Source organism: Tachypleus tridentatus, unplaced genomic scaffold (genome assembly GCF_004210375.1).
Source record: "Tachypleus tridentatus isolate NWPU-2018 unplaced genomic scaffold, ASM421037v1 Hic_cluster_2, whole genome shotgun sequence".
In the NCBI taxonomy this organism is placed as follows: Eukaryota; Metazoa; Arthropoda; class Merostomata; order Xiphosura; family Limulidae; genus Tachypleus; species Tachypleus tridentatus.
The window spans coordinates 55,643,816-55,761,981 of record NW_027467782.1 but is presented as its reverse complement, the minus strand read 5'-3'; the positions used below and the strand labels follow the sequence as shown (position 1 = coordinate 55,761,981).

General features: G+C 32.6%; 1 protein-coding gene across 1 annotated transcript; it reads right to left on the bottom strand.

The window, feature by feature from the left end:
* Positions 1–37,798: 37,798 nt before the first annotated feature.
* On the bottom strand, positions 37,799–114,686 carry LOC143242333 (lachesin-like). The gene is made up of 12 exons (XM_076485693.1): positions 114,635–114,686; positions 108,783–108,889; positions 103,087–103,300; positions 85,494–85,622; positions 84,030–84,121; positions 70,441–70,648; positions 69,935–70,093; positions 63,925–64,053; positions 62,014–62,301; positions 58,712–58,834; positions 46,699–46,797; positions 37,799–41,554 (listed from the first exon to the last, which is right to left on the bottom strand). Exons 1-12 carry the CDS (start codon positions 114,684–114,686, stop codon positions 41,460–41,462), a joined length of 1,695 nt encoding a protein of 564 aa, XP_076341808.1. The 3' UTR covers positions 37,799–41,459.
* Between the last annotated feature and the right edge of the window lie 3,480 nt (positions 114,687–118,166).

Here is a 118,166-nt window from a genome sequence, read left to right as displayed (position 1 = left end):
GGCCCTGAAACGTTATTACTGTTCAGACAGTTGCGTATATTCTCTTGTTTTTCAGTCAGAGAACAATCTTTGTTTCAGATACTGAGTGATGGATGAGTAACTTTAAACTAGGATATCTTAAAACAATTCGTGTCATTCTTACACTTAAAACACTTGACAAGGTCCTCACTAGACCACGTGTTCATCATTCACACTTCATGCGTCTAGCGGAAGACATTTAACACGAACTCATAAAGTAAGTGCTCGAGAACATTTCTTGTTTCATGTGAGTTGTAGCTTAATGAAAGACTGAATTAGTCAAATCAATGTCTAGTTAACGCTTCGTGATCTGCGAAGAAAACTTCCACAGGCGAGATATGTTTTATACGAAGTTTTAATGCACTGTATTATGTCCCACCGACTCACCGAAATGCACGACTTAACTTCGCGTGCAGCAAAGTGTCTAACAGTTGGTTATAAACTCAAGATGATCAATCCGTGGCTCCATCCCCACTCCACTGTAAGTGCTCAGAGTATACGTTTCTGTTAACCCTGAATCTCATATATGTCTTATTTATATACTCAAATAAAATGTCTTTTTTTTAAATTCGACAGAAACTTTAAACAAGTATTTTTTAATATCTATAATTTCAAGTTGCATTAAATAAATTAACCATTTGGTTTGTTTTGAATTTCGCGCAAAGCTACTCTATGGCTATCTACTCTTCACGATAACGAACTTATATATAGAACATTACACTATGTAACACAAGTTTTGTTCCTGATAGTATGTGTTATTTCTTAATTGCTTATGTTGTAAAAATGACCATTATTCCCTTCAAACTTTGCTTTTGTGACCTGGACAATGAAATTTAGAAATTAACCTATTTTCTATGTAAAAACGGACAAATTTGTACATTTTCATTTGCATGAGGTTTGAATAAAACAACATATGAAGCAAAATTTACATGTATTTATACTAAAGTTATACAAAAAATGTTTAGAAGTGAGTAGTTTTTCGATTTTGCGACTATAATGTAAATCACTTTCACGTATCAGCCACCAAATATAGTCTCCATCATGTGTTTGTTATACGCCCTAGATCACAAAAGCAAAGTTTTAAGAGAGATATAGGTCTTTCCATTTACTTTAGGCATAAGCAATTGGGAAATAACACTTTCTGCCCAGGAACAAGAAGTAGTAAACATTGTGTTACATGTGTTATAATAAACATTGTGTTGCATAGTGTTATAAATATTGGCTGCTTGTTGTTTGGTTAAATTTCTTATTTTGCCTCCTTGCACTTACAATGCGAATGCGTATTATCTATTTTTTTGGATATGTTTGTTTTGAATTTCGCGGAAACCTATTCGAGGGCGATCTGCTCTATCCGTCCCTAATTTAGTAGTGTAAGACCAGAGGGAAGGCAGCTAGTCATCACCACCCACCGCCAACTCTTGGCTACTCTTTTACCAACGAATAGTGGGACTGAACGTCACATTATAACGCTCCCACGGCTGAAAGAGCGAGCATGTTTTGGTGACGGGGATTTGAATCCGCGACCCTCAAATTACGAGTAGCACGTTTTAACACGCTTGGCCATGCCGGCCCCGTTAGAAAAATAAATTTATTTTAAGCTCGATTAAAATTTTTTAAATTTATTTTCGTACAGAGATAATAATAACTTCTTATTTAAGAAAATGCTGGAACCACATACAACAAAATTAAAAATCATTTCAAATATTAAACAGGTGATTGTAAGACACCCTATCGAACCTTGAAACAAATTCAATAAAATATTTAATGCTGTAAACCATTAAACAAAGAAAGAGATAGAGATATACGCACAAAGACGGATAATTTATGGATATCTGTTATGCTTTCTACAACTATTTATTTTGTGTTCTATATAATCTAATCCTCAATGTTAAGTCCTTGTGATTGAAAAACGTATCTAATGTAGGGTTTTCACGTTTGTTTTGTTATTTTTCTTTCGTTATTTTCAAAGAAAATATTTCAAAGATTGCCAAAACGTTCAGCTCTAAAATTTAGAGATTGTTTTTGTTTGTTCTATTACTTGTTCTATTATTAGGAATTTATAATAAAAAGTTTCGCCATTTGCGCAAACGAGTTTCCGCTGTATTAAGTTAAAGACCATAGTAATGGAAGCGTAGCTTGTCCCTAGAACATTTTTTTTCCCTCTGTATTTATATTATAGTAATTTTCATTGTTTTCTTTACTATAAAACTTGAAATTAAACGTTTGTGCTTAATTCCAAACAAATAAACAATTTTTGTTTTATATTATAAGAATTATTAAACCCTAATTTTCTGCATTTTAGGCGTATATTTCTGAGCCTCTGAAGTAAATTTGCAGTGATTAATAACAGAATTAATACTCAATCGTCATTAAATTACGAGTACATTTAAGAAATACAAGCACCAAGTAAAATGAGTATAACAAATGAAAAATTAATATTTATTTATTTATTTTGTTATCACTAAATTCTGGCGTAATCAATACATGGAGTTTGATGTGGGTAAGTATTATATTTATCATTAAAACCTGAAGTTCGTATTTCGGTTTTAGGTTTTAGACTTGTTATTGCAGACAGAACCAAACCTAAATTGTAACGTTAGGTTTAGCAATATTTCAACATTGTACACGACTAAGCCTAAATTGTAATGTTAGGCTTAGCAATACTTATTATTATTGATAGGACTAAGCCTAAATTATAACGTTAGGCTTAGTTATACAAGTTACAAAGCTCAATATTTTATATTAAATTTGCATGCAGACGTGATCTGAACGTTACGTTCTTGTGTTGGTGTGTTCTGGACGTTTACATCTAGGAGTGTATGATTAACGTCTAGTGTTTTCCTTCTCTGTGTCTATATTAATCATTTTTTATTTCATGCAGATGTGTTCACAACTTTTCGTGCTGTTTATTTCTCCCAGTCATTTTTCAGAAGGCAGCTAGTCATTCATTGAATTTGATTCGTTCTGAGCTGTTAAGTTTACGAAGACGAGACTCTTGGTGTGGTGGTGAGAGTTCCTCAGTCTATAATATAAATAAGAGATCTTTAAGAATCGTGACAAACAACATTACAGTAATTAAATGATAAATTAAAATTTTAAAGTTAAAACTAGGTAAATTAGTTCTTTGTTTTACACATCTTTTTAAATGATGCAAATGAGTCTAGAGCTAAGGACAGCCGGTTAATAGTTTGTAAATTATTTAGCCTTATAATAAGATTTTTCTTAAATTGTTTTTGTTTTTGGAATTTCGCACAAAGCTACTCGAGGGCTATTTGTGCTAGCCGTCCCTAATTTAGCAATGTAAGACTAGAGGGAAGGCAGCTAATCATCACCACCCACCGCCAACTCTTGGGCTACTCTTGTACGAACGAATAGTGGAGTTGACCATCACATTATAACGCTTACACGGCTGGGAGAGCGAGCATGTTTAGCGCGACGCGGGCTCGAACCCGTGACCCTCGAATTACGAGTCGCACGCCTTACGCGCTTGGCCATGCCAGGCCAACATTTTTTTTTTTTCTTAAAACCAAATAGCGAGACTCAAGAGAGCTGCATCATCACACTATTTACTAACCTTGCTCTTGAAAGAACTGGAGAAGAATGAAAAAAATATTCTAGTGTAATTGAATATATATTTGTAGTTATTATCTGACTAGCTAGGCCCTTAATATAACGTTACCAATTGTGTTTCACATGACTGATTGTATATACTTTACATATAGGTTTTGCACCAAAAGATTTAAATGTAGTTTCAAAGAAAATGACTTGTTTTAATTCATCGTTCTATCGTTGAGAGAAAATGAAACGTCTGATAGGTGGAAAGGTTAACTAAATAGACGAACCGAAGAACTCTATTGTCTAATTCTTCCGCCTAAGATATGTCACTGATTGTCTTTGTTATCTGATGTCACATAACACCACGGCTCTCGATGCAGCGGGTGGTAATAACGTCTACGGACGTCAGTGAAGGATTTCATTTCCATAGGCTCTACACACTTCAAAAGAGTTGGTATTTGACACCAACATTGACGAGGCTTCATTAAGATAAAAAAGAAAACCTTTACACTGACTCGAGTGACCTCTAGTGTTACTAATTCAGAGCTCAGTTTAAATGCGTCTACAAATGAAATGAATTTAACTCTTTGCTTTTCTATGAACATCGTCTTCTTCAGGATATCTAATTCGTTGACTTATTTAACGTCTATCTCTTATCTAACTAATAATAAGTATAACAATGGACGGTAGCTAATCTCTTATCTAACTAATAATAAGTATAACAATGGACGGTAGCTAATCTCTTATCTAACTAATAATAAGTATAACAATGGACGGTAGCTAATCTCTTATCTAACTAATAATAAATAATGGACGGTAGCTAATCTCTTATCTAACTAATAATAAGTATAACAATGGACGGTAGCTAATCTCTTATCTAACTAATAATAAGTATAACAATGGACGGTAGCTAATCTCTTATCTAACTAATAATAAGTATAACAATGGACGGTAGCTAATCTCTTATCTAACTAATAATAAGTATAACAATGGACGGTAGCTAATCTCTTATCTAACTAATAATAAGTATAACAATGGACGGTAGCTAATCTCTTATCTAACTAATAATAAGTATAACAATGGACGGTAGCTAATCTCTTATCTAACTAATAATAAGTATAACAATGGACGGTAGCTAATCTCTTATCTAACTAATAATAAGTATAACAATGGACGGTAGCTAATCTCTTATCTAACTAATAATAAGTATAACAATGGACGGTAGCTAATCTCTTATCTAACTAATAATAAGTATAACAATGGACGGTAGCTAATCTCTTATCTAACTAATAATAAGTATAACAATGGACGGTAGCTAATCTCTTATCTAACTAATAATAAGTATAACAATGGACGGTAGCTAATCTCTTATCTAACTAATAATAAGTATAACAATGGACGGTAGCTAATCTCTTATCTAACTAATAATAAGTATAACAATGGACGGTAGCTAATCTCTTATCTAACTAATAATAAGTATAACAATGGACGGTAGCTAATCTCTTATCTAACTAATAATAAGTATAACAATGGACGGTAGCTAATCTCTTATCTAACTAATAATAAGTATAACAATGGACGGTAGCTAATCTCTTATCTAACTAATAATAAGTATAACAATGGACGGTAGCTAATCTCTTATCTAACTAATAATAAGTATAACAATGGACGGTAGCTAATCTCTTATCTAACTAATAATAAGTATAACAATGGACGGTAGCTAATCTCTTATCTAACTAATAATAAGTATAACAATGGACGGTAGCTAATCTCTTATCTAACTAATAATAAGTATAACAATGGACGGTAGCTAATCTCTTATCTAACTAATAATAAGTATAACAATGGACGGTAGCTAATCTCTTATCTAACTAATAATAAGTATAACAATGGACGGTAGCTAATCTCTTATCTAACTAATAATAAGTATAACAATGGACGGTAGCTAATCTCTTATCTAACTAATAATAAGTATAACAATGGACGGTAGCTAATCTCTTATCTAACTAATAATAAGTATAACAATGGACGGTAGCTAATCTCTTATCTAACTAATAATAAGTATAACAATGGACGGTAGCTAATCTCTTATCTAACTAATAATAAGTATAACAATGGACGGTAGCTAATCTCTTATCTAACTAATAATAAGTATAACAATGGACGGTAGCTAATCTCTTATCTAACTAATAATAAGTATAACAATGGACGGTAGCTAATCTCTTATCTAACTAATAATAAGTATAACAATGGACGGTAGCTAATCTCTTATCTAACTAATAATAAGTATAACAATGGATCTAACTAATAATAAGTATAACAATGGACGGTAGCTAATCTCTTATCTAACTAATAATAAGTATAACAATGGACGGTAGCTAATCTCTTATCTAACTAATAATAAGTATAACAATGGACGGTAGCTAATCTCTTATCTAACTAATAATAAGTATAACAATGGACGGTAGCTAATCTCTTATCTAACTAATAATAAGTATAACAATGGACGGTAGCTAATCTCTTATCTAACTAATAATAAGTATAACAATGGACGGTAGCTAATCTCTTATCTAACTAATAATAAGTATAACAATGGACGGTAGCTAATCTCTTATCTAACTAATAATAAGTATAACAATGGACGGTAGCTAATCTCTTATCTAACTAATAATAAGTATAACAATGGACGGTAGCTAATCTCTTATCTAACTAATAATAAGTATAACAATGGACGGTAGCTAATCTCTTATCTAACTAATAATAAGTATAACAATGGACGGTAGCTAATCTCTTATCTAACTAATAATAAGTATAACAATGGACGGTAGCTAATCTCTATCTAACTAATAATAAGTATAACAATGGACGGTAGCTAATCTCTTATCTAACTAATAATAAGTATAACAATGGACGGTAGCTAATCTCTTATCTAACTAATAATAAGTATAACAATGGACGGTAGCTAATCTCTTATCTAACTAATAATAAGTATAACAATGGACGGTAGCTAATCTCTTATCTAACTAATAATAAGTATAACAATGGACGGTAGCTAATCTCTTATCTAACTAATAATAAGTATAACAATGGACGGTAGCTAATCTCTTATCTAACTAATAATAAGTATAACAATGGACGGTAGCTAATCTCTTATCTAACTAATAATAAGTATAACAATGGACGGTAGCTAATCTCTTATCTAACTAATAATAAGTATAACAATGGACGGTAGCTAATCTCTTATCTAACTAATAATAAGTATAACAATGGACGGTAGCTAATCTCTTATCTAACTAATAATAAGTATAACAATGGATGGTAGCTAATCTCTTATCTAACTAATAATAAGTATAACAATGGACGGTAGCTAATCTCTTATCTAACTAATAATAAGTATAACAATGGACGGTAGCTAATCTCTTATCTAACTAATAATAAGTATAACAATGGACGGTAGCTAATCTCTTATCTAACTAATAATAAGTATAACAATGGACGGTAGCTAATCTCTTATCTAACTAATAATAAGTATAACAATGGACGGTAGCTAATCTCTTATCTAACTAATAATAAGTATAACAATGGACGGTAGCTAATCTCTTATCTAACTAATAATAAGTATAACAATGGACGGTAGCTAATCTCTTATCTAACTAATAATAAGTATAACAATGGACGGTAGCTAATCTCTTATCTAACTAATAATAAGTATAACAATGGACGGTAGCTAATCTCTTATCTAACTAATAATAAGTATAACAATGGACGGTAGCTAATCTCTTATCTAACTAATAATAAGTATAACAATGGACGGTAGCTAATCTCTTATCTAACTAATAATAAGTATAACAATGGACGGTAGCTAATCTCTTATCTAACTAATAATAAGTATAACAATGGACGGTAGCTAATCTCTTATCTAACTAATAATAAGTATAACAATGGACGGTAGCTAATCTCTTATCTAACTAATAATAAGTATAACAATGGACGGTAGCTAATCTCTTATCTAACTAATAATAAGTATAACAATGGACGGTAGCTAATCTCTTATCTAACTAATAATAAGTATAACAATGGACGGTAGCTAATCTCTTATCTAACTAATAATAAGTATAACAATGGACGGTAGCTAATCTCTTATCTAACTAATAATAAGTATAACAATGGACGGTAGCTAATCTCTTATCTAACTAATAATAAGTATAACAATGGACGGTAGCTAATCTCTTATCTAACTAATAATAAGTATAACAATGGACGGTAGCTAATCTCTTATCTAACTAATAATAAGTATAACAATGGACGGTAGCTAATCTCTTATCTAACTAATAATAAGTATAACAATGGACGGTAGCTAATCTTTTATTAACTAACCAATAAGTATAACAATGGACTAACTAAACTAATAAGTATAACAATGGACGGTAGCTAATCTCTTATCTAACTAATAATAAGTATAACAATGGACGGTAGCTAATCTCTTATCTAACTAATAATAAGTATAACAATGGACGGTAGCTAATCTCTTATCTAACTAATAATAAGTATAACAATGGACGGTAGCTAATCTCTTATCTAACTAATAATAAGTATAACAATGGACGGTAGCTAATCTCTTATCTAACTAATAATAAGTATAACAATGGACGGTAGCTAATCTCTTATCTAACTAATAATAAGTATAACAATGGACGGTAGCTAATCTCTTATCTAACTAATAATAAGTATAACAATGGACGGTAGCTAATCTCTTATCTAACTAATAATAAGTATAACAATGGACGGTAGCTAATCTCTTATCTAACTAATAATAAGTATAACAATGGACGGTAGCTAATCTCTTATCTAACTAATAATAAGTATAACAATGGACGGTAGCTAATCTCTTATCTAACTAATAATAAGTATAACAATGGACGGTAGCTAATCTCTTATCTAACTAATAATAAGTATAACAATGGACGGTAGCTAATCTCTTATCTAACTAATAATAAGTATAACAATGGACGGTAGCTAATCTCTTATCTAACTAATAATAAGTATAACAATGGACGGTAGCTAATCTCTTATCTAACTAATAATAAGTATAACAATGGACGGTAGCTAATCTCTTATCTAACTAATAATAAGTATAACAATGGACGGTAGCTAATCTCTTATCTAACTAATAATAAGTATAACAATGGACGGTAGCTAATCTCTTATCTAACTAATAATAAGTATAACAATGGACGGTAGCTAATCTCTTATCTAACTAATAATAAGTATAACAATGGACGGTAGCTAATCTCTTATCTAACTAATAATAAGTATAACAATGGACGGTAGCTAATCTCTTATCTAACTAATAATAAGTATAACAATGGACGGTAGCTAATCTCTTATCTAACTAATAATAAGTATAACAATGGACGGTAGCTAATCTCTTATCTAACTAATAATAAACAATAACAATGGACGGTAGCTAATCTCTTATCTAACTAATAATAAGTATAACAATGGACGGTAGCTAATCTCTTATCTAACTAATAATAAGTATAACAATGGACGGTAGCTAATCTCTTATCTAACTAATAATAAGTATAACAATGGACGGTAGCTAATCTCTTATCTAACTAATAATAAGTATAACAATGGACGGTAGCTAATCTCTTATCTAACTAATAATAAGTATAACAATGGACGGTAGCTAATCTCTTATCTAACTAATAATAAGTATAACAATGGACGGTAGCTAATCTCTTATCTAACTAATAATAAGTATAACAATGGACGGTAGCTAATCTCTTATCTAACTAATAATAAGTATAACAATGGACGGTAGCTAATCTCTTATCTAACTAATAATAAGTATAACAATGGACGGTAGCTAATCTCTTATCTAACTAATAATAAGTATAACAATGGACGGTAGCTAATCTCTTATCTAACTAATAATAAGTATAACAATGGACGGTAGCTAATCTCTTATCTAACTAATAATAAGTATAACAATGGACGGTAGCTAATCTCTTATCTAACTAATAATAAGTATAACAATGGACGGTAGCTAATCTCTTATCTAACTAATAATAAGTATAACAATGGACGGTAGCTAATCTCTTATCTAACTAATAATAAGTATAACAATGGACGGTAGCTAATCTCTTATCTAACTAATAATAAGTATAACAATGGACGGTAGCTAATCTCTTATCTAACTAATAATAAGTATAACAATGGACGGTAGCTAATCTCTTATCTAACTAATAATAAGTATAACAATGGACGGTAGCTAATCTCTTATCTAACTAATAATAAGTATAACAATGGACGGTAGCTAATCTCTTATCTAACTAATAATAAGTATAACAATGGACGGTAGCTAATCTCTTATCTAACTAATAATAAGTATAACAATGGACGGTAGCTAATCTCTTATCTAACTAATAATAAGTATAACAATGGACGGTAGCTAATCTCTTATCTAACTAATAATAAGTATAACAATGGACGGTAGCTAATCTCTTATCTAACTAATAATAAGTATAACAATGGACGGTAGCTAATCTCTTATCTAACTAATAATAAGTATAACAATGGACGGTAGCTAATCTCTTATCTAACTAATAATAAGTATAACAATGGACGGTAGCTAATCTCTTATCTAACTAATAATAAGTATAACAATGGACGGTAGCTAATCTCTTATCTAACTAATAATAAGTATAACAATGGACGGTAGCTAATCTCTTATCTAACTAATAATAAGTATAACAATGGACGGTAGCTAATCTCTTATCTAACTAATAATAAGTATAACAATGGACGGTAGCTAATCTCTTATCTAACTAATAATAAGTATAACAATGGACGGTAGCTAATCTCTTATCTAACTAATAATAAGTATAACAATGGACGGTAGCTAATCTCTTATCTAACTAATAATAAGTATAACAATGGACGGTAGCTAATCTCTTATCTAACTAATAATAAGTATAACAATGGACGGTAGCTAATCTCTTATCTAACTAATAATAAGTATAACAATGGACGGTAGCTAATCTCTTATCTAACTAATAATAAGTATAACAATGGACGGTAGCTAATCTCTTATCTAACTAATAATAAGTATAACAATGGACGGTAGCTAATCTCTTATCTAACTAATAATAAGTATAACAATGGACGGTAGCTAATCTCTTATCTAACTAATAATAAGTATAACAATGGACGGTAGCTAATCTCTTATCTAACTAATAATAAGTATAACAATGGACGGTAGCTAATCTCTTATCTAACTAATAATAAGTATAACAATGGACGGTAGCTAATCTCTTATCTAACTAATAATAAGTATAACAATGGACGGTAGCTAATCTCTTATCTAACTAATAATAAGTATAACAATGGACGGTAGCTAATCTCTTATCTAACTAATAATAAGTATAACAATGGACGGTAGCTAATCTCTTATCTAACTAATAATAAGTATAACAATGGACGGTAGCTAATCTCTTATCTAACTAATAATAAGTATAACAATGGACGGTAGCTAATCTCTTATCTAACTAATAATAAGTATAACAATGGACGGTAGCTAATCTCTTATCTAACTAATAATAAGTATAACAATGGACGGTAGCTAATCTCTTATCTAACTAATAATAAGTATAACAATGGACGGTAGCTAATCTCTTATCTAACTAATAATAAGTATAACAATGGACGGTAGCTAATCTCTTATCTAACTAATAATAAGTATAACAATGGACGGTAGCTAATCTCTTATCTAACTAATAATAAGTATAACAATGGACGGTAGCTAATCTCTTATCTAACTAATAATAAGTATAACAATGGACGGTAGCTAATCTCTTATCTAACTAATAATAAGTATAACAATGGACGGTAGCTAATCTCTTATCTAACTAATAATAAGTATAACAATGGACGGTAGCTAATCTCTTATCTAACTAATAATAAGTATAACAATGGACGGTAGCTAATCTCTTATCTAACTAATAATAAGTATAACAATGGACGGTAGCTAATCTCTTATCTAACTAATAATAAGTATAACAATGGACGGTAGCTAATCTCTTATCTAACTAATAATAAGTATAACAATGGACGGTAGCTAATCTCTTATCTAACTAATAATAAGTATAACAATGGACGGTAGCTAATCTCTTATCTAACTAATAATAAGTATAACAATGGACGGTAGCTAATCTCTTATCTAACTAATAATAAGTATAACAATGGACGGTAGCTAATCTCTTATCTAACTAATAATAAGTATAACAATGGACGGTAGCTAATCTCTTATCTAACTAATAATAAGTATAACAATGGACGGTAGCTAATCTCTTATCTAACTAATAATAAGTATAACAATGGACGGTAGCTAATCTCTTATCTAACTAATAATAAGTATAACAATGGATGGTAGCTAATCTCTTATCTAACTAATAATAAGTATAACAATGGACGGTAGCTAATCTCTTATCTAACTAATAATAAGTATAACAATGGACGGTAGCTAATCTCTTATCTAACTAATAATAAGTATAACAATGGACGGTAGCTAATCTCTTATCTAACTAATAATAAGTATAACAATGGACGGTAGCTAATCTCTTATCTAACTAATAATAAGTATAACAATGGACGGTAGCTAATCTCTTATCTAACTAATAATAAGTATAACAATGGACGGTAGCTAATCTCTTATCTAACTAATAATAAGTATAACAATGGACGGTAGCTAATCTCTTATCTAACTAATAATAAGTATAACAATGGACGGTAGCTAATCTCTTATCTAACTAATAATAAGTATAACAATGGACGGTAGCTAATCTCTTATCTAACTAATAATAAGTATAACAATGGACGGTAGCTAATCTCTTATCTAACTAATAATAAGTATAACAATGGACGGTAGCTAATCTCTTATCTAACTAATAATAAGTATAACAATGGACGGTAGCTAATCTCTTATCTAACTAATAATAAGTATAACAATGGACGGTAGCTAATCTCTTATCTAACTAATAATAAGTATAACAATGGACGGTAGCTAATCTCTTATCTAACTAATAATAAGTATAACAATGGACGGTAGCTAATCTCTTATCTAACTAATAATAAGTATAACAATGGACGGTAGCTAATCTCTTATCTAACTAATAATAAGTATAACAATGGACGGTAGCTAATCTCTTATCTAACTAATAATAAGTATAACAATGGACGGTAGCTAATCTCTTATCTAACTAATAATAAGTATAACAATGGACGGTAGCTAATCTCTTATCTAACTAATAATAAGTATAACAATGGACGGTAGCTAATCTCTTATCTAACTAATAATAAGTATAACAATGGACGGTAGCTAATCTCTTATCTAACTAATAATAAGTATAACAATGGACGGTAGCTAATCTCTTATCTAACTAATAATAAGTATAACAATGGACGGTAGCTAATCTCTTATCTAACTAATAATAAGTATAACAATGGACGGTAGCTAATCTCTTATCTAACTAATAATAAGTATAACAATGGACGGTAGCTAATCTCTTATCTAACTAATAATAAGTATAACAATGGACGGTAGCTAATCTCTTATCTAACTAATAATAAGTATAACAATGGACGGTAGCTAATCTCTTATCTAACTAATAATAAGTATAACAATGGACGGTAGCTAATCTCTTATCTAACTAATAATAAGTATAACAATGGACGGTAGCTAATCTCTTATCTAACTAATAATAAGTATAACAATGGACGGTAGCTAATCTCTTATCTAACTAATAATAAGTATAACAATGGACGGTAGCTAATCTCTTATCTAACTAATAATAAGTATAACAATGGACGGTAGCTAATCTCTTATCTAACTAATAATAAGTATAACAATGGACGGTAGCTAATCTCTTATCTAACTAATAATAAGTATAACAATGGACGGTAGCTAATCTCTTATCTAACTAATAATAAGTATAACAATGGACGGTAGCTAATCTCTTATCTAACTAATAATAAGTATAACAATGGACGGTAGCTAATCTCTTATCTAACTAATAATAAGTATAACAATGGACGGTAGCTAATCTCTTATCTAACTAATAATAAGTATAACAATGGACGGTAGCTAATCTCTTATCTAACTAATAATAAGTATAACAATGGACGGTAGCTAATCTCTTATCTAACTAATAATAAGTATAACAATGGACGGTAGCTAATCTCTTATCTAACTAATAATAAGTATAACAATGGACGGTAGCTAATCTCTTATCTAACTAATAATAAGTATAACAATGGACGGTAGCTAATCTCTTATCTAACTAATAATAAGTATAACAATGGACGGTAGCTAATCTCTTATCTAACTAATAATAAGTATAACAATGGACGGTAGCTAATCTCTTATCTAACTAATAATAAGTATAACAATGGACGGTAGCTAATCTCTTATCTAACTAATAATAAGTATAACAATGGACGGTAGCTAATCTCTTATCTAACTAATAATAAGTATAACAATGGACGGTAGCTAATCTCTTATCTAACTAATAATAAGTATAACAATGGACGGTAGCTAATCTCTTATCTAACTAATAATAAGTATAACAATGGACGGTAGCTAATCTCTTATCTAACTAATAATAAGTATAACAATGGACGGTAGCTAATCTCTTATCTAACTAATAATAAGTATAACAATGGACGGTAGCTAATCTCTTATCTAACTAATAATAAGTATAACAATGGACGGTAGCTAATCTCTTATCTAACTAATAATAAGTATAACAATGGACGGTAGCTAATCTCTTATCTAACTAATAATAAGTATAACAATGGACGGTAGCTAATCTCTTATCTAACTAATAATAAGTATAACAATGGACGGTAGCTAATCTCTTATCTAACTAATAATAAGTATAACAATGGACGGTAGCTAATCTCTTATCTAACTAATAATAAGTATAACAATGGACGGTAGCTAATCTCTTATCTAACTAATAATAAGTATAACAATGGACGGTAGCTAATCTCTTATCTAACTAATAATAAGTATAACAATGGACGGTAGCTAATCTCTTATCTAACTAATAATAAGTATAACAATGGACGGTAGCTAATCTCTTATCTAACTAATAATAAGTATAACAATGGACGGTAGCTAATCTCTTATCTAACTAATAATAAGTATAACAATGGACGGTAGCTAATCTCTTATCTAACTAATAATAAGTATAACAATGGACGGTAGCTAATCTCTTATCTAACTAATAATAAGTATAACAATGGACGGTAGCTAATCTCTTATCTAACTAATAATAAGTATAACAATGGAACGGTAGCTAATCTCTTATCTAACTAATAATAAGTATAACAATGGACGGTAGCTAATCTCTTATCTAACTAATAATAAGTATAACAATGGACGGTAGCTAATCTCTTATCTAACTAATAATAAGTATAACAATGGACGGTAGCTAATCTCTTATCTAACTAATAATAAGTATAACAATGGACGGTAGCTAATCTCTTATCTAACTAATAATAAGTATAACAATGGACGGTAGCTAATCTCTTATCTAACTAATAATAAGTATAACAATGGACGGTAGCTAATCTCTTATCTAACTAATAATAAGTATAACAATGGACGGTAGCTAATCTCTTATCTAACTAATAATAAGTATAACAATGGACGGTAGCTAATCTCTTATCTAACTAATAATAAGTATAACAATGGACGGTAGCTAATCTCTTATCTAACTAATAATAAGTATAACAATGGACGGTAGCTAATCTCTTATCTAACTAATAATAAGTATAACAATGGACGGTAGCTAATCTCTTATCTAACTAATAATAAGTATAACAATGGACGGTAGCTAATCTCTTATCTAACTAATAATAAGTATAACAATGGACGGTAGCTAATCTCTTATCTAACTAATAATAAGTATAACAATGGACGGTAGCTAATCTCTTATCTAACTAATAATAAGTATAACAATGGACGGTAGCTAATCTCTTATCTAACTAATAATAAGTATAACAATGGACGGTAGCTAATCTCTTATCTAACTAATAATAAGTATAACAATGGACGGTAGCTAATCTCTTATCTAACTAATAATAAGTATAACAATGGACGGTAGCTAATCTCTTATCTAACTAATAATAAGTATAACAATGGACGGTAGCTAATCTCTTATCTAACTAATAATAAGTATAACAATGGACGGTAGCTAATCTCTTATCTAACTAATAATAAGTATAACAATGGACGGTAGCTAATCTCTTATCTAACTAATAATAAGTATAACAATGGACGGTAGCTAATCTCTTATCTAACTAATAATAAGTATAACAATGGATGGTAGCTAATCTCTTATCTAACTAATAATAAGTATAACAATGGACGGTAGCTAATCTCTTATCTAACTAATAATAAGTATAACAATGGACGGTAGCTAATCTCTTATCTAACTAATAATAAGTATAACAATGGACGGTAGCTAATCTCTTATCTAACTAATAATAAGTATAACAATGGACGGTAGCTAATCTCTTATCTAACTAATAATAAGTATAACAATGGACGGTAGCTAATCTCTTATCTAACTAATAATAAGTATAACAATGGACGGTAGCTAATCTCTTATCTAACTAATAATAAGTATAACAATGGACGGTAGCTAATCTCTTATCTAACTAATAATAAGTATAACAATGGACGGTAGCTAATCTCTTATCTAACTAATAATAAGTATAACAATGGACGGTAGCTAATCTCTTATCTAACTAATAATAAGTATAACAATGGACGGTAGCTAATCTCTTATCTAACTAATAATAAGTATAACAATGGACGGTAGCTAATCTCTTATCTAACTAATAATAAGTATAACAATGGACGGTAGCTAATCTCTTATCTAACTAATAATAAGTATAACAATGGACGGTAGCTAATCTCTTATCTAACTAATAATAAGTATAACAATGGACGGTAGCTAATCTCTTATCTAACTAATAATAAGTATAACAATGGACGGTAGCTAATCTCTTATCTAACTAATAATAAGTATAACAATGGACGGTAGCTAATCTCTTATCTAACTAATAATAAGTATAACAATGGACGGTAGCTAATCTCTTATCTAACTAATAATAAGTATAACAATGGACGGTAGCTAATCTCTTATCTAACTAATAATAAGTATAACAATGGACGGTAGCTAATCTCTTATCTAACTAATAATAAGTATAACAATGGACGGTAGCTAATCTCTTATCTAACTAATAATAAGTATAACAATGGACGGTAGCTAATCTCTTATCTAACTAATAATAAGTATAACAATGGACGGTAGCTAATCTCTTATCTAACTAATAATAAGTATAACAATGGACGGTAGCTAATCTCTTATCTAACTAATAATAAGTATAACAATGGACGGTAGCTAATCTCTTATCTAACTAATAATAAGTATAACAATGGACGGTAGCTAATCTCTTATCTAACTAATAATAAGTATAACAATGGACGGTAGCTAATCTCTTATCTAACTAATAATAAGTATAACAATGGACGGTAGCTAATCTCTTATCTAACTAATAATAAGTATAACAATGGACGGTAGCTAATCTCTTATCTAACTAATAATAAGTATAACAATGGACGGTAGCTAATCTCTTATCTAACTAATAATAAGTATAACAATGGACGGTAGCTAATCTCTTATCTAATAAATCTCTTATCTATAATAAATATAACAATGGACGGTAGCTAATAATCTCTTATCTAACTAATAATAAGTATAACAATGCTTTCTGTCTTATAGCGAGATTAGGTTAATTTTCTATTCCATAATGTTACAGAAGAATCAGTTTAAAATGAATAAATAGGCAACATGTTAAGCCTTTTATATTATACTCATAAACTAGCTTTAAAATATAGATTACTACCACTAATAAACACTGTCCTGTAGTAAAGTCATTCTTTGTGTTCAACGAATTAAGAAAGATACAAAAAACCGTAATATGATCACAATTATAGAGTTGTTACGATATAACAATCACACTGTGACCATCCGTAATTAATATTCTGTGACTCGAAGTACAAAATGATCAAAATATCATTATTTGTTTAGTTGTTAAGCACATATCTGCACAGTGCGGCATCTGTGCTGTGTGCAGCTCGGGAATCGAAACCCGACTTTTAGCGTTATCACGCTTTTTGACTTACCGTTGAACCACCAGGGGCGATTGTTATTATTTACAGTAATAAATCACGTTGGAATTTTCTTAATTTCACTCTTGTGGTTTTACTTAAGTTTAGATTTATTCAGATACGTTTGGTTAGAGACATTTTTTTTGAGGAAATCCTCACACACTCCATGGAACTGACGTTAATTCTCGTTGTGCGGGTTGGTAGCACAAACCAATCGATAGATACGAATGTGCAACTTCAGACAATGGACGATAATACCTCGAAATCCTTTGTTTGTGGCCAACAGTCCATGACAGACTATGTGACTTGGATTGTAGATTCTGCATCGTAGAATTCCTGATTGACGCTTTCTTAGCCCGGACTGTAAGCCACTAATTTCAAGCATTTTCGAATACCTATTGTGAATCGCTTAGCTTAGGTAAATAATTCTGTTCAACCACTAACGAAACAAAGACGGCTTACAAGCTCGTACGAATCAGCTGAAAATGTTTAATTTACTTACTAACACAATAAAGGAAGAATTGTTAGACGTTCAATTTCCTCCAACTTCTTTGTGTTTTTTGTAAACGCTTAACTATAATAACAAAATAAAGACAAAGCTGGAAACATTTAAAGCGAAAATAAAAAAAAAAACACTTTTCGATACTGCAGTCAATCATTTTGTTTATGTATAAAAACATTGGTTATTATTGACCTGTTTTGTATTGATAAAACTTTGGTAAAAATATGTACATCTTGTGTGTTTAGTTAATACGTTACTGCACTGGAACATTAGTAAATTATATACATCTTATGTGTTCAGTTAATATGTTACTACACTGATACTTTAGTAAATTATATACATCTTATGTGTTTAGTTAATATGTTACTACACTGATACTTTAGTAAATTATATACATCTTATGTGTTTAGTTAATATGTTACTACACTGATACTTTAGTAAATTATATACATCTTATGTGTTTAGTTAATATGTTACTACACTGATACTTTAGTAAATTATATACATCTTATGTGTTTAGTTAATATGTTACTACACTGATACTTTAGTAAATTATATACATCTTATGTGTTTAGTTAATATGTTACTACACTGAAACATTAGTAAATTATATACATCTTATGTGTTTAGTTAATATATTACTACACTGGAACATTAGTAAATTATATACATCTTATGTGTTTAGTTAATATGTTACTATACTGATACTTTAGTAAATTATATACATCTTATGTGTTTAGTTAATATATTACTACACTGATATTTTAGTAAATTATATACATCTTATGTGTTTAGTTAATATGTTACTACACTGATACTTTAGTAAATTATATACATCTTATGTGTTTAGTTAATATGTTACTACACTGATACTTTAGTAAATTATATACATCTTATGTGTTTAGTTAATATGTTACTACACTGATATTTTAGTAAATTATATACATCTTATGTGTTTAGTTAATATGTTACTACACTGATACTTTAGTAAATTATATACATCTTATGTGTTTAGTTAATATATTACTACACTGATATTTTAGTAAATTATATACATCTTATGTGTTCAATTAATATGTTACTACACTGATACTTTAGTAAATTATATACATCTTATGTGTTCAGTTAATATGTTACTACACTGATACTTTAGTAAATTATATACATCTTATGTGTTTAGTTAATATGTTACTACACTGATACTTTAGTAAATTATATACATCTTATGTGTTTAGTTAATATGTTACTACACTGAAACATTAGTAAATTATATACATCTTATGTGTTTAGTTAATATGTTACTATACTGATACTTTAGTAAATTATATACATCTTATGTGTTTAGTTAATATATTACTACACTGATATTTTAGTAAATTATATACATCTTATGTGTTTAGTTAATATGTTACTACACTGATACTTTAGTAAATTATATACATCTTATGTGTTTAGTTAATATGTTACTACACTGATACTTTAGTAAATTATATACATCTTATGTGTTTAGTTAATATGTTACTACACTGATATTTTAGTAAATTATATACATCTTATGTGTTTAGTTAATATGTTACTACACTGATACTTTAGTAAATTATATACATCTTATGTGTTTAGTTAATATATTACTACACTGATATTTTAGTAAATTATATACATCTTATGTGTTCAATTAATATGTTACTACACTGATACTTTAGTAAATTATATACATCTTATGTGTTCAGTTAATATGTTACTACACTGATACTTTAGTAAATTATATACATCTTATGTGTTTAGTTAATATGTTACTACACTGATACTTTAGTAAATTATATACATCTTATGTGTTTAGTTAATATGTTACTACACTGAAACATTAGTAAATTATATACATCTTATGTGTTTAGTTAATATATTACTACAGTGATACTTTAGTAAATTATATACATCTTATGTATTTAGTTAATATATTACTACACTGGAACTTTAGTAAATTATATACATCTTATGTGTTTAGTTAATATGTTACTACAGTGATACTTTAGTAAATTATATACATCTTATGTGTTTAGTTAATATATTACTACACTGGAACTTTAGTAAATTACAAACATCTTATGTGTTAAATTGACGTGGTATTACAATGGTACTACATGTTATGTATTAAGTTGATATGGTGTTACACTGGTACTACATGTTATGTATTAAGTTGATATGGTGTTACACTGGTACTACATGTTATGTATTAAGTTGATATGGTGTTACACTGGTACTACATGTTATGTATTAAGTTGATATGGTGTTACGCTGGTGTGGAACTCATGAAGGAGAAATACATATCATCAACTGTTGTAGTACGAACCTTTAGTGTAACACTTATTAAAGTTGGATGTATCCTATCTCTTATGTGGTACTATCGTTGTGTTCGTGTTCTTACCAAACTCAGTATATTAGTTTTATTGTTGTTGTTGTTTTCTAGTATTTTATGAATTGTAGAAAATAGAACTCACTCAGTTTCCCGGTAAATCTTCGGATAAATCCTTGCAGCCAATCACACTTTGAGATGTATTAAGTAAATATTTCAGTTTCCTAATCAGCCAATCACACTTTGAGATGTATTAAGTAAATATCTCAGTTTCCCAAGCAGCCAATCACACTTTGAGATGTATTAAGTAAATATTTCTTAAGTTACGACTGTTAAGATGACGTCATCATCATGTTTCCTAACGTAAAGTTAGGATGTTACAAACACTTCGTTTGTCTGCTTCGTAAAACTCGTGTAATTCAAAAGATGTTGGCTTTAATAAAAGACCCAACAAGTAACAGAAAATGTCTATGAAATTTGATTTGGGATTTCGATATGTGAAGACCTGTTTTTATTTTGTCAAATTCTTTTTTGGCTCAAAGTTTCTGATTGGATCTAATAATCTTCAATGACGTCTATTTTTTGTTTATTAAATATATTGATATATTTTTATTTTACTGTTGTATTCACATTCTCATAAACAGTCGTTGATCTTCAAGCAAAAAAATAAAAAATAAAATGGCCACATTCTTAGATAAAGAAACTCCTCGTGCCGTTTTTCTGAATATCTCTTAGCGACCGGACTGGCTATTGAACTCATGTCACTTGCATGGCTTCACATGTTGACCTATGAAGTCTATAGAGACTCGCGACGTCTATTTCCGGTTTCCTGCGGTCCTTTCACTCGAGGAGAACCGAAACACTTATACGGTTTTCTCAAGCCGTGCTTTGAATAATATTTGTCGTTGTTACCATCGAAGACTTATTGCCTCATTCCTGGAGCTGTTTTCTCGCCTCTCCAACGTACTTGAAGAACTTCCATTTTTCTCTCGGCTTTAAGAGAAAGTGTTGTTGTTTGTTTTATGAACTCTCATGTTTTGTATATTTTTCTTATTGTTGTTGTCGCTGCTGGGACTAAAGATCTGAGGTTTGATCTTCGATTTTTCTTAAGCTTTTAGGTTTGCTTCACAACTTCACATTTAAAATACTGTCTTTACGATGTGTGAAGTTTCCCATCTGTCTCATTACTGAGTGAATTGTCTTCCTTCTGTCCACCTCAGGAATCTAACCCTAAATTGTAGTGTTATAAACTCTTGTTCCTACAGTTGGGCTGCCTATTTATTACGGATGAAAATTTAACACATATCGATTGTTCTCAGTACCTATTGCTTGTTTTTGTTAGTTTCTCACAAAGCTTCACCTGGGCTACCTGAACTGTTCCTCTCTAATTTAGCAATGATACACTAGATACACAGCTAGTCGCCAACACCCACCACCAACTCTTGGGCTATTCTTTTACCAATGAACAGTGAGACTGACTCTGGTTTTCTAACGCCCTCTTGTTTCGTGGGACTGGTTACCCTCAGCTCACGAATCGAGAACCCTAATCACTAGGTCATACTAGGTGTAGTGCATATGCCTTTAATTTGTGTTTAACCTTTTATGTTAACGGAAAGTCCAGAGGATAAAAAACAAATGTCGCAAATAACAGCTAATAACAAAATCATCTAATGAACAATAGAAATTATCACTGGACCACTGATGTTTCTGGACTCAGTATAAAACATTCAAACTGTTGTAACATTACACCTGGTTATGGACTCAGTATAAAACATTCAAACTGTAGTAAGATTACACCTGGTTATGGACTCATTATAAAACTTTCAAACTGTTGTAAGATTACACCTGGTTATGGACTCAGTATAAAACCTTCAAACTGTAGTAAGATTACACCTGGTTATGGACTCATTATAAAACTTTCAAACTGTTGTAAGATTACACCTGGTTATGGACTCAGTATAAAACCTTCAAACTGTTGTAAGATTACACCTGGTTATGGACTCATTATAAAACTTTCAAACTGTTGTAAGATTACATCTGGTTATGGACTCATTATAAAACTTTCAAACTGTTGTAAGATTACACCTGGTTATGGACTCAGTATAAAACCTTCAAACTGTAATAAGATTACACCTGGTTATGGACTCATTATAAAACTTTCAAACTGTTGTAAGATTACACCTGGTTATGGACTCAGTATAAAACATTCAAACTGTAGTAAGATTACACCTGGTTATGGACTCAGTATAAAACCTTCAAACTGTTGTAAGATTACACCTGGTTATGGACCCAGTATAAAACATTCAAACTGTTGTAAGATTACACCTGGTTATGGACTCAGTATAAAACATTCAAACTGTTGTAAGATTACACCTGGTTATGGACCCAGTATAAAACATTCAAACTGTTGTAACATTACACCTGGTTATGGACTCAGTATAAAACATTCAAACTGTTGTAAGATTACACCAATTTATGGACTCAGTATAAAACATTCAAACTGTTGTAAGATTACACCAGTTTATGGACTCAGTATAAAACATTCAAACTGTTGTAAGATTACACCAGTTTATGGACTCAGTATAAAACAGTCAAACTGTTGTAAGATTACACCTGGTTATGGACTCATTATAAAACTTTCAAACTGTTGTAAGATTACACCTGGTAATGGACTCAGTATAAAACCTTCAAACTGTTGTAAGATTACACCTGGTTATGGACTCAGTATAAAACCTTCAAACTGTTGTAAGATTACACCAGTGTATGGACTCACTATAAAACATTCAAACTGTTGTAACATTACACCTGGTTATGGACTCAGTATAAAACATTCAAACTGTTGTAACATTACACCTGGTTATGGACTCAGTATAAAACATTCAAACTGTTGTAACATTACACCTGGTTATGGACTCACTATAAAACCTTCAAACTGTTGTAACATTACACCTGGTTATGGACTCAGTATAAAACATTCAAACTGTAGTAACATTACACCTGGTTATGGACTCAGTATAAAACAGTCAAACTGTTGTAAGATTACACCTGGTTATGGACTCAGTATAAAACATTCAAACTGTAGTAACATTACACCTGGTTATGGACTCAGTATAAAACATTCAAACTGTTGTAAGATTACACCTGGTTATGGACTCAGTATAAAACATTCAAACTGTTGTAAGATTACACCTGGTTATGAACTCAGTATAAAACATTCAAACTGTAGTAACATTACACCTGGTTATGGACTCAGTATAAAACAGTCAAACTGTTGTAAGATTACACCTGGTTATGGACTCAGTATAAAACATTCAAACTGTAGTAACATTACACCTGGTTATGGACTCAGTATAAAACATTCAAACTGTTGTAAGATTACACCTGGTTATGGACTCAGTATAAAACATTCAAACTGTTGTAAGATTACACCTGGTTATGAACTCACTATAAAACATTCAAACTGTTGTAAGATTACACCAGTTTATGGACTGAGTATAAAACCTTCAAATTTTTGTACGATTACACCTGTTTATGGACTCAATGTAAATGATAAAGGCCCGGCATGGCCAGGTGGTTAAGGCTTTCGACTGGTAATCTAAGGGTCGCAGTTTCGAATCCCCGTCACACCAAACATGTTTGTTCTTACAGCCGTGGGAGCGTTATAATGTGACAGTCAATCCCACTATTCGTTGGTAAAAGATTAGCCCAAAAGTTGGCGGTGGGTGGTGATGACTAGCTTCCTTCTCTCTTGTCTTACACTGCTAAATTAGGGACGGCTAGCACAGGTAACCATCGTGTAGCTTTGCGCGAAATTCAAAAAACAAACAAACAAATTATGAAACTTCCAGTAGCCATCGAGACACGCTTATAAAGGTTTGTGTTCTATGTACGAGAAGACCTGGTTTGTAACGTGTAGTCAAGAAACATATACGATTTCGGTAACAAGTTGATACTGATTGGTTTAAAACGTGAAACCTATCACACGTTTGAGTTTATGTTCTCAAATCAACAATACGGTGTTATTCATGTGCTACTATAAAGAAATAATTTTTATTTATTTGACACTACAATCTATAGACAGTTAAAAAATTCATGAAAGAAATAACCTCTTTTAATATTTTATTTTTCTTAGCTATGTGCACACGAGATGATAAAATTCAAGATATGAGATAATCTGTTCTGGTTTATGCCTTGCAGATAATAAAAACAATAAATTGTTTCATGTACGCCTTTTCAGCTTCGGTATTAAAGTCCATCTATGAAGTTTCTATATCCTAGATAGATAAATGTACAGAATATTCACAGCAACGAATTCCTTGATATCAATCATTCTAACTTAATTTGTGTAATTCAATTTACTAACAGGGCCGCGTGCGTACACCTATTAGAAATGGCTTTCCAAACAAAAAAGAAAGAAAAACCTATCTGTACACAAACGTCTACAGATCTCGCAAGCACTTCTATCTTCCATTTAGATAAAAATGACTTAAAGATATTCTATTGGAATTATCTTAAGCCTGGCTGTTACAACTCTTATCGACGGGATTTTGACTATAACACTGATGAGTCTTCCACCAGGATAGATCGTTATGGGGTTAATTACGTTAATGGACAGAGGCAGCCAGAGTAAAGGAAAATTAAGCCTAATCACTAAAACCCGACAGACTCCTTCTTTTCAACCACCGAATCTTCTAAACAATCCAAATTGACAGTAAAAATAGTCATTGTTTCGCGATTTTTTTTTTCCATTATAGGTGTCTCTCGTAAACCGTCAGAGATATCACTCACTCATGAGATATAAAATTCGTTATTTTCTTTCTCATTTAAGATATTTCCTGGCTCTAAAGCAGATGATATTAGCTTGTTTACATGCGAATGGAAGCGGTTTGTGATATGTGTATCTGTGTACAACTTGAATAAAATGCGTATATGTATATTAAAAAAATAAAAATACCCTTCAGGGAAAATATTCACTGTCGATTAGTTGTTTGTTTTTTAATTTCGCGCAAAGTGGCACGCGAGCTCTCTGTCCCTAACTTAGTAGTGTAAGTTTAGAAGGAAGGCAGCTAATCATCACCACCTGCTGCCAACTCTTGGGCTACTCTTTTACCAAAGAATAGTGGGGTTGACAGTCACATTATCCCTCTCCTAGAAGCCAGTGTCCATTCTTAATAATAAAGCACAGAAGTATCCCACTCCTAGAAGCCAGTGTCCATTCTTAATACTCAAGTACCGAAGTATCGGTGTTCCAGAAGCCAGTGTCCCTTCTTAATACTCAAGCACCGAAGTATCGGTGTCCCAGAAGCCACTGTTCCTTCTCAATACTCAAGCATCGTAGTATCGGTGTCCCAGAAGCCAGTTTCTTTTGTTAATACTCGAGTATCGATGTATCGGTCTTCCAGAAGCCAGTGTCCCTTCTTAATACTCAAGTGCCGAAGTATTGGTGTCCCAGAAGCCAGTGTCAGTTTTTAATATTCAAGTACCGAAGTATCCCACTCCTAGAAGCCAGTGTCCATTCTTAATAATAAAGCACAGAAGTATCCCTCACCTACTAGCCAGAGTGTATTGTAAAACACTGAAGTATCGAAGTATCGGTGTCTCAGAAGCCAGTGTCCCTTCTTAATACTCAAGTGCCGAAGTATTAGTGTCCAAGAAGCCAGTGTCCCTTCTAAATATTCAACTACCTAAGAATCGGTGTCTCAGAAGCCAGTGTCCCTTCTTGATACTAAAGTACCGAAGTATCGGTGTCCCAGCATCCAGTGTCCCTTCTTAATACTCAAGTACCGAATTATCGGTGTCCCAGAAGCCAGTTTTCCTTCGTAATACTTAAGTACCGAAGTATCGGTGTCCCAGAAGCCAATGTCCCTTCTTAATACTCAAGTACCGAAGTATCGGTGTCCGAGAAACTAGTGTTACTTCTTAATACTCAAGTACCTAGGAATCGGTGTCCCAGAAGCCAGTGTCCCTTCTTGATACTAAAGTACTAAAGTATCGGTGTCCCAGAAGTCAGTGTCTCTTCTTGATACTAAAGTACCGAAGTATCGGTGTCCCAGAAGTCAGTATCCCTTCTTAATACTCAAGTACCGAAGTATCAGTGTCCCAGAAGTCAGTGTCCCTTCTTAATACTCAAGTACCGAAGTACCGGTGTCCCAGAAGCCAGTGTTTTTTCTTAATACTCAAGTACCGAAGTATCGGTGTCCCAGAAGCCAGTGTCCCTTCTTAATACTCAAGTACCGAAGTATCAGTGTCCCAGAAGCCAGTGTTTCTTCTTAATACTCAAGTACCGAAGTACCGGTGTCCCAGAAGCCAGTGTTTCTTCTTAATACTCAAGTACCGAAGTATCGGTGTCCCAGAAGTCAGTGTTCCTTCTTAATACTCAAGTACCGAAGTATCGGTGTCCCAGAAGTCAGTGTCCCTTCTTAATACTCAAGTACCGAAGTATCGGTGTCCCAGAAGCCAGTGTCCCTTCGTAATACTCAAACATAGAAGTATCGGTGTCCGAGAAGCCAGTGTCCCTTCTTAATACTCAAACATAGAAGTATCGGTGTCCCAGAAGCCAGTGTCCCTTCTTAATATTCAAACATAGAAGTATCGGTGTCCCAGAAGCCATTGTCCTTTCTCAAACTTTATACATCCTTTATAGTTGTCACAAATATTGGTAGACTTTATGTTTTATAACACAGGCCTAGGGATTTATTCTTCTCAAAAGTCGTTTTGGTTTTGACAACAGATTTACCATAAATCAGCTACACATTTCGAAAATAATTTTTTTCTTTCATCGCTGGCATGGCCAGTAGTTAAGGCACTCGACTCTTAATCCGAGGGTCAAGGGTTCGAATCTTCGTCAAAACAAATATGCTCACCTTTTCAGCCGTGGGGTCGTTATAATGTAACGGTCAATCCCAGTATTAGTTGGTAAAAGATTAGCTCAACAATTGGCGATGGGTGGTGATGAAGGCTCCCTCTTGTCTTACACTGCTAAATTAGGGACGGCTATCATAGATAGCCCTCGAGTAGCTTTGCGCGAAATTCAAAAACAAAAATGAAGAAAACAAAACGAAACCTGCGTATTGATTGGTTTAGAGAAATCGGTAGTCAGTGGCTGTCAACATTTTAAGCATAATAAAATGTGACCCGATTTCAATAAAAACTGTTCTCTTATGTATAAATAGACATAACGTTTTGTGATGGAGAAAAAAAGACGTCATTTTCCGATTCAGTGTAAGGAGAAGAACGTGTAAACATTTTAAGACAATACCCCAGGCGTCGACAATCATTGGTTAATTTTTATAAAATAACATGTAGCTGTAGTCACGTGACTCTTCTTTTGCATTTTATTGGATGTTTTCGTCTCGTGTTGCATTGACAGTGTGGTGATTAATTTATCTAATATTATAAATCGATTTCTAAAAACCTGTAACAAAATTTAACCACGCACTTCGTGTCAAGATTCTTTACGTTAATCGATCTCTTGAACGAGTTAAATTTTTTTTTGTCAAGTTATACAAAAATTCTAAGATAGCAGTGGTTTGCTTTGAGTTACAATACTGTTTGCTTCTTTCTACTTTTTGTAGAATTTCTTGCCGTTATAATTAGAAACGGTTAAGCACAGTTAGCCCTTGAGTAGCTCGGAGAGTACTCTTTACCATGGGATTGACCGCAACGTTACAACGTTCCCACGGGTAAAAGAGTGAGTATGTTAATTTAGGTTTGTAAATAATGTATTGGTGTCGTACCTAATGTAAAAGTTTAATATATTTCACCACTGGGTGAGGCCTAGTGTCCCGGCATGGCCGTGTGGGTTAAGACGTTCGACTCGTAATCTGAGGGTCGCGGGTTCGAATCCCGTCGCGCCAAACATGCTCGCCCTTTCAGCCGTGGGGCGTTGTAATGTGACGATCAATCACATTATTCGTTGGTAAAAGAGTAGCCCAAGAGTTGGCGGTGGGTGGTGATGACTAGCTGCCTTCGTTCTAGTCTAACACTGCTCAATTAGGGACGGCTCGTGCAGATAGCTCTCGTGTAACTTTGCGCGAAATTCAAAAACAAATTAGGCCTAGTGGTGTTTCTTTGTTTTGCTGACCTAAGCTGTGGTTATGATCCTTGAATAGGCGGGACTGCAGTCCACAGCAGAAAACAGGCTAATTAAAGTGTGTATTGTGCCTCCACGTCACCCATTATATTTTTAATTTCGCCTTTGATGTTTGTTTGTTTTTTAGTTTTGCGCAAACCTACAAAAAAATCTTGTCTCGCACAGAAACTCCCTTAATATCTCTCTGCCATCAGCGGTTAATTCGTGACGAACAAATTATAATTTCGTAAATAGTGTTTATTGAGAGCTCACCACATATATTTATTTCTACGATGTAATTGTTTAACTTACAAAGCAGCAAAAGCTCTCCAAATAGTAGTTAAAGTGCATGTATCTCGTCACCGAACGTGCTTCGCGGGTTCGAATCTCCGTCACACCAAACATTATCGCCCTTTCAGCCGTTGGAGCGTTATAATGTGACGGTCAATCCCATTATTCGTTGATAAAAAGTAACTCGATAGTTGATGGTGGGTGGTGATGACTAGCTTCCTTCCCTCTAGTCTTACACTGCTAAATTAGGGACGGCTAGCGCAGATAGCCCTCGTGTAGCTTTGCGCGAAATTCAAAAATAAACCAAACCGAACATTCTTCCTTTTCAGCCACAGAAGTGCTATAACATGACAGTCAATCCCAAGAGGCGCTGCTAGGTGGCGTTGGCTAAGAACCCTCCATCTTGACTATCACTTCTAAGTTAGGGACAGTTATCATAGGTTGTCAACGCATATCTTTGGTGAAATTTGACAAATAAAAGTTTTTAAGCTTTAATTTAGGGATTTAGGAAACGTCAAAGTAAGCACCTTTTTTTTCTGCTGAGAAATTTCTTTCATTTCAAAGCAAGAATAATGAAAATACCTAAATTCTTGAATGAATCAAAATCATCGATATGAAATCAATCAATCGAATTTCAGCATTCAAATCATTCTTGTTGATATTGTAAACTCTATTGCTGTAAACAGGAGTTATTTGCATCCTTGAAGGTACGGGCCGAGCGTGTACCAGTAATTAGTGTGCTCAGATTGTGTATCCGAGAGTTCCCGGTTCGCATCACGTTGCCAAAAAAATGAGTTCCTCATTTTGTAGCTCAGGTTTCACTATCTGATTGACAGTGAAATCCAACTATTCTGTCAGATAGGAACATTGCAAAAGTTTGTGATGGGTACAAGTGATTAATTGTCAGTTTGAAACCACATAAAGCTAGCTCAGATATTTATTGTGTGGTCTAGCGTAAAAATTCTTAAACTTTTGCTGTAATTAGGGCAAATATTTTTCAAAGGCACAGCGGATTAAGGAAAGGAAAATAGAGGGGTATTAAAGGTTTTGTTTTATTTAAATAATACTACATAAGGCTAACTGCTGTGTCCACACTACAAGGAATCGAACGCCGAATTTTAGTGTTGTAAGTCTGTAGACTTACCGCTGTTCCACTGGGCTTGTTATATTTGTTTTTGTAGTTTCACACAAAGCTACACGAGGGCCATCTGCGCTGGCCGTCCCTAATTTAACAGCGTAAAACTAGAGAAAAAGGCAGCTAGTCATTACCACCCATCGCCAAATCTTGGGCTACTCTTTTACCAACGAATAGTGAAACTGGCCATCACGTATAGCAACCTCACGACTGTAAAGGTGAACATTTCTGATGAGACAGGGATTTGAACCTGCGACCATCAAGATCCACTAGGATATCATATTATAGGAATTTCTATTTTTCTACCAGAACCTATTATGCTGTTTTGTTGTTACCTTCCCTAGAATCGATCAAGTGCTCTATTCAAGTGTTCCATGTGATAAAGTATTTTACTGATTTAAAAAAAAAAAAAATTTCCAAAAAATCAAACGTATAAAATTCCAACTGTCAGATTTGCTTACGTTCATTCTTCTGTTGATTTATCTTTTAAAAGTTGAAGCATATCCCAAAGATTAGCTGATCAATCTATAGAAATGAAACTTGAGTAAACACTCTCAATGTGTTTTAGTTGTCTAAAACTTCTTTGCGGTATAATTTCTCAGAGATACAGAATAGATAATGATCGATTTCAAATAGCCGAGAAAGTAAAAGTCTTTTGATTGTTCCTAATGGCTGTTATAGATGGTATTTTAATGACTCAACCACTTCCACATAAAATAATTTTACTTCTGTAAATCCTCACATCTAAAGAGGAAGTTTGGAAGAGAAAAACAAACAGAGTTTATGCAATTAGTCGACGTGATTAATTTAGCACCCCCTCACCTTGGTCTCTTATCTTATTTCCTCATGTGACTCTATTATTATTCTTGTACTAATGAAGGTCGAGAATGATAGACAGTGTATCCCCATCGCTGTGTGGTTCCTACTTCTTCATTCACTTTCAAAGCTTAGGATACATTTTGTATTTACAACAGCATAATCTGTTTCCTAGTGACATCATTCATTTTGGTTATGTAACAATATATTTTTATTAAGAGCTAAATGTTTTCTGTTTTATCACAGGTTTCGTCTTGCTGTTTTAATACATATTTCGCCTTTATCATACAAATATTAACTTGCTGTTTAAATAACGCTTATGTTTAAGCTACACATTTAATACACATGTATGTACCCCCAACCATCTCACGCTCGTCTATTCTCGGACATTCTATTTATTACGTCTTCCCATTTCGTGCTAAAAATCTCTCTCAGTCGATTTTACGTCACGGCTTTTCGAGCGTATAGGCGTAGATGAAACGAATACTTCGAGTTTTCAGGTAGCACAGTTAAATCTTCTAACTTGTTTTTATTTGATACGAAATAGACTGTAACAACATTTTTTTTTAAATTCGCATCCTTAACGAGGTCGTCGACATGACTTCCACCATTGTACAATAGCATATCGACGAATTTTACCTTCAACCAACTACATTTAGCAAACCGCTCATTCGCTTCTGATTTCGCTAATTTAATATTTGTTCAGTCTTTAGATCATATATCATTAATGAAGGCGTGCGTGATGTTTGAACGTTATTCAAAACAATAAAACTGTAATGTTTGCATGCGAATAAAAACGTGTCGAAACTTGTTTTAACGTCAACATGTTAACAACACGAGGGTTTTAAATTGCGCTTTGTAGGATAGTATTAGAGTCCCTCCCTCCACTAAGTCTAGGAGCTTACAACACTAACATTCAAGGTTTGCATTCCCCTTGCTGGTTTGTTTGTCTGTTTTGAATTTCGCGCAAAGCTACACGAGGGCTATCTCCGCTAGCCGTCCCTAATTTAGCAGTGTAAGACTAGAAGGAAGGCAGCTAGTCATCACCACCCACCGCCAACTCATGGGCTACTCTTTTACCAACGAATAATGGGATTGACAGTCACATTATAACGCTCTTACGGCGAACATGTTTTCTGTGACTGGAATTCGAATCTGCGATCCTCCCCTTGGTGGACTCAGCAAGTAGCCCAGTCTGGCTTTGATCTGAAACAAACTTAGGACGAAAAGAAAATCTCGTGATAACGAGAAACCCACTTGAAGTAAAAATGTTTCTGAAGGGTGTGGGTAATAAAACTTATGTTAGAATAAAGTAGAGAATACATTGTGTTTGAAAACAAAACAGTTGCATACTTTTTTTGTTAACCCGAAAAAAGTCGAAACGTTGTTTTGTACTTTATTTTTAATTAAGGTTTCAGAAACGAACTCTCAGTTATCGACGTTTCTGTTTCGTTCATAAAGACAGTGAAATACTAACCTGAAGTCGAACATAAATAAGGTTGTTGTGTTTCAAGTTTTTACACTCAAATCACGCACTTTTCAATCCGTTTCGCTTTCTGTTTATTTAGCGACACTGGAAGAGTTTCTGCATCACATTCTACAAAGAAATGTATTCTCACAGTTGCGCTAGAAACGTTGTGACAGAGAGGATAAGAAAAGATATTGTAACATATATAAAAATAGAGTCGTATAGAGAATTTTCCCAACGCTGGACGTGTTCCAGGTTTTTTTCCGCCTCAGGGAAGCTTTAACCATTCTTCTCCAGGGACTTAAGCCAGATGGCCGCAGGAATCCCTGACCTGGGTGACTATTGATTAGTTATTGACTTAGACATGCGTCGTTTCGGGTGGCGTATAGCAATCCGGCTGCAAATCGCTTCTGTTTGACTTACTCGATTCTCTCTAAGGACTTCTCATACATACGTATATGTATACAGTACATCAGCAGTAACTACAACCTGTATGGGCGAGAGCATCATATGCTTAATACTGATGACCCCTTTTGACCGCTCACTATAGTATAAAGTTCACCTCTTGACCACTTATTGGTATACGGATGACTTCTCGACTACCTATTGTGATACAACGACTTTTTTGGCCAAGTGCTGTGACATGGATGACTATTGATGTCACAATATCACAATATCGTGTCTTCACCCGACACGAAGACTTATCTTCTTGACCACTTATTGGTATACGGATGACTTCTCGACCACCTATTGTGATACAACGACTTTTTTGGCCAAGTGCTGTGACATAGTTCACCTCTTAACCACTTATTGGTGTACGGATGACTTCATGACCACCTACTATGATACAACGACTTTTTAGCCAAGTGCTGTGACATGGTTCACCTCTTGACCACTTATTGGTATACGGATGACTTCTCGACCACCTATTGTGATACAACGACTTTTTTGGCCAAGTGCTGTGGCATAGTTCACCTCTCAACCACTTATTGGTGTACGGATGACTTCATGACCACCTACTATGATACAACGACTTTTTAGCCAAGTGCTGTGACATGGTTCACCTCTTGACCACTTATTGGTATACGGATGACTTCTCGACCACCTATTGTGATACAACGACTTTTTGGCCAAGTGCTGTGGCATAGTTCACCTCTCAACCACTTATTGGTGTACGGATGACTTCATGACCGCCTACTATGATACAACGACTTTTTAGCCAAGTGCTGTGACATGGTTCACCTCTTGACCACTTATTGGTATACGGATGACTTCTCGACCATCTGTTGTGATACAACGACTTTTTTGGCCAAGTGCTGTAACATAGTTCACTTCTTGACCACTTATTACGAGTCGAACACTTTGACACACTTGGCCATGACGATACGTTTCAACCTTCATACGTTCTGATAAACACTTGTACCTGATTTAACCCTAGTCTAAAGTTACCACACTTCCCACGTCAATATGATTTTTTATTGAAAACATTTATAACAAGCGTAACTTATTCTCACAAGCACAGTATGGTAATGACTTATTCATGTGGTCGACTGAAAGGAAAACCAACAATCTTCTGACCTGTCTTCGTCTTTCCTTTTATTTGTTTCTTCTATCACAACTGTATTGCATGCACGTTAATACACGACGACTCGCGCATCACGTTCACCCGAGCATCATCAGTAAGAATATATTTTTGTTATCTGTAATAAAAAAAAAATTCCCGCCTTTTCTGGAGCTCCAGCGTATTTCGTTATTTTAAGTGTTTATCTTTCTCCAGCGGTCGATAACTTGTGACGTAAAATGTTAATCAACATAACCTCTACGACAGAATATAACAAGGTGTAAATTGGCTTCAAAGCTTAGTTACAATAGCAATGCCATAACTAATTTTCCTTTATACTAGTCAAAGTTCATTATCTTTAGCCAAACTCTCAAAGTTTTCCAACAATACGTGGCTTAGAAGTTAATATTAGAAACAAGAGTGTGTGTCGCCTCCTTCCACCATTTTGAGCCATAACATCCAACCGTTGTTCGTCCGACGCTAAAGTAGCCAAGCAGCTTCGTTGTAACTCGTTCTTGTCGCCACGTGCCTGCTACTGACCTCATCGCTCAGGTGAACACTTAATAGGAGCTTTAAAGCAGTAAATTTGAAATACTTGTTGCATTCGAACCGTCCATCTGATCGCTTATCCATTTATCCTTGAATTTTAAGAAGTCCGTGATGACAAGAAACCCACTTGAAGTAAAAATGTGTCTCAACACGGCTGTTATGGGTATTAAACTAAAACATAGAACAACGTTTCGACCCTCCCAGGTCATCTTCAGGTTAAGAAAGAGAGAGTTTCTAAACTCTTGTCAAGGTGACATACGTAAGTCAGCTTAGAAGCAGACCTCATACTATGGTCATATAAAATACGTCGAGACTTAAATATAAAAATCGCATAAATAAACGAAAGCCTAGATTAGTATCAAATGTTACCTTAGTGAGGTTTAATGTCAAGGCCACATAGGTAAGCCATAATCGAGATCAAAATCTAATGTCACCCAGTATATATTTATATGATTCAGTGTCAGGGTAACAAAATTGGATTGAAATGTAACTTTTCAATTAAACATTTGTAGCTCATCACGTGAGGTGTTCTTTTTTTGTACTTAGATCTTGATACGTTATCATGTTTTTTACCTCAGACCATTAGTATTAGACTGAAACATTTGTAATAAATAAAGCACATAATCTACAAATACTACTGGTGCTGCTATTAAAAGCTGCGAGGGCTCTTAGAAACAGGTTTTTTCCTTCAAAGTTACAGGTATACCACATAAACTAAAAGCGTCACAGATTGCAACAGAACCCAGCAAGTATCGTCTGATTTCAAAGAACCAGGTTATGTTAATAAAGCCACATATATGACAGATATCATCCAATCTCGGAAGAAAGGGGGTTTATCTGCGAAGTCACGAGAGTAACCATGGAAATGAGAGGCCAAATCTAACAGACTCTGTTAGCTCAGAATGATAATTTTTACACAGTCACAAAAGCCCAGGTGTTACCATAGGAACATCACGCCAGACTGGCTAGATACTGTAGGCTAAGGAAAATGAAACGTTGAACTAATAGCAACAGAAAGCGAAGGCTGGAGAGAGACAAAGTTTTTCGAACAAAGCCCCGGATGGCACAATAGAAACTGTTAACACTCTGGCTCGTCCATTAAAAATTAATTGCTAAGAGCAAATACAAAGTTTGGAATAAATTTGGTCGTCTTTCTAATACTTTGTTCGTGAAAGAAATCGACACTGTAACGCGATGTTATTTTTATTAAACCATTTAAGCATAAGTTAGATTTCTTCACGAGGGACAATAATAGACGCTGAGAAGCTAGTATAGACGACGTATTAAAGTTAAGCCGAAGCCTCTTGTTTATACGACCAAAATAAATGAGTTCTGGTTTAAAAAAACCAAAAATTAATTTTAAAAGTCACTTCATCACTTGAACGTAATTATAGACTGTTTTACTCAGAACTGGACTTGTGAGATGTGTGGTGTTTGAACTTAAAAAAAAAACACATTTTAATTGAAATATAGCACGTGCACTATCAGAGCTAAGATGTTATTAATAACTGCGTCTTGTGTGTGTGTGTGTATTGTTTTCTTTTTCGTTGGTAGAACATTTCAGCCAATCAAAGCGTTCTCCATCTGGTCGTTCCAAAGTTCCAGGCTCCATTCTATCTCCTACAAAGTATTTGCAGTTTAAAACATCTTTTAAAAATCTTAGATTCTTACATTAAAAATCTTCACTTCGTTTGAACACACCTAAAGTGTATTAATAACAGTTTCATTATGTAAACAAAATACACCTAAAGCGTATTGATAACAGTTTCATTATGTAAACAAAATACACCTAAAGCGTATTGATAACAGTTTCATTATGTAAACAAAATACACCTAAAGTATATTGATAACAGTTTCATTATGTAAACAAAATACACCTAAAGCGTATTGATAACAGTTTCATTATGTAAACAAAATACACCTAAAGCGTATTGATAACAGCTTCATTATGTAAACAAAATTAAAAATTAATTTGGAAAAACAGAATTCTCTAGTAAGTTACGTTAGTGGTTTAGTGGCTACATATAAACTGAAGAGCAGATTACAAGTAATTGAAGACAGCAGGTTAATAGTTACATATAAATGAAGACAGCAGGTTAGTAGCTACACATAACAGAAGACAGCAGGCTAGTAGCTACATGTAACTGAAGACATCATGTTAATAGTTATGTGTAACTGAAGGTAGGAGACTAGTAGGTACATATAACTTAATGCAGAAGGCTAGTAGTTACACATAACTGAAGATAGGAGGCTACTAGGTACATATAACTGAAGATAGGAGGCTAGTAGGTAATGTAACTGAATGCAAGAGACTAGTGATTAATGTAACTCAATACAGGAGGCTTGTAGTTACATAAAACTGAATACAGAAGGCTAGTAGGTACAAGTAACTTAATAGATCGTCTTACTAATGTTCAAATAATAACACTACCAGTTTGTAAGAATATATTTTTATAAGATAAAGAATGTGCCTGATTGGAAAAGTTTTTTTGGTGATCTTAAAGCATCGAGTAGCTCGAGATAAGTAGAAATGTAATGTAACTTTAACTAAAATAAATTTATTGTTGTTTATAACCACGTGCTTGTTTTGCATCATATAAAACTTAAAACGAACTTATTGTTCGATAACTACGTGCCTGTTTTACATCAGTTAACTTTGTGTTTCTAAACTATGATAAGAAACCAAAAACTGGAAGCATATCGTTCACAGTAAGACAAATCTAATTAAAATAAGAAGAAATAAATATCAAGTGATGAAGGTGTAAATATGATAGTTTTTAAAATAACTGTTGTTAGGATATATATATATATTGTAGAATGACTTATAGCAAAATGAAACTGTTTCAACAGTTTACGGTTTTGTTTTGACAACCGTCTTTAAAATATCCTAAAATTATCTGTGTAGTCTTTTATTTTTTCTCTGTTATTTCATAATGTAGGTTGTTTTCACTTCATTAACTGACCTAAGATATCATATTATTCCTATTTCTACATCAAGATTACGTCCTCTTCCTTTATTCGGTCAGTCAGGATAAATTACTTGTTTTCCTTTCTCTCTGTAGCCTTTGTTTGCCTTCAACAATTCGCTGCTTTGTTGATTTCATTACGATTCTGTTGTCGTAAGGTTCCAAGATGGCGTTTCATTGAACTCACACAGTTAAGATGTAACAAAAAACTGGGTTTTGTTACATTACCTTTATTCCATGACACATATACCAAAGGTCTATGCACTAAATACCATCAGTTGATAAAGATTAAAGGAAAAACCGAATGAAGACCTTCGAATTGTTACCATGTTATCATTATAGTAAGCCTTAAGAGAAATGGCAAAGAGACACAGCTGACCAGTCTCTTAGAAAGCCCAAACTCACACGTATGTGATGAAGGCTATTAGAAGTAATCTGTGAAATATTTACATTTATATGTTTTCAAAAATATATAAGCAAACAAATATTTCCAACATTACATAGAAATAACATATATATATATACATATATAAGTACGAACTGTGCTTTCTCCTAACATACACTTAAACAGACCTTCATTTAAACTCACCATCTCTGAAACACTAGATGTAAAATATGACACAAACGTTAAACTACACTTCAGTTAACTAAACAACTCTTCCTCGTAATATAATAAATCAACTTTAAATAAAACAACTTGATTTAAAAATTCCAATAAACTCTATTTAATCATAAACGAAATTCCTGCGTGAAAACTTTTATTGAATAATCCATTTCGAAATTTTATAATCACCCCTTATTTCGTTTTAAATATGTCGTTATCATTGCATGGTTAAACAGCACGAGGTCACGTAGCCTAAACTTCTGATCAATTTCACAGTTTATCTGTAACATGCGATGGAATCATTTGTGGTCGTTTGGAAGCGATGCTAAACACCACTAAAACTGCTTTTATTAGCACAACAAGGTGAAGATAAAATAAGTTTTATGAATGTTAATGTGCATGTTCACGTCTTGAACTGGAATTTACACGTAAAAATGTCGCGGGTAAATATTTCATTGGATTTTACGAAACACATACAAGCACGACTATTTGTTAAGTGTAGAATTCTACAATTTTATTAGTTGTCTGTAGATTTAGGGTTAACAGTGAATACGTTCCAACAGAGATTTCATAAATCACCACAATAATTGGTTTATCATGGCAACAACTTGAAGTTTGAATTAAAAATAATTTCCTATCACGTAATAGTGACCTGCAGTAGGTTTCAATGTAACTTAAATCACGCAACACAACAAAAGTGTATGCCAACAAATACACCTAGTGTTGTATAATATACCACGCAAACAATCTGATACAATCTAACTCTTTGTTACTACATTGTCTGATAGGTATCTTCTATCGTCTGACACCTCAAGTTTTCATGCCTACGATGGATCAAAATAAACCACTGATATACCACACAAGTACCACGATACTTAGGTATCACAGCTCTTGGTCTGCATATTACATTAGAGCCCTGAAAAATCACTTATTATAATTAAATATTGCTTTAAAAGCATTATAGATCACCTGTTATATAAGAACATCATTTTATAAGACTTGTAGGTCAACTGTTACACTATGTAACACAAACTTTGTTCCTGGATAGTATGTGTTATTTCTTAATTGCTTATGTTGTAAAAGTACAGAAAATGACCATTATTCCCTTCAAACTTTGCTTTTGTGACCTGGATAATGAAATTTAGAAATTAACCTATTTTCTATGTAAAAACGGACAAACTTGCATATTTTAATTTACATAAGGTCTGAATAAAACAACATATGAATCAAGATTTACATGTATTTATACTAAAGTTAAACAAAAATGTTTAGAAGTGAGTAGTTTTTCGAGATTTGTGACTGTAATGTAAATCACTTTCACGTATCAGCCACCAAATATAGTCTCCCATCATGTTTTTGTTATACGCTCCCAGGTCACAAAAGGAAAGTTTGAAGAGAAAAATAGGTCTTTTCCGTTTACTTTAGACATGAATAGTTGGGAAATAACACTTTCTGTCCAGGAACAAGAAGTGGTAAACATTGTGTTACATAGTGTTATAATTAGTATGTCACTAAGGCTTATAGATTAAGTGTTATGATTATTATGTCACTTTATAAGTCTTAGACCAGTATGTCACTTAAGTACTCTGAAATATTGTACCTGTTGTTCAATATGTCATTTAATATTTTAAAACCCACTCTTCAGTGTGTTTTATTACTATCTAGTCTGATAGATATGGTTCTTCAGTGTGTTATATTACTATCTAGTCAGATAGATATGGTTCTTCAGTGTGTTTTATTACGATCTAGTCTGATAGAAATGGTTCTTCAGTGTGTTATATTACTATCTAGTCAAATAGATATGGTTCTTCAGTGTGTTATATTACTATCTAGTCTGATAGATATGGTTCTTCAGTGTGTTATATTACTATCTATTCTGATAGATATGGTTCTTCAGTGTATTATATTACTATCTAGTCAGATATATATGGTTCTTCAGTGTGTTATATTACTATCTAGTCTGATAGATATGGTTCTTCAGTGTGTTATATTACTATCTAGTCAGATAGATATGGTTCTTCAGTGTGTTATATTACTATCTAGTCAGATATATATGGTTCTTCAGTGTGTTATATTACTATCTATTCTGATAGATATGGTTCTTCAGTGTGTTATATTACTATCTAGTCTGATAGATATGGTTCTTCAGTGTGTTATATTACTATCTAGTCTGATAGATATGGTTCTTCAGTGTGTTATATTACTATCTAGTCTGATAGATACGGTAAGTCTTTTCACTGGTAGTGTATCATTTAACACTCTGAAAGATCACTTTTCGTTTTCAATATGTCACTTGAGCAACCTAACACTACAAAACATCAACTAAACATATCATATAAAGAAAGACCTTAACAGGTAATTCTAAAGAATCATACCACAAATTAACTCTGTTATCAAACAAATGAAACTTGAACTAGTTGTGTAGCAACAATAATTTAAGAACACAATAAAAATGTAAAAAGTAAGAGACAACAATACCTTAAGAACAGTAGAAATGCGAAACGTAATTCACAATAGAACTCCTTTGTTTTAGGTCATTTAGCATCATTACGTAATATTGCAACAACATGAAAACGAATATTATGCATAAATGTTGTCTTTTAAAAGCAATCAGTTGAATCATTTCACTACCAGCTTATAAAATTAGTAAACATTCTTTTATCTTAAGTTGTAAAACATATCGCACTGTGCTAATAAACAACAAATTGCAGAACATGACTTGCCAATAGGTAACGATAACGTAGGTACACTAATTCTCAAAACTTTAGACTGCAATACTGTACTTTAATAATGTTCCAACATGTATTAAGTTTTTGATACATAAAAGCTACTCTCATTTAAATATATGAATCAGTTTTACATATATATATATATATAGTGTTAAACTAGCAAACTTAAAGTCAAGAGTGAAAGAATTTTTAAATACAAAGATATACGAGGTGACCACACAGAAATTTTAGGAACCAGATATACTGCTAATATTATTATCAACATTAATTCTCAAGTTAAATAACACTGCCATCAGAGCTTGTGCGACTGACTCTGCGATAGAGGTCGCTGAATACCATCATTTTGAAATCACATTTGCAATCCAACCAATCAACCACGAGTTCTATCTTTGGCACACTTTAGTTATCCAAGCCCTTAATAAAGGAAAGGTATAACGGTTAGGTTAATGAAAATCTGGACAAACAGCTACCACTCAGGAAATCGGGTTCCGTGGTGACAGATCCAGAACGAGTGGAACAGTTGTGGAGTTCTTGTGAGGAAGAGATTCCTCCAGTCAGCTCACTCAATGGAACAAGACGATCTTTAAATTCCATTACCAGAGGGAGGCTTGACAACTGTAGATGATGGAAAATAATGAGACTGCAAGAAGAAGATGGATAGCTTTCCTATCCGGGTTTATTCTATGACCTGGAAAGGAGTCAAGACAAAACAGAAATCAAAGATTAACTGTGAATTAGAATAAAAAATTACCTGCTTATTTATTATACGAACGCCATTTTCCTCGGTGTTTCCCAGTCTGGAATTCAAGGGGCGAACAGAGACGTATTGAAAGGTTCAAAGTTATGTTTGTTAAAATTAAACCAATAAGAATTGGTTGTTTTATTGTCTTATAATTTTCATTTTAGTGAAATATCTTAATTACAAGGGTCATGAGAGCTCATTGTTTGTTCAAGGTGACGTTACAACAACAACAGTTAGGAAACACTGATTTACAAGGTCCACCACTAGCATGACCGTTTAGTTATATGGTCTACAAGGTCCACCAGTAGCATGACCGTTTAGTTATATGGTCTACAAGGTCCACCAGTAGCATGACCGTTTAGTTATATGGTTTACAAGGTCCACCAGTAGCATGACCGTTTATTTATATGGTCTACAAGGTCCACCACTAGCATGACCGTTTAGTTATATAGTCTGCAAGGTCCACCAGTAGCATGACCGTTTAGTTATATAGTCTACAAGGTCCACCAGTACCATGACCATTTAGTTATATAGTCTGCAAGGTCCACCAGTCCCATGACCGTTTAGTTATATAGTCTGCAAGGTCCACCAGTACCATGACCATTTAGTTATATAGTCTACAAGGTCCACCAGTAGCCATGACCGTTTAGTTATATATGGTCCACCAGGTCCACCAGTTATATGGTCATGACCGTTTAGTTATATAGTCTACAAGGTCCACCAGTACCATGACCATTTAGTTATATAGTCTACAAGGTCCACCAGTAGCATGACCGTTTAGTTATATGGTCTACAAGGTCCACCAGTAGCATGACCGTTTAGTTATATAGTCTACAAGGCCCACCAGTAATCCAAGGGTTGCGAGTTCGAATCCCCGTCGTACCAAACGTGCTCGCTTTTTCAGCCGTGGGGGCGTTATAATATGACGGTCAATCCCACTATTCGTTGGTAAAAGAGTAGCTAAAGAGTTGGCGGTGGGTGGTGATGACTAGCTGCCTTCCCTCTTGTCTTACGCTGCTAAATTAGGGACGGTTAGCGCAGATAGCCCTCGTGTAGCTTTGCACGAAATTCAAACGAAACGAAACTCCTGGATGATAAATCCTTTGGCACTTTTGCTAACGTGTGTTGTCCAAATCCTGAAAACAAATACTTTTAACTGCATTAGAGGAAGTTAGGGTTAATCATTATGATTAAATAACAAAAATCGATCAAACATATGGAGGCGCCACGTTATGTGCTACCACAAAAGTTGAAAAACACTTATGACAAATAGTAACGTTAACATAGACTGGGAATTGCTAATAAATTTTAAGATAACAAGATATGGGACATCAATACTTTTATTTTCACATCGGAAGATTGGATCTCACATAAAAGATGGTTCTTCTATAATTTTCTTTACAGGTATTTTTCAAAGGGATAATTCACTTAACTAAAGTAAATCTTCTGTAATGTAGCTGCAATCTTACATATTGATCCAGTGATGTTAGAGAAAATATCCTCGCATAGTTAACTTCAATCTACATTTATAACAATGTTACTAAGACATCGTGTCTAGGATAACCGTTCGCATGGCTGTAGAATATTATCAAGGCACTAATATGGTAATTAAATAACCATAAACTTTTCTTATCATTTTATTTATTAGATATTAAATTAATATTTGTCTTCCGAAATCGTAAGTCAATTAATAAAAGTTCACGAGCTGTGTGAATTTCGTACTATGTAAAGCTACTTTCCTTTTGTTCTCGGAGCTTGTTTGGTTCATTCACAATTACATTATTGCAAGATAACAGTGTGTTGTACGGTGACGTTGACTTCCTTCTATCGTAATGACATATTTCTTTAACAAATGTTAAACAGATAAACTCCATACAATTTCCTTCTAATGATTAATGTCGTTGTCTGAAAAAGATATTTGCTCAGACGTCACGTTACATCTCGTTTAGGTTGACCAATTAAGGCCCAACGTCTCCTCTTTCCCAGAATCTTTAAATAAATCCCTTGAAGATTGATAGTCGTACTTGTAAATACTACTAAATAAACACAAAGACAAAACAATCACTTTGTTTCACTACTTCCAGTAGTCGTTGGATAATCGAGTTTCGTGTGTGAATGTTAAACATTGTGTTGGAGAAGACGTCACTTAATATGTGTTCTGCAAAGAAATCTCAATAGTGGTTGGTTGGTTGGTTGATTCAGTGTTTCATGGCACAAAGCAGCTAGGCTATCTACGCCAAATAGTGAGAAGTAAGGAACTGAAGATATTTTGAGAGAAAGAAGGTGAGCAAACAACTGGAAAACACGCATAAAAATGTTTTGTTTAGTACGGTTCTGCTGAAGTAACATTACAATCTGTTTTAACGAACAAATCTGTGACCTTTTTCCTGTAAATAAAACAATGAAATGATATGATTATTATGAGAAATGTTAAGAATACGTTTGTTTGTTTGTTTTTATTTCGCGCAAAACTACACGAGGGCTACCTGCGCTAGCCGTCCCTAATTTGGCAGTGTAAGTCTAGAGCGAAGGCAGCTGGTCATCACCACTCCCAGCCAAGTCTTGGGCTAGTATTTTACCAACGAATAGTTGGAATGACTGTGACATTAAAATGTCCCCACGGCTGAAAGAGTGACCACGTTTGTTTGTTTGTTTTTTGGAATTTCGCACAAAGCTACTCGAGGGCTATCTGTGCTAGCCATCCCTAATTTAGCAGTGTAGGACTAGAGGAAAGGCAGCTAGTCATCACCACCCACCGCCAATTCTTGATATTCTCTTTTACCAACGAATAGTGGGATTGACTGTCACATTATAACGCCCCCACGGCTGAAAGGGCGAGCATGTTTGGCGCGACCGGGATGCGAATCCGCGACCCTCAGATTACGAGTCGCACGCCTTAACACGCTTGGACTAATGAAACGGAAGCTGGTAAGTTGTTGTATTGGTAAACTACATTGCAGCGCAGATAGCTCTCGAGTAGCTCTGCGCGAAATTCAAACCAAACTCCTTAAGGAAAGTCTGTAAAAAAGGATTTTATGCTTTAAATAAGACAATCTTACAAGGAGGCCTTTTGCAACGAAAATTATGACGCATGGCTGGACGTGGCGACATGGACTGTAAAGACGTGGTGAGGCTCCAAAATCGTTTTAAGGTGATTTACAGGAAAGATGGAGTAAGATGGTCGACTTAACTTTAAATGCAGTTTTTGCCAGTTACAACGAATGTTGTGAACAGACAGAAATGATTTAAATTATTCAAGTTTTATTATGAACGTCACTTCCAGTTAGAAAAAGTATTTGGTGTACACCTTTTTTATAACATTAAAAATATTCACTTCTTGTTGCTGGGACAGTTTTATCTATCACATTGGATGAAACAGATCCTCAAAGTTCAGTAAAATAACACATATCTAACTCGTAACAACAACGAACTTTAAAATTACATTTAAATCACTTGAATGTTTAGAGAAAGTAAAATGATTTTTGTGATTTAAATTCTTCAGACAGAGATGGTTATGTAGTGACCATGCACAATTGGTTATTACCGAGAACAATGGTGTGAAAGCACGTGAGGACTAACCAGTACAAGACAACAACGTACATTGAGCCCAGAATAAATGGCAGAAATATACGACAACTTTTAGCCACTCATCTTAAACTAATCGCATGTTTAGAAAAAAACAACGATGATTCGAACTGGGTTTCTGTTGCGGTATATTCAACAGGCTACAACTCCAACTTTTAAAGTGACAAAAAAAAAGAGACAAGGAGAGAAATTTCCTGAAATATAAAGCTAAAAAAATACAAAATACCCTAGATCAAAGTAACTCAGCAATAAAACGCTGAGGTTGCTTATTAATCATTCATTTTGAAGTCTGTCCGCCGATATAACTTAAACAACTGTTACGTAAATATAGCATACGTACTCTGGATAGGGTGCCGTCTTACCCACGTATAGATTAAAATAACATAAAAACATCGAACAAATATAATATTTATGATATGAGTCTTGTGTTATGTTTTCTTAGTGTTTATTTTTATGTCTTCATCACATCAGTTACGTAAATTAACTTTTAAGACACTTTGTCGGCCATTAAACTTTGTCCTAAACTACCTAGAGGAACACGGTCGATTTCATAACTGAAAAAAAATGAAATAGAATCTGATAGTTTTGATTATTAGATTAAATGTGCAGACTCTAACAGGGGAGAATAGTAGAGTATGGTGTGTTGTGGTTCGTAGGGTGTGTTATCGTTTGTTTAGTACAATCTTAAATTATGGTGTGTATGGTTTGCATGGAAGATTTGTAAAAAAATGGTGTGTTATGGTTTGTTTGATAGAATCTTAAAGATATGCTAATTTCTAAAGAAAAATCCTAAAATTATAGATACCGAAACTTGTTTTGTTTTTTTGTTTTGAATTTCGCGCAAAGCTACTCGAGGGCTATCTGCGCCAGCCGTCCATAATTTAGCAGTGTAAGACTAGAGGGAAGGCAGCTATTCATCACCACCCACCGCCAACTCTTGGGCTACTCTTTTACCAACGAATAGTGGGGTTGACCGTCACGTTATAACACCCCCACGGCTGAAAGGGCGAGCATGTTTGGTGCGACCACGATTCGAACCCGCGACCTTCGGATTACGAGTTGAATACTTTAACCCACCTGGCCGTGTCGGGCCGGTACCGAAGTTAAACTCACTCTCTTCATTACTATTTCACTCTGAACTTTATCACCACTTCACTCTCAACTTGTTCTTTTTTAGTTTTGATTCTACTTTTTCGTAAAGACAAAATTTACACTCATTCTGATTCTAGCATTTCTAGTAAACCTGTTAAATATTCTTACCCTACTTAAACAGTTTATACCCCTTTCAGCCCCTTCCCAAATGATACTCAATGACGTTTAAATTATTAAGTTCCAAAATTTAACACCTAACCCCACACCGCCCTATCTCGGAACCCTTGTTTCTAAGAATTAAGCAATGTTTGTTAGGTTCCTTCCCATCTGAACAGTTTGCGCCCCCTAGTGGCACAGTAACAATAAACAACAACAACTGAACAATTCTTCGTTTGTTAGATGAGGAAGGTTACCTTTATTCTTGACAGAGTGTTCCTGGGGACCCGGGAGATGATTCGCTTGGTGGACTCCTGGTGGACGTCTGTTTTCTGAGACTAGGACCTCGTTCGTCTCTGCACATAAAAAAATGTAATATTGTCAAATAGTATTGTAATTAGAATAACAGTGAACTTAAAAAGGGTCTTTTTGTATGGATATAATGAAATTCTGTTCTATTGGAGTGGTAGTTGTCTATTTGTAATTTTATAACACTGTTTCAAACAGCAAATAAAACGAATAAGAAAATTGAGCTTAACAAAATCACTTTCAGAAGGGGTTCGACTATTCTATTCTCACATGGAATATCTACACTGGCCCTCCATAATTTTCAACTAATAAGTTAACTTGAAGGTAGTAAGTCAGCAATTACCCATAGACTACGTAAAAACTAACAAAATAAAAGTAATTCTACTGAATTGAAGGTAACTAGTCACCAGTTACACCTGGACTAAATTGAAGGTAGCTAGTCACCAGTTACCCCTGGACTAAATTGAAGGCAGCTAGTCAACAGTTAACCCTAGACTAAGTTGAAGGTAGCTAGTCAACAGTTACCCCTGGACTAAATTGAAGGCAGCTAGTCAACAGTTAACCCTAGACTAAATTGAAGGTAGCTAGTCAACAGTTACCCGTGGACTAAATTGAAGGTAGCTAGTCAACAGTTACCCCTGGACTAAATGGAAGGTAGCTTGCCAACAGTTACCTCTTCCTTTCAACACAATTTACGCTAAACAAATAGTAGGATTTAATCGTCACTGAAGAAATTCAGTGCACGATATTACAACAAATGGATTCGAACCATGGATTCTTGGTTTTATGTTCACACCAAGCTTGTTGAGAACGAAGTTTTTGAGATCATTTTCAGCGCTCGCTTGACTAGCATAAAGTTCCTGCATTCAGGTGGGGAGAACGTAGGTCTCTTCTAATGCCTCAAGGGCATAATGTAACGATCATGTTATTGATAGCTACCCCAAGGGGACTCCTTGCCCGAAAACCAACTTCACTAGGATACTCGCCCGTGATTCTTGATAGTTTTATACGTGGCGCCTTGGGGATACAGATTGGGGCAAAAATCCAGTTTTCCACGCCTGGAAACCTATACCTTCATAATACCTGAATAACACTCCGGGAAGATCCTATCTGCTCACTTAGTATGGGGATGCGCCATGGGGCTCCCCATCACCCGAGCCACCCGAAATCCGCCTGCTGTTTGTATAACTTCATGAAGAGTTCGATGAACTGAAGCTAAACACACAACACGAACTCAACATCTGCTGAACTGAAGCTAAACACACAACACGAACTCAACATCTGCTGAACTGAAGCTAAACACACAACACGAACTCAACATCTGCTGAACTGAAGCTAAACACACAACACGAACTCAACATCTGCTGAACTGAAGCTAAACACACAACACGAACTCAACACCTGAACTGAAGCTAAACACACAACACGAACTCAACATCTGCTGAACTGAAGCTAAACACACAACACGAACTCAACATCTAACTGAACTGAAGCTAAACACACAACACGAACTCAACATCTGAACTGAAGCTAAACACACAACACGAACTCAACATCTGCTGAACTGAAGCTAAACACACAACACGAACTCAACATCTGAACTGAAGCTAAACACACAACACAGAAACATCAACATCTGCTGAACTGACTGAGCTAAACACACAACACAGACTCAACATCTAACTGAAGCTAAACACACAACACAAACTCAACATCTGAACTGAAGCTAAACACACAACACAGACTCAACATCTGCTGAACTGAAGCTAAACACACAACACGAACTCAACATCTGCTGAACTGAAGCTAAACACACACACGAACTCAACATCTGCTGAACTGAAGAAAAACAACATCACAGACTCAACATCTGAAGAAGCTAAACACACAACACAGAACTCAACATCTTGACTGACAAACACACAACACAGACTCAACATCTGCTGAACTGAAGCTAAACACACAACACACTCACATCTGAACTGACTCAACATCTGCATCTGAACTGAAGCTAAACACACAACACAGACTCAAACACTGACAAACACACAACACAGACTCAACATCTAACTGAAGCTAAACACACAACACGAACTCAACATCTGCTGAACTGAAGCTAAACACACAACACAGACTCAACATCTGCTGAACTGAAGCTAAACACACAACACAGACTCAACATCCGATGAACTGAAGCTAAACACACAACACAGACTCAACATCTGAACTGAAGCTAAACACACAACACGAACTCAACATCTGCTGAACTGAAGCTAAACACACAACACAGACTCAACATCTGCTGAACTGAAGCTAAACACACAACACAGACTCAACATCTGCTGAACTGAAGCTAAACACACAACACGAACTCAACATCTGAACTGAAGCTAAACACACAACACGAACTCAACATCTGAACTGAAGCTAAACACACAACACGAACTCAACATCTGAACTGAAGCTAAACACACAACACGAACTCAACATCTGAACTGAAGCTAAACACACAACACGAACTCAACATCTGAACTGAAGCTAAACACACAACACAGAACTCAACATCTGCTGAACTGAAGCTAAACACACAACACGAACTCAACATCTGCTGAACTGAAGCTAAACACACAACACAGACTCAACATCTGCTGAACTGAACACACAACACAGCTAAACACACAACACATCTGACTCAACACACTGAACTCAACATCTGCTGAACTGAAGCTAAACACACAACACAGACTCAACATCTGAACTGAAGCTAAACACACAACACAGACTCAACATCTGAACTGAAGCTAAACACACAACACAGACTCAACATCTGCTGAACTGAAGCTAAACACACAACACAGACTCAACATCTGTGAACTGAAGCTAAACACACAACACAGACTCAACATCTACTCAACATCTGACTGAAGCTAAACACACAACACAGACTCAACATCTGCTGAACTGAAGCTAAACACACAACACAGACTCAACATCTGAACTGAAGCTAAACACACAACACAGACTCAACATCTGCTGAACTGAAGCTAAACACACAACACAGAACTCAACATCTGCTGAACTGAAGCTAAACACACAACACGAACTCAACATCTGCTGAACTGAACACTAAACACACAACACAGACTCAACATCTGCTGAACTGAAGCTAAACACACAACACGAACTCAACATCTGCTGAACTGAAGCTAAACACACAACACTGAACTCAACATCTGAACTGAAGCTAAACACACAACACGAACTCAACATCTGAACTGAAGCAAACACACAACACGACTCAACATCTGCTGAACTGAAGCTAAACACACAACACAGACTCAACATCTGAACTGAAGCTAAACACACAACACAGACTCAACATCTGAACTGAAGCTAAACACACAACACGACTCAACATCTGAACTGAAGCTAAACACACAACACTCAACATCTGCTGAAACTCAACATCTGCTGAACTGAAGCTAAACACACAACACGAACTCAACATCTGAACTGAAGCTAAACACACAACACAGACTCAACATCTGAACTGAAGCTAAACACACAACACAGACTCAACATCTGAACTGAAGCTAAACACACAACACGAACTCAACATCTGCTGAACTGAAGCTAAACACACAACACAGACTCAACATCTGCTGACTGACTGAAGCTAAACACACAACACAGACTCAACATCTGCTGAACTGAAGCTAAACACACAACACAGAACTCAACATCTGAACTGAAGCTAAACACACAACACAGACTCAACATCTGACAAACACACAACACGAACTCAACATCTGAACTGAAGCTAAACACACACACACAGACTCAACATATGAACTGAAGCTAAACACACAACACAGACTCAACATCTGAACTGAAGCTAAACACACAACACAGACTCAACATCTGATGAGAAACACTGACAACACAGAACTCAAACACACAACACAGGCTAAACACACAACTCAACATCAACATGACTGACTGAAGCTAAACACACACACACACGAACTCAACATCTGAACTGAAGCTAAACACACAACACAGAACTCAACATCTGAACTGAAGCTAAACACACAACACAGACTCAACATCTGAACTGAAGCTAAACACACAACACAGACTCAACATCTGAACTGAAGCTAAACACACAACACAGCTCAACATCTGACTGAAGCTAAACACACAACACGAACTCAACATCTGAACTGAAGCTAAACACACAACACGAACTCAACATCTGAACTGAAGCTAAACACACAACACGAACTCAACATCTGCTGAACTGAAGCTAAACACACAACACGAACTCAACATCTGAACTGAAGCTAAACACACAACACGAACTCAACATCTGAACTGAAGCTAAACACACAACACGAACTCAACATCTGCTGAACTGAAGCTAAACACACAACACAAACTCAACATCTGCAACACATTTTGTACTTCGCACTTTCCCATGTTCCAGGTCATAATGATGAATACATTACTGGTCGTGGCCTGTATCGAGCGTATTATGCTGGAAATATTATTAATATCCACATGGAACTCTGTACGTGACTAGTGAAACACAGTCGAGTTTTAACGATAGTAGTCCATTCCAACTTACACTGGTTAGTCCTAAAATTACATATCTCTTTTTACACCGTCCTCCACCGATTGGGGAGTCCTCCAGCTGACCTGTTTTATAGTGTTCACTAACATTAGCGGATGTCCTCCTATATACATATAAATATATGTTCTAAATAATTACTTCTCCCTAAGTAACGTCATGTCTTACATGACATCCGGTATCCCAGCAGTGTGGTATTATATGTATACAATACATCTGGTACCCCAGCAGTGTGGTATTGTTTGTGTACAATACATCTGGTACCCCAGCAGTGTGGTATTATTTCTGTACAATACATCTGGTACCCCAGCAGTGTGGTATTGTTTGTGTACAATACATCTGGTACCCCAGCAGTGTGGTATTATTTCTGTACAATACATCTGGTACCCCAGCAGTTTGGTATTATTTCTGTACAATACATCTGGTACCCCAGCAGTGTGGTATTGTTTGTGTACAATACATCCAGTAGCCCAGCAGTGTGGTATTATTTGTGTACAATACATCCAGTACACTAGCAGTGTGGTATTGTTTGTGTACAATACATCCCGTAGCCGAGCAGTGTGGTATTATTTGTGTACAATACATCTGGTAGCCCAGCAGTGTGGTATTGTTTGTGTACAATACATCCAGTACACTAGCAGTGTGGTATTGTTTGTGTACAATACATCCAGTAGCCCAGCAGTGTGGTATTATTTGTGTACAATACATCCAGTACACTAGCAGTGTGGTATTGTTTGTGTACAATACATCTGGTGTGGTAGCCATCTGGTAGTGTGTGGTATTGTTTGTGTACAATACATCCAGTACACTAGCAGTGTGGTATTGTTTGTGTACAATACATCCCGTACCCCAGCAGTGTGGTATTGTTTGTGTACAATACATCCCGTACCCCAGCAGTGCCCAGCAGTGTGGTATTGTTTGTGTACAATACATCTCGTACCCCAGCAGTGTGGTATTGTTTGTGTACAATACATCCCGTAGCCCAGCAGTGTGGTATTATTTGTGTACAATACATCTGGTACCCCAGCAGTGTGGTATTGTTTGTGTAAAATACATCCAATACCCCAGCAGTGTGGTATTGTTTGTGAACAATACATCCGGTACCCCAGCAGTGTGGCATTGTTTGTGTACAATACATCCGGTACCCCAGCAGTGTGGTATTATTTGTGTACAATACATTTGGTACCCCAGCAGTATGGTATTGTTTGTGTATAATACATCCAGTACCCCAGCAGTGTGGTATTGTTTGTGTACAATACATCCGGTACCCCAGCAGTGTGGTATTATTTGTGTACAATACATTTGGTACCCCAGCAGTGTGGTATTATTTGTGTACAATACATTTGGTACCCCAGCAGTATGGTATTGTTTGTGTATAATACATCCGGTACCCCAGCAGTGTGGTATTATTTGTGTACAATACATTTGGTACCCCAGCAGTATGGTATTGTTTGTCTGACACATAATTTGTTTTAAACTTTTTGTTCACAATATTAACGGAATGACCACATCGATTACAGAATATGAAACACAACCTTTCTTTAAGGTGTCTCCTCAACTCACACACGAAACACCCAACCTTCTTTAAGGTGTCTCCTCAACTCACACACGAAACACCCAACCCTTCTTTAATGTGTCTCCTCAAACCCCACATGAAACACCCAACACTTTTTAAGGTGTCTCCTAAACCCCCACATGAAACACCCAACACTTCTTTAATGTGTCTCCTCAACCCCCACATGAAACATATCCTTATAGTGTCTCCTCAAACCCCACATGAAACACCAACCCTTCTTTAATGTGTCTCCTCAACCCCCACATGAAACACCCAACCCTTCTTTAATGTGTCTCCTCAACCCCCACATGAAACATATCCTTATAGTGTCTCCTCAAACCCCACATGAAACATGAAACACTTTTTAAGGTGTCTCCTCAACCCCCACATGAAACACCCAACACTTCTTTGATGTGTCTCCTCAACCCCCATGTGAAACATATCCTTATAGTGTCTCCTCAAATCCCACATGAACACCAGCCAGCTTCTTTAATGTGTCTCCTCAGCCCCACATGAAACACCCAACACTTTTGGGTGCTCCTCAGCCCCACATGAAACACCCAACACTTCTTTGGTGTCTCCTCAACCCCCACATGAAACACCCAACACTTCTTTAAGGTCTCTCCTCAACCCCCACATGAAACACCCAACACTTCTTTAAGGTGTCTCCTCGACCCAAACATGAAACACCCAACACTTCTTTAAGGTGCCTCCTCAACCCCCCCATGAAACACCCAACACTTCTTTAAGGTGTCTCCTCGACCCAAACATGAAACACCCAACACTTCTTTAAGGTGCCTCCTCAACCCCCACATGAAACACCCAACACTTTTTAAGGTGTCTCCTCAACCCCCACATGAAACACCCAACACTTCTTTAAGGTGTCTCCTCGACCCAAACATGAAACACCCAACACTTCTTTAAGGTGCCTCCTCAACCCCCACATGAAACACCCAACACTTCTTTAAGGTGTCTCCTCAACCCCCACATGAAACACCCAACACTTTCTCCTCAACCCTCACATGAAACACCCAAATTTCTTTAAGGTGCCTCCTCAACCCCCACATGAAACACCCAACACTTCTTTAAGGTGTCTCCTCAACCCCCACATGAAACACCCAAATCTTCTTTAAGGTGTCTCCTCAATCCCTGACACTGGTAGAGGCACCTGAATAAGAGTTGTGGGTTTCAGTTTCAGTTACTCATCAGGTCACCACATTACCTTTATAAACAAACACATTGAAAATGTTCTAGTCCCATGTTGATCCACCCGCACTGGCTAGTCTGAACAGATAAAAAGCAAAATCTTAGAGGCAATCCAGGTTATTTCTTAATTAAAAGTATAATTTTAAACACTACTATCAGTTCTATCGTTATATTTAGCCTACTTCCTACTGTGAAAAGATCCGTGACAACTTTTATTGTTACATTTAATAATACTTCCTACTGTGAAGAAGATTCGTGATAGTTTTATTGTTATATTTAATAATACTTCCTATTGTGAAAAGAATCCGTGACAACTTTTATTGTTACATTTAATAATACTTCCTACTGTGAAGAAGATTCGTGATAGTTTTATTATTATATTTAATAATACGTGATAGAATCCGTGACAACTTTTATTGTTACATTTAATAATACTTCCTACTGTGAAGAAGATTCGTGGTAGTTTTATTGTTATATTTAATAATACTTCCTATTGTGAGGAGTATCCGTGGTAGATTTATTGTTATATTTAATAATACTTCCTATTGTGAGGAGTATCCGTTTAGTTTTATTGTTATATTTAATAATACTTCCTATTGTGAGGAGTATCCGTGGTAGTTTTATTGTTATATTTAATAATACTTCCTACTGTGAGGAGTATCCGTGATAGTTTTATTGTTATATTTAATAATATTTTGTACTGTGATAGTTTTATTGTTATATTTAATAATACTTTCTACTGTGATTGTTTTATTGTTATATTTAATAATACTTCCTACTGTGATAGTTTTATTGTTATATTTAATAATAGTTCCTATTGTGAGGAGTATCCGTGGTAGTTTTATTGTTATATTTAATAATACTGCCTATTGTGAGGTGTATCCATGATAGTTTTATTTTTATATTTAATAATACTTCCTATTGTGAGGAGTATCCGTGGTAGTTTTATTGTTATATTTAATAATACTTCCTATTGTGAGGAGTATCCGTGGTAGTTTTATTGTTATATTTAATAATACTTTCTATTGTGAGGATTATCCGTGATAGTTTTATTGTTATATTTAATAATACTTCCTATTGTGAGGAGCATCCGTGATGGTTTTATTGTTATATTTAATAATACTTCCTGTTGTGAGGTTTATCCGTGATAGTTTTATTGTTATATTTAATAATACTTCCTATTGTGAGGAGTATCCGTGATAGTTTTATTGTTATATTTAATAATACTTCCTATTGTGAGGAGTATCCGTGGTAGTTTTATTGTTATATTTAATAATACTTCCTACTGTGAGGAGCATCCGTGATAGTTTTATTGTTATATTTAATAATACTTCCTATTGTGAGGAGTATCCGTGGTAGTTTTATTGTTATATTTAATAATACTTCCTACTGTGAGGAGCATCCGTGATAGTTTTATTGTTATATTTAATAATACTTCCTATTGTGAGGAGTATCCGTGACAGTTTTATTGTTATATTTAATAATACTTCCTATTGTGAGGAGCATCCGTGATGGTTTTATTGTTATATTTAATAATACTTCCTATGGTGAGGAGCATCCGTGATGGTTTTATTGTTATATTTAATAATACTTCCTGTTGTGAGGTTTATCCGTGATAGTTTTATTGTTCTATTTAATAATACTTCCTTTTGTGAAAAGAATCCGTGACAACTTTTATTGTTACATTTAATAATACTTCCTACTGTGAAGAGGATCCGTGATAGTTTTATTGTTATATTTAATAATACTTCCTATTGTGAGGAGCATCCGTGATGGTTTTATTGTTATATTTAATAATACTTCCTGTTGTGAGGTTTATCCGTGGTAGTTTTATTGTTATATTTAATAATACTTCCTGTTGTGAGGTTTATCCGTGATAGTGTTATTGTTATATTTAATAATACTTTATATTGTTAGGAGTATCCGTGGTAGTTTTATTGTTATATTTAATAATACTTCCTATTGTGAGGAGTATCCGTGGTAGTTTTATTGTTATATTTAATAATACTTCCTGTTGTGAGGTTTATCCGTGATAGTTTTATTGTTATATTTAATAATACTGCCTATTGTGAGGTGTATCCGTGATAGTTTTTTTGTTATAATTAATAATACTTCATACTCTGTAAAAGTTCTATGTTTAGCAAGCTTTAGTGTTTTACAATAAAGTCAGATAAAAAAATTATAAAGTGAAAATCAATTATGTCCAAGGTGAACCAGAATTTATGTTCCAGTAAATGATATGCAAGGGTTTAATGACTGCATGTCGCTGAAAGAAATTAGGTTTTGTTCTTTTTAATATGTCAGTTCTCCAAAGCCTTATTATTATATATACGTATATGTTTTCAGAATCAACACGATCAGAACGAATAATGTAAATTATAAACACTTGAAGACAAACTTTATTCTGGGAAGCGAGCGCCACTAATTAGTGTTCTATAGGACCGACGTCGCTTCCCGTTAAATTTAATAAGTGCCTACTGAACCCTCCACTTCCCCCAAGTCCTTCCTTTCCTGATAAAAAAACAATTTTCTAAGGAAAGTTAATAATCGACCAGACTTGGAATGTTCCCCTGGCGGCTCCTTCTTTTGGAATGAGCTGGCTCACTGTATCACCAGCAGAAAAACAAAAAGGTAATCCTAAGTGGACTTATTTTACAATTCTAACAGCTACGGAGCTCCAGCTTCATATGATATGTATTATTTTGATACAAAGGAAAGGCGATATCCCTCTGAAGAGAAACAGCCGATATTTTGATTTAGTTTAGTTCATAAAAACAAAAATTGTAGTGGTTGAAATAATGAAAGACATGTTAAACGGTCTGTGAGACAAAATGTAACATTTCTAAAATTCAATGATATTATCTTTACAGAAAATATTAAAACAGAATGATACTCGCGAATATTATAACACAATGATGCTGTGCCACTCGCGAATATTAGAACACAATGATACCGTGCCACTCGCGAATATTAGAACACAATGATACTGTGCCACTCGCGAATATTAGAACACAATGATACCGTGCCACTCGCGAATATTAGAACACAATGATATAATGCTACTCGCAAATATTAGAACACAATAATATCGTGTCGGTCGCAAATATTAGAACAAATAATATCGTGTCAGTCGCAAATATTAGAACGCAATAATATCTTGTCGGTCGCAAATATTAGAACGCAATAATATCTTGTCGGTCGCAAATATTAGAACATAATAATATCGTGTCAGTCGCAAATATTAGAACGCAATAATATCATGCCAGTCGCAAATATTATAAAACAATGATATCCTCTGTCTGGCAGCTTTAAATAGCAAATCCACATGAAACCGTCCATTTCGTAACACTTATTATTCTCACATGTAATCGTTTCTATTATAGTAAACAATATACTCACACGAAACCATTTGTTTTGTAGTAAACATCAAACTCACATAACTTCTCTAACAGTTTTAAACAAGAAATGAAACAGTGGTCAAGCAAATTTCGGCTTTTACATAAAAGATTCGAACCCAGGATTATCTACTGAATACGTTACACAAGTTAGGTGTACGTTAGTCACGTGATAACCGTGCACTCGAAACGTGTTTTCAAATGGCTGCCATTCCTCTGCTCAAATGCTGTAAATTAGGGAAGGTTAAGCCTAGTCCCTATAGTCTCAACTCAACTTGTTCGTTTAACCCACGTGCACATTACTTACTTGTAGGTTAAGCCTAGTCCCTATAGTCTCAACACAACTTATTCGTTTAACCCACGTGCACATTACTTACTCCCTATAGTCTCAACTCAACTTCTTCGTTTAACCCACGCACATAACTTACTTGTCCTAGTCCCTATAGTCTCAACTCAACTTGTTTGTTTAACCCACGTGCACATTACTTACTTGCAGGTTAAGCCTAGTCCCTATAGTCTCAACTCAACTTGTTTTTTTAACCTACGTGCACATTACTTACTTGCAGGTTAAGCCTAGTCCCTATAGTCTCAACTCAACTTGTTTGTTTAACCCACGTGCACAGAACTTACTTGGGTACCGTGTCATGCAAGATAACTTTCTTTGAATGGGAGACGTCTTCGAGAAACTAACATGTTTTTCTAGAATTCTCTCGACCAGATTGGTCCCAACTATTTGATTTGTCCTACCAAGAACTTTAAAACAAATTAGATCCGCCCCCTCTCAGTGGCACAGTGGTATGTCTGTAGACTTACAACGCTAGAATCCGGATTTTGATACCTGTGGTGGGTAAAGCACAGATAGCCTATTGCGTAGCTTTGTGCTTAACTACAAGCAAACAAATCTTATAAAATTGGACAAAATTTTGATGTTGCGTCAGTGTGTCTCCTTGAAAACCAAAGACACGTAATGAATAAAATCAGCCAATTATAACCATTTTATCGCTCCAAGCGCGAGGCACACACACATCACATTGTGTAATTTTGTTCTTAATTACAAACAGAAAAATTATATATTCAGATTTGTAAAGATGCGATAAATAAAATGTTGAGGAAGTAAGAATGATAGTTATTTGAATTTGTTTTCACTACATCATCATAAACGGATGTCCACTTACTCTGCTGGTACTCTTCAATATTCTTCCCGTTATCATCAGGTTGTTTCATCAGTACACTAGGTCTCTGAGATAAACTAGTGGTCCCTTTCTCAGGAGGCACCTGAGTGACCTTGTCTTCCGTCTCTTTGAGTACCAAGAAATGTTGAAACAGTCAATGATAACGTAAATAACTTGGTTATTTTTCATTCAGATGTCGTGATTTTATAATAATCATACATTTTGTAAACGTTGTTTCAGTTTTATCAAACTTTTGCTCTGTGAACAATTCTACAGAACATTAAGACAACACAATCTGTACACAATTTTAAACTACTAGTTGTTGTTGTTTTCTCCACTGAAGAAATAAAAGTTTTTAGGCTCATTAAATTTAAAAAAAAAATGAATTTCGGAGCAAGGTAAAGAAAAATCTAAGCGCTAGATTTTTATTTTGCTTTAGGGAAAATATATCATGGAAAACAGACCAGGGAAAATACATCATTGGAAATAGAGCAGGGAAAATACATCATTGAAAATAATCAGGGAAAATAAGTTAAAAATTGACCAGAGAAAATACATCATTGAAAATAAATCAGGGAAAATAAGTTAAAAATTGACTAGGGAAAATACATAATTGAAAATAAACCAGGGAAAATTAGTTAAAAATTGACCAGATAAAATATATCATTAAAAATATATCAGGGAAAATAAGTTAAAAATTGACTAGGGAAAATACATCATTGAAAATAATCAGGGAAAATAAGTTAAAAATTGACCAGAGAAAATACAACGTTGAAAATAAATCAGGGAAAATAAGTTAAAAATTGACTAGGGAAAATACATAATTGAAAATAAACCAGGAAAAATTAGTTAAAAATTGACCAGAGAAAATATATCATTAAAAATATATCAGGGAAAATAAGTTAAAAATTGACTAGGGAAAATATATTGTTAAAAATATATCAGGGAAAATAAGTTAAAATTGACTAGGGAAAATACATCATTGAAAATAAATCAGGGAAAATAAGTTAAAAATTGACCAGGGAAAATACATCGTTGAAAATAAATCAGGGAAAATAAGTTAAAAATTGACTAGGGAAAATACATCATTGAAAATAAACCAGGGAAAATTAGTTAAAAATTGACTAGGGAAAATACATAATTGAAAATAAACCAGGAAAAATTAGTTAAAAATTGACCAGAGAAAATATATCAGGGAAAATAAGTTAAAAATTGACTAGGGAAAATACATTGTTGAAAATAAATCAGGGAAAATAAGTTAAAAATTGACTAGGGAAAATACATAATTGAAAATAAACCAGGGAAAATTAGTTAAAAATTGACCAGAGAAAATATATCATTAAAAATATATCAGGGAAAATAAGTTAAAAATTGACTAGGGAAAATATATTGTTAAAAATATATCAGGGAAAATAAGTTAAAATTGACTAGGGAAAATACATCATTGAAAATAAATCAGGGAAAATAAGTTAAAAATTGACTAGGGAAAATACATTGTTGAAAATAAATCAGGGAAAATAAGTTAAAATTGACGAGGGAAAATACATCATTGAAAATAAATCAGGGAAAATTAGTTAAAAATTGACCAGAGAAAATACATCATTGAAAATAAACCAGGAAAATAAAATTAAAAAAATATGACTAAGTTAAAATTGACTAGAAAATACATTGTTGAAAATAAATCAGGGAAAATAAGTTAAAATTGACGAGGGAAAATACATCATTGAAAATAAATCAGGGAAAATAAGTTAAAAATTGACCAGAGAAAATACATCATTGAAAATAAATCAGGGAAAATAAGTTAAAAATTGACTAGGGAAAATAAATCGTTGAAAATAAATTAGGGAAAATAAGTTAAAATTGACTAGGGAAAATACATCATTGAAAATAAATCAGGGAAAATAAGTTAAAAATAGACCAGAGAAAATACATCATTGAAAATAAATCAGGGAAAATAAGTTAAAAATTGACTAGGGAAAATACATCGTTGAAAATAAACCAGGGAAAATAAGTTAAAATTGACTAGAGAAAATACATCATTGAAAATAAATCAGGGAAAATAAGTTAAAAATTGACCAGAGAAAATATATCATTGAAAATAAATCAGGGAAAATAAGTTAAAAATTGACTAGGGAAAATACATCGTTGAAAATAAACCAGGGAAAATAAGTTAAAAATTGACCAGAGAAAATACATCATTGAAAATAAATCAGGGAAAATAAGTTAAAAATTGACCAGAGAAAATATATCATTGAAAATAAATCAGGGAAAATAAGTTAAAAATTGACTAGGGAAAATACATCATTGAAAATAAATCAGGGAAAATAAGTTAAAAATTGACCAGGGAAAATACATCGTTGAAAATAAATCAGGGAATATAATAAATTAAAAACAGAACAGGGAAGATAGATCTTAGGCAATTACTCAGAAGTTTCCAAAAACGTTTTAGCAGAAACAAAAACAAGAATCGTGTGTTTGAGAAAACTAATAAACCGAATCGAGTTTTTTGTTACTCAACTTTAGCAGTAAAACACTGAAAACAGGAACAGGTTAGAGGTTGCACAATTATAGGTTTAATTTAAAACCTTCACGCTACGTTGCAGAATTTATTCTTTTTCCAATAATTCCTCTAATCGAATAAGTTGGCACAGTAGACAGTGGATGGTTACTACTAGATAGTAGATATGCCTAACATTCTACCATTAATATTAGGATAACAAAAAGAAGACACGCCATTACTATGGAACGAAGGTATCAAATGACAATCAGCGAACGTATTTAATATCGATCAGAAACTACATGAAGTGAAACTAAATGCCCAAAATTATGAATTAGAGTCATTTTCTGGGCAGTACAAACAACAATACACTTCACTTCTTCATAATGTAAAAACCTATAATAGTTTTACCCTACAACGTAAAGGAAGGTTCGGTAGCAGTGACTAAAACTTCTATCAGTGTTTAGTTTCCTATTAACATCTACCTACGAGGTTCGAATTAAGTAACTTTTAGATTTTAATGTAATTTGTTTCCAAATCCATATTCAAAGAAGCTGTGAAGAGACCTGGCCAATAATTTCAGACAATAAAACAGAAACGAGTCATAAGCCTAATCCGTATAATTATCAAACCTACTAATGTCCATTTATTCGTACGTAACATTCGTTATTACTCACGTTAAGTGGTGATCATAATACCTCAGGATTTATTACTGTAATATAGGGTCTTTTTTTTTTACTGAATCTTGATAATAACAAACATTCATTAGATAGCGCCATCTACTGGATCTCCAAAGAAAATTACTTACTATATAATGTCAAAGACCCTTCAGACTTTCCTATGTCGTTCTTTGCAGCACATACGTAGGAACCATAGTCCTTGTCTTCTACGTTCAGGATGGACAGTTTCATGTGAGCTTTATAAGAATCTCGTGTCAAGTGTGATTTGAACTTGTTCTCTCTGTCATGTAAATAATCACCGCCTCGAAGCCAGAAGTTTTCTGCTATTGGTTGAGACTCTAGGTGACATTCAAGAGTCGTGTTTGATCCCAGCGGTGCCTCAACTACCTGGTTAGGTATCCATATGGTTGGTGGAACTGAAAATAGCATTATTATATCACACTGGTGGGTAGCGAAAAGTTGCACGTGGTGTATCACGTAAAAATATATGTATATTAAAAATGTAATAGAATATTTATTCCCGGCAGGCTTTGTAGGTGAGATAGATTTTGTGAGTGAAACTAAAATTTATTTGTTTCTTTCGAATTTCGCGCAAAGTTACAGGAGGGCTTTCTGAGCTTGAAACCAAGACCGAGTTTGTTTGGTCGCAGACTCTATGCGATCTTACCAAGAAGGGTTTGTAATAAGTTTCTGTTTATCTGGTTTATCGCGTGACTGTTCATTTGAATATTTGCCCTTTGCCCACCGAGCCCACACGATTGAGCCCAACTTTTTAAGTGCTATAGCCATAAACCTTAGCGACAACCACCGAGATACATTTCCGATAGAAAACAAACTAGTTGGATCCAAATTGTTGGTTTTGTTTGTTTTACTTTTCATGGCAAAGCTGTAAAGTCTTTCTGAACTTTGAACTACTGGCCAAAGGGGACGCAGCATTTCACGACCCAAAATTTGAACTTGTAGGTTGACTGTCAATTTTATAACGCAGCTAAAGTGCGGAAAATATTCAGCGATATCGTATAGGTTCAACCTGGCTCTCACACTTCGAAATACAAGACACTACCATAGGGTCAAACCAAGGCTCTACTGTAGGGTAACTCCTCTCTGTCTGGGATCTTAAATCTTCGTCAATCATTTCCTTTTCCCTCAAAATTAGCCCTTCTCCGCCCTCATGGGTTTCTAGCTTCACGTCTGGTAGAGTGCTTCTGTTTCAGTGATGGGTTTCTAGCTTCACGTCTGGTAGAGTGCTTCTGTTTCAGTGATGGGTTTCTAGCTTCACGTCTGGCAGAGTGCTTCTGTTTCAGTGATGGGTTTCTTGCTTCACGTCTGGCAGAGTGCTTCTGTTTCAGTGATGGGTTTCTAGCTTCACGTCTGGTAGAGTGCTTCTGTTTCAGTGATGGGTTTCTAGCTTCACGTCTGGCAGAGTGCTTCTGTTTCAGTGATGGGTTTCTAGCTTCACGTCTGGTAGAGTGCTTCTGTTTCAGTGATGGGTTTCTAGCTTCACGTCTGGTAGAGTGCTTCTGTTTCAGTGATGGGTTGTTGTTGTCGTAAATAATTACAGCCGAATAGAATAGAAACTTCAATCTTTGTAAATATAAAGAGGAAGTGTCTGAGACTGCCGGCTAAAGGAAAAGACGACAGAATGAATGAATATCTAAAGGTCACTACAGTCACTGTTAGGACACAAGTTGTTGGTCTACTTCTGTCTTCATATTTCCAAATTCTACATCCACTAACTATTAACCCTCACCCGGTGGCTCAGCAGTAAGTTTGGAGGCTTATAACATTTTAATTCTCAGTTCGATACCCGCTAAATGCAGAGCATGACAGCCAATTGCATAGCTTTGTCGTTATCAACAGGCAAACTATGTACAAAGTGTCATAACATTCGGCCGACTTTGATAAATCTGTTTCTATGGAAAACCTCTGTTTCTAGCCAGTAAACTAAGTTAAAATACACTGCTCTTGGCCAACGAATTTAATACATTTAACTAAACGAAAAGCGAACTCTAGAAATTTGACAAAGAAATATTACTCACAGTTCACTCCTAGGTAGATCCTTCTTCGGACTTGTGGAGGAACATTATTGCTGGCTATACAGAGGTAGGCACCCATGTAGGCCCTGGTAACCAAGGGAAACGTGATGCTGTTTCCATAGTACTGTTTTACTGTGACAGGAACAAAGAAGTACACGAATCATCAGGTGTGTAAGAATTTGACGGAGAAATAAACAATGACAAAATATATCCTCAGAAGACAGCAAACAATGACAAAATATATCCTCACAAGAAAGTAAACAATGACAAAATATATCCTCACAAAAAGTAAACAATGACAAAATATACCCTCAGAATACAGCAAAAAATCACAAAATATATCCTCAAAAGACAAAAACAATAACAAATTATATCCTCACAAGAGAGTGAACAATGACAGAATATATTCTCACAAGAGAGTGAACAATGACAGAATATATTCTCACAAGAAAGTAAACAATGACAAAATATATCCTCAAAAGACAGCAAACAATAACAAAATATATCCTCACAAGACAGCAAACAATCACAAAATATATCCTCGGAAGACAGCAAACAATGGCAAAATATATTCTCACAAGAAAGTAAACAATGACAAAATATTTATCCACAAGAAAGTAAACAATGACAAAATATATCCTCACAAGAAAGTAAACAATGACAAAATATATCTTCACAAGACAGCAACAATCACAAAATATATCCTCACAAATCAGCAAACAATAACAAAATATATCCTCACAAGACAGCAAACAATCACAAAGTCTACATCCATATAAATAATGAATTATTTTTACTGTTGGTTAAAACTTACTAATCGAACCTAACTTTAAACAAGAAATTTTTAGAATAAACAACAGCGAATATTCTTGTCGTTTGTCTAACAAATCATCTCTCATTGTGTTATATCTACATAATACAACCAACCGTACGTTAATACCACATCATCTCTCCTTGTGTTATATCTACATAATACAACCAACCGTACGTTAATACCACATCATCTCTCCTTGTGTTATATCTACATAATACAACCAACCGTACGTTAATACCACATCATCTCTCCTTGTGTTATATCTACATAATACAACCAACCGTACGTTAATACCACATCATCTCTTCTTGTGTTATATCTACATAATACAACCAACCGTACGTTAATACCACATCATCTCTCCTTGTGTTATATCTACATAATACAACCAACCGTACGTTAATACCACATCATCTCTCCTTGTGTTATATCTACATAATACAACCAACCGTACGTTAATACCACATCATCTCTCCTTGTGTTATATCTACATAATACAACCAACCGTACGTTAATACCACATCATCTCTCCTTGTGTTATATCTACATAATACAACCAACCGTGCGTTAATGCCACATCATCTCTCCTTGTGTTATATCTACATAATACAACCAACCGTACGTTAATACCACATCATCTCTCCTTGTGTTATATCTACATAATACAACCAACCGTACGTTAATACCACATCATCTCTCCTTGTGTTATATCTACATAATACAACCAACCGTACGTTAATACCACATCATCTCTCCTTGTGTTATATCTACATAATACAACCAACCGTACGTTAATACCACATCATCTCTCATAATACTTGTGTTATATCTACATAATACAACCAACCGTACGTTAATACCACATCATCATCTCTCCTTGTGTTATATCTACATAATACAACCAACCGTACGTTAATACCACATCATCTCTCCTTGTGTTATATCTACATAATACAACCAACCGTACGTTAATGCCACATCATCTCTCCTTGTGTTATATCTACATAATACAACCAACCGTACGTTAATACCACATCATCTCTCCTTGTGTTATATCTACATAATACAACCAACCGTACGTTAATACCACATCATCTCTCCTTGTGTTATATCTACATAATACAACCAACCGTACGTTAATACCACATCATCTCTCCTTGTGTTATATCTACATAATACAACCAACCGTACGTTAATACCACATCATCTCTCCTTGTGTTATATCTACATAATACAACCAACCGTACGTTAATACCACATCATCTCTCATCTCTCAACCAACCGTGCGTGTGTTATATCTACATAATACAACCAACCGTACTTTAATACCACATCATCTCTCCTTGTGTTATATCTACATAATACAACCAACCGTACGTTAATACCACATCATCTCTCCTTGTGTTATATCTACATAATACAACCAACCGTACGTTAATACCACATCATCTCTCCTTGTGTTATATCTACATAATACAACCAACCGTACGTTAATACCACATCATCTCTCCTTGTGTTATATCTACATAATACAACCAACCGTACGTTAATACCACATCATCTCTCCTTGTGTTATATCTACATAATACAACCAACCGTGCGTTAATACCACATCATCTCTCCTTGTGTTATATCTACATAATACAACCAACCGTACGTTAATACCACATCATCTCTCCTTGTGTTATATCTACATAATACAACCAACCGTACGTTAATACCACATCATCTCTCCTTGTGTTATATCTACATAATACAACCAACCGTAATACATCATGTCCTCTGCGTATATACAACTGTACTTTAATATCATCTCTCCTTGTGTTATATCTACATACAACCAACCGTACGTTAATACCACATCATCTCTCCTTGTGTTATATCTACATAATACAACCAACCGTACGTTAATACCACATCATCATCTCTCTTGTGTTATATCTACATAATACAACCAACCGTACGTTAATACCACATCATCTCTCCTTGTGTTATATCTACATAATACAACCAACCGTACGTTAATACCACATCATCTCTCCTTGTGTTATATCTACATAATACAACCAACCGTGCGTTAATACCACATCATCTCTCCTTGTGTTATATCTACATAATACAACCAACCGTACGTTAATACCACATCATCTCTCCTTGTGTTATATCTACATAATACAACCAACCGTACGTTAATGCCACATCATCTCTCCTTGTGTTATATCTACATAATACAACCAACCGTACGTTAATACCACATCATCTCTCCTTGTGTTATATCTACATAATACAACCAACCGTACGTTAATACCACATCATCTCTCCTTGTGTTATATCTACATAATACAACCAACCGTACGTTAATACCACATCATCTCTCCTTGTGTTATATCTACATAATACAACCAACCGTGCGTTAATACCACATCATCTCTCCTTGTGTTATATCTACATAATACAACCAACCGTACGTTAATACCACATCATCTCTCCTTGTGTTATATCTACATAATACAACCAACCGTGCGTTAATACCACATCATCTCTCCTTGTGTTATATCTACATAATACAACCAACCGTACGTTAATACCACATCATCTCTCCTTGTGTTATATCTACATAATACAACCAACCGTGCGTTAATACCACATCATCTCCTTGTGTTATATCTACATAATACAACCAACCGTGCGTTAATACCACATCATCTCTCGCTTGTGTTATATCTACATAATACAACCAACCGTACGTTAATACCACATCATCTCTCCTTGTGTTATATCTGCATAATACAACCAACCGTACGTTAATACCACATCATCTCTCGCTTGTGTTATATCTGCATAATACAACCAACCGTACGTTAATACCACATCATCTCTCCTTGTGTTATATCTCATAATACAACCAATCGTGCGTTAATGTCATCTCTCCTTGTGTTCTACATAATACAACCAACCGTGCGTTAATACCACATCATCTCTCCTTGTGTTATATCTACATAATACAACCAACCGTACGTTAATACCACATCATCTCTCCTTGTGTTATATCTACATAATACAACCAACCGTACGTTAATACCACATCATCTCTCCTTGTGTTATATCTACATAATACAACCAACCGTACGTTAATACCACATCATCTCTCCTTGTGTTATATCTACATAATACAACCAACCGTACGTTAATACCACATCATCTCTTCTTGTTTATATCTACATAATACAACCAACCGTGCGTTAATACCACATCATCTCTCCTTGTGTTATATCTACATAATACAACCAACCGTACGTTAATACCACATCATCTCTCCTTGTTTAATCTACATAATACATCGTTAATCTCATCTCTGTGTTATATCTACATAATACAACCAACCGTACGTTAATACCACATCATCTCTCCTTGTGTTATATCTACATAATACAACCAACCGTACGTTAATACCACATCATCTCTCCTTGTGTTATATCTACATATACAACCAACCGTACGTTAATACCACATCATCTCTCCTTGTGTTATATCTACATAATACAACCAACCGTACATTGTCCTTGTGTTATATCTGCGTAATACAACTGTACGTTAATACCACATCATCTCTCCTTGTGTTATATCTACATAATACAACCAACCGTACGTTAATACCACATCATCTCTCCTTGTGTTATATCTACATAATACAACCTACCGTACGTTAATACCACATTATCTCCTCTTGTGTTATTTCTACATAATACAACCAACCGTACGTTAATACCACATCATCTCTCCTTGTGTTATATCTGCGTAATACAACCGTACGTTAACACCACTTCATTTGCCCTTGTGTTATATCTGCGTAATATAACCGTACGTTACTACCTCTTCACTGATGTATTATTACGTCATCCTTTTGTTTTAAATGTTTTCCAACATAAAAGAATAAGTTTACTTAATTCTCTTGGAAACACTAGAGGAGTGTATGACGTAATGTGTCATCTCTAGAACCCTACTACGAACACTGTGAGACACCTGAAGTTATTGAAAGCCAAATATTTATTTCTAAAAGTTTGATTTTACGACACGTTTTTTTTCGCGACTCTTTGTTATCCCCATCTTAGTAAATCGAATAAATTAAAAACTACGAAATGTAATCCTATTAATATTTAATAACTGCTCGGTCGGGTCTCCCTTAATAGCAGCTTACTGCACACTTTATTATAAGATGTTGTGCTGTGTGTCACCGATAAACAAGGGGAATAATCAGTCACCGCAGTTCTTCCTTCCTTCAACTTCGTTTGATGAGGAAGCGTTGCTCTGTGCTTATCTGGTTTCGGTGAAGGTTTATAAATCAAAAGAAACCATCTGATTGGCAAAACGCTGACGTCAGGTCAGCGGGTCTTAGTCATAACTAGTCTTCAATGGGTCCGAGTTTGACGAGTCCGTAGTTGGAAGAAAATCTAATAAAGTTCGCGGAGCCACGAAGCTCGTATTTGGACGATTTTCTCTGTGGAAAATGACTGACAAATGGGCACTAGAATTGGGGCTTGGATTTCCTTTCTTTGTATGTTTGGCAAGACAGGCCAAAGAGGCAGAATTTTATCGCAGATGAAGGAAGTTTATCTCTAAAGTTGGCAGCCATCGGTGCAGTTTTTGTCTCCAAGATGCGTGTTTATTTGTGGAACGTTTCTTGTCATTAAAATTTGCGTGTTTTCAGAAACGACAATTTATTTATAGCATGATTTAGGGAGAGCTAAATTATCTATATTACACTTAGATACAGTTATTTTTTACCAGAATTTATTAATTGTGTCAAATAATTTTATACGATATTCATAGAATGTCAGTCCTCTAGTCCTTGATCTCTGTAAACAAAAACAACGTTAAATTCAGAGTTAGTGCCACAGATAGTGGATGTCGGTGTTGTGCGAAAGGCCTCGTGCACGCTGGGTGTGACAGCTGTAGTGTAGTTGGCATGTTCTTTACCCTCGCTCATGGGTTCTTGGAATTCTCTTTGGATATTGTGCTTTCGAATCCAAAGGATTAGATTGCTGATCCTGAGATCATTACGAACTGAATGTTACTGTTCCTCGAATCATCAGTAAATGTTTGTATGGACCTTAAGTTGTTTGTATGCATGTTAAAACTGAAACAAAAGAAAAGCCCCCTGTCTTTGTTGTATGTAGAAATAGCCAGAAACCAGTTTACCTTTTTGTTTTCCAACTCTGAAACTTCGGTTGTCCTCTCTACACCATTTGATCACGGGAAGAGGATTTCCTGTGGCGTTGCACGTGAGAGTCACGTTCTGTGTGTATTCCAAGACACTAGTGCTGTTACTGGTAGTGTTGCTATCAAAAGACGGGGGAACTGAAACAGACACACTTAGGTTTTGAAACAGAAACATGTACTTTTTTAAATATAGGATCGCAAACATCTTACAAAGGTTTGCTTTAAATATCTCATACAAGATCTATTAAATAACATTTCTTTAACATTCTTGAGTTTAGAAATCAATACTTTACAAGAAACGACTGAAAGTTTCCAACTGAGATTTGTGATTATATAGTGTTTAAACAGAGACGTTTTAAGGGGTTGTTTTTCTTTGACTTAATCTATGAAAATTGTCTTTACTTCAATAAGAGTTTACACTTTTAATTAACCATCATTTTTCTCACACATCATGCTTTATTCAAACAGCAAACAAAGCCACCTACCGACTACTTCCAGATACGCGGGTTTCGTTTTAAAAATAGGGGTAGTAATTTGACACATGTAGTAACCGTTGTCCTCTAATGTTACGTTTTCTATCCTCAGCTGCCAAGTCTTTAGGTTCTGGTGTGACACACTGTAGCGATCGCTCCTCAATATCACCTTAGTGTGCACTGCTATCAATGTGTGGTTCTTTACCCGTAACCACGCCACCTGGTGGTGAAATAGTACAACAGCTGTCACTTACATCTAACTTTAGAATTTTGTAGTCGTCATACGTGAATGAATGTTTCGTTCATTTGTTAACGTTAGAAGTCATCTACTTACTTGAAATCTGAAGTCCTTGACCACTTTGTACACTCGTTGCTATCAGTTTGGTTTATTTGTTTTAAGTACGGACAACAATCAAACGGTTCTCTAGAATTAAACACAAAATTACACAACGTGTTTTCTGTGTTATGTTTACCATAGGTTTCGAAACTCGACTTCCAGTTGTGAGAGCTCGTAGATATTTCACTGTGCCACTAGGGGGCACTGCTAAGAAAAATTCCCTTTTCGGTCGTGCTGTAACATTTTGTTAACACCTGCATAATCTGCGGAATATATATTAATTTGTATTCATTATTACTTGACAATAGCTGTTTATCGGAATGCCAGTTTGGATGCTTTGACGATTGTTCTTACTTATTTTTCCTCAATAATCAGCAGTTATCTAATAAGATATTTGGAAATAGTGACACCTAGTCTTGTTGTGTTGAAATGCTACCCTGATGGTCTAACTGTTGTTGTTTAAAATCGAATATTATGATCTATATTATTTTAAAGATTTGCTGTTAAATCCTGACGTAGCCTCATTTATAGTCTAAACTCACATCTGGGAAGGTTTTAATGTTTACAACTCTTTACTTTAGATGCATAACGTAAAAGGTGATATGCACGATTCTGTTTGACAGTTACGGTGGGGCCACCAAACCTTTACGTTCAACTTTGCGCTCAAATATATTACTTATAATGCAACGTTTTCGTTAATTATATTTCTATAATTAATTAGACATCCACGATTTATTTTCACGGACCACGTTTTTCGCTATTTGAATATTTATCCTGACTGAATTTTTGTTTTTCACAATTAATTAACTAACAATACCACAACATCACCCGACAATATTTCATTGAATAAAAAAACAGTTACATTTAGATTCCTCGTTAAGAACAGTTAGGGCTCCCTGATGGCTCGATGGAACGTCGGAGAGCTTACAATGCTAGAAATATGGCTTAGATACTCGTGATGTATAGAGCACAATTAACCTATTTTGTAACTATGAGTTTAACTTCAAAGAAAACAAACACTAGATACAAAATTAACAGTCGGCCCGGTATAACTAGGTGGTTAAGGCACTCGACTCGAAATCCGAGGGTCGCGTGTTTGAATCCCCGTCACACCAAACATGCTCGCCCTGGGGACGTTATAATGTGACAGTCAATCCTACTATTCGTTGGTAAAAGAGTAACCCAAGAGTTGGCGGTGGGTGGTGATGACTAGCTACCTTCCCCCTCTATTCTTACACTGTTAAGTTAGGGACAGCTAGCGCAGATAGCACTCGTGTAGCTTTGCGCAAAATTCAAAAAGTAAACAAAATTAATACTCTCATCATAACTGGACAAACCGCCTCGTGCCTTTTCAGCACTTCAATATGGCGTCCTTTACGAGTGCAAAACATCAGGAAAATCATGAAATCTTTAACCAATGAGTTTTTGCAAGTGTTAAGGACAAGAAGCTGGATATCTTAATTGGAAAAAAAAAAAAATTCTCTGTTGTGCACGCCTATAGACCTGCTGTTGCACACCTTACTTAGTTAGGACTTGTAAATCACCACAACATTGCGTACTTAATCATCAAAGCACCGCATTACAGTAGTGGCGTCATCTATCGGCTTAACATAAAATATTCTTACCAGAAAATCGCAATTATTGAAAACACTAAAAGGTCATAAGTAACTTTTCGCGTCAGTTTGTATTTTTAATAAAACGATTGGAATTAAAATAACATCATACGAACAAACAAAACTTTAAACATTTTTTTATTGTCTACTGTGTTTCACAATTAACTGTAAATTTGTTTCTTGTATTTCGATCAGCAACTATTCCCTTACCCTGACCTTAATCATTTTAATATATTATTCTGGTAGCGGTAAGACAAACTTAAATACAGTTTTGTTGTCATGGAACTCGTTGTAACCCGCGTCAGTTCGTATGTCATGTATTATAACCTCTTACAAATCAATTTAAGCTACCCATTGTATTAATCAATCAAACCTTTTCAACTTGTTTATCTTATTTTAGAGTATCAACATTAGTGTCGTCTTGGCCACTTTATTCTGTGTTTATGAAACAAACTTGAAACTTTGGATATCTCATTCTACAATAATCAACATTAATGTCATCTTGGCCACTTTATTCTGTGTTTATGAAACAAACTTGAAACTTTGGATATCTTATTCTACAATAATCAACATTAATGTCATCTTGGCCACTTTATTCTGTGTTTATGAAACAAACTTGAAACTTTGGATATCTTATTCTACAATAATCAACATTAGTGTCATCTTGGCCACTTTATTCTGTATTAATGAAACAAACTTGAAACTTTGGATATCTTATTCTACAATAATCAACATTAGTGTCATCTTGGCCACTTTATTCTGTGTTTATGAAACAAACTTGAAACTTTGGATATCTTATTCTACAATAATCAACATTAGTGTCATCTTGGCCACTTTATTCTGTGTTTATGAAACAAACTTGAAACTTTGGATATCTTATTCTACAATAATCAACATTAATGTCATCTTGGCCACTTTATTCTGTGTAAATGAAACAAACTTGAAACTTTGGATATCTTATTCTACAATAATCAACATTAATGTCATCTTGGCCACTTTATTCTGTGTTTATGAAACAAACTTGAAACTTTGGATATCTTATTCTACAATAATCAACATTAATGTCATCTTGGCCACTTTATTCTGTATTAATGAAACAAACTTGAAACTTTGGATATCTTATTCTACAATAATCAACATTAATGTCATCTTGGCCAATTTATTCTGTGTTTATGAAACAAACTTGAAACTTTGGATATCTTATTCTACAATAATCAACATTAGTGTCATCTTGGCCACTTTATTCTGTGTTAATGAAACAAACTTGAAACTTTGGATATCTTATTCTACAATAATCAACATTAATGTCATCTTGGCCACTTTATTCTGTGTTTATGAAACAAACTTGAAACTTTGGATATCTTATTCTACAATAATCAACATTAGTGTCATCTTGGCCACTTTATTCTGTGTTAATGAAACAAACTTGAAACTTTGGATATCTTATTCTACAATAATCAACATTAATGTCATCTTGGCCACTTTATTCTGTGTTTATGAAACAAACTTGAAACTTTGGATATCTTATTCTACAATAATCAACATTAATGTCATCTTGGCCACTTTATTCTGTGTTTATGAAACAAACTTGAAACTTTGGGTATCTTATTCTACAATAATCAACATTAATGTCATCTTGGCCACTTTATTCTGTGTTTATGAAACAAACTTGAAACTTTGGATATCTTATTCTACAATAATCAACATTAATGTCATCTTGGCCACTTTATTCTGTGTTAATGAAACAAACTTAAAACTTTGGATATCTTATTCTACAATAATCAACATTAGTGTCATCTTGGCCACTTTATTCTGTGTTTATGAAACAAACTTGAAACTTTGGATATCTTATTCTACAATAATCAACATTAGTGTCATCTTGGCCACTTTATTCTGTGTTAGTCAAATACGTTATATGCAATTAAAAACTTGTGTTTGGTCTTAATTTCTTCCGTTTGTGTTGTTGCTACAATGTTTTATTCTTTTCTTATAGTTAGCCAAGCTTCATAGTCGTTTGCAAATAAATGTGGTAATTGCAAGTTTTATATTTGCGATACATAAATCAAATGTAAGAAATATATATACATATAATACCTTAGTTTCTGTATATGGCCTAAAACTAAAACTATTCAAACACTTGCAGTCATAAACATGCATAGCACGGCTTCGATACACTGCTAATACTCTACATAACTGACCTGTGAAAACGGGAAAAGCGCTGTGTTGCTTAATTCGTTTCGAGTTTGAGAAAAGGCGAATTTATTCACGTATATTTGTTTATGCTCTCGTGCCATCTAGTGATAATAAATAATATTACTCCCTTAAATCTCAACATGAATATTAGATAACTGAAAATTGCTAAATACCTATACATTTGTCGGTCTAATATAAATATTAAACCTAATTGTTTACGACATTAGGAGACAGAAATATATTCTATTTAATTTTAGCACTTAAAGCATTTCTTCCAAATTACATATAACAAAGAAATATCTTCCTCCTAAGTTAACGTACACAAGAGGTAGAAACTGTAAAAAATATATACTTTAAAACTGCACTAATATTTCATTGTCAGATAACGAGTAGCTAAACTGTATAAATTTTATTTTTATTTCACATATATAATGACACTGGTTTTCGTTCACACATCTTCATGTTTATTGATAAGCTACGAGAGATTCGTGAACTAAATATATTCTTAGTTTACTCATTCCTTCATGTTTTATCGATCTCTTTGCAAACAAAATTCTCGTAAACTTCAAATGAGGTATTTGGAGAGTTTGGAATTATTTGTATTAGATGTAATATAGCTGAAGATTGTTTTAAAGTTTTGTTTTCATTTTATTATTTGTAGTATCAAAACAATATTTTTGTTTTCATTATTATTATTTGTAGTATCAAAACAAGATTTTTGTTTTCATTATTATTTATTTGTAGTATCAAAACAAGATTTTTGTTTTTATTATTATTATTTGTAGTATCAAAACAAGATTTTTGTTTTTATTATTATTATTTGTAGTATCAAAACAATATTTTTGTTTTTATTATTATTATTTGTAGTATTAAAACAAGATTTTTGTTTTCATTATTATTATTTTTAGTATCAAAACAAGATTTTGTTTTCATTATTATTATTTGTAGTATCAAAACAAGATTTTTGTTTTTATTATTATTATTTCTAATATCAAAACAAGATTTTTGTTTTTATTATTATTATTTGTAGTGTCCAAACAATATTTTTTGTTTTTATTATTATTATTTGTAGTATCAAAACAAGATTTTTGTTTTCATTATTATTATTTGTAGTATCAAAACAAGATTTTTGTTTTCATTATTATTATTTGTAGTATCAAAACAAGATTTTGTTTTCATTATTATTATTTGTAGTATCAAAACAAGATTTTGTTTTCATTATTATTATTTGTAGTATCAAAACAAGATTTTTGTTTTTTATTATTATTATTTGTAGTATCAAAACAAGATTTTGTTTTCATTATTATTATTTGTAGTATCAAAACAAGATTTTTGTTTTTTATTATTATTATTTGTAGTATCAAAACAAGATTTTTGTTTTCATTATTATTATTTGTAGTATCAAAACAAGATTTTTGTTTTTATTATTATTATTTGTAGTATCAAAACAAGATTTTTGTTTTCATTATTATTATTTGTAGTATCAAAACAATATTTTTGTTTTTATTATTATTATTTGTAGTATCAAAACAAGATTTTGTTTTCATTATTATTATTTGTAGTATCAAAACAAGACTTTTGTTTTCATTATTATTATTTGTAGTATCAAAACAAGATTTTTGTTTTTATTATTATTATTTGTAGTATCAAAACAAGATTTTTGTTTTCATTATTATTTATTTGTAGTATCAAAACAAGATTTTTGTTTTTATTATCATTATTTGTAGTATCAAAACAATATTTTTGTTTTCATTATTATTATTTGTAGTATCAAAACAATATTTTTGTTTTTATTATTATTATTTGTAGTATCAAAACAAGATTTTTGTTTTCATTATTATTATTTGTAGTATCAAAACAAGATTTTTGTTTTTATTATTATTATTTCTAGTATCAAAACAAGATTTTTGTTTTTATTATTGTTATTTGTAGTGTCAAAACAATATTTTTCTTTTCATTATTATTTATTTGTAGTATCAAAACAAGATTTTAGTTTTTATTATTATTATTTGTAGTATCAAAACAAGATTTTTGTTTTCATTATTATTTATTTGTAGTATCAAAACAAGATTTTTGTTTTTATTATTATTATTTGTAGTATCAAAACAATATTTTTGTTTTCATTATTATTATTTGTAGTATCAAAACAATATTTTTGTTTTCATTATTATTATTTGTAGTATCAAAACAAGATTTTTGTTTTCATTATTATTATTTGTAGTATCAAAACAAGATTTTTGTTTTCATTATTATTATTTGTAGTATCAAAACAAGATGTTTGTTTTTATTATTATTATTTGTAGTATCAAAACAAGATTTTTGTTTTCATTATTATTTATTTGTAGTATCAAAACAAGATTTTTGTTTTTATTATTATTATTTGTAGTATCAAAACAATATTTTTGTTTTCATTATTATTATTTGTAGTATCAAAACAATATTTTTGTTTTCATTATTATTATTTGTAGTATCAAAACAATATTTTTGTTTTCATTATTATTATTTGTAGTATCAAAACAAGATTTTTGTTTTCATTATTATTATTTGTAGTATCAAAACAAGATTTTTGTTTTCATTATTATTTATTTGTAGTATCAAAACAAGATTTTTGTTTTTATTATTATTATTTGTAGTACCAAAACAAGATTTTTGTTTTCATTATTATTTATTTGTAGTATCAAAACAAGATTTTTGTTTTCATTATCATTATTTGTAGTATCAAAACAATATTTTTGTTTTCATTATTATTATTTGTAGTATCAAAACAATATTTTTGTTTTTATTATTATTATTTGTAGTATCAAAACAAGATTTTTGTTTTTATTATTATTATTTCTAGTATCAAAACAAGATTTTTGTTTTTATTATTGTTATTTGTAGTATCAAAACAATATTTTTGTTTTCATTATTATTATTTGTAGTATCAAAACAAGATGTTTGTTTTTATTATTATTATTTGTAGTATCAAAACAAGATTTTTGTTTTCATTATTATTTATTTGTAGTATCAAAACAAGATTTTTGTTTTTATTATTATTATTTGTAGTATCAAAACAATATTTTTGTTTTCATTATTATTATTTGTAGTATCAAAACAATATTTTTGTTTTCATTATTATTATTTGTAGTATCAAAACAAGATTTTGTTTTCATTATTATTATTTGTAGTATCAAAACAAGATTTTTGTTTTCATTATTATTATTTGTAGTATCAAAACAAGATTTTTGTTTTTATTATTATTTATTTGTAGTATCAAAACAAGATTTTTGTTTTCAAAACAATATTTTTGTTTTCATTATTATTATTTGTAGTATCAAAACAATATTTTTGTTTTCATTATTATTATTTGTAGTATCAAAACAATATTTTTGTTTTCATTATTATTATTTGTAGTATCAAAACAAGATTTTTGTTTTCATTATTATTTATTTGTAGTATCAAAACAAGATTTTTGTTTTTATTATTATTATTTGTAGTATCAAAACAAGATTTTTGTTTTCATTATTATTATTTGTAGTATCAAAACAAGATTTTTGTTTTCATTATTATTATTTGTAGTATCAAAACAAGATTTTTGTTTTCATTATTATTATTTGTAGTATCAAAACAAGATTTTTGTTTTCATTATTATTATTTGTAGTATCAAAACAAGATTTTTGTTTTCATTATTATTATTTGTAGTATCAAAACAAGATTTTTGTTTTTTATTATTATTATTTGTAGTATCAAAACAAGATTTTTGTTTTCATTATTATTATTTGTAGTATCAAAACAAGATTTTGTTTTCATTATTATTATTTGTAGTATCAAAACAAGATTTTTGTTTTCATTATTATTATTTGTAGTATCAAAACAAGATTTTTGTTTTTATTATTATTATTTGTAGTATCAAAACAAGATTTTGTTTTTTATTATTATTATTTGTAGTATCAAAACAAGATTTTGTTTTTTTATTATTATTATTTGTAGTATCAAAACAAGATTTTTGTTTTCATTATTATTATTTGTAGTATCAAAACAAGATTTTTGTTTTTATTATTATTATTTGTAGTATCAAAACAAGATTTTTGTTTTCATTATTATTATTTGTAGTATCAAAACAAGATTTTTTTTTATTATTATTATTTGTAGTATCAAAACAAGATTTTTGTTTTCATTATTATTATTTGTAGTATCAAAACAAGATTTTTTGTTTTCATTATTATTATTTGTAGTATCAAAACAAGATTTTGTTTTTATTATTATTATTTGTAGTATCAAAACAAGATTTTTGTTTTCATTATTATTTATTTGTAGTATCAAAACAAGATTTTTGTTTTCATTATTATTATTTGTAGTATCAAAACAAGATTTTTGTTTTCATTATTATTATTTGTAGTATCAAAACAAGATTTTTGTTTTCATTATTATTATTTGTAGTATCAAAACAAGATTTTTGTTTTCATTATTATTATTTGTAGTATCAAAACAAGATTTTTGTTTTCATTATTATTATTTGTAGTATCAAAACAAGATTTTTGTTTTCATTATTATTATTTGTAGTATCAAAACAAGATTTTTGTTTTCATTATTATTATTTGTAGTATCAAAACAAGATTTTGTTTTCATTATTATTATTTGTAGTATCAAAACAAGATTTTGTTTTCATTATTATTATTTGTAGTATCAAAACAAGATTTTTGTTTTCATTATTATTATTTGTAGTATCAAAACAATATTTTTGTTTTCATTATTATTATTTGTAGTATCAAAACAAGATTTTTGTTTTTATTATTATTATTTGTAGTATCAAAACAAGATTTTTGTTTTTATTATTATTATTTGTAGTATCAAAACAAGATTTTTGTTTTCATTATTATTATTTGTAGTATCAAAACAAGATTTTTGTTTTATTATTATTATTTGTAGTATCAAAACAAGATTTTTGTTTTCATTATTATTATTTGTAGTATCAAAACAAGATTTTGTTTTTATTATTATTATTTGTAGTATCAAAACAAGATTTTTGTTTTCATTATTATTATTTGTAGTATCAAAACAAGATTTTGTTTTCATTATTATTATTTGTAGTATCAAAACAAGATTTTTGTTTTCATTATTATTATTTGTAGTATCAAAACAAGATTTTTGTTTTCATTATTATTATTTGTAGTATCAAAACAAGATTTTTGTTTTCATTATTATTATTTGTAGTATCAAAACAAGATTTTTGTTTTCATTATTATTATTTGTAGTATCAAAACAAGATTTTTGTTTTCATTATTATTATTTGTAGTATCAAAACAAGATTTTTGTTTTCATTATTATTATTTGTAGTATCAAAACAAGATTTTTGTTTTCATTATTATTATTTGTAGTATCAAAACAAGATTTTTGTTTTCATTATTATTATTTGTAGTATCAAAACAAGATTTTTTTTCATTATTATTATTTGTAGTATCAAAACAAGATTTTTGTTTTCATTATTATTATTTGTAGTATCAAAACAAGACTTTTGTTTTCATTATTATTATTTGTAGTATCAAAACAAGATTTTTGTTTTTATTATTATTATTTGTAGTATCAAAACAAGATTTTTGTTTTCATTATTATTATTTGTAGTATCAAAACAAGATTTTTGTTTTTATTATTATTATTTGTAGTATCAAAACAAGATTTTTGTTTTTATTATTATTATTTGTAGTATCAAAACAAGATTTTTGTTTTCATTATTATTATTTGTAGTATCAAAACAAGATTTTTGTTTTCATTATTATTATTTGTAGTATCAAAACAATATTTTGTTTTCATTATTATTATTTGTAGTATCAAAACAATATTTTTGTTTTCATTATTATTATTTGTAGTATCAAAACAAGATTTTTGTTTTTATTATTATTATTTGTAGTATCAAAACAATATTTTTGTTTTCATTATTATTATTTGTAGTATCAAAACAATATTTTTGTTTTCATTATTATTATTTGTAGTATCAAAACAAGATTTTGTTTTCATTATTATTATTTGTAGTATCAAAACAAGATTTTTGTTTTATTATTATTATTTGTAGTATCAAAACAATATTTTTGTTTTCATTATTATTATTTGTAGTATCAAAACAATATTTTGTTTTCATTATTATTATTTGTAGTATCAAAACAATATTTTGTTTTCATTATTATTATTTGTAGTATCAAAACAATATTTTTGTTTTCATTATTATTATCTGTAGTATCAAAACAATATTTTTGTTTTCATTATTATTATTTGTAGTATCAAAACTATATTTTTGTTTTCATTATTATTATTTGTAGTATCAAAACAAGATTTTTTTTTTATTATTATTATTTGTAGTATCAAAACAAGATTTTTGTTTTCATTATTATTTATTTGTAGTGTCAAAACAAGATTTTTGTTTTCATTATTATTATTTGTAGTATCAAAACAAGATTTTTGTTTTCATTATTATTATTTTTAGTATCAAAACAAGATTTTTGTTTTTATTATTATTATTTCTAGTATCAAAACAAGATTTTTGTTTTTATTATTATTATTTGTAGTGTCAAAACAATATTTTTCTTTTCATTATTATTTATTTGTAGTATCAAAACAAGATTTTAGTTTTTATTATTATTATTTGTAGTATCAAAACAAGATTTTTGTTTTCATTATTATTATTTGTAGTATCAAAACAAGATTTTTGTTTTCATTATTATTATTTGTAGTATCAAAACAAGATTTTTGTTTTCATTATTATTATTTGTAGTATCAAAACAATATTTTTGTTTTCATTATTATTATTTGTAGTATCAAAACAATATTTTTGTTTTCATTATTATTATTTGTAGTATCAAAACAATATTTTTGTTTTCATTATTATTATTTGTAGTATCAAAACAAGATGTTTGTTTTTATTATTATTATTTGTAGTATCAAAACAAGATTTTTGTTTTTATTATTATTATTTGTAGTATCAAAACAAGATTTTTGTTTTCATTATTATTTATTTGTAGTATCAAAACAAGATTTTTGGTTTTATTATTATTATTTGTAGTATCAAAACAAGATTTTTGTTTTCATTATTATTTATTTGTAGTATCAAAACAAGATTTTTGTTTTTATTATTATTATTTGTAGTATCAAAACAAGATTTTGTTTTTATTATTATTATTTGTAGTATCAAAACAAGATTTTTGTTTTCATTATTATTTATTTGTAGTATCAAAACAAGATTTTTGTTTTATTATTATTATTTGTAGTATCAAAACAATATTTTTGTTTTCATTATTATTATTTGTAGTATCAAAACAATATTTTTGTTTTCATTATTATTATTTGTAGTATCAAAACAATATTTTTGTTTTCATTATTATTATTTGTAGTATCAAAACAATATTTTTGTTTTCATTATTATTATTTGTAGTATCAAAACAAGATTTTTGTTTTTATTATTATTATTTGTAGTATCAAAACAATATTTTTGTTTTTATTATTATTATTTGTAGTATCAAAACAATATTTTTGTTTTCATTATTATTATTTGTAGTATCAAAACAAGATTTTTGTTTTATTATTATTATTTGTAGTATCAAAACAATATTTTTGTTTTCATTATTATTATTTGTAGTATCAAAACAATATTTTTGTTTTCATTATTATTATTTGTAGTATCAAAACAATATTTTTGTTTTCATTATTATTATTTGTAGTATCAAAACAATATTTTTGTTTTCATTATTATTATTTGTAGTATCAAAACAAGATGTTTGTTTTTATTATTATTATTTGTAGTATCAAAACAAGATTTTTGTTTTTATTATTATTATTTGTAGTATCAAAACAAGATTTTGTTTTCATTATTATTTATTTGTAGTATCAAAACAAGATTTTTTGTTTTATTATTATTATTTGTAGTATCAAAACAAGATTTTTGTTTTCATTATTATTTATTTGTAGTATCAAAACAAGATTTTTGTTTTTATTATTATTATTTGTAGTATCAAAACAAGATTTTTGTTTTTATTATTATTATTTGTAGTATCAAAACAAGATTTTTGTTTTCATTATTATTTATTTGTAGTATCAAAACAAGATTTTTGGTTTTATTATTATTATTTGTAGTATCAAAACAAGATTTTTTTTATTATTATTATTTGTAGTATCAAAACAATATTTTTGTTTTCATTATTATTATTTGTAGTATCAAAACAATATTTTTGTTTTCATTTTTATTATTTGTAGTATCAAAACAATATTTTTGTTTTCATTATTATTATTTGTAGTATCAAAACAAGATTTTTGTTTTCATTATTATTTATTTGTAGTATCAAAACAATATTTTTGTTTTTATTATTATTATTTGTAGTATCAAAACAATATTTTTGTTTTTATTATTATTATTTGTAGTATCAAAACAATATTTTTGTTTTCATTATTATTATTTGTAGTATCAAAACAAGATTTTTGTTTTTATTATTATTATTTGTAGTATCAAAACAAGATTTTTGTTTTTATTATTATTATTTGAAGCGTCAAAACCAAATTGCCGTTTTATTGTTATTACGAAAGACAATATAAAATTGTTATCATTCTTATTGTTATTTGAAAGAAAAACGTTGGAACATTGAGGACTTACCCTATTAAAAACCGTGAGCCCTTTGTATGGCTTTGTACTTTACTATGAACGTGCATTTATTCCAAAAGTTAATAAAAAATATTGGTTTATTATTTTGTGAGTTAATTCAAACAATATATATTGTTCAATTGCGTCTATATTGTTTTAAAAACATTATTTATTTAAGTCTAAAGAATGTTCTGTAAAACTACACCCAAACAACTAGTAGAACACATTGTTACTAATACCTGATTCAGGTAGTAAACCATTATTAACTTGTAACTATTAACATGAAAAATTAAGCAGATATTATGCCATTTTAAAATTATATCTATTAACATGAACAATTAAACAGATAGTAAACCATTATTAACTTGTAACTATTAACATGAATAATTAAACAGATAGTAAACCATTATTAACTTGTAACTATTAACATGAACAATTAAACAGATAGTAAACCATTATTAACTTATAACTATTAACATGAACAATTAACCTGTTGACTGCCAAGTATTTCAGCTGCTACAATACAACTCTAATGCTTCTTCATTTTGTAACTTTTCTTTCGTGACGCCATTTTGGATCGAAAGTGAAACAATTTGTAAGTAGGTCAAATCCATGTATGGTGCTGACATCTATCGTTGAATTTAGGTATTATAAAGAACGAATTAACTCGTCCATGGCACTGTGTTACCGATCGACTTGGACGAGTTATCTCGTCTACGGCACTGAACAGGTTAAACAGATAGTAAACCATTATTAACTTGTAACTATTGACATGAACAAGTAAACAGATAGTATACCATTGTTAAATGGTAAATATTTACCAGACCGTGAACATCTTATTACTTCTTTACATTACCTTATAATTTCCCAGGTTCTCAACAGTGCATTGTAACACCGCGTCCTTTCCGGCTCTTACTGTCAATTTGGTTATATCGACGATAGAGGGCTCTGCAGCACACAAAACATATGATAGGTAAACTTGTCCAAATAAAATTTAGTAACAACAACATGTATAAATAAAATAATTCTGTTATGGGATCGAGCACGGCCTAATGATAAGGCCTGCCCATCTGTAAGTTATTTTTAGAGTCCTGTTATCACAAGAAAAAAAATTGCTCCTCACGTTTGTAATCTGAGGGTCGCGGGTTTGCATCTCCGTCGCGCCAAACATGCTCGCCCTTTCAGACGTGGGGGCGTTATAATGTTACGGTCAATACCACTATTCGTAGGTAAAAGAGTAGCCCAAGAGTTGGTGGTGGGTGGTGATGATTAGCTGCCTTCCCTCTAGTCTTACACTGCTAAATTACGGATGGCTAGCGCAGATAGCCCTCGAGTAGCTTTGTGCGAAATTCAAAAACAAACAAACAAACAAACAATAAAACAATGATGACGTAATCTCTATTTTCGAGCTGACAAGAGTAACCTAAAAGTTAGCGGCAGTTGTTGTCGACTAGCTACCTTCACTTTTGTATATAACTTCAACATTAGGCATATCTATGGCAAACAGGTTTCCTGTAGGTTTGTGCGTAATCAAACAAACAAATATTTTACCGACACGTCGAAAAAATAATAAAAATGTTTTGTAATATGTGTCGCCATCTGTCGTTTAATTAAGGAACGATGTTGGATTTCTCATACGAACACGGAAAACGAAGTACAATATTTTACAAAAGTTGTATTTCAAATCTAAATGAAAAACAGACCTTCCAAGTTTTTATCACTACGCTAATTACACAGCTTAACGATGTTAAGTAACAGGACAGTTTACCATCCGTACTTAATTACATGAAAAAAAATTAAGTTTATGATGGATTTTATGTATAATAACTTTCTACCAAATTACGCCACCTACCTACTTTAAATCAAAACAAAAATTTAACCTGGTGATTGGTCGATGTTAAAATTAACTCAAGTCAAAGCAGTGGATAAGCTTCACGCAAGTTAGAAAGTAATGGCGTGTTAAAATTGACAATAGTTAAAAATAATGATGAGTTAAGAACTAACCCTAGTTATAAAGTAATACGCAGTTAAAAACTGACCAAAGTTATAGAGTAATTAGTGAATAGGAATTGATCCAAGTTAAAGATAATGAAAAACTTAAACCGATAAGTTAAAACGAGGGTTAAAGCTTTCATGGAGGTTAAAATTTATTAGTTTTGAGTAAAAAATATGAAACAAGTTATAGAATGTTTTAAAATTAAAACCAAAGAGCAACACATTAGTTTCTTGAAAATTAACTCAGTAAATAAAAACACATAACAACCTAACATATTAGGCCTAATAATTATAAAGACATTTCAGACGAAAATTAGTCGAATACCTTTTACTGTGGTGTCATAGTGGAACCTCTTTGATGTCAGTCGTCTAAACCTCACAGCTCTTGTGTTCTGCTGTTGATCGTAAAGTATACTTTTGTCGTTTGGCCAAAAGAGGGCATCTGGTACCAAACCTGAAAGATATATTCAGAGCCTAACTTAGACTTCATTTGTTAAATCTCTTTCATGTTAATAACTGTATTTGCTAAGGTCTTGTTAAAATATTGTTCGTTTTAATTGGTATACTTTTCAAAGTAGAATTCATTGTAATCGAATCAGAACAATATGTAATTGAAGTACATTAAGTTGTAACTACTAGTTATCACACATCGCAGTCGGCCCGGAATGACCATGTGGTGAAGGCTCTCGACTCATAATTGGAGGGTCTCGGGTTCGACTCCCCGTCACGCCAAACGGTCAATGTGACGATCGCTACCCCTATAAGTTGGTAAAAGAGTAGCCCAAGAGTCGGCGGCGGGTGTTTAGGAGTAGCTGCCTTCCCTCTAGTCTTACACTGCTGAATTCAGGACCGCTAGCGTGGATAGCCCTCGTGTAGCTTTGAGCGAAAAACAAACACGTTTTTATTCACTTTCAATATGTTTTGACTTTATCATCACGCCATCAGAAATCACCAAAACTAATATGTTCCCTTTTTCTTTATAACCTAAGAGTTTCATCTGTCGTCAAGTTCGATCATTATTCTGAACAAATTATTATCAGAGGCCCAATTAATATAAACTAAACCGAATAGTTTGTCGTCAGTAGAAAACTTGTTTTCAATTGCGCAAGGGTTTTGGGTAAAAGTTGAGGCCGTACAGTGTTAAACTAAACACTCGTTTTGCACGAGCTCTCTGTTTCTCGTTATCAGCCATCACAGATCGATAACAGCCATTAAAATTTAATCGTCGGCTGCATACAACGCCCTTTTGATATACGAAAAATATGTGTTATTAAGACATGGATTTATTCTTTCACAAATTTAGGTTTTCTTATCCAAATCATTATTTCTTATATTTAGTCAACCAACCAATCTTACTTAGGTGTTCGTTCAGATATTCAAGACACTCTAAAGTGAGTCACCCGAACAATGAACACTTCCTAAGCTGATGTTTAATTCATATTGACACCGAGCAAGTGCTCTTTCCTAAGCCTAATTTAAAATAGCCTACAGAGTATTAGATATATCATTTTGACCTGAACATAAAGAAGCAAATCTCCTAAAACACAATGAAGGTGCACAAGCTCAATAACACATTAATTAACAAAAGTACGATTTATAGCTAATATCCCACCAAACCCTAGTTCCCTACTGCGCCGTTTGACGAGTTTAACTCTGACTTTTCGAACAGTGTGGCTACTTTCCTTGTCACGTCTCCTGAGTTTATTATTTTGTCTTTTGTTCTTTGTAACATATTTTTCACTTAGCAGCACATTAGGCACATTTAAACTTTATTAAAACACTTTCTGAACTCATTGTTCGTGTCCCATTTTACAGTATTTGACATGACGAATAATACATACATTAAATAAGTTAGGATATAAAGAATTAGGTTAACCAGGTCTTTACACCATGATATAAAGAATTAGGTTAAACAGGTCTTTACACCAAGATATAAAGAATTAGGTTAACCAAATCTTTACACCAAGATATAAAGAATTAGGTTACTCAAATCTTTACACCAAGACATAAAAAATTAGGTAAACCAAATCTTTACACCAAGGCATAAAGAATTAGGTTAACCAAATCTTTACACCAAAATATAAAGAATTAAGTTAACAAAATCTTTACACCAAGATATAAACAATTAGGTTAACCAAATCTTTACACCAAGATATAAAGAATTAGGTTAACCAGATCTTTACACCAAGATATAAAGAATTAGGTTAACCAGATCTTTACACCAAGACATAAAGAATAAGGTTAACCAAATCTTTACACCAAAATATAAAGAATAAGGTTAACCAGATCTTTACACCAAGATATAAAGAATAAGGTTAACCAAATCTTTACACCAAGATATAAAGAATTAGGTTAACCAAATCTTTACACCAAGATATAAAGAATAAGGTTAACCAAATCTTGACACCAAGATATAAAGAATTAGGTTAACCAAGTCTTTACACCAAGATATAAAGAATTAGGTTAACCAAATCTTTACACCAAGACATAAATAATTAGGTTAACCAAATCTTTACACCAAGACATAAAGAATTAGGTTAACCAGGTCTTTACACCAAGACATAAAGAATTAGGTTAACCAAATCTTTACACCAAGATATAAAGAATTAGGTTAACCAAATCTTTACACCAAGATATAAAGAATAAGGTAAACCAGATTTTTACACCAAGACATAAAGAATTAGGTTAACCAAATCTTTACACCAAAATATAAAGAATAAGGTTAACCAGATCTTTACACCAAGATATAAAGAATTAGGGTAATCAAATCTTTACACCATGATATAAAGAATTAGGTTAACCAAATCTTTACACCAAGACATAAAGAATTAGATTAACCAGATCTTTACACCAAGATATAAAGAATAAGGTTAACCAAATCTTGACACCAAGATATAAAGAATTAGGTTAACCAAATCTTTACACCAAGATATAAAGAATTAGGTTAACCAAATCTTTACACCAAGATATAAATAATTAGGTTAACCAAATCTTTACACCAAGACATAAAAGAATTAGGTTAACCAAATCTTTACACCAAGATATAAAGAATTAGGTTAACCAAATCTTTACACCAAGATATAAAGAATTAGGTTAACCAAATCTTTACACCAAGATATAAAGAATAAGGTAAACCAGATTTTTACACCAAGACATAAAGAATTAGGTTAACCAAATCTTTACACCAAGATATAAAAAATAAGGTTAACCAGATCTTTACACCAAGATATAAAGAATTAGGTTAACCAAATCTTTAAACCAAAATATAAAGAATAAGGTTAACCAGATCTTTACACCAAGATATAAAGAATAAGGTTAACCAAATCTTTACACCAAGATATAAAGAATTAGGTTAACCAAATCTTTACACCAAGATATAAAGAATAAGGTTAACCAAATCTTTACACCAAGATATAAAGAATAAGGTTAACCAAATCTTTACACCAAAATATAAAGAATAAGGTTAACCAGATCTTTACACCAAGATATAAAGAATTAGGGTAATCAAATCTTTACACCATGATATAAAGAATTAGGTTTACCAAATCTTTACACCAAGACATAAAGAATTAGATTAACCAGATCTTTACACCAAGATATAAAGAATAAGGTTAACCAGATCTTTACACCAAGATATAAAGAATTAGGTTAACCAAGTCTTTACACCAAGATATAAAGAATTAGGTTAACCAAATCTTTACACCAAGATATAAAGAATTAGGTTAACCAAATCTTTACACCAAGATATAAAGAATTAGGTTAACCAAACCTTTACACCAAAATATAAAAAATAAGGTTAACCAGATCTTTACACCAAGATATAAAGAATTAGGTTAACCAAATCTTTACACCATGATATAAAGAATTAGGTTAACCAAATCTTTACACCAAGACATAAAGAATTAGATTAACCAGATCTTTACACCAAGATATAAAGAATAAGGTTAACCAAATCTTGACACCAAGATATAAAGAATTAGGTTAACCAAATCTTTACACCAAGATATAAAGAATTAGGTTAACCAAATCTTTAAACCAAAATATAAAGAATAAGGTTAACAAGATCTTTACACCAAGATATAAAGAATAAGGTTAACCAAATCTTTACACCAAGATATAAAGAATTAGGTTAACCAAATCTTTACACCAAGATATAAAGAATAAGGTTAACCAAATCTTTACACCAAATATAAAGAATAAGGTTAACCAGATCTTTACACCAAGATATAAAGAATTAGGTTAACCAAATCTTTACACCAAGATATAAAGAATTAGGTTAACCAAATCTTTACACCAAGACATAAAGAATTAGGTTAACCAGATCTTTACACCAAGATATAAAGAATAAGGTTAACCAAATCTTTACACCAAGATATAAAGAATTAGGTTAACCAAGTCTTTACACCAAGATATAAAGAATTAGGTTAACCAAATCTTTACACCAAGACATAAATAATTAGGTTAACCAAATCTTTACACCAAGACATAAAGAATTAGGTTAACCAAATCTTTACACCAAGATATAAAGAATTAGGTTAACCAAATCTTTACACCAAGATATAAAGAATAAGGTAAACCAGATTTTTACACCAAGACATAAAGAATTAGGTTAACCAAATCTTTACACCAAAATATAAAGAATAAGGTTAACCAGATCTTTACACCAAGATATAAAGAATTAGGGTAATCAAATCTTTACACCATGATATAAAGAATTAGGTTAACCAAATCTTTACACCAAGACATAAAGAATTAGATTAACCAGATCTTTACACCAAGATATAAAGAATAAGGTTAACCAAATCTTTAAACCAAAATATAAAGAATAAGGTTAACCAGATCTTTACTCCAAGATATAAAGAATAAGGTTAACCAGATCTTTACACCAAGATAAAAAGAATTAGGTTAAACAAATCTTGACACCAAGATATAAAGAATTAGGTTAACCAAATCTTTACACCAAGATATAAAGAATAATGTTAACCAAATCTTTACACCAAAATATAAAGAATTAGGTTAACCAAATCTTTACACCATGATATAAAGAATTAGGTTAACCAAATCTTTACACCAAGACATAAGGTATTAGGTTAACCATATCTTTACACCAAGATATAAAGAATAAGGTTAACCATATCTTTACACCAAGATATAAAGAATAAGGTTAACCAAATCTTTACACCAAGATATAAAGAATTAGGTTAACCAAATCTTTACACCAAGATATAAAGAATTAGGTTAACCAAATCTTTACACCAAGACATAAAGAATTAGGTTAACCAAATCTTTACACCAAGACATAAAGAATTAGGTTAACCAAATCTTTACACCAAGATATAAAGAATTAGGGTAACTAAATCTTTACACCAAGATATAAAGAATAAGGTTAACCAAATCTTTAAACCAAGATATAAAGAATAAGGTTAACCAGATCTTTACACCAAGATATAAAGAATAAGGTTAACCAAATCTTTACACCAAGATATAAAGAATTAGGTTAACCAAATCTTTACACCAAGATATAAAAAATAAAGTTAACCAGATCTTTACACCAAGATATAAAGAATTAGGTTACCCAAATCTTCACACCAAGATATAAAGAATTAGGTTAACCAAATCTTTACACCAAGATATAAAGAATTAGGTTAACCAAATCTTTACACCAAAACATAAAGAATTAGGTTAACCAGGTCTTTACACCAAGATATAAAGAATTAGGTTAACCAAATCTTTACACCAAAATATAAAGAATAAGGTTAACCAGATCTTTACACCAAGATATAAAGAATTAGGGTAACCAAATCTTTACACCATGATATAAAGAATTAGGTTAACCAAATCTTTACACCAAGACATAAAGAATTAGATTAACCAGATCTTTACACCAAGATATAAAGAATAAGGTTAACCAGATCTTTACACCAAGATAAAAGAATTAGGTTAAACAAATCTTGACACCAAGATATAAAGAATTAGGTTAACCAAATCTTGACACCAAGATATAAAGAATTAGGTTAACCAAATCTTTACACCAAGATATAAAGAATAAGGTTAACCAAATCTTTACACCAAGACATAAAGAATTAGGTTAACCATATCTTTACACCAAGATATAAAGAATAAGGTTAACCATATCTTTACACCAAGATATAAAGAATTAGGTTAACCAAATCTTTACACCAAGATATAAAGAATTAGGTTAACCAAATCTTTACACCAAGATATAAAGAATTAGGTTAACCAAATCTTTACACCAAGATATAAAGAATTAGGTTAACCAGATCTTTACACCAAGATATAAAGAATAAGGTTAACCAGATCTTTACACCAAGACATAAAGAATTAGGTTAAACAAATCTTTACACCAAGACATTAAGAATTAGATTAACCAGATCTTTACATCAAGATATAAATAATTAGGATAACCAGATCTTTACACTAAGATATAAACAATTAGGGTAACCAAATCTTTACACCAAGACATAAAAATTAGAATAACCAAATCTTTACACCAAGGCATAATGAATTAGGTTAACCAGGTCTTTACACCAAGACATAAAGAATTAGGTTAAACAAATCTTTAACCAAGATATAAAGAATTAGGTTAACCAGATCTTTACACCAAGATATAAATAATTAGGATAACCAGATCTTTACACCAAGATATAAACAATTAGGTTAACCAAATCTTTACACCAAGACATAAAGAATAAGGTTAACCAGGTCTTTACACCAAGACATAAAGAATTAGGTTAACCAAATCTTTACACCAAGATATAAAGAATTAGGTTAACCAAATCTTTACACAAAGATATAAAGAATAAGGTTAACCAGATCTTTACACCAAGACATAAAGAATTAGGTTAACCAAATCTTTACACCAAAACATTAAGGATTAGATTAACCAGATCTTTCCACCAAGATATAAAGAATAAGGTTAACCAGATCTTTACACCAAGATATAAAGAATAAGGTTAACCAGATCTTTACACCAAGATATAAAGAATTAGGTTAACCAAATCTTGACACCAAGATATAAAGAATTAGGTTAACCAAATCTTTACACCAAGATATAAAGAATTAGGTTAACCAAATCTTTACACCAAGACATAAAGTATTAGGATAACCAAATCTTTACACCAAGATATAAAGAATAAGGTTAACCAGATCTTTACACCAAGATATAAAGAATTAGGTTAACCAAATCTTTACACCAAGATATAAAGAAATAGGGTAACCAAATTTTTACACCAAGACATAAACAATTAGAGTAACCAAATCTTTACACCATGATATAAAGAATTAGGTTAACCAAATCTTTTCACCAAGATATAAAGAATTAGGTTAACCAAATTTTTACGCCAAGATATAAAGATTAGGTTAACCAAATCTTTACACAAAGATATAAAGAATTAGGTTAACCAAATTTTTACACCAAGGTATAAAGACTTAGGTTAACCAGATCTTCACACAAAAATATAAAGAATTAGGTTAACCAAATTTTTACACCAAAATATAAAGAATTAGATTAACCAGATCATTACATCAAGATATAAAGAATAATGTTAACAAGATCTTTACACCAAGATATAAACAATTGGGTTAACCAAATCTTTACACCAAGATATAAAGTATTAGGTTAACCAGATCTTTACACCAAGATATAAAGAATAAGGTTAACCAGATCTTTACAAGATCAAATCTTTACACCAAGATATAAAGAATTAGGTTAACCAAACCTTTACACCAAGATATAAAGAATTAGGTTAACCAAATCTTTACACCAAGATATAAAGAATTAGGTTAACCAAATCTTTACACCAAGATATAAAGAATAAGGTTAACCAGATCTTTACACCAAGATATAAAGAATTAGGTTAACCAAATCTTTACACCAAGATATAAAGAAATAGGGTAACCAAATCTTTACACCAAGACATAAACAATTAGAGTAACCAAATCTTTACACCATGATATAAAGAATTAGGTTAACCAAATCTTTTCACCAAGATATAAAGAATTAGGTTAACCAAATTTTTACGCCAAGATATAAAGATTAGGTTAACCAAATCTTTACACATAGATATAAAGAATTAGGTTAACCAAATTTTACACCAAGGTATAAAGACTTAGGTTAACCAGATCTTCACACCAAGATATAAAGAATTAGGTTAACCAAATTTTTACACCAAAATATAAAGAATTAGGTTAACCAGATCATTACATCAAGATATAAAGAATAATGTTAACAAGATCTTTACACGAAGATATAAACAATTGGGGTAACCAAATCTTTACACCAAGATATTAAGAATTATGTTAACCAAATCTTCACACCAAGATATAAAGTATTAGGTGAACCAGAGCTTTACATCAAGATATAAAGAATAAGGTTAACCAGATATTTACATCAGGATATAAAGAATTAGGTTAACCAAATCTTTACACCAAGATATAAAGAATTAGGTTAAGCAAATCTTGACACCAAGATATAAAGAATTAGGTTAACCAAATCTTTACACCAAGATATAAAGAATAATGTTAACCAAATCTTTACACCAAGATATAAAGAATTAGGTTAACCAAATCTTTACACCAAGATATAAAGAATAAGGTTAACCATATCTTTACACCAAGATATAAAGAATTAAGTTAACAAAATCTTTACACCAAGATATAAAGAATTAGGTTAACCAAATCTTTACACCAAGATATAAAGAATTAAGTTAACCAAATCTTTACACCAAGACATAAAAAATTAGGTTAACCAAATCTTTACACCAAGACATAAAGAATTAGTTTAACCAAATCTTTACACCAAGATATAAAGAATTAGGGTAACTAAATCTTTACAACAAGATATAGAGAATAAGGTTAACCAAATCTTTAAACCAAGATATAAAGAATTAGGTTAACCAGATCTTTACACCAAGACATAAAGAATTAGGTTAACCAAATCTTTACACCAAGATATAAAGAATTAGGTTAACTAAATCTTTACACCAAGATATAAAGAATAAGGTTAACCAAATCTTTACACCAAGATATAAAGAATTAGGTTAACCAGATCTTTACACCAAGATATAAAGAATTAGGTTAACCAAATCTTTACACCAAGATATAAAGAATTAGGTTAACCAAATCTTTAAACCAAAATATAAAGAATAAGGTTAACCAGATCTTTACACCAAGATATAAAGAATTAGGTTAACCAAATCTTTACACCAAGATATAAAGAATTAGGTTAACCAAATCTTTACACCAAGATATAAAGAATTAGGTTAACCAAATCTTTACACCAAGACATAAAAAATTAGGTTAACCAGGTCTTTACACCAAGATATAAAGAATTAGGTTAACCAAATCTTTACACCAAAATATAAAGAATAAGGTTAACCAGATCTTTACACCAAGATATAAAGAATAAGGTTAACCAGATCTTTACACCAAGATATAAAGAATTAGGTTAACCAAATCTTTACACCAAAATATAAAGAATAAGGTTAACCAGATCTTTACTCCAAGATATAAAGAATAAGGTTAACCAGATCTTTACACCAAGATAAAAAGAATTAGGTTAAACAAATCTTGACACCAAGATATAAAGAATTAGGTTAACCAAATCTTTACACCAAGATATAAAGAATAAGGTTAACCAAATCTTTACACCAAGATATAAAGAATAAGGTTAACCATATCTTTACACCAAGATATAAAGAATTAGGGTAACCAAATCTTTACACCAAGATATAAAGAATTAGGTTAACCAAATCTTTACACCAAAATATAAAGAATAAGGTTAACCAGATCTTTACACCAAGATATAAAGAATAAGGTTAACCAGATCTTTACACCAAGATATAAAGAATAAGGTTAACCAAATCTTTACACCAAGATATAAAGAATTAGGTTAACCAAATCTTTACACCAAGATATAAAGAATAAGGTTAACCAGATCTTTACACCAAGATATAAAGAATTAGGTTAACCAAATCTTTACACCAAGATATAAAGAATAAGGTTAACCATATCTTTACACCAAGATATAAAGAATTAGGTTAACCAAATCTTTACACCAAGACATAAAGAATTAGATTAACCAGATCTTTACACCAAGATATAAAGAATAAGGTTAACCAGATCTTTACACCAAGATATAAAGAATTAGGTTAACCAAATCTTTAAACCAAAATATAAAGAATAAGGTTAACCAGATCTTTACACCAAGATATAAAGAATAAGGTTAACCAGATCTTTACACCAAGATATAAAGAATTAGGTTAACCAAATCTTTACACCAAGATATAAAGAATTAGGTTAACCAAATCTTTACACCAAGATATAAAGAATTAGGTTAAGCTAATCTTTACACCAAGATATAAAGAATTATGGTAACCAAATCTTTGCACCAAGATATAAAGAATTAGGTTAACCAAATCTTTAACCAAGATATAAAGAATTAGGTTAACCAAATCTTTACACAAAGATATAAAGAATAAGGTTAACCAGATCTTTACACCAAGACATAAAGAATTAGGTTAACCAAATCTTTACACCAAGACAGTAAGAATTAGGTTAACCAAATATTTACACCAAGATATAAAGAATTAAGTTAACCAGATCTTTACACCAAGATATAAAGAATAAGGTTAACCAGATCTTTACACCAAGATAAAAAGAATTAGGTTAACCAAATCTTTACACCAAGATATAAAGAATTAGGTTAACCAAATCTTTACACCAAGATATAAAGAATTAGGTTAACCAAATCTTTACACCAAGATATAAAGAATAAGGTTAACCAAATCTTTACACCAAGATATAAAGAATAAGGTTAACCAAATCTTTACACCAAGATATAAAGAATAATGTTAACCAAATCTTTACACCAAGATATAAAGAATTAGGGTAACCAAATCTTTACACCATGATATAAAGAATTAGGTTAACCAAATCTTTACACCAAGATATAAAGAATTAGGTTAACCATATCTTTACACCAAGATATAAAGAATAAGGTTAACCATATCTTTACACCAAGATATAAAGAATAAGGTTAACCAAATCTTTACACCAAGATATAAAGAATTAGGGTAACCAAATCTTTACACCAAGATATAAAGAATTAGGTTAACCAAATCTTTACACCAACATATAAAGAATTAGGTTAACCAGATCTTTACACCAAGACATAAAGAATTAGGTTAACCAAATCTTTACACCAAGACATTAAGAATTAGATTAACCAGATCTTTACATCAAGATATAAATAATTAGGATAACCAGATCTTTACACCAAGATATAAACAATTAGGGTAACCAAATCTTTACACCAAGACATAAAGAATTAGGTTAACCAGGTCTTTACACCAAGACATAAAGAATTAGGTTAACCAAATCTTTACACCAAGATATAAATAATTAGGTTAACCAAATCTTTACACAAAGATATAAAGAATAAGGTTAACCAGATCTTTACACCAAGACATAAAGAATTATGTTAACCAAATCTTCACACCAAGATATAAAGTATTAGGTGAACCAGAGCTTTACATCAAGATATAAAGAATAAGGTTAACCAGATTTTTACACCAAGATATAAAGAATAAGGTTAACCAGATCTTTACACCAAGATATAAAGAATTAGGTTAACCAAATCTTGACACCAAGATATAAAGAATTAGGTTAACCAAATATTTACACCAAGACATAAAGAATTAGGTTAACCAAATCTTTACACCAAGATATAAAGAATAAGGTTAACCAGATCTTTACACCAAGATATAAAGAATTACGGTAACCAAATCTTTACACCAAGATATAAAGAAATAGGGTAACCAAATCTTTACACCAAGACATAAACAATTAGAGTAACCAAATCTTTACACCATGATATAAAGAATTAGGTTAACCAAATCTTTTCACCAAGATATAAAGAATTAGGTTAACCAAATTTTTACGCCAAGATATAAAGATTAGGTTAACCAAATCTTTACACAAAGATATAAAGAATTAGGTTAACCAAATTTTTACACCAAGGTATAAAGACTTAGGTTAACCAGATCTTCACACCAAGATATAAAGAATTAGGTTAACCAAATTTTTACACCAAAATATAAAGAATTAGGTTAACCAGATCATTATATCAAGATATAAAGAATAATGTTAACAAGATCTTTACACGAAGATATAAACAATTGGGGTAACCAAATATTTACACCAAGATATAAAGAATTAGGTTAACCAAACCTTTACACCATGATATAAAGAATTAGGTTAACCAGATCTTTACACCAAGATATAAAGAATTAGGGAAATGAAATCTTTACACCAAGATCTAAAGAATCAGGTTAATCAAATCTTTACACCAAGATATAAATAATTAGGTTAACTACATTTTTACACCAAGATATTAAGAATTAGGTTAACCAAATCTTTACACCAAGATATAAAGAATTATGGTAACCAGATCTTAACACCAAGATATAAAGAATTATGTTAGCAGTTCTTTACACCAAGATATAAAGAATTATGGTAACCAAATCTTTACACCAAGATATAAAGAATTATGGTAACCAATTCTTTACACCAAGATATAAAGAATTAGATTAAACAAATTTTTACACCAAGATATAAAGAATTATTGTAACCATATCTTTACACCAAGATATAAAGAATTAGGTTTACAAGATCTTTACATCAAGATATAAAGAATTAAGTTAACCAGATCCTTATACCAAGAGATAAAGAATTATGGTAACCAAATCTTTACACCAAGATATAAAGTATAAGGTTAAGCAAATCTTTACACCAAGATATAAAGAATTATGGTAACCAAATCTTTACACGAAGATATAAAGAATTAGGTTAACCAAATCTTTACACCAAGATATAAAGAATTAGGTTAAGCAAATCTTTACACCAAGATATAAAGAATTATGGTAACCAAATCTTTACACCAAGATATAAAGAATTAGGTTAACCAAATCTTTACACCAAGATAAAAAGAATTAGGTTAAGCAAATCTTTACACCAAGATATAAAGAATTAGGTTAAGCAAATCTTTACACCAAGATTTAAAGAATTATGGTAACGAAATCTTTACACCAAGATATAAAGAATTAGGGTAATCAAATCTTTACATCAAGATATAAAGAATTAAGTTAACCAGATCTTTACACCAAGATATAAAGAATAAGGTTAAACAAATTTTTACACCAAGATATAAAGAATTATGGTAACGAAATCTTTACACCAAGATATAAAGAATTAGGGTAATCAAATCTTTACATCATGATATAAAGAATTAAGTTAACCAGATCTTTACACCAAGATATAAAGAATTAGGGTAACCAAATCTTTACACCAAGATATAAAGAATTAGGTTAATCAAATCTTTACACCAAGATATAAAGAATTAGGTTAAACAAATCTTTACACAAAGAAATAAAGAATTAGGTTAACGAGATCTTTACAACAAGATATAAAGAATTAGGATTAACCAGATCTTTACACCAAAATTTAAAGAATTATAATCAAATCTTTAGATTTGATATGGCCGGCATGGCCAGGTGGGTTAAGGTTTTCGACTCGTAATGCGAGGATCACGGGTTGGAATCCCCGTCGCACCAAACATGTTTATTCTTTCAGCCGTAGGAACGTTATAATATACCGTTAATCCCACTATTTGTTGGTAAAAGAGTAGCCCAAGATTTGGCGCTGGGTGGTGATAACTAGCTGCTTTCTCTCTTGTCTTACACTGCATAATTAAGGACGGCTAGCGCAGATCGCCCTCGTGTAGCTTTGCGCGAGATTAAGAAACAAACACCGTAATATAACTAGTTATGTCAATCAAATCATTACACCATGTTATATAGAGTAAGGTCACTCATAACAGAACTTTGACCTTTGTTTACCCTAACAAGTTGTTCCAGTGTGGAATTCAGAATTTAATTACGAATGTTTGACGTCAAAAGCGTTCATATCAATACGATATTGATAGTTCTAGAGAATGTCACCAGAGGGCAGATAGTTCTTATTCGGTTCGGGAGCAGGTGTAAAACTATAGCGGATTGAGAAGGTCGTATTCATTTTAATGGATAATGTAATCATAGGTTCGATTATAAAAATTAACTCACTTTATGGCTATGATTTTAGTCACCTATATTTTTGTCCCAATGTTCGGTTCTGACCAGCTGACGTCATAATTAACTAATTAATTTCGATCACGATTTCCACACTTCATAAACATTATTTATATCAGTAAGATAATCTCCCGTCTCGTAGTTCCATTTCTTTATTCATGTATCCAATAATAAACTTAATATTTTATGAGCCATTAATAAACATTAGAGTGTTATTTTAATCGCGGTTTGTTCACATGATTACCGTCAAACGTGTATTAGACTGACTTATAAATCCACTTCCAATAACCTCTGTTCTAATTTTCGAGCATATAATGACAAAACCCTTGTTGCGGACGAAGGGCACATAGTCTATTGTGTAGCTTTGCGCTACGAAAAAGAAAACACAAGTTAGCAAACAATGTAATTCAATCTAAACACTGCTGTGGACTATTTTTCTTGCTTAAAGTTACACAAAAAAAAAAAACGTTTAAACTTATGTATCCAACATCTAAACCAAACTAAAAATATCTAAGTAGTTAGAACCTGGAACCGATTTTCGTACATTTATTCACTTCGACTGTATCAACTTCTACTCAGTTCGTTATTGCTTTAAGACGAGCCCCACGCTAGTACAGCGGTATGTCTCCGGATTTACAACGCTAAAATCCGGGTTTCGATACCCGTTGTGGGCCGAGCACAAACAGCCCATTGTGTAGCTTTGTGCTTAATTCAAAACGACAACAACCTTAAGACGAGCTAATTTCATAACTCAGTTCTATAACGTTCAATTTTACGTTTTTAACTGTGTTCTAGTGGCTCAACAATTTGATAAAGGCCTAAATTCTTTGTAATTCTGTTTTAGAGTGAATTGAAATGTTCTAACGAAGTTTCTTCCTGCAAGCCGCAGATTTTTCATCCGATCACGTGATACTGCTAGACAAATCACGTAACAATAGGAGATATATGCATGTAATAGAAGAAATTCTTTTCATAAGCGGCAACGTTTTTTCTGTTTTATCTCACACGAAATCATGCGGTTAGAGAACTGGACAGATGTAAATCTTCGGATTTGCAACGCTGAAATCAGGGTTCGATTCTACTCAGTGGACACAGCAGGAAAGCACACGCACACACACCCGATCTGATACGACTTTACGTTTTACCAGCTCATCTGTTTAATTAGTTTGGTTAAACATTGAAACCGTTTTGTAAACACTTTGTTCTTTTATTCTGTTGTTTCACACATCACAACATTATCCATGTTATTTGCATAATACGTTTCGGATTGAAACAGCTTAATAGCTTGTAGTTAAAATCAAACGCGATAGAACTTAATAATGAAATTCGCCCTTTTTAAGCCTATATGAGTAACGAATAGAAGATAAAGTCATCTTGATGGATGAAGATGCAAAAATAAGTTTTTTTTTGCTTGGAAATAGTGAACTTATTTCAGTTAGATTTAAATATTTATAGGTTTTAAATACGATTCTTATCAACAGTTTAAAAGTTTCACGTATAGATTATTTTAAGAATGTAAACGTGATTTATTCTGAGTTTGATCTGATATACGGAATACTCGAATGAGTAAATTGTAGAGGGCGCTTAAAGAAACAGTTTGTTTGTAGTTTGTTTTTGAATTTCGCACAAAGCTACTCGAGGGTTATCTGCGCTAGCCGTCCCTAATTTAGCAGTGTAAGACTAGAGGGAAGGCAGCTAGTCCTCATCACCCACCGCCAACTCTTGGGCTACTCTTTTACCAACGAATAGTGGGATTGACCGTCACATTATAACGCCCCCACGGCTGAAAGGGCGAGCATGTTTGGTGCGACCCGGATTGGAACCCGCGACCCTCGGATTACGAGTCAAACGCCTTAACACACCTGGCCATGCCGGGCTTTAAAGCAACAAACATGTACGCGGAGATACAAAAATATTAGGTTTATTATGGGATACGTGGATTCTATAATGAAACTGAAAGTCTATCCCTTGAAACTGAACAAATAACAAAGATGGGGTCTGAACGAAGTTCATTATAAAGTCCACTTTTGGAACAAATAAATAATTCAACATATTAGAAATCGTATGAGTTTTGAAAAATGATAAATTAATAAAACAGGTCAAGGTTAAAAGTGATATCTACGATAATCCAGTATGACGTATTTAATCAAATATATTTTCACTGGACAGGCGGTTAGGAACTCGACTCGTAATCTGAGAGTCGCGAGTTCGAATCCCCGTCACACCAAACATGTTCGCCCTTTCAACCGTGGGATCGTTATAATGTAACGGTCAAACCCCACTATTCATTAAAGGAATAGCCAAAAATTGGCGGTGAGTGGTGATGATTGGCTGCCTTCCCTCTAGTCTTACACTGCTAAGTTCGGGACGGATAGCGCAGATAACTCGTGTAGTTTTGCACGAAATTAAAAACAAACAAACAAACTTTTATATTAATTATTACATCATCTGATGGAGATGAAATGAACAACCTCCTCTATGCTGACATTCTGTGGAAACATCTGCCCTCAGTGGAACTAATGTAAATTATACGTTCTCTAGCAGCTGTCTTTGAAACTCACGTCCTCTGGTGGAATGATAAAGAACTATTCGTTCTCAGTATCACTCTAAGGAACTGGCACCCACGAAATCGCAAATTTCCCCTTTCCCAGAGTGTGGTACAACCCCCTCCATTTACGGGGGCTCTTTTGAGGGAAAGTAGGGCTGATGTTGATGAATTACTACCAAGGTTGGTTTTAGGCCGTGACGTCAGAAGCAAGGTCCATCAAAACCGCACGTTTTGGTATGATAACAAAATATATACGTGTTAAGGCTTAGTTCACTGAGTAAATAGTCAATCAAAGCAAAACATGCCTTTATTTGGAAAACGAGTCTCGCACGTGATTTTTTGTAGTTCTTTTTATAAGAGTTGTTTCACATAATTAACATGAAAAACATCCAACAACTTTCTCGTTAGAATAATAAATACAACAAACAACATACTGTATAAATTTGTTTTATCTTTTTTAACAAATATTTAAAACTGTAATGTAATCTTATCTTCTACTTGAACAGTATCCCACCTTGTACTTGGACAGTTTCTTACCTTGTACTTGCACAGTGTCTTACCTTCTACTTGAACAGTATCTTACCTTCTACTTGGACAGAATCTTACCTTGTACTTGGACAGTTTCTTACCTTGTAGTTGCACAGTGTCTTACCTTCTACTTGAACAGTATCTTACCTTCTACTTGGACAGTGTCTTACCTTTTACTTGGACACTTTCTTACCTTCTACTGAGACAGTTTCTTACCTTCTACTTGAACAGTATCTTACCTTCTACTTGGACAGTATCTTACCTTTTACTTGGACACTTTTTTACCTTCTACTTAGACAGTATCTTACCTTTACTTGGACACTTTCTTACCTTCTACTTGAACAGTATCTTACCTTTTACTTGGACACTTTCTTACCTTTTACTTGAACAGTATCCTACCTTCTACTTGGACAGTATCTTACCTTCTACTTAGACAGTATCTTACCTTCTACTTGGACAGTATCTTACCTTCTACTTGAACAGTATCTTACCTTCTACTTGGACAGTGTCTTACCTTCTACTTGAACAGTATCTTACCTTCTACTTGGACAGTGTCTTACCTTTTACTTGGACACTTTCTTACCTTCTACTTAGACAGTTTCTTACCTTTTACTTGGACACTTTCTTACCTTCTACTTGGACAGTGTCTTACCTTTTACTTGGACACTTTCTTACCTTCTACTTGAACAGTATCTTACCTTCTACTTGCAAATAAAACTTTTTATGTTGAACTGGTTGAAAGTCAGCACTCGTGACGCATGCGTACAAACCAGAATCTTCCTGTCGAATGTGACGTATGGTTAAACACCAGGTTTGATTCCCGTTTCTCTGAACGCTTATTCGGCGGTCACGTGTGATCACTTCATCTTGTAGGGACAAGAGTTTTTCTTCACCCTCGTTTATCCACGCCACCTAGTGTTAAATTCATAAACCATTACTTCAAACCTTCGCAAGATGAAAAAGTAACATTCTCAAAGAAAAGAGTGAACTTCTGTAAGTTTCAGTTTGTTTGAAACATGCATAGCTTCAGGTTTTGACGTGTTACTAAAGAAAATGACCAAACCAAAGTATGTCCTCATCGCTTGACCAATGACAAGCAGTGACCCCGATTTTCTGTGGCTCAGTTTATAAAATTCTGTCAGACATCTTGTACTAACAAAATCTCAGATATTGTCAAAAATTATTGGGAATTTCAGTGAAATTGTTTTTATTTTATTGTAACTTGTACCTTAGTGAAACATAAGGCCCTGGCATGGCCAGGTGGGTTAAGGCGTGCGACTCGTAATCTGAAGGTCGCAGGTTCGCATCCCCGTCGCACCAAACATGCTCGCTCTTTCAGCCGTGGGGGCGTTATAATGTGACGGTCAATCCCACTATTCGTTGGTAAAAGAGTAGCCCAAGAGTTGGTGGTGGGCGGTGATGACCAGCTGCCTTCGCTCTAGACTTACACTGCTAAATTAGGGACGGCTAGCACAGATAGCCCTCGAGTAGCTTTGCGCGAAATTCAAAAACCAAAAACAAACAGTAAAACATAAATAAAATCAAAACTTAACAGATTTGTTTCTCTTACTTCGTTAACTAAACAATTAATAAAGATATTCCTGTTTTGTCTTGGTATTCCGAAATGATAAATACGTGTCACTATTTATGGGATAACAGATTTATGTCTGTACAAGTGTTCTACGTTTCACTGTTACGGATGAACACTTGTACATTCAATCTACAAACAGATCCAATCAAATAATTGGGTTTATGATTAATGATACTAGCTCCCTCTGGTTTAAAATGTAATTAAACCGATACAAACATAATTGTGGTTCTGGTATTTCATGGTTTTGTTTTGTGCGTTTCTTCGATATTCAAAATATACCATAATAATCAAACGACAGAATTTCAACCATGTTGACGTTGTCCATATACTAATTAAAACGAGGTATGTTTCAGTACTTATTTTTTATGACAAGTTTAAATAGTTGAGGGGTGGGAGGTAGTTCTTGGTAGAAGAATAATTATTGACCAGCGTGGTAAGTTGGTTTCAAGAATAAGCGTTTTGTGTATACAAAATCAAACGTTTATAAACAAAATAGTTCGTCTCTGATATGGCCACTTAATTATATACCCCAAGTAATACTGGAATTTCAACATTAAACAGCTATGTTGTAAACGTGACACTAGAAGCTGACATACCAGACAAATGTTGCTAAAATGTGACATACAAAACACCTGATGCTAAAAGGTAACATACCAAAAACATGATGCTAGGTGAAATACCAAATATATGTTGCTAAAATGTGACATACTAAAGACGTGATACTAGAAGGTGACATACAAAAACTTTGTCTTGTTTCTACAACGTAATAAACTCTGATATCTGACACTCATTATGAACATTTGTCCTGGACGACACATTATGAATATTTGACATGGACGACACATTATGGACATTTGACATGGACGACACATTATGAACATTTGTCCTGGACGACACATTATGAATATTTGACATGGACGACACATTATGGACATTTGACATGGACGACACATTATCGACGACACATTATGTACATTTGACGACACATTATCGACGACACATTATGGACATTTGACGACACATTATGAACGACACAATATGAACGACACATTATGAACGACACATTATGGACGACATATTATGAACGACACATTATGGACGACACATTATGAACGACACATTATGGACGACATATTATGAACGACACATTATGGACGACATATTATGAACGACACATTATAGACGACATATTATGAACGACACATTATGAACGACACATTATGGACGACACATTAGATACTCTTGAGCTTATTACAAACACTTCTCTGTCGGACACTTACGTAGCTTGGTTTGTGTGTTTTAGAACAAAGCCACATTGGCTATCTGCTCTGTCCACCACGGAGAATCAAACCTTGATTTTAAGAGGTGTATGTCCATACCTTTACCACTAATCGACCACGAGACAAGTCGCGTCGCCGATAAGAACTGACAGAAATGAAAACTTTGATCCTCAACTGACCACGACAAGGTTTTGCAACTTACTATGAGATCTGTGATTCGACACGCGTTGCCGCTGGACGCATTGTGCACTTTCAACTGACACGGCTACCTGACTGTCTCCCCTTTGAGCACTAGTTCACCATCAAGAACAGATATACCTGAACCATAAGAGGTCTCTGATCCGTTCGTTATATTCCCTTATTTGTAAAGTGTTGAGTCTTCCAACTGATTTCCAAATAAAGACGTGCTAGTTTTCATATCTCGGTTCACCTATAGAAAAACTATTAAAATATACCTAATTCACACGTTTTAACACCAACGTATCACAGAGCCCGGGGGGTAAACCAACGAAACAAAAATCCGAAATTTAGGGATAAAAACAACAAGAACATTTGTTATGTCAGTTTAACATGTTCATTCTTTGTAGTAGGTCCAGATAACATTAAGGTTCAAACCTCAACACAAAAACAGAACATAATACTCACAGCGTGCGTACAAATTAATATTGACAAAGGTAAATTATTTATATGAAATGTCTGGTGTGTAAATTACGCACTAACGCCGATGACAATACAAAGACTAACTTGTATTGGAGCATTTGTTTACAAGGACTTCGTATTGGGCTTTGAGTGTTGGTATATACACACAACTCAGTACAAACATGATACGTTCTGTCCCCTCGGTCCTTTATAATTTGTGTTTTATTTTCTTTGTCGTGTAAGTAAAATTGATTCACATATTCTGCTAAAATATACTGCAATCGAATACAACTTTCTAATCTAAATAAAGTAGACCATTATCCTGCTGACAGGAATCAGACTAGTAAAGAACTGAAGCCTTCCCTGAGAAACAGACGTCAAACACGTAACTTTAATGCTATGTTTTTGAACACGGAAAGCTGGCGAAGCATTGTAACCTCAAAAATCAATTGATAAATAATAACAAATAGGCGCAATAGTTTATTAAGAAACAATGGCTTATAAACACAATAATGATTTATGAAACAATGAGCTCTTAGTGCATTACCGAATTAATAAACAATGGGTTATTAGCGCATTACCGAATTATGAAACAATGAGTTCTTAGCGCATTACCGAATTAGTAAACAATGAGTTATTAGCGCATTACCGAATTATGAAACAATGAGTTATTAGCGCATTACCGAATTATGAAACAATGAGTTATTAGCGCATTACCGAATTATGAAACAATGGGTTATTAGCGCATTACCAAAGTATGAAACAATGAGTTATTAGCGCATTACCGAATTAATAAACAATGAGTTCTTAGCGCATTACCGAATCAATAAACAATGGGTTATTAGCGCATTACCGAATTATAAAACAATGGGTTATTAGCGCATTACCGAATTAATAAACAATGAGTTCTTAGCGCATTACCGAATCAATAAACAATGGGTTATTAGCGCATTACCGAATTATAAAACAATGGGTTATTAGCGCATTACCGAATTATGAAACAATGGGTTATTAGCGCATTATCGAATCATGAAACAATGAGTTCTTAGCGCATTACCGAATTGATAAACAATGAGTTATTAGCGCATTATCGAATTAATAAACAATGAGTTATTAGCGCATTATCGAATCATGAAACAATGAGTTCTTAGCGCATTACCGAATTGATAAACAATGGGTTATTAGCGCATTACCGAATTAATAAACAATGAGTTCTTAGCGCATTACCGAATTATGAAACAATGAGTTATTAGCGCATTACCGAATTATGAAACAATGAGTTATTAGCGCATTACCGAATTATGAAACAATGGGTTATTAGCGCAATACCGAAGTATGAAACAATGAGTTATTAGCGCATTACCGAATTAATAAACAATGAGTTCTTAGCGCATTACCGAATCAATAAACAATGGGTTATTAGCGCATTACCGAATTATAAAACAATGGGTTATTAGCGCATTACCGAATTATGAAACAATGGGTTATTAGCGCATTACCGAATTATGAAACAATGAGTTCTTAGCGCATTAACAAATTAATAAACAATGGGTTATTAGCGCATTACCGAATTAATAAACAATGAGTTATTAGCGCATTACCGAATCATGAAACAATGAGTTCTTAGCGCATTACCGAATTGATAAACAATGGGTTATTAGCGCATTACCGAATTAATAAACAATGAGTTCTTAGCGCATTACCGAATTATGAAACAATGAGTTATTAGCGCATTACCGAATTATGAAACAATGAGTTATTAGCGCATTACCGAAGTATGAAACAATGAGTTATTAGCGCATTACCGAATTAATAAACAATGAGTTCTTAGCGCATTACCGAATCAATAAACAATGGGTTATTAGCGCATTACCGAATTATAAAACAATGGGTTATTAGCGCATTACCGAATTATGAAACAATGGGTTATTAGCGCATTACCGAATTATGAAACAATGAGTTCTTAGCGCATTAACAAATTAATAAACAATGGATTATTAGCGCATTACCGAATTAATAAACAATGAGTTATTAGCGCATTACCGAATTAATAAACAATGAGTTCTTAGCGCATTACCGAATGAATAAACAATGGGTTATAAGCGCATTACCGAATTATGAAACAATGAGTTCTTAGCGCATTACCGAATTAATAAACAATGAGTTATTAGCGCATTACAGAATTAAGAAACAATGATTTATAAGCACAATAATGAATTAAGAGCATCTCCATTACATAAGTTTTATTTCAAACCCATATAGAATGAACTAATTGAGATCTGATTACAATTTAACCAGACTTTTAGTCACGAATATTTGACTTATTGGTTGTGACTTATTACAACCTTAGGTGGTTACTCACAAAACTGACTGTACTTTACTGTACAGTACTGTACTGACTGTACTTCTACCAAAGATTTTAAAACCTTTAATTTCAACAATACTCTGCGACTCGACGTACATTGTGTGTACGTCTTATCTTGTCCATAGGTATTCAACAGTGTTGTTCCACCAATAAAGTGTAGTGACCGTATTATTGTTTATTCTATCTTTACGACGACAATAGCAGAATATTTTATCCAGTTTGGACTTCTCCAATGTTGTTGTTCAAACTACAACACACGATGACTATTGTATGGTTAACAATAATTACGAAGAAGACGTAAACAAAAACTTGTCGAAATGTTTGTTGTAAATGTCTTATTGTGCTAAATGTGTAAAAGTATTTTTGTCTTTATTGCTTGAAAGTGTTTTAGTCTCACGATGTGTCATCAAATGTGCTTTGTTTGTACGTCTCAAATACTATCTTTAAACAAACCCAGGTAGCACACAATGAACACCTGCGATATATATATATATATACATATATGCTATCAGTACTTACCAAAACATTGTAGGTAAAGCCCACCTCACAATGAAGAGTCACGTGGTCTCCAACCGACTGTGTCAAGTACAGCGTACTGTTTGTTACAGGTGGCGTTTTGGTGTGACCTGAAAATACAAATAAACCAGTTCAAAATTTGAAACCATAGCAACAGTTTCTAGTGAAATAACAATCCGTAGACCAGTTATTTCCAGTTGTCGTTGTTTGTCTAGAATTTAATAGCAATGAAGACTTAAGGTGAAACTGAATAAAAACCGGAAAGACGAATAACAGCATTTACAGAAACTAATTTTTAACAACCAGTTCTTACTGCAGGTTAGAGTGAGTTCAGTAGCGATGACAAACAAACACGAAGACAGAAACAAATTGTATCAAAAATAAAAACAGTGACTTGTAGGATTGATTTGGTTTGTTCTGAATTTCGCGCAAAGCTATACGAGAGCTATCTGCGCTAGCCGTCCCTAATTTACCAGTGTAAGCTTAGAGGGAAGTCAGCTAGTCATCATCACCCACCGCCAACTCTTGGGTTACTCTTTTACCAACGAATTGTGGGATTGACCCTCACATTATAACTTCTCTAGGGCTAAAAGGGCGAGCATGTTTGGTGTGACGGGGATTCGAGCCCGCGACCCTTGGATTACGAGTTGAGTGCTTTAACCACCTGGCCATGCCGGGCCACCAAGAAATAAATACTTCTTGCAATTAAAACAAAGGGGAATCCTCAATAGCTGTGGCACTTGAAATTATTTTAAGCAGGATTAGAGTAAATTAATCTATGATACATTTTGGTCCTTTTAGGCTGTGTTTTTGTGCACCAACAACATCAAGCGTGGGGCGAGCATTATCCCATGATGTTATTACTGATTAAGATCTCTACGAACCTACCCTCAAAGTGAAATACTTTTAATCAGAGTTAGAATAAATTAATCTGTAAGATCTTGGGTGTGGTCAAACATATCAATTGAAAAGGTTTGGCCTTCTGAGTCAAAACCAATAATTAGATCTCAAATCGGTCAAGAGATAAGGGAACTATGAACTAATGTTTATACTTTAAAATAGAGTTTTTAGTTCTAACTCCAAATGTAGGATAAATCTAATGGTTTAGGCACGTGATGTGAGACAATACCCGAAGTCCAGGTGCCTGTCACTATGTTTTACTGACAATAAATGGTAAATGACATTATCATTGTGTGTCAAAACCGGACCGGATACTAATTAAACAAATCTAAAATGTCCAAGATAACTGTGTCCATATGGCTTGATTCGCAATCCGAGGGTCGTGGGTTTGAGTCCCCGTCCCACCGAATATGTTCTTCCTCTTGACTGTGGAGGCATTATAATATAACGGTCATCTCTTGGTAAAAGGGTAGCCCAAGAGTTGGCGGTAGGTGTTGATAACTAGCTGCCTTCCCTCTTGCCTTTCACTATTCACTTATGTACGGCTAGCGTAGATTGCCTCAGTGTAGCTTTGGAAATGCAAGAATTGATAGTTTGTAGTTAACAGTAACCTGCAGAGAGAAGAGATACAGTTAGTAACAACAGTAACTAGAGGTCTGAAAAAACAACGACGTCACACAACAGTGATAACTAGAGGTCTGAAAAACAACGACATCACACAACAGTGATAACTAGAGGTCTGAAAAACAACGACGTCACACAACAGTGATAACTAGAGGTATGAGAAACAACGACATCACACAACAGTGATAACTAGAGGTATGAGAAACAACGACATCACACAACAGTGATAACTAGAGGTATGAGAAACAACGACATCACATAACAGTGATAACTAGAGGTATGAGAAACAACGACATCACATAACAGTGATAACTAGAGGTCTGAAAACAACGACATCACATAACAGTGATAACTAGAGGTATGAGAAACAACGACATCACACAACAGTGATAACTAGAGGTATGAGAAACAACGACATCACATAACAGTGATAACTAGAGGTATGAGAAACAACGACATCACATAACAGTGATAACTAGAGGTATGAGAAACAACGACATCACATAACAGTGGTAACTAGAGGTATGAGAAACAACGACGTCACACAACAATGGTAACTAGAGGTATGAGAAACAACGAAATCACATAACAGTGGTAACTAGAGGTATGAGAAACAACGACGTCACACAACAATAGTAACTAGAGGTATGAGAAACAACGACATCACACAACAGTGATAACTAGAGGTATGAGAAACAACGACATCACATAACAGTGATAACTAGAGGTATGAGAAACAACGACATCACATAACAGTGGTAACTAGAGGTATGAGAAACAACGACATCACATAACAGTGATAACTAGAGGTATGAGAAACAACGACATCACATAACAGTGATAACTAGAGGTATGAGAAACAACGACATCACATAACAGTGGTAACTAGAGGTATGAGAAACAACGACATCACATAACAGTGATAACTAGAGGTATGAGAAACAACGACATCACATAACAGTGGTAACTAGAGGTATGAGAAACAACGACGTCACACAACAATGGTAATTAGAGGTATGAGAAACAACGACATCACATAACAGTGATAACTAGAGGTATGAGAAACAACGACATCACACAACAGTGGTAACTAGAGGTCTGAGAAACAACGACATCACACAACAGTGGTAACTAGAGGTACGAGAAACAATGACATCACACAACAGTGATAACTAGAGGTATGAGAAACAACGACATCACACAACAGTGGTAACTAGAGGTATGAGAAACAACGACGTCACACACACAGTGATAACTAGAGGTATGAGAAACAACGACGTCACACAACAGTGATAACTAGAGGTATGAAAACAACGACATCACATGACAGTCATAACTAGAGGTATGAGAAACAACGACATCACATAACAGTGGTAACTAGAGGTATGAGAAACAACGACATCACATAACAGTGATAACTAGAGGTATGAGAAACAACGACATCACATAACAGTGGTAACTAGGGGTATGAGAAACAACGACATCACACAACAGTGATAACTAGAGGTATGAGAAACAACGACGTCACACAACAGTGGTAACTAGAGGTATGAGAAACAACGACGTCACACAACAGTGATAACTAGAGGTATGAGAAACAATGACATCACACAACAGTTATAACTAGAGGTATGAGAAACAACGACATCACACAACAGTGGTAACTAGAGGTCTGAAAAACAACGACGTCACACAACAATGGTAATTAGAGGTATGAGAAACAACGACATCACATAACAGTGATAACTAGAGGTATGAGAAACAATGACATCACACAACAGTGATAACTAGAGGTCTGAAAACAACGACGTCACACAACAATGGTAACTAGAGGTATGAGAAACAACGACGTCACACAACAGTGATAACTAGAGGTATGAAAACAACGACATCACATAACAGTGATAACTAGAGGTATAAGAAACAACGACATCACACAACAGTGATAACTAGAGGTATGAGAAACAACGACATCACATAACAGTGATAACTAGAGGTCTGAGAAACAACGACATAACACAACAGTGATAACTAGGTGTCTGAGAAACAATGACATCACACAACAGTGGTAACTACAGGTATGAGAAACAACGACATCACATAACAGTGATAACTAGAGGTCTGAAAATCAATGATCTCACATAACAATGGTTAAGAGACGTTACAGGTAAATGACCTCTCACAACAGTTGTAAATTGAAGTTTGAAGGAAAATTATCTTTTCAAAAGTGATTAGAATTTGTTTCCAAAGTCTGGTCGTCTTGGAAGCTAACAATGTTTGAGTTATCCAGATAACCAATATAACATCTACTTAGGAATACGGATAGAAACAAGTAATAAGTGTTGTATATTCTAGATAATCAGTCTTCTAAAAGGGAATCCTTTGGATTTCTTTGTTAACTGTAATCCCAGAAGAAGAGAGCGCATCTTGTAACAGAATTACAAAACTCGGGATCTTATAGGATGCACCAGTTCTCGTGCATACCACAGACAATATCTTCCCTTACCTTCAGCCGGCAACACTTTCACCAGTAGTTGAATAAAGGATGTTGCTCGAAATAACTTGTAACATGACACAACAGTGGCGTAGGTAGGGAGGCAAGGACATCTGTCCCCGAGCGCAGCATCGTGGGTGGAGGGCGCCGAATTGATGTTACATAATTAGGTAAATTATGTAAAAAGGGGGCGCGAAAACGCACTTTGTCCCCGGGCACTGAAAACCCTAGCTACGCCTCTGTGACACAAACCAATCACGAACTCATAACGTGGATGAATGTTTTACATACATTTGTGATGCACTTCTACTTACTTCTGCTGGTCTGGTATTATTGTTATTTATGCACGTACATTATGCAATGTACGGAATACCATTGTTTAATGTATAACAATATCCAAGATGAGTGCAGGTTACAGACACATAACTCGTACAGTCCAATTGGTGAATTACGTGTGACGTAATAGCATACATACAAAGTTATAACACAGGTCTGCACTGGTTTTATTGTCCTGATCTTCCTGCATGTGTTACAGTAATCCCTGTTTGCTGAATCTAAAATTACATCAATTATTCTCCATCACGTACAGACTTTTCAAAACACGTCACATGTGTTTTTACATAAGCGAATCAATCTCATTGAAATCGGGTCACTTTTTGTTATACTTAAACTGCTAACAACAACTGGCTGTAGATTTCTCAAGACCAGTTTGTTTGTTTTGAATTTTGCACTAAGCTACTCGAGGGCTATCTGCGCTAGCCGTCCCTAATTTAGCAGTGTAAGACTAGAGGGAAGGCAGCTAGTCATCGTCACCCACCGCCAACTCTTGGGCTACTCCTTTACCAACGAATAGTGGGATTGACCATCATATTATAACGATCCCACGGCCAAAAGGGCGAGCATGTTTGGCGCGACGGGGATGCGCACTCGCGACCCTCAGATAACGAGTCGTACGCCTCAACACGCGTGGCCGTGCCGGGCCTTTCCCAGGACCAATCGTGACGTCAGAGTGTTATAAATCGTTCTAAAATTTAAGCACAATAACAAAAATTTTTACTGTCGTGATCAGAATAATAATATGATCCAGGAAAGAGTTGTTATTTCTTCCCAAGTTTGTGAAAAATTCTTACGTAATAGAAAAAAAAAACACTAATATATATATATTTTTGAAATCTACGTAGCTTACTCATGGGATATCCGTTATTAAGACAAAACCAGCTTTTATGGAGTTTACACTCGAAGGCCTATATTATCAACAATAGTAGACGAGTGAGTGCAAATGTGTTTGATGTTGTTGGTGGTCTGAATGGTTTAACATTTTTTGCTGAATTTTAACTTCATTGGAAACAAACAATCATCGAATATTCATTACTTCAGTTTTCATTTTGTGCCATGTGCATTTTTTATAAAATTGTGAGTCAGTTTCACTTGTCTCCTCAATAAATCATGGTTGACATTAATACATCGGAATATTTAAACGAAGGAACCCCTCACTCAGAATAAACCCCGGCACGGCCAGGTGGGTTAAGGCGTTCGCCCCTCGTAATCCGAGGGTCGCAGGTTCGAATCTCCGTCGCACCAAACATGGTCGCCCTTTCAGCCGTAGGGGCGTTATTAAGTGACTGTCAATCCCACTATTCGTTGGTAAAAGAGTAGCCCAAAAGTTGGCGGTGAGTGGTGGTAACTAGCTGCCTTCCCTCTCATCTTACACTGCTAAATTAGCGAGGGCTAGCGCAGATAGTGTTGCGCGAAATTCAATAACAAAGAAACCAAACACTCAGAATTATAGTAAACTTAAAAGTGTTTATCAAATGTGAATGTCAGAACTTCATAATACCTTCAAAATCAAAGGTCAGAAGAGACAATTCTAAAGTTATCTTGTTATACATTGATAATTGTATATAGAAGCACTTGACATAAACATACACCTAATTATCAACACCTAAATTAACAACAGGTGATTTATAAATACGATAACTAACATACTACACGATCAGACAGAACACTGGTTTTCCTTCAAGCAGTTGTTTTATTAAAACTCACACGCTAAACTAATAAGTTTTTCAGAAAACGATATCAGAACAATTATCATATCATCGGAAAGTTTTAGATAGTATGATATAATCCGGAAGTTTTAGATAGTATGATATCATCGGAATATTTTAGATAGTATCATATCATTAGAAAGTTTTTCATAGCAAAATATCATCAAAAGTTTTAGATGGTATGATATCATCGGGAATTATAAATAGTATGATATAATCGGAAAGTTTTAGATAGTATGATATCATCAGAAGTTATAGATAGTATAATATCATCGGAAGTTTTAGATAGCATGATACAATCGGAAAATATTAGATAGTATGATATCATCGGAAATTTTAGATAGTATGATATCATCCGGAAGTTTTAGATAGTATAATACCATCGGAAAGTCTTAAATAATATGATATCATCCTGAAGTTTTAGATAATATGATATCATCGGAAAGATTAAGATAGTATGATATCTTCGGAAGTTTTAGATAGTATGATATCATAAGGTGTTTTCGATGGTATGATGCAATCGGAAAGCTTTAGATAGTATGATATCATCGGAAGTTTAAGATAGTATGATATAATCAGGTGTTTTACATGGTATGATACAATTCGAAAGATTTTAGATAGTATGATATCATAGAAAGTTTTAGATAGTATGATATCATAGAAAGTTTTAGATAGTATGATATCATCAAAAGGTTTAGATAGTATGATATCATAGTAATGTTTGAAATAGTATGATATCATCAGGAATTTTAAGAAAGTGATATCATCAGAAGTTATAAATAGTTGATATCATCCGGAAGTTTTAAATAGTATGATATCTTCGGAAGTTTTAGATAGTATGATAAAATCGGAAAGTTTTAGATTGTATGATATCATCGAGAAGTTTTAGATACTATTATAACATCGGAATTTTTTAGATAGTATGATATTATCGGGAAGTTTTAGATAGTATGATACAATCGGAAAGTTTTAGATAGAATGATATCATCGGAAAGTTTTAGAGAGTATGATATCATCATCAGGTGTGAAAATGATATGATACAATTGGAAAGATTTAGATAGTATGATATCTTGGGAAGTTTTAGATAGTATGATATCAACAAAAGTTTTAGATAGTATGAAATCATCGGAATTTCTGAAATAGTATGATATCATCAGAAGTTTATAGATAGTATGATATCATCGGAAAATTTTAGATAGTATGATATCATAAGAAGTTATAGATAGTTTCATATCTTCGGAAAGTTTTAGATGGTATAGGTATCATAGGAGGTTTCAGATAGTATGATATCTTTGGGAAGTTTTAGATAGAAATGATATCATCAGAAGTTAAAGATAGTTGAATATCATCGGAAAGTTTAAGATAGTATAATATCATCGGAAAATTTAGATAGAATGATATCATGCGGAAGTTTTAGATAGTATGATATCATCAGAAGTTAAAGATAGTTCAATATGATCGGAAAGTTGAAGATAGTATAATATCATCGGAAAATTTAGATAGAATGATATCATGCGGAAGTTTTTAGATAGAATGATATCATCAGAAGTTATAGATAGTTCAATATCATCGGAAAGTTTAAGATAGTATAATATCATCGGAAAATTTAGATAGAATGATATCATGCGGAAGTTTTACCATAGTATGATATCATCGGAAAGTTTAGATAGTATGATATCATCGAATAGTTTTAGATAGTAAGATATCATAGGAAGTTTTCTTTGGATAGTATGATATCATAGGAAGTTTAAATATAGCATGATATCATACGGAAGTTTTAAATAGTATGATATCATCGGAAAGTTTTGTAGATAATATACCACCAGAAGTTTTAGTTAGTTTGATATCATCGGAAAGTTTTAGATAATATGATACCACCAGAAGTTTTAGTTAGTTTGATATCATCGGAAAGTTTTAGATAGTATATTATCATCGGAAGTTTTAGATAGTATGATATCATCCAGAAGTTTTAGATAGTATGATATCATCGAAAGTTTGAAATAGTATGATATCATTGGAAAGATTTAGATAGTATATTATCATCAGGTGTTTTCGATGGTATGATGTAATCGTTGAGTTTAGGATAGTATGATATCATCCAAAGTTTTATATAGTATGATATCATCAGAAGTTTTAGATAGCATGATATCATCGGAAGTTTTAGATAGTATAATACCATCGGAAAGTTTTAGAAATTATAATATCATCGGAAAGTTTTAGATAGTATGAAATCATCGAAAGTTTTAGATAGTATGATATCATCGGAAAGTTTAAAATATTCCTAATATCATTGGAAGTTATAGATAGTATGATATCATCGGAAGTTTTAGATAGTAAGATATCTCATAAGAAGTTATACATAGTTTGATATCTTCGAAAAGTTTTAGATAGTATATTATCATCGGAAGTTTTACATAGTTTGATATCATCGGGAAGTTTTAGATAGTATGATATCTTAAGAAGTTATACATAGTTTGATATCATCGGAAAGTTTTATATAATATAGTATCATCGGAAGTTTTAGATGGTATGATAACATCGAAAAGTTTTAGATAGTATGATATCATCGGGAAGTTTTAGATAGTATGATTCAATCGGAAAGATTTAGATAGTATGATATAATCGGTAAGTTTTAGATAGTAGTATGATATCATCGGAAGAATTAGATGGTATAAAATCATCGAAAAGTTTCAGATAGAATGATATCATCAAGTGTTTCACATGTGAATGATACAATCGGAAAGATTTTAGATAGTATGATATCATCCGAAGTTTTAGATAGTATGATATCATCAAAAAATATTTAGATAGTGTAATATCATCGGAATGTTTCAAATAGTATGATATCATCGGAAGTTTTTAGATAGTAGTATGATATCATCGGAATATTTATATAGTATGATATCATTGGGAAGTTTTAGATAGTATGATATCATCAGAAGTTATAGATTGTTTGATATCATCGGAAAGTTTTAGATAGCATGATATACAATCGGAAGTTTTAGATAGTATGATATCATCAAGAAGTTTAAGATAGTATGATATCATCCAAAGTTTTAGATAGTATGATATCATCAGAAGTTTTAGATAGTATAATATCATCGGAATGTTTTAAATAGTATGATATCATCGGAAGATTTAGATAGTATGATATCATCGGAATATTTATATAGTATGATATCATTGGGAAGTATCAGATAGTATGATATCATCAGAAGTTATAGATTGTTTGATATCATCGGAAAGTTTTAGATAGTATATATATCATCGGAAGATATAGATAGTATGATATCCCTCGAAGTTTTAGATAGCATGATATCATC

Excerpts from the sequence above, each read along its gene's own strand:
- LOC143242333 (XM_076485693.1), bottom strand. The coding sequence starts at position 114,686 with ATGTATAACAAGATAACTTTAGAATTGTCTCTTCTGACCTTTGATTTT. Across the intron at positions 103,301-108,782 it reads GCTTTACCTACAATGTTTTG|GTGGCGTGGATAAACGAGGG; the intron begins GTAAGTACTGAT and ends ATTTAACACTAG. Across the intron at positions 58,835-62,013 it reads AGGGTCTTTGACATTATATA|AGACGGAAGACAAGGTCACT; the intron begins GTAAGTAATTTT and ends TGGTACTCAAAG.